Genomic DNA, 144179 nt, shown 5'->3' with positions numbered 1-144179 from the left:
ATATGGGTGAGAACTATCAGAACAGTAAAGTTTCAAAGGATTGTATCGTTAACCATATTCAATTATTTTGGAAATATTCTGTTTAGGCTGTTAAGTAGTCTCATAAGCAGATAGAGAAGCATATATCTAAAAAAGAGAAGACTGAAGAGCAGCAGACAAACAGGAAAATGAGGCAGAAAGGGGGATACATGATCTCTCTGAGCTTGCAGGGGGTAAGGCAGAAGGTGGGTCTGGGAAGGAGCCTCTGGGTCATTGAACCCAACTCCCTGCAATCACACTCTGACAGCATCGACATTAGGCTCAGATGGATCCTCGGAGTATCTGCTCCCCCACCTAAATCTCATATCATAAAGCAGTCTCTGAGAACATGTAACAATTCCAAAACCATTAGCACAAAAAGCAAAAAGCCTCAAAAATTACACCATGGCATCACTTTAGAGAGAACAGAAGAGATGCACAGCACTGCCATTAGCTGAAACATCCCTGAAGAATTTCTAGCAGATGGACCCTGCACTGTGCCCCGCAGGAAAGCAAAAGCAGCTCAGCTTCTGCCAATCTGACATAAAGGAAAAACTTAATCCTCAAATAAACCCCAAATCTGGCAATTAGTTTTGCCCTGGAAATGTGAGCAAGATATGGCAGCCAGCAACCTGAGAAGCTTGTCAGATAGTGATCCTGACCTGCCTCTGATTGTGGCCAGTCTATTACATGTCAGAGAAAGTGGATCCACAGGCCTCTCTCTCTGCCCATCCCTGGCACTGCAATTGCCAAATGTCCCCTAGAATAGAGGATATCAGGAATAAGGAGCTCAATTGTTGTGTTGTATACAAGATATTGCTTTCCCTCATTTGTGCCCTGCTTTTCTGCTCAAGGCCAGACCCAAAAGCTGCAGCACTCCCAGAAGCCTGGCAAGAAAGTGGGAGATTTGTGCATCAGTCCCAAAATCCTGGCCTTGTCACATGACCGATGCAGTGACTACCATACCGTCCCTGCGCCCGACCCAGGGCCTGTATCCCTTCCCCCATCACCTAAGTGACCATTCTGGGGCAGAGGAACTTCCTACTAGAGCCCTCTGCAACCTATATTTTAACAGTAAAGCACACCAACCCTACCTAGGAGTTTCCTAATGCTGGGTATCAAAACCTACCTTGCATATGAACCCTGGTCAACCGGGGCAGGGCTATACATAAAACCAGTGAAATAAAGCAAGCCTAGACCTAATTTACCCTCTCCTTCTATGAACAGCCACAGTCTTTGGGATTCAATGTGTAAAACTGAAATCATAAACTTAAACTCTGTCTTCACCTTAGGCCATCACACCCTGCCAGTCTGGAACTCAAATCTCTCCAAGTAGCTGATCCTGGTGTTCACCCAGAACCCAGTCCAAAGACCATGCAGCTCAAAAGCTAGTCTCCTCTCTAACTGGCAACAGCCCTTCTCCAACAGCTCTAGCTCCAACTGCAGCTAAATTCTAGCCAGATAACCTTTGACAGTAGCTAAAAAGGCCAGACTGCCTTTCCAGTTCCCTAAATTTGAAAATATGAAACTTGAGACTCAAACAGTCCAGCCTGATTCTAGGCTGCTTTCTGCTTCCCTAACTGTTGGTGTTCCAAAAAGGCCAAGAAAGAGAAGGTCATTGGTCATAATTACAGATAAAGAGAAGTAGGATCAGTCCATAAAAAATCCATTTTTCCAACTGCACGTGCAGTAAAATGCTAGCCCTTTTTAATGGAGCTAGTTTTTTCACTTGTAAGGAACAGCTCAAGTAAGTCTATCTTAGACCTAAGTTGCAGTCACTACTCAAGGTGAAGTATCCCCCCAGTAACTGAACCACAGGCAAGGACAATGCTGTAGGAGAGGCTGGTTTTATTATAAAGACTTGAAAAGTTCATCTTTTTATCTCAAAAATGTCAAAGAATATAAAGCTATAATTTCATTTAACTTCCTCTGTTCAGTTTTGAACTGTTTCACCATCCTATCTCCAAGTAACTTGCTTGTCATCAAATAAATGTACGTGGCCTCTTTAGACTGTTTGCTTCATCAAATTCACCACGTAAATTTACTGAGTTGTCTTAACATAGCCATAGGGCAGTCAGTACCGCGTTATCCCACTGGGGAACAGTATATAGCACCAGCACGTATTTAACACCAGTTGTGAATCTAGTAAATCCCACAGCCCCAGTTGGAGGTAGCCCAGTTCCACCAGTGCTGCGTTTTAAAGAGACATGTATGTTTGCTTAGGGGAAAGAGAGCAAGGGAAAATTGATGGCATGGACAAAGAAGGTGATGCCATACTTCCTCAAGGACTTTTGTGACTTGCTCCCCCCAGACAATGATTTCCCCCCAGAAGGACCACAGAAAGAAATGTGCATTGAAAAGCCTGCTAGATGTACTGCCTTGTCACTGAATGAAGAAGAAAATCTAAGCAAGGTTTTAACAGGCAAAGAATGGGGCTGAATGTGAAAGGAGTAAGTTGTAGCCTGAAAGTGAAACTCTCTGTCTTAATACACTCTGGAGGACTAGAATAAGTGCTTTCTAATTAGCTTTCATTTCACTTGGCATATTTATGGCTGTCGCTGCACGAGCAGACCAAAATAGGAGGCTTTTTATTAAAGGGTCTCCAGAGAGAAACATCCAAACCTGCCAGCAACCATGTTTCAGAGGTTTAACCTCTCTAACCTTTACGGTTCAGTTAAAGTTCTTCCTCCACACATGCCACATACATCATTTTGCCGAGTGAACTGTAACCTTGACTTAGGTAAATACTTGCTCTATTAAACATGCAATTGCGTTACTTTTTATTTGTGGCTACCTTTTATCTGATTTGCTCATAAAAGTTGCCTAATTATATAAAGACATGGTAACAGAAATGCGAAACCTAGCCATTGAGTTACAGCAACCGGATGCGGCAAGCAGACGCCGTGTTCATGACCAGAAGCCCACTGTACATCCCCCAGTTAACTCGGCGAGGCGTGCGGCACTACGCTCTGGTCGTCTGACCCAAGCTGTGCTGCACAGATTTGGCTGCAGGGTAAACTTAGTGGTTGATTGTACTGGAGGAGCCTGCAGGCAGCTCCAGCTCGGCACCCACAATCACACCACCTGCATGTCCTCACCTTAATCAGAAACTGCAGCAACAAGTTCTTCTGTGAACATCCTTTCTATCTTTCTATCTGGCAGTAGAAATGATGAATAGAGTTGTTTTCTTTTAAGAAAATCCTGAAAAAGCTCAAATTACAAAAAAAAAAAAAAAAAAAGAAAAAGAAAAAGAAAAAAAAGTTGTGTAACTCCTCCATGGATGGGATCTGGACGCCTGTCTGAAGATGAAAATTCAGCATCACCAGCATCTGAAAGGATGAGATTATCTATACTACCCTCTTTATATAATGTTGATGATAATAAACATTTTAAACAGTAACTTGTCAGAGTCTAAATGCCTTTCTTACTGGGATTGTAACAAACCAGTACCTCCTGGTGCAAAGCAGCAGTTAGGAAGGCAGGATCCAAGTCTTTAACTCTTCTTTATGTGCAGGACTGGTGTCATTGTTCCTTTAGTTTTCCCCTCAAAGGGAGCTTAATCAGACTGGAAAAACTATCTCTTGGTTGAAATACTTCTTCCTCATCAACTGGGAGAACCGTCCGGTTTGACTCCCATACTCCTGATTTTGGTGGCTTTTGCCTTGTTCCTTCCAATACAGGTGGTTGAGACTTCCAATATGACTCTATCAATCTCTCTCTCTCTCTCTTACCCCCCACCCCCCCTTAAGGTTTAGTGTCACTTGATTCTAACAAAGAATTTTCAGGTCACAAACCTCCATGTCACCGACCTCCTAGCCACCCAGCCTAGCAGTGCTTGTCTGACAGACCATCGCTTCTCCATGGATGTTCATCTTGGCCACTCAAATGCTTCTTGAGCATGGGCTAGCTGCTAAGCAAATGAGGCAGCTCCATGTTTTACCCTCAGAGTGAACACTTTTTGGCCTGTTTCTTTTCCTGTTCTCCACTGAACTGGAATACACAGATGTTAGCTATTTGTATCTGGCACTAATTAACACATACCACCCATCAGAGTTGCTAAACATAACCTTGTTTTTATCCTGTGGAAGGATTCAATGATTTTGCCCCATGTAGGTGCTGTGCCTGCCTTCCAGATTGTTCCTTCATTTTCTCCTTTGGTAAAGCATCATCTTTTTTATCATTTGCTTTCAGTCAGAAAATCCCTAGGGAATCCCTCAGACATTTCTTCAGACGTCTCCCTTGTGTCTATAAAGCACCATGGAGCGTGACGTACCGGTACTGGCTTGGAGTCAGCTGAAGGGAGCACGGATCCCTTCCTGATGTACTCGCTCAGCTAATTAGCTCTGCTGAGAAACCAGAGACATTAAATGCCAGGAAAATGGCACAGTGATGCCGCTACCTTGTTTCCAACACCTAAATTGTGCATTGTGCATTTTTATTCCCTAGGCTCCTACCCTTTTTCTGCTCACACACCCGGTTTGAGCAATTGTGTATGAGAACATGTTTTGAGTATTGCCACTATACTAATTATTCCCAAACCTGTCCCTCTACACTGGACATCTCTTTCTCCAAAATGAAATCCTGCTTTTCTCTGGTTTCGGGTTGTGATTTTTTTCTCCATATCTCTTCATGGATTGTCCACAGTACAAACTTACTCAAAGTAAAATACACTTTTCTTCTTTTGCATGTCCTCATGATGAACATCCTGAGTTATCTGACAAGAAAATGAAGACAGATCATTAATGCTTTTCTACTGCTTATGTTCAAGCAAAGGGGAAATGGAAATGCTTACAAAGTATTACTGAACAATAAACTCAAAAAATATTTTTGTTCAGTGGTGACTCAATAAAAAAGAAATTATAATTGATACGTGATATCTAGATAAGAAAAAAAATCCTTAAACTGTGGAAGAAAATGAATGTAATGAAAATGCAAATGCTCAGAATCCATATGTAATTAATATATCATTATTCATACAGGGTAAATATTTTTCACTTAAACAAGAAGTTTCAGCATTTCATTGCAAGAATTGGGCAAAATCCAAATTGCTTATTGACAAGCTGCACTAACTGTGAACAAATGAGAGACGAAAGATTTTAGTTTGTCATTCATGATATAGTCTGAAAACACACAGTGAATCATTCTCAAGTAAGCCCTCTGCTAACTAAAGCAAAAAGGGAAATCTAGCCTCTATTTCCTTAAAATAATAATTTAAAAAGTGCCTAGAACTTTTATCTTTGGCGCTGGTTTAGTGCTTAATACTAGTTCTACGGGTCTCAGAGATTAAAGTTTGCTTCCTTGCAACAAGGAATTATTAGGGGAGCATGAAGATTAATTTTTGGGGGAAAGAAAGGGAAATGGGTTTCAGGAAAGATTATTTGTTTTGTAAAGTGAAACAAGCAATGAAAAGATTGAGCAAACTTTGGATCTCAGTATTTAAATTAAATGTGTCTGTCAGCATGCAGTTTGGGAAATAACCTCGCCATTGAAGTTAAATCCCACTACTAACAGTTCTGGCAAAACTGGTTGAGATGGATCTGTGAGACACAGAAGCAGAGAGAGAACCTGTGTGAACACAGGGTCAAGCTGCCTGGTGGTGAGGTCCCCATACACAGGGGGCTGCTCGGTGTGGAGATTATATTGCTGCTGCCTGCCTTTGGCAGTGAAAAAACATGATCAAGGAAAGGAAGCACCCTTGTATTGATGAGTTACACCATCTTATGCTACCTAAATCTTAGCATGACCATGTATCTGCATGCAATAATGAGTGACTTCCCTTTATTTTTGCTGTCAAAAACCAGGTTGCTGCTATCAGATGTCCCTTAGGCTGATACCGAAGGACCTTTAGTAATAATTTTACCAAATAATTTACTTTTTTCTTTTTTAAAGGAGATAGAACACAGGGACTTGGTCATGCTGTTGCACGCATAAGCCTGGTGTGATTGTGTACATACATACACACATGTATGTTGGCATACACAGACACACACAGAGACACACACACAGGCTCCTCTGTATTTTGATAAATGCTTTGGCTACCATAGTGAGGATGAGCCAGATACCCAAGTGCATTAAAGGTAACATCTGAATCAAATCTAGCCTTCCAGTCCTCCACTTTGCTAATTATGATCTTTTAAATTGCACATTTGAGGTGAATTGCCTTAAAAGTACTTGGGGGGGGGGGGGGCGGGGGGAAGCAGTGGTGTATGGTGTGGTAGTAATGTTCCATTAAAGCTATTATCTCAAGTCTTAGAGTAATTTTTTTTTTATTATTATTTTTTTTTGTGTAGACCATTTCATTATAGTTCAAAAGCAATTGTCTACCCAGGTTATGGTAATTGTGTTGATAGTCATTAACTATGCCATATGGAATTGTATTTATTAATGAAGTGCAATCCTGTAAACAACACAGACGTAGCTCATGAATACTGTATACTTACCTGGGGTCTTGGTTTGAGATATTCCCCAGCTGACAGTGAAAAATGGACGTTATCCTAGATGTAACCCCACTGAAGTAATGTACCACAGATAATCGCACTCTTTCATGTATTAAGGGAATTGGAAACAGTTTACTGAAACTGATCTAAAGAATATGCAAGTCCAAAAAAACTGATGTGCTTTCAAAGCTGTGTCATTGATTCTTGTAATGGTCTTGGACTCCAAATAATTTTCGCTGTACGCTCTAAAGCATTTCCAGTCTGAATACTGTTGTTAAAATGCCAAGGATTTCTTCAGAAACTCATTTGCTATTTTGCTTGTTGTATTAGATAGACTAGGGCATAAACATTTGCATGCCCTGGTAAAGGAGAAAATTGGAAAAGCTAGCACCATCCTGCAGAGGATCTGCAACACAGGGTTTAAATTAAAAAATATATAGATGATGTTTCTCAGACACCTCTAAAAACTCCTCAGTGGGGCCAGACAAGTACGCAGGTTGTTGACAGTTACAGTTAGAAGAAACCGACTGTATTTCTAACAAATGTGGCAATAAAAGCATCTTTTATTAGCTATCTACAAATAAGCTCGGTTTCTATATATGACCCAGTAGAGAGGGATTTTCTGCCAAGATTATAAAATCATAGACTAAGTCAAGCTAGAAGGGACCTCTGGAGGTCACCTAGTCCAGTTGCCTGTTCAAAGAAGGTATGGCTAGAGCAGATTGTTCAGAGTCCCATCAGGTTTTGAACACCTCCAAGGATGGAGAGTCCATAACCTTTCCCCATGCCCGGCTGCCCTCACCCGCAGCCTCAGAGTCAAGATTTTCAAAGCCTCTGGGTGACTGTAGCCTTTCTGTGTTACTGTGCTAGTGTGAAGAACTGTGAATGTCATCTTACACCCAGCAGTCTCTACAAAACCAGAGAAATCCCCTGTGACGCAGTGAGTGGAGCTGGCTTGGTCCTGTATCACCTGTCTCAGCAGTGCACCAGCTGCTGATGCAGCACTTTGAGACTCTAGGTAGCTGCTGTACTTCAGGGTAGTGGCAGGGACTGCTCCTGAGGAAGGCAGGTGCATACAAGGCAGAACCACCATTGTTCTCACGCTGACATTTTTGCTAACAAAATTAAGGTAGAAAAACGAAGCCAGATATTGTTAATGGAGATTTTGAAAAAAGAAAGCTTTAAGAAACACATGACTTTGCAACCTTCTTTGTAGCACAAAGAAGTATTTGTATAAGCTTTGGAAGTAGCTTAATAATTACATTTATCCAGTGCCTTAATATTAAAATACAAACACGGGGTTTATAAATACATAAATACAAATATACAAATACAATGTACAAAATATAAATATATAAGTACAGTGTCCAATATTTATATCCTGCTTTTCATTCTCAAGACTTTGGCTCTTTTGCCTTAGTACATATAGACAAGGAAAACCTTAATAAAATGATCCAAACTCCTAACTGATCATTTCTGCTGAGGATGTGAGTTCATGGGCGCTCATTTCCATGTAGCATCACAAAAATCTCAACAGTTATAGTGGCCCTTTACAGCTGAAGAATGCTTTCTGTTCTGGTATACATTTCCCCAGGAACACGGTGGACACTGATCATGCAGGGGCAGAGGACCTGTAGAAGGGCTTCCAGGGACTTCACTTCTCTGTGCCTACAGCAAACCTGCTGACTCCCAAACTGCTTTCCAACAGCTGATAAGACTTGATCTTTGCATGGCTTCACACACCAGCGCTTTTCCTCTTGCGCCTGGGTGCTGACAAGAAAAGTCGCTAATTCTGGAGATTAACTCAGCTCCTGGCACAAGGAATTGAACATGGTTCTCTCTACTGGTTATCCCATGTGGCTGAATGATCTGGTCTCACTGGCTGATACTAGCCTCCCAGTCCCAAACTGTCCTCTTAAGAAGTGAGCCTGGGTAACAGCTTAAATCTGGAGGAGTGGTGCCAACATCTCATGCTTTCTCTATATATTAAGCAGCTCCATCCAGTGCTCAGCACGGTTTGTATCAGCACAGATCTATCTGGCTCCACCTCAGGGGATGAAAATGGGCTGTGGCAGGCCTCGGTATCGCCAGTACTGAGCAACAGCGGGAACTGTAGTGGCAGCTGAGCAGTCACTGACCTGGGCATTCAGCTTGTTCCCTATGCAGCATGTGCTGGTCTGATCGCATGATGCACACGGGTCAGGGAAGACATGAGTGCAGCTTCTGCTGAAGAGGCCAAGGGCAAGAAAGAGCAAAGGGCTACGGCAAACTATTGCACGATGGTAGCTGTGGGAAACTGCGCTTAGCAGGAATGAGCAGCCTGTCTCATCTGGATCACAAACCCCAGCTCCGCAGTGCATGGGCCCAAGCCAGTCCACACCACCTGGCTCAGGAATGAGGGCTAGCTCGCTGGTGTGGGTATCACAACCAATCTAGCCAAAAGCCTAGTAGCTTTGATTCTTTCCTTCCCTCTGCTACCCTGCACTGTTTTATTATTGCATCCACTGCCTCACTAGACTTTTCCAAAGGGCTGCTTCTCTGCTGCAGGCACCGCTAACAGCCTCATGCCAGTCACTGCACAAGAACTGCTTCCTTGCCTGCTGAGTCAGGACAGATGGCAGGAAGGAACACAGCAAAGAAGCTAATGAGGCTGGGGAACAGAGGGAGGACAAAATACCCAGTGGCTTAAAAAATATCCAATTAATATTTTAAGAAAGGAAAACAGTGTTTGTGAATTGGAGAGGGCTATTTTACTTCTCCCAGCTTTCCCACCTATTTCACTTGCAGAGATACTTTTGCTGGCACGTCTGTTCCAAGCAGCTGGACTGGCCTTGCAGAACAGCTCTCCTGACGCGTACAGCACTGTCAAACTCCTGCTGGCATCAGTCTCTTGAGCATCTCTTTCCTAATTCTCCATCAGCCGTATCTTTCCTTCCTTTATTATCTTACCTGTGGTCGTACACGGAGCTCAGCAGCTAGCTGGAGAGGTCTCTCCCAGCTTGCTGACATTCTCAGCCACAGGGAGCATTTCTTGGCTTTTACCCACCCAAGAAAGTTCTCCCGTTGATATTTTATCAACTCTGGAAGGAGCAATAACATTCTGCCGGTTATTGGCAAAACTAAGCTTGACAGTTCATCCCACCTGCCCTGCAGTTCCTACAGCATGAGACGGAAACATCCCCTGGTGAAAAAGAAGTCCCTACAGGCACTACATTTAAAGCTGTGTTTTAATTGACTGAGTTATCAGATTGTGTTGAACCGCAACAGTGATAGTTGTGGGAGAAGGGAGGGTTTTGAGCAGATACTGCTGTAGTAAAACAAGTTGCATATGACACTGTGTGAATGAGTACAAAGTATAAGTTCAGTTCTCCACCAGTTAAGAGAGATGATCAAGACTAAAAGCCATCACTGCAAGACTGCTGTCTCCCAGGCTGTCTTTTGAAATATTCCAGATGAATGGCTCCGGCATCACCTCATGCAGTGTGACTTCTCTGCCAGATTAGCTACCCAGTATTTAATTAATAACTTTTCCTTCTCCAGCCTTTTTGTCTTTGCTTCATTTGTTTAATATTAATTCAATTTATCCACTCTTACTTACCTTCATCACACTTTTGCTCCTTTAGGAAGAAGGGTTCACCATGAGTTCTTAAACAAAATGCCAGAGCATTGTATTTGTTAAGATTAATAAATTACTTCTGTGAACTGCTCTCCACAGGATTTCTATGGTGCTAAGGACGTCCTGTCTGCCAAACACTGTAGCACAGGCCAAGATGCATCACAGATAAGCCAAAATCATCCATTTATTGAGAATTAATCAATAATGAAATATTTGACAGCACAAAGCTAAAGTTGCCTAAGTAGTATTTTGTACCCTTCCAGAAAGATAAAGCAAAACTCAGACTCAGAAAATTGGGAAAACAAGAATTAAATGTAAAGTCCTAAATCTGATAACTCATCCAGACTCCTGCTTCAGCGTAAGAGGAACTTATGGAACACTAGACAAATAGAGGCCCCAGTTCTTTGCACAGTTACATCAACAGATTATGCCTGCTCCCTTCAAACAGCAGCATCATGCTGTCATAAAACCAGTTTCATGTTGGTTAGTTTGATAAATATCCTTTCCAGCAAACATTCATTTTGAGTAAATCTGCAATTGAACTGTTCTTTCTATCATCTTTGCTAAGTAAATACCGTTAAGTTTTGCTCCTTATTGAGCACAGGCTTGATTTTACCTGTTGAACGGTAAATTGGCCCAGCTCTACCCCAGCTTGCAGTGACCAGCAAACTGGACTTGAAGCTTTCCTCCAAGCCATAGACTGCCATAGGAGATCCTGCCAAGCTCACATTATCTCCCTGTGTAATTACAGCTTTTTAGTTCAGTGGGGTGTGATTAGCTCAAGCTGTAACTCATTTAGTGCACTATAATTACAGTGCACTTGGCTTCACAGTTAGTTTTGACCTAGAAAGGGTGCATTCCTGGGGTTATTTTTAACAATCTGTTGGCAGTGCTCATAGGTATTACCAAACCTCACAACAAAAACATCTGAAATTTGACAGGCACTTGACAGTCTCATTATTGGCTGCCAGTGTCAAACATGTCTAGATATTCCTGAATATTCTGCATGTTGGTTTCATTTGTGTGTCTTTACCTGTCATTTCAAGGCTGTCTCTTCTTTTAGCAACAGACACCCAGTGAAACAAATCTCATGTAAACGGTCTAATAGACCAAAGTGTCTAGAAAGGGTTCTATTTCAAAAAAAAAAAAAAAAGTGCATTTATTTATTAACTATGAGTTTGTTAATTTCTGATTAGAATTATCAAAAAGATAAACATGCAGTAAGTGCTGGAGTTATAAAAGGCAGTAAAAAATACAAGCTGTGCACGGGAAAAGTCTCATTTTATGATGGGGAATTATACCTTAGTGCAATTAGGGCAGCAGATGCTTAATGACTGGCCTAAAAAAGAATAAATACAGCTTCCACTAGAAATCTTTTATGGCAATTTGCCATTATAGATATGTATAAAAGAAAGAGCAACAGTAAAGCCACCCTCAAAGTTTTGTCCTTCATTTTTTGAATGTTTTTTTTTTTTTTTAAACAGTTTATTTTGAATTAATGTTACTAGGTATTATTGCATCAATTTTACCACCCCTGTGTAGAAAAGCTGTCAATTCATTTATGTTATGGTGGTGGCTTGGTGATGCAAAACTTTGCCTGCCAGTCACATAGAATAATCTCTCTTCTGTTTTTTTTCTGAGTTAAACAGAGTCTTCCTGAAAATCTCTCTCCCATGTGTTGCTTTCACCAGGTATTTCTGGACATATGAATGCTAATAAACTACTTCTGCAGGAACAGAGTTGCTTTTCATCTACTAGGAAAGCAGGAAACTATAGAGGAAAACCAAAACTAAACTGGTTATTTCTTTGATCAGTAAGGAAGGACTACTTTCCATTCAAAATAGTCTGGATGATTGGCCAATGTTTTTAAATCACACATAATTAAGCACAATGGCCTGCAATATTGTGAAATCTTGGTATAACCTTCCATTGGTATTTTATGCCTTCAGGTGGCAGAAAGGGATGCAGAAAAGCAGCGCTGGTACAGATGTAACAGAGAACAGCCCGTAGTGTAGTGTGTAACAGACAGACTACGCTACTGTCGCAGAAAACAAACCTTTCCACTTTGATGACATCAAGAATATCCTTGCTCTGCAAGAAGCGATGCTGATAATCAGTTTTGTTAACTGATTATTTATTACTAACTGATATGATATTAATGAACACCCTGACGTGGCAGGATGTTCCTATCAGGCAGGAGTAGCAGAAGAACCCAGAAGTGTACCTGCTTGCAAGAAGTGGCTGCCACGCACAGAACAGGCAGATTTTTCTCAGCAGCGAGTTAACTTCACTCTTTTGTGTGCAAGGCTGAGCTCTCTGAATTGCTCTGAAGTTCCTCTGCTACTTACACCTTGCTGTTCTGGTCTTTTGGTCCAGAGGCCTCCAAGGCACGCCCAGACAAGGCACAGAGAAACGCCTTCCTCACTGGATGATGGCGTCCCAGCACATTAGCAGGGCACTGCTTGTGTGTGAACTGCGGATTACAAAGCCAAGCCCCTGCACTTTCTTGCACAGAGAAATTGAAAGAAAACTATCAGTCAGGCCTACCGAGGGAATCTGAAAGAGATGAAACCCAAGGACCTTCAAGAACTCCTTTTCTTTAGGCTCTGCATGCCCGTGCATATCATACAGCCTCTGCAGCTAACGAACATAAACGATGCTGGTTAAAAGTGACTGGAACCTAATGTAATCCTTCTAAAGTGACATTATTATAAATGGCAACTGTGGGAAAGGGATTCATTTACCATCCATGATAAATACAGTGGTTATTCTTTACACATAATGATGCTATTCTTACATGTCCCAAAGGGTTGTGTAATTCTAACAAAAGCTTCTGCTGCTCTAGCCCAGGGTGGCTGGGATTTCAGAAAGTTTTCCCAAGGTCTCTTGTGGTTTAATGTGCATGTTATTAGAAGCCCAAGTCTGCCGCCGTTTGCCATGCTGAGAAATATCATGGGCAGTCAGGACAAAGGAAAATTTGGTAATGGAAACCTTATAACTTGACAGACTTGACTCAAAGTAAAAAATATATTAACCCCTTCTTTTTGTCCTCTCTGCATACTGGGTGCCTTTCATTTTTCCCCTGTCACTTTTCTAAGCCATTATTTCACAGATTCACTTTCTACAACCAGGACAGGAACTCTGATTATAGAAGCAGTTAGTTCTTCATGACACATTGCCCAGATGATTTTATTAATAAGGCTCCTGCAAAAGAAAAAAAAAATTGTTCAGAAAAGGAGTGTTTCCTTCTAAGCAGAGAGTGGGGCATTTGTCGTGAGCTAGTTATTAAAACAACGATGTGCATTAATACAGGCAGATTCACCCATTAGGTGACATTTTAATGATGGTGGCATTTCAATGATTTTAGTAAAACTTACTTATTATTGTTGGTATTTTTATTATTTTGTAGTGGTATTTCAACTGTCCTAGCTACCAAGTTAAAAACAAAAATTAAAATAATCTTTTGTATTAGAATTCCAAAGATGTACTCTTCAAAGAACATGGATTTAAATATGAGTTGTGTCTTTGTCCAAGGTGCTGCACTAATGTCAGCAGAATTTTTGCTAGAGTGAGGTCAGCTTTTCAAATGTTTAGGACATTTCTAGAGAAGTGGTTTCTGCAATTCAGCTGCTGGGGTAGCAAAGCAGAATGTAAGCAACTTGACTTAAGACCATTTTGGACAAGTTGACCAGAGTAAATAGCCCTTCTTCTAGCAGTGTTCACATACTTGTCTACCAGGACACCGACAGAAAAAAAAAGATAAGAAAAGAACTGGATACTTCAGTCTGCCTGTTAAAGCTGGACCAGCATGCAGCAAAGATGAGGGCTTCCAGGGCAGGGAAACCAGGGAACAAGAGGCAACATGAACCTGCAGCCCAGTGAAAAGAAGACTTGACTTGATTGGGAACAAGGATAGGAAAGGGTGGGAAATCCACCTTGCCTTTCTCTCCTCACTAGGCTATGTGCAAGCTCTTCCTTGTCCCCAAAATGTTGGATTTCCTTCTTTGCTGTGCCCCTCTAGAAGTTGGAATAGGGAAGGAGGGTACCCAAAAAGTCGGGTTAGGTGCCTGAGAGAAAAGGGAGTCCACCTCAGCATTAGGAGAGAGCTGGGATTCAGGGACACCCCCGGCAGTATGCTTTCTTTGTGGTTATGTTTCCCTCAGCCCATCTTACCAGCACACAAGCTTGCTTTCATTCCATTTCTGATTCACCACACAGAGAGAAGAGGTTCCTAACTTCTGGGTATGGATTCGAGGATCTGCCTCCAGCAATAAAGTTTTGTGGATCCAAATCAGTAAGAAGAATTACATCAAAGATGACATACTGATTAGTTACTGGGGTGTCAGGAGCAATTTGCATGCCCTTTGGCCACCTGCCATATGTAACACTGCATCAAGACCCTCTTAACATTTAGCAATTACTGACAGCAGTGCTCACCCACCTGAGAACAAAGGATCATCTCAGACCATCCCAGTCTGTTCTATTTCCCACATTTCTTTTGCTTTGTGTGTATACACATATATATTGCACTTATAAGGGAGGCAAGAGCCTAGCACATCTGCTCACAAGCTCATTCCTTTTTCTTTGACACTCTTCTGGAATACATTCCAGCTCCTTACCCCACTTTAACTGACTGGAGTAACGAACAGTCTTATTCAACATTTGGGCTGTTCTCTGCTTTGTGTTTTGCTTCTTAATGAGCTGAAAGGATCAAATTATTAGTATGAACTTGCTTCAGTAGGTGGTCTGGCTATCCGTACTTTCAAGCACTGCTTTACTGGTGCCAATTACAGACATTCTTTTAATTTGCTTTCCTTGCCAGAGTCAGTGTCCCACTGCCTGAGGGTTTCTTACAGTTTCCATGAATATTTCCCTTTCCAGTGGTTCTGACCCAAATGTGCCCTCCTCTTTAGGAGTATTCAAACATCTTCATTAAATCACCCTGATCATTCTCTGGCTTCCTTCAGTGTGACATAGGAGGTCTCTTTCCCCGTCACACAGAGAGAGAATGAGAGCCGAAGGACTTGCTTCTCTTGCTTTGCTTTAGGGAAGTGCAGGTTCCTACACAGTTCAGACGTGCGTTTTGCAGGGCTCAAAAAATTAACTGCACCACAGTGAGAGAATGGGAGTTGATAAACCTACCCCCCAATAAGAATCACAAATGTAAGGCAATGAAAAGAATGAAAAGCACAGGTCCTTTTGTCAGCCTACGATTTGAAGTGTCTTCTAATTTCACTTTCCATCTTTAAATACTTGGTCTGTCTATGGAAATACCAAAAATTCAGAAAGAGTTAAAAGTTACTGAGACACACACATTGCTCCCTCTCTATTTACAGAATGATATAACAGCATCCAGTAGATTCTGGTGATTTAAACCAGTTTCAGTGGTGTTAGGTCCACCGTAGATGCTATAATCTATGCAAAACATTCAGTGCCCAGTGAAAATACACAGTCATAATAAAGCCCAAACAAATAAGTAGTTTTCTTTTTTTAAAAAAAAACAACAAACACAAACAAACCACCAAAGAAAGGAAAACATTTTCATATAGTTCTACAGTCTGAAATGAGATTTTGATTACAGGGTGTGGGGCTAGACAGAGCAAGACTAGGAATATTAAATAGATACAACTTCTGCTGCTCGAGTAACTTGGTCTTCAGTTTTCAGTCAAGGAGAAAATATTAGTAGAAGATGCTGCTGCTTAAGCATAACAAACCTGGATATATCATTTGTTAAAGCCTAGAAAGGTCATTCAGGGATCTGCTGAGAGCTACGTTGCTCTTTATTAAAGTGGATAACGCACGCAAATTCTAGCCCCATCTGTACTGGACATCCAGAGATTAATATAGGATTGCAGCATTATAGTTGTTATTGTAAAGCCTTTCCTCCAAAGAGAAAAGAGCTTCAAAGTCATTAATAAATGAGACCATTCGGTATTCCTCTGAAAGAAGCTTTGTAAAGATGAAGCACAGAAGCAGCAGCAAAAAGCCTCCTCCGAGTTTCTGCTTGTGTTGAAAGGTGTGGTGGAGCTGTGTGTCCATTTGTGGTTTCTCACAGAGGCCTTTTATTAGCAGCAAACAAAACACAGTGGCTGCAGAAAAAGGTGCTGTGCTCCTGTATCTTTTCACAACAGGAACACGACTACTTTTGAAACCTCATTTTTGACCTTGGGCTGTATGGAGAGCTCTGTCTGTCTCTGTTCTCCTCAGTGCCAGGCAATGCTGTGCTCCTCACATCCTGAAGCACACATCTCTGGCCAAAGAGTTGGACCTGGCACAAGGAACAAAGTCTGTGCCAGCTTCTAGGCAGCATAAACTGTATCGTTTTGGCAAGTCGGTGGTGAAACCAGAAACAATCTCATTTCTCTTCCACTTTTCTTCCACACTGGCACAATTAACTGAGATGGTCACTGAGGAAAACATATTTGAGAATGCCAAGGCTTTATGCAGTACAGCTCTGTCTCCAGAGTAGTCAACGGATGGGCAGCAAGGATAAATTTTCTTTTGGTCTAACTCACAGTACAGGAGAGTGCCTAATCAGATAGTTATTTGCTAAAGAGTCCATTTTCACTTCTTTGTTCTTTCCTTTTCATTCTTCTCTTCCATTTCTGCAGTTAATTTTTTTCAGTCTTTCTGCAAGAGCTCTACAGAAGAAGAGTAACGAAGCTACCTGTATCCTGTTAATTGAACTCCCTTCCTTTATTTGTTGCGCCTGGAGTACTCTGAAGTGAAGGGAGAATTTTGATTATTTTATTAATGGCTGAACATTACCACTTCCTCTGCATTGCCAATACCATGCAAGAAATCATAGGTATAACTGTCCTACAGCAACAATTAGTGTAGGAAGCTGGAGGACAAATTCTTGTAGAAGGAGAAGATACGTATGTGGTACAGTCTTGTAGGCATGTAGGAAGTTGCTGTTTCTGGTTTTAAAGCTGGCCTGTAGAACTTCATGACAGCTCTTGTCTGTCTTCACGTTCATTTTGTTTATCCACTGTCAGTCTCATATTTTAAGTTACTTTGCTGTTCTCTTCCTTCTGCTCCCTCAATATCCAGATGTTTCAAGCAATGTTTTTGCAGGTCTAGTTTCTTGCTACTCTATCTTCTGTTTCTTGTCTCCCCTACTTTCTAATTTCCATTACTAGCTAATTATTGTGAGTTTTGCTTCCATTCTATTTGGAAAGCAATTGTTGGCCTTTCAGTGTCACAATGTGGTTTCTTTTCCTTAGGAGAACTTCCTTTTTCTTGCATTCCAGACTCTTTTTTTCAAAGTACCTGAAACAGTTAAATCCCTTACCCTTATCCAGCATTATACAGGTCCCAGTATTTTGTTTGTACTATTCCAACAACTCCCTGCTCCAATCTTCTTTCTAGGTGCCTTTTCACCACTCTCTATCACCTTCCCATCACTCTGTGCTGTACTCCAGGTCTTGTCCCATTGCTGCCAGAATGAGCACTGAAAATCCCTGAGAGACAGGCTTATTGCTGTCAGCTGTATTGTCAAGTACCACAAAGTCTGCATCAGCCAGAAGCAGCTGATGCCGGGCTTTTAGTCTCTGCATCTCAGCTTGGGCAACATATGCGCTTACTGCGGATCAGATTTCCTGGGAAAATGGGTACCAAACTCTGATAAGCCTTTAGGGAGTGCACATTAACTGAGCTACTACAGCATTTTCAAAAATGTTCTATTGTCAGGAGACAAGGAAATAGCAAATTTCTGACATGAGGGCATTCCCTTGATAAATATCAGCTTCCACCTCTAAAGCAGGAAGGCAGTAGAGAACTTTTTTTAATATGGACCAAACCCATATTTCCCATTACTCTTGTCAGAAATTTATCCTGCTGAGTTTTGAAGTACTGTTGAAATTGTTTAAATTTTAGTGCTTTGACCACAAAGGAATAGAGTGCTTCTCCAGGCAGCATCAAACTGGTTCCTGTGCCCCAAGCTGGTCACATCAAATGCTCTGCCTGCATTGCTGGTCCCTGGCTGGCGTACACTAGTTTCTCAAGGCTGGTGCCAGCCTACCTAATGCAAGCTGGTATATACGGCAACTCTATACTCTCTCCAGCTGTCATGCAGACAGAGGGAACAATCTTTTTTGCCATGGAGTCAAGTAAGGCTGTCAGGATGGGGAATTCCTGCGTGACCAGCAAGGTGGCAGCAAAATAGTCTCCATGCCCTCCTAGCACTGGTAGCCATCCTTCCTAAGTCCAGCTGGATGGAAGGGTCCTTTCAGTGAAGGACATGCTCACCTGGATGTTTGCATCAGCCGAAGGAGACTTGAGATCACTGTGAAGGGCCAGATTATTACCCAGAGAGATACTGACTCAAATTCACTGCAACATTCAGTGCTGTGTCAATGCAGCACAAGATTCATAATACAACCCTACCACACCACTTTCAGCTCTGCTCTCTTAAGAGTTTTGCTCTCCTCTGCTCTTGCTTTTTCACCTTTTTGGCTTCTGCAAGTGGGGATGGGTGTCTCCCTCTCCCTTTATCCCTCTGTCCTTCCTATCATTAGACTATACCAGCCTCTCAGACTCGCTCATAAAGCAGCTCTCTCCTTCACAGAGATACGGTTCCCGATGCCATCCCATCACTTCAACACAATCACACAATATCCTAACTCCTGCAGTCATTTACAGAGAAAAGTAACATTAGGAAATAACTGCTTGGCTGTTTATTGATGCAACTTAGTACTTGGGGGAAAATAAGCACTCCAATGCTGCTTTCTGTGTGTCATCAACAATTTCTCTATGAAACCTGGATATGTGACTCTAGTTGTGACAGAGAAGCAGATGTGAAAAGGAAGTATGGCAACATCCTCCAGTGTCCCACCATATGGCTGGTATAGAACTAAGGTGAAGCACTGAGGAAAAGAGTGCCTGTATGGAAACCATAAACTACCAAAGTGCATCCATGGCTGAAAGATTAATAAATTCTAAGACTGTGTCCCAGCCCTGAGGAAAGATCACTAAATCAATAGAAACTATTTCTTTTTTTGGGTATTATTCCCAAGTCACTCCCTCTGCTAGCTCTGAAAGCTTCTTCCTGTCTCCAAACTTATTACATCATCCCCAGCACAAGAAACATCCCCCCCTCGATTCTCCATTTCCCCTGCATCTTGCAGAGAGGTCGACTGTGCTCACAGCTTCAGTCCTGAGCAACAGAGAGGATAGCCAGACATCTTGCAGATAGTTATGCCCAGAGGACGTGGCAAACTCACTTTCGCCCTTCCTCCTTCTCCTTATTCCTACGTTGCACAGCAGTAAATTGCTTTTTATTGGCAGGGTCAGCTGCTCTGACCAGCAAGCAGATCGAAGTGGAATCCAAGGCTCTGCCCTCTGCCAGCTACAAATGGTGAGGGGAATCATATTAACAGCTGTGGACACCCAGGTGTCAGGTCCCAGTGGCACTTTTCAGGCTGTACGTGAGCTTCCCATTTCCCAGGTTAAGTATATGGCTCCAGCCACAGTCTAACTCTGAGTCTAACCCTAATCTGCAGGGCTCTGAAACCGTTAATTCCTGGTGCCTGCCTGCCAGCTCCCAGCAGCACCAGCACACAGCAGAAGGCTCCAAATGTTGCTCTTGCTGTCAGTGAAAGCAGCAAAATCTTCTGGGGCATATTAGTGCTGCTGTAGGTGAGAAGGCAACAGATGGAAAATAGGCTTAGAAGCTCTGGGGACATCCATGATGCTCCAGGGACTGCAGATGGCTGGGAATGATCACAGTAAAAGCAGCAGTAACATCATTCAGGGCCTCTTACCTTACTAGAGCCAAAGGAGCAACTTGGCCGCCTTGTAAACAGTGCCCATGACAGATGGTTGAATATCTATCTATCTGTTCTGAAGTTGAAATTGCTATTACAGGGAAATATTATGGCAAACTGAATTCTGCTAATCCACAAATTCTAAACCTGCACAAAAGATACACAGTAAGGTTCCCTCAGAAACCAAAAAGCATAAATAAAACCTACACATCTGTAGAGACAAATTAGTACTGCCTTACCCTTATCTAATCTGGCTTATTAGAAGAACAATAAAAAAATGACAGCTGATCTTTTAAGTTACTTTCTCTTTTCCACCGTCCTTGATTTTTAAATGAATGCATGAATCCATGCAGAACCACACTGGATTCAGTCCTCTCCTACTACCTTCATGAAGAGAGGGGGGAAAGTTCTCCAGTCATCACCCTATTTCAAACTGTGGTTCTATTAAGAGAACAGAGACAGAAGCATTACCTTTTGTTGCAGGGTTTCACAGCTGGGCCGCAATTTGAGGAAGGCACAGAAGCTGGTAAGAGAGCAGGGGACAGCACTCTGCTTGCTGAGTTATCTCATCAGCTCCAGCAGGCTGTCTTGTCTTGCAGAACAGAACACTATACAAGAAAGGTGCAAGAACTGGACCCTGAAAAAAAGGTATTTGACCACATATTTCTGTAGTTGAAAAACATTTCCTTTATTTATCATACAAATCAAGCAACACAAAAAAAGACAACTTCGGCAGAAGTTAATGAGTACCTGATAACTAGTTGCTTCCCAGTGGCTCAGGAAACCCTTCTAACCTGGGCCATTCTATGATTCTATATTCTAAGTTTCTAAACTCTCAAACAGCAATTTCAACAACAAAATGGAAATTACAGACAAAAGCCTTGTATCACAAAGGAAAGCTGTTCTTGCTTTGCAAAGGTTCACTTCTCCAAATCCAGATGTGTTCTGTGATCCTATCACTCTGCTTTTGTGAGCAGAGGTGAAAGAACTCCACTGAGAAAATGAGTGCAGTGGTTTTACTAGTTAAATCAGAATAAAGTAACATGGAAATCCACTTAATATAGTTAGCATATGTTAGAAAAAAAATATCTATCCTACTTCTACAGATTACTCCTGCACATAGTTGTTTACGAGGAAGGTAGTAGGCCTACATCTATTTTGCAGCTTTAGATTTGTACCAGTACAGTTATAGTGGTTGAACACATTAAAATGAATAAAGAAAAATGAAAAAAAATCAAGCCTACCTAATCTACCATTTTAACAAGAATGAATGTTTATTCTTAGCAAACCTGAAATGCAGCATTTGGTAGAAGATGAGATCTCAGGAGTTATTTCAAAGTTTAGCTAAAAGGGTATATTTAGATAAAGAGGTCATGCTTACAGTCCATCTTCCTAGCAATCATTCTAACTCTTCTGTATTGTACCTGAGCACCTAACAAAGACAAAGTTCTCCAAAGAATATATCCTTATCTCTTGAGGGCATTGTACCCAATTTGCAGGTAGAAAGCTGAAAAACTGGCTGATGAGTGACTTGTCAAAATATTTACAGGGAATATCCGTATTGCTGCCTGGAGTTTAAATGTTGCTGCCTTACCTACAAGCTCCTTCACAACATAGTGGTAAATAAGGACTTAAATAAGACCTATAACAAAATTTTATTTCTTCACATTGTTTAAATAATTTACTAGAGTAAGTAACATAGCAAAGTATCATAAGAGTAGCCATATGGGGTCAGATCAAAGGTCTATCCAGCCCAGTATCCTACCTCCAACAGTGGCTGAAAACAGACATTGGGAAGTCACCCAGAAGGGCTCAGATCATTGGAAAAGTTCATACTCAAAAGCTGAAATATCCTTCTACTTGGCACATTTTCTTATCTGATCTCCCTAAACTGTATGTCACAGCTATATGGAAAAACACCCTGTGGTAATATACATAATATATTATGTATATAACATAAATATTATGGACAAGCTATGATAATTCACCTGTAGTTTAAACCCAAGCTACATGGACTGCTGCTAGCAGTTCTGCCAGGTAACTTCCAAATCTCTTCCAGCAGCTTTGGCTGTCTACTGAACTCTTTAAGTCCACCAAATTTTTTAGGAATCTGCAAGTCAAAAAAGGCTGGAGGCTGCCTTAGAGACTAGGTTTCCAGTGATTCTTCTCGCTGTTGCCTGTTTGTAGCTGAGAAAATCCTACCATCTGCTGGAGAGAAGAAGATCTGCTCTGGTTCCTGCAGCTGTAATTATCCATCTTCCTGCACCTCCTGTGCTCTTATCTCATTTTTATTTCAGTACTTTTGTTTTGTTTTGTTTTAAATTGAAGCTGATTTAATGTGTGCACAATTATATGAGTAAGTCATTTTGTGTGTGTACACATGCTGATAGCTCGGACGTTCACTCTATCCTTTAACTCCCACTGCTGTCTTGCAGTGAGGCAAACACAGCCTTTTACTTCATTCATGGCAATTAGAAGCTTCACGTGGAAGGAAAAAAGCTTACTTCAGCATATTTTTATTACTTCTTGAGGTATGAGGTGACTTGATCTAGTATGTTTCTGAAAAGCAGGCTTTTCTCGCTGATGAGACCAAAATATAAACAAATTATTCTAATGGTAGCACTCCAGTCCAGTCCAGCTCTTTCCTTATTACTTTGCAATTTCCCAGTAGGTTACTCCCAGGAAGCAAGACCGACAATCCTACCTGTGCCTTTGTCTGGGAACAGAAACAGCTTGCGTCAGCTCTTCAAATCCTGGTCAGTATTGCGGGTGGACTAAGCTGCTTGCACAAAGCACTCGTCACAGTAGATACTTTTTCACACTTTGAGGCCATCTAAGCATGAAAACAAAGGGAAGCCCCTGCTTCAAGGTTTGCCCACCATTTCTTCTTCAAGCACACAGCAAACACAGCACTACCCCATGCACTACTTTCCCTTGCAGTGAAAGGGATACTGTGGAAGACTAACGTGGTCTGACTGCTTTTAGGAAACAAGATATCTCACCCAGAATCCAGCTCTTTGGGGCCCTTTTTACAGTCAGCTTTCTTCAAGACCCCAACTCGGTACAGAGCATGTGCCCATTACATATTTAAAGCATGGTAACAAGCTTCTCCGTCTGTCCTGCCAGCCTGGTATCTGTTTCAACAGAGTTCAGGTTATCTGAAGAAAAATCACATTATGGTTACTCCCCTGTCTTTGTTAATGCATTAAATTCCACGCCTTTATTAAAGAAAACAGAAGGCCAGCATACTTGTCATCCCTAGCACATGGTGTTTACATCCTGCTTGAAACACAGGACACTGGTTCTTACATGCAAGCACACATACATGCCTACAAACCTGTTCATGCATCCTGACTCCAACGGCCAGGGGTTTGATGGATGCATTGGTAGGAGCCAGAGCGATAGTTATGGCCCTCTTAGACTTCTCCAGTAGCACCACCCTGACTCCGACAGCAAGCCCAAGAGCAAAGACACCAGGATTGCATTCTTGGATGGGTCTGCTGGGGTCACATGGAGCTTGGTTGTATCACGGTGTCCTGGTTTCAGCTGGGATAGGGTTAATTTTCTTCTTAGAAGCTGGTGCCCTGCTGTGTTTGGGATTTGGTGTGAGAACAAGGTTAATGGCACACTGATGGGTTTGGCTGCTGCTGGGTGATGCTTATACCAAGTCATGGACTTTTCAGTTTCTCAGGCCCTGCCAGCAAGAGGGCTGGAGGGGCATGGAAAACTGGGAGGGGACACAGCCAGGACAGGTGACCCAAACTGACCAAAGGGATGTTCTATACCATGTAACATCATGCTGAATATATAAACTGGGGGGGGGTTGGCCGGGGCCTGCTGCTTGCTGCTTTGGGACTGGCTGGGCATCGATCAGCAGATGACAAGCAGCTGTACTGTGCATCACTTGTTTTCTTTCCTCCCTTTCCTTTGGATTTTGTTCCTCTCCCCTTCTCCCTCCTTTTCATTATAATTGCTGTTATTATTGTTTCTATTTTATTTTATTTTATTTCAATTATTAAATTATTCTTATCTCAACCCATGAGTTTTACATTCCTTCCTGATTTTCCTCCCCATCCCTTGGTGGGTTGGGGGGTGGGGAGTGAGCAAGCAGCCCTGTGGTACTTAGCTACTGGCTGGGGTTAAACCATGACACACAAACCTTTATTGCAACTGTACCTACCCTTTTACCCATGTAAATCCTGTTAGCATTTTCTCTTTCAGCTAACCCTAGCTTTTGTGCTACAATGCAGCATAACAAAACCCAGCAGTAAGCCAGGCAGACAGAGAATTTTTTTGCCTCATTCTCCATCAGTTTCACTGCTTTAGGCCCAAAATTTGACTCCAAAGTCTGACATATATCTATTTAGACTCCCAGTTTTTAAACACTATTTATAATGACATACAATCTAAAGAGTTCAACTCTTCCATAACTCTGCAAGTCACAGCTTGAAAAAAAATATTATTTTACTCTTTCTACCATGTGTAAAGTAAGGAAACCAAAAGCAAAGTAACCCCTATTTTGAACACTGTTATTTTCCTTTGGTTGTCTGCAGTAACACCATCAGAAGAAACAGAATGATTTATGGCCTAATATATAGCTGTCTGCATTATGAAACAGTAAAATAAAAAGGAGCACATAAAAATGCAGGAAGGTAGCAAAGGTGTACTTGATCTCATATATTATTTATATCATCTAGTACATAAAAAACCCAGTAGGTTTCTCTCTGTAGTCTGTGCATCTTATACCTAGAATAATACTACAAAATCATGTAAAAGGACCTTTGTCTAACAATCAAAAATCTTTTCTATGAAAAGATGAAAATCCATTCAGCCCTCAGCTTGTTCCTTCCTGTACAGTCAGCAAAAATGAAGGAAAAAGGTGTGTTCTGCAGTGTATCCAAAGACTGAATAATCTAACTCTGACAGATCATTGAACTCTCAGGACATTTTCTACATAAAGAAAGTCAAGTACAAGCTGGCAGGGCTTTGGGAGATTCTGTTACAAAGCTACAGTCTGGAGTGGTAGTTGCAAGATGCACGTCCACTGGTTTCTGTTCTGTGCATTTGCAGCAATCCAACAGGTACCATAAACTTCAGCCTTACTAAAATGTGTTGGGTGTTAGGCAGGACATTTTTCTTGTTGTAAGCTTGTTTCCACTGCTGTAGATTGTAGTTTGCTTTCATGATACAACTAGAAGGGAATATAATGCTTGAATTTTTTTATGTTTTATGTTCTAATGGAAATAGATTCTTCTGATCTAAAGTCACACACAGCTTTGAAAAAAATGCTAGAAAAATATTGTTTGCACCAAAATCAGTCCCTTGGTTTAGCAGGTAGGCTAAACAAGAACATCATAGGTTTTTTCAGGGAGTGCCAGAAAGCAATATTGTAAATAATTTAACTTGCATCTAGTTATTAGGTGCTACTGTATTGCAAGGAGATGCAGGAAAGATGTAAAAATAAGAAAACTGGAACAATTAGAACAGCTAAATCTTATGATGTTTGAGTAACAGAGTGAGGACAGAAAACACACACTAGAACTGTGCCTGCAGATACATCTCTATCACTTCAGCTAAATTATGACTTAAATTGGTTTATTTAATGTGACACCCCTATACAGCAACCCATGCTATTTTATCAGTTATTTGTTTGGATAAGCAGCTTGAGAAAAATCAACTTAAAGCAACTTAGGGCTTTTTGCTTGCACTGGTATACATATTGGCTTGCACTGGTATAATTAAACAATTTCTAAAAATGTCATTGAATTCTGTGTATGGATAAGACTTGAAATACCTCAGTGGATAGTGCTTGATCAAAATAGCAAAAAGTACTCGTGGGGAATCCACTGCTATCAGTTCCATCATTCTGGAAAACAAGGTTAAAGAAAAAATCACTTTTTCTCATATGTCTGTGAGTGAAACAACTGTAAACATATCCTTGGTTTATAGCTGTTTGATACCTCTTGCTCCTTGAGACACCTAGGAATCTCAACACCACTCACGTTTATGCATGCAGGGCCATACGTCCCCCAAGACTGACATTAGAAGAACATCAGTGTTTGAGAAATGCAGTAAGAGCCAAGAAGTGACCAAGAGAAGGGTGTCTGTGCTGATTAATTTCATCACGTGCATGTGGTAAGATGCAGTCTTCGTCCAGTACAATCATACTTTAGGATCAGAACTCCTGCCTGATACAGTGAAGAGGATGTACCTGCCCTGGGGACAAGCAAACAGTGAGCACAACTAAGTAAAGTAACAAAAGTGCCTTCCGAAATCAAAACGGGTATTTTTAAAGGTAACATATGCTAGTAAGAACAGCTGGAAATGTTCATTCAGTTTCCAAATCATGTTCAGAATCATTAAAAATTTATAAAGCTTTTTTAGAAAGCTTTTTAATTAGGAAAAAATCACACCCATCAGGAGAAATGAGAATTCTCACCAGAGCCCACCCTTACCAAACCAGCAAGTCTCTCACAGGGACTCAGTTTGGCCTTGCTCCATCTGTAGATGTCTTCCCCTCACCCACAAGGTCTTCTGCTCCCAAACCCTCAGGGTTTCTGTTCACTCTATTTTTTCCCTATAGCCTTTTCTCTCTCAGACTGCATCATCCCATAGAGCTTGCTCTCTGTAGCTGAGACAATTTTAGGTACTTTCTTTACCTGGTGTCTTGCACCCCACCCTCCAAGTAAAAATTTCTTTGAACAAAACTCAACACCAATCTGCACAACCAATCTGCATTTAATGTCATTTATTCTAGACATGACTGTAGAAATCCAGGCCAAAGCCTAAAATACCAAACAAGCAGCATGAAATTAGCTTCCTGTTGCAAGCAATGGAGTAAGAAGCCGTGAACTCTTTTTTTCCTGACAGTATGTTATTCATAGCATGCAGGCAAGCACAGGGGTGACTGCAAGTAACTCCAGGCCAAACAGAATGATGGTGAAATCTGTCAGGATATGAGCTCATCATCACTCCCTCTCACTGTAAAGCACAGAAAAATAGGGAATGAGGATTTCCTGCCTGATACCCCAGGCTTCCAAATAGCCTGTTCTCTACCTTGATAAGAGTACAAAATAAAGCAGGCATTTCTTCCTGCAATGGAGAGGGTTAAGTTCAGTGTCTTGTGCTTTTTGGCAAAACCTTTGCAGTTTGGAATGAGTTTCCCTGCCACCTCTAAATGAGTTATAATGCCCAAGGTGCTGAAGAAAATAGCAGGCAGATGGAGCTAGGGATTTATGCATCATCAGGAACAGAGGATAAGTGAGACTTTATAGGAACCATCTGCAGCTTTATACTTTGATCCCACAGTCCATTCATTATATTTGGGCTTGACAGCAGCAAGAGGATCCTTCAGTACACAAGCAGCAGTGAACTATAAAGTGTAGCAAAATCAGTTGTAATGAAGATTTTGAGCTCCCGGGGAAGAGTAGCTTACCTCAGTCTTTTGCTGAAGAAGAAAGCTCCTGCTGAAGATACCCCAGTGTATCACTCACAGACATACTAGTCTTTTCAGGGTAAAGTTTTCCTCCATTTGAGAAACAAAGTCATAAATCCCAGCATTCTTATCCTCTGTAACTTGGGTCAAATCCTTCAACTTTCTACTTCAAAAGAGGAAATTTTATTTATCTCATATGGATACTCTGAGGACATTTTTGTATTTCTGTTGCTTTTAACATGTGAATGCACTCCGCAGTGGAATACAGTGCATATTACTTTGAGAGGCCACATTGTAGGACATATGAAGCATGCATTTCAAAACTGTTTTTCTTATGCACAGTAAGGATGGGTCCAAATTGTAGTAATTCAGACAAGGCTCATAGTGTACCAAAACACTGTGTTATTTAGACTTGGAGTTCAGGGTCAGGTCTACCTCCTGTGAACAGACGCTGTTCATACTTTAGAAAATACTCGATGAAAAGTGAAATTAGGAAAAAATACAAACATTAGTTTTTATATAACAGTATGCTGATGTGTTAGATCTGGAAAAAATAATCAAATGAGATCTCCTGAGTGCTCACAAGTGTTTTAAGGTTCTTTTTGTCCATCCACACAGTGAAATTTGTCATAGCATTCTTTCCCAAAAATAGTACACTTTTAACTACCTTCTTACATGGGAAATGTAGAAAGGGTAAAAAGACTACAAAGGAGAAATCCCATCACATTCAGAATAAGGATAAAATCCTGTCCCCACTGAATTTAATCAGAAGTTTGACAGGGTTCCTATTTTAGCACTTTGGGATGGAAAGTTTTGACAATGTCCTTTTGTTATCCCTCAGCCCCTGGCCCATGGGTCTGGGTAAGCAATATTATATTCTGTACTTAAAATATGAAGAGGGCTATCGTGGTGTATCCCTACGGCTCTTGAATACTACAGGCTGGAAAGCACTGAAATGAATGTGGAAATTTATGAGAGGCATTTTGCCCCATAATTCAATACACAAAGGGAGGACCCAGAGCTGAAGCACCTCTTCACCGATATAGACAAATCTTCACTGACATCTTGAAAAATCCTGAGCAAGCTGGGACAGTCCTGACATTGAGGAAATGAGAAAAGGAGGAAGTCTAGACATTATGGCATTACTATGCCAGCTTAGCAAGAAAAAAAATAGCATATACTTTTAGTACTAATGGTAAACTGATCTCTGAGATTGTCCTTCACCTGAGGTCTCTGTAAGGGAAGTGACAGAAGGAAAAAACTTTGTGCCTCAGGGCTTTAGATGAAGATCGCCTAAGCAAGCAAGGCTTTTTCGCAACCAGTCACCACCCTCACAGAGTGGTGTCGCAACTAATAACTAATGTTTTCTGTACTACACAATTTGCAGAGATAGAAGAAAGCAGGTCTTGCAAGAACTTTCTCTGAAGAAAAACCAAGACTTCTGAGGCAACCCCAACCTTGGCTACCACTTGACTACATTATTTTTTACAAGTGCGTGCCCTAACAGGGCCAGAGTACCTGGAATTGTTCTGCCTTGATTTTGGTTTGTACTACATGGGGCCATACGTTGCGGAAAGGTTTGCTAAGAGGCAGCCTCTACTCCATCATCAATATACCGATGGCTGCTTTTAGCAAACGCAAGAGTTGTATCTGATTGAAGGGAGAGGAAGGTATTTAGAGACAGAAGCATGTAAGTACACCTGGATTTGGTTTGGATGCATTGATAGCATTTCAGAATTTTTCAGTTTAACATTTTTTAAAGGCAACATTTTATTTTTAAAATTTTTTTGTATGTATATGACTAGTGGTATCAATAATCCTACCAACAGCCTGCCTAGCCGTTTTTGCAGTACCATACAAACCCATGGATTTGCCAGAAGGAAAAGGTGTTTACCGCCTCTGTTCCTGTTGGAGACATCGTGGAAGATGCCACTCGGGACATGCAGCCCCAGGAAGGCCTGAGGGGAAGGAGTGAGAAGGGAAGAGCAGCAGAGAGCAGCCATCACACACCAACCACCACCTCCCCCTGGGATGACTGAGCATGACACACAGTGGAACAGGGGACTAGGAGGGCAGCAGGGCAGATGTTTGGACAAAGTAGAGCCTGGGGAAGGTAAGGTTCTTCTTAAAGTGTTTAATTATGTTCTCTTTTTTTTTTTTTTTCCCACCTAATACCTGGATCAGCGATCAGAAGTTAGTGCTAACTGGCTGTAAATTAAGTAAAAATCCCCCAAGTTGCAAGCGTTCTGCCTGTAACAGAACAAAAAGAAAAACCCCAAACCAGTCATCTCCCTTTGTTGCAATTCCTGGAAATTCAAAACTGCACACACACCCACAAACACCCCCACACACACACTCCACACCCCCCACCCCCCCACGCCCACATTATTTTTATTAATACAAGTAAATGAGCTGGTTTTGCTGAGACTCACAAGCCAGGTACCTACCTGCAACTATTCTCTCTCCCTTCAACTTGTGCAGCCATGCCCTTTCATTATCCCATTGTCATGCAGGCTCTCTCTTTTCTTCTCATTTGCTTTCAGATCTCACTTCAACATTTTTTCTCCTCTGGCTATTCATATGCATCCCTCTGCTGGTTTTGGTTGTGTTTTTTTTTAATTCCAGACTTCACAGCTGTATTATTTGTGTGAAATACTGCATCAACAGCAGGACAAAATACATTCCCCTAACAGGCAGTGCTTTTCCTAGGAGAAGAGGGAGTGCTGCGGAAAGGGTAGGCAGTTTTACTCCTACTCATAGTTATAATGCAATGATCACTCCACTGACTTAAAAGAATCCTATCCATGAAGGCAGGGTCATTTTCAGAATCACTAAGATTTATTAGAAGTAATCACCTACGTTCAGATTCAACCATTTCTAGCAATGAGCAGCATTATTTAAGGGAAGTATTTGTCAAGTTTAAACCCTCATGAAAAAATATCAGGCCCTGAAATTCTGGTTTTCGACTTTCTGGATGCAATAAGCTTCAATCTGCACCCACTCCCACTGGTGCAAATCAATTGGAAGCGGTAGGTTCATTTCTGTAGTACAGTAAGTATCACAGAGCAGAATCAAGTCAGAAGTACATACTGGAGAATAATGTAATAAAGCGTCCAACTGTGGTGGGGTTTTCAATCTTATGTTTTCATGGCTATTGAAGACAACAGAAACTGTGCAAATGCTTTCCTTTAGCAAATACACTGGGCACAGGCTGGACTTCATGAAGTTGCTTTTACACAAGCAAGAAATGATTAATGAATATTTTTTAACATTTCTATAGAATGTAGTCAAGTTTGTTCAAAATGAGAAACACTGTGCTGACTTTCTATGTGGGATTTTGTAGCTCCACCTGCCATGCAGATATTCCTGGTCCTCCTCTGTATCTTTCCCATTCCTCCCTCTTTTGGAAAAAAATTATTACTAGAAATTGTCTTCACTTATTGTGGGAAAATTACTTTGCGGGGGGATTAGAGAAAACTGGGGCCTAATAGAAGCATAGTATTATAGAAAGCTTTTTAGGGTAAAATACAGCTATCGCTTTCAGGACAGTTGGCATGCACAGAATCTGCTTTACCACAGCCCCCTAAGCAACACGTGCTGCTATCTCAGCACACACTGATAGGAGTAACGGAGGGTGGAGCCGAGTGGAGACCCCACAGCCAGACTCTTGTGCTCCCTGCGGGAATGAGAACTTGATGGTACCACACAGCTGATAAGATGTATAGCAGTTGTCAAATGACAAATACATGAGATGTCCATGGCTGAGCCAACCATTGTGGTGAAATTACTTTTCTCAGATGAAATAATCTCATTGTAATACTAACACACACCTCCATCCCAAAGTTACCTGCCTCCAAGGAACTACTACACCTCACTGAGCACATGATACCAGTTGGTAACAAAAATATGTGTGACAAGTCACTCAAGCTCCACCTAAATGTAAAGAAAATGGACTAGTCCTGGACTGGAATAATCCGAGGGGGGGAACTGTTGTCTAAAATCCCAAATTACCACACACTAATTCAGTGTTTCTCTAAAGTTCTTATGAATGAAGGGACTTCTAATCGAGGGTGTCAACCTGGGGAAGGGTGGGAAACAGAAGAATGGATGGTGAAAAGAACACTGTTATCTCTAAGTTGTGCAGAAAGAAGCCTCCAAGTGAGGAAATTCTGGCTGCAAGAGAAGGCAAGTTGATAAAGTGTTGCAATCCACAGAAACTTGGTTGATAGTACGACAAAGGCACTTGTGGCAGTGGGAGTTCGTGACCTCCAATTCAAATAGCCTCCACCAAAAGAGCACAAAACCCCACTTGGGGAACATGTGTAGTTAGTGATAAACTTCAGTAGCGCTATCTGAGGATGCATACTAATTTGCACTGGAGGCAAGAAACCTGTAACTAATCTTGTGTATGATAATGAATATGCCATGTACTATGAAGCATAAAAAGTGAACAAAGGAGGGGAGAAGTTAGGGAAGACTCCATCGTAACTTCTGGGATCAGTCAACGGGCTGAACTGTCCTCTCCCACATAGGAACGCCTACTGGGTAAGAACTTTGTTCTATGACTAACTCATGCTAGCTGTTACTTGATGTGTTGTTTTAAGCTTGTTTTGCAGATAGAGTATTATCACTGGCAATCCTCGAACCTGACTCTGTCACAAACTTGCGTTTTGTATAATAAAAATCTTCAGCTGAAGTTCATTCTGTGTAAGCCTCCGGAGGTTCGAGTAGTTGTTATAAGGGATTTGACTCAGTGACGCTGTCCGTGGGGGTCCCTGAACAGGTCAGTCAATCACCCTCCGATACAGTGGGCTGTCAAAGTGCAGGTAGCAGACAGGCTGGTTGGGCACAAGGGTCTCATCTTTCTTGGGAAACTGGCAAGCTGCTCAACATAAAGGGCTCAAGGAAACCCAATTTCTTAACATGACACTTATGTTAGCAAAAGACCTTAATACAACAAATATTTAAGCAGATTTTGGCCTTCTTCAATCTTAGCTACACAGGGCTAAATTAAGGTTCGTAGATTCCTATGTGTCTTTCTGTTTTCCATTGGACTTTGTTGTGGAGAAATTATTAAACACTGAACTGTTATAAAGACTTAATAATTTGCATCTATTTGCATCAGGGGCATGTAATTTTCTCTGCTTTTATATCAAGCATTTACTAGATCATTGCACCACATGACACAAAACTAACATGAGAAAAAAATTTAAAAAAATTATTTAATTCCAACCAGTGTAAAAACCTCCAGTGAACTATATAATTAACAACATTTTTAGTTCCCCTAAAATCTTAAGCCAGTCCTATCCATTGCCAAAGGATGCTTCACCTAAACACGACCAAAACATAACTGCTGTAAATGCCACTAGTGGCTAGAGAATATTATTATTCATAGAACCTGGAACGGCACACAACTATGCAATGATTTCTTCTTTAAATCATTTAAAGACATCTCCTAACCAATTGAACATTGACTAGTCGTTACTTGAAAAGTAATTGCTGGACACAACTCTGAAAGCAATTGGTCTTATTAGTCACTGACAATCTCTCTTTGAGTAGAATAACACCTTTAATACCGAACACACTCAAAAGCAGTAGAAAAAAAAAAATTACTAGATTCTAGCTTTTCTGTTTTCTCGAAGAAAGATTACCCATATAGGCAAGCCAGTTACCAAATGATAGAGACTGATACTCCTGATTAACACAGTATAAATATTACCCATTAGACCTACTCCTCTAATTAGCAGTAATAACAATTCAGCTAAGAAAGGTCAGTTTGGAACTATGACTGAGGGATTAAATCACCTTCCTGAATGCCTGATTTCCAGGTATCACCTTGAGCCACATCAATACTGAAATAACATTCATAAAGTAGGAGTTCCTTTCAGGAGGGAGCAATGTTTTTGGTCCTGTCAATACATTTTATGTATTGACACCTTAATAGCAAGAACATTTACCAGCTTCACTAGATTTTTGTATACTGTTGGAAACTTTCAAGGTTTTTTGGTTTATTTTTCTAGTTAGATGATTTGACTATGGATCCCCCTGCATTACACTTTTTGGAAAGACTCTCTGCTCAAGCTAAACAACAATTTTAATTTATGGCCTACACTTGGACTTCTATTTGTTCAAAAGTCTGTTTTTTCACAGCACACCTGCCCAGTGTGCTGCTTGTACAAGACTAACTTCTTTTCAGTTTGGATTTCCGTACTTTAAATTTAACAATAGAGGAAAATTAAAGCCAGCATAACTACCACTACCAGAGAACCTTCATGTTCATTTCAATATAGAACATGGAATTAAGGATACTATCACGTTACCTTTAACCCTTTTCTAAAACCCACAGGAGCCACTGACAACTTTTCTGATTTTCCAACCAGAGTATTAAGGGTAGGCTATATCCTTACCTTACAGATGTTGTATTTAGACAGTATCTTCATATTTACTAAGGCATTACTAGATTTAAGATGTATCACACTGACCTCCTCCTATTCAGAAAGTTCCTCAGGTAGAAGAAATCAGGGTAAATTGACATGTTTTGTTCTGATTTATTGATGCCAGATGTTTCTCATTACCTTCTTATCTCCTAGTGCTTACACATAGATAATTTGTCTATTTCTAGGAAGGGAAAGTGGGCTAAATGTAATTCCTTTGGTTGTATTTGTCTTCCCTCCCATCCTTTCAAAGATGGACACCGTGATTTCCATTTTGCAGGACTCTAGAATTTCCCGCATCCTTGATGCTGTATATTCTCTTCTGCAAATAAATAAAGGGTTCAGGACTCCTGGGCTGTGGCTCACAGAGAAGTTCCATGACAACTGTACTTCCACAAATAAAACCTAAAAGGAAAAGACAGTTCAGATATTTCATGAGACAGAAATGCAGAGCTATCTGGGCAACCTCCAAACTAGATTTGCAGACAGCAAGGTTATAGCAGAGAGGAATGACAAGAAGTTTCCTGTAGCTGAGGCAATGGTGAGTATTCACGTCGTATTTCATTTGTGAAGTTTCTAGCTATTAAACATATGCCAAAACGAAGGGCATAGCTCTCAGCTTATCAAGACCAGCCTGTCGAGGTCCAGATGTGAGATACTGGCCTTTAACATATTAAGAGGGTAAAAAAAACATGGCAAAGAATGAAAAATAACATTGCATAACATGGAAAGGACTTAAAAACACATGGGTGAGTTGTTTTTACATAGTTTTCTATACATCAGGCTTTCTTATGACAGAAATAAAATGTCAGATACCACAGCAGCTGTGTGGTACAAGAGCTAAAATAGAGAAAATTGCCTGACTTGCCTTTCTCTGATTAGAAAAATTTTAATAAGCTTCTGACAGGCTGGAGAACACATAATCACAACACACATTTGCAGAGGTGGATGGAGTCTTGATTCAATTGCCCTACTGCTAAATAAAAAACTTAACAAGACTCTGAGAGATGCCTGTGCTTTGCACTGAATTAATGAGTGCTTGTCTGTGAGAGGAAAATGAAATGTGACAGTAAACTTTTTCTGACAAAATCCCCCAAGCATTGACTATATAACCACCTTGAACAGTGAATATGTAAGTTTTGTTTTCAGTAATTGTGTGCTAGAGACCAAGCATTTACAAGCCAAGTGAACTTAGTTATTTACTGAGAAAATGAAGGAACTGAGACATGGTCAACCCTGCTTAAGGTTAAGATGAGGCCTGGAAATAGAATATGCTTTGAGGATTATGCACTAAGGACATACAACATAAAGATATAAAACCTACATACATTAAGGGTATGAATCAAGCTAACAATCAAGGGTCAGTCAGGAGGGAGGCTTACAGCCAGACATAGCCTTTAATTCACAATCTGCTAAGGATCAAATGCAGTTGCTCCTTCAACTAAAGCATTGATCTCAACAGCTAGTCACAAGGGGACCATATTCATAGCTGTCATGGTCTAGCTGAATGGGCTTGCTTAGCCAGCAATGGATAATAAGTCTGAGAAAAGGGAGGGCCTGGATACAATCTCAGTTAAAAGCACTTGATTTTGTCCAAGTTTGGGCCATAGAATGGTATTGCATCCAATATAGTAGATAGCTGTTGAAAAAATAAGGGGGAAAGAATCATTCCAGGGAATAAAAAGAACCACAAAAGGCATCTGAGGAGAGAGTCTTGATAAAAAGCCTATTATGGAGGGACCAGCAGACATTACCCACTGACTTGACAAGAGACCAGAAAGAAGCCTCACAGCTATAGAGGTCCCTTTGTCCCCCACAAGTAGGTTATCTCCTTTTGGAAGACAGGCTTATGACTTTGAGTATGTTTTCTTCCATTCTGTACAAGAGTCCACACTGAGGAGGAAAACACATGTTAGCAAAAAGCTCTGGAAAGGAAGGTTCAACCTGGACTCGGCATGTGGTGAAGGAATTGTGCCAATGGATTAGCCCCAGCCAGCATCTCAACCCCGTGCAGCTGTTCGCTCACTCCCCCGCAATGGCACGGGGAGAAAATCAGAAGGGTAAAAGTGGGAAAACTCATGGGTTGAGATAAAGACAGTTTAATATGGAAAACGAAAGCCACACATACACACAAAGCAAAATAAGGCATTGGCAGGCAAGTGTTCAGCCATCTCCAGGAAAGAGGGCTCCATCATGTGTAACAGTTACTTGGGAAGACACATTCCATAACTCTGAACATCCTCCCTTTCTCCTTCTTCCCTGAGCTTTTATTGCTGAGCATGGTGCCATATGGTGCGGGATATCCACACGCTCTCCCGGTCAAAATCAGTACACAATGGTACTCCAGTAGTCTCACAGATCTCTGTAAAAGCTGCTGCCTTACACTCTTGACAAACCATGCAAATATGGAGTAAATGCTAGAGCACTTACACTCCTTCCACTCTTACACCCCACCACTCAAAGTTAGGGTGTAGCAGGTAAGTGAGGGGCTTAATGGCAAGCTTTGAAAGAACAAATGTTGGGATCAGATGGGAGTCCCTGATTGCAGTATACATCTGAAAACAAAACACATGGATGGCAGCAGTTAGACAGGTGGGATAGCACGTGCAGAAGACTACCACCACATAGTCCCTCAGCTGTGATCCTGGCCATCAGCTTTGTAGCCATAGCTCATCATCTTTATGATGGAGTGGTGCTTCTGCAATAATGTTCTGTGAAGAAATCCAGTTGTGATGGCCCAGTCACTGTGATGTACCTCTAGGTCCTGGACAAGGAAAAGACTGGCATCACAAAGTCTTGATGTAAAAATACCCTTGGAAGTAGTGGAGATGACTTTGACCAAACACTCCACAGGCATATGCAGCACCTGAAAGAATCCCATCCTCTCAGCATCAGCTAACAAGCTGAGAAGAACATACTGGATTGATCTCAACCTTACAGTAGTCATGTTCAGCAACTCACTTTGGTTTTCTGTGATACCATTACAAGAACTAGAAGTTTCTCCCTCTGCAGTGAGTATGGTTTTACTTTTTTAGATGGGAGGTGTGTGTGATATTAATCATTTAACTATTTTTAGGCAGAGGAAGATTCATCTACATTTCCACCTAGGAAAAACTGCCAATGTGATGGTGCAGAACAAGCCCTATACTCTTCATCTGCAAAGTTCAGATCTAGATTCATTAACAACTGTGTACTCTTGGTCTGAACAGGTTTTGGTCAATATTGCTGTCAACCAGATATAACTGTATTCTAAGAAGTGTACTGGGGCCTTTCACCTTCTCCCCCTTCAAGACCCTGGACAGTCTGAACTTCCCAAAACAAAAATAAATGTTTCGCACCTAGGAAAGAGCTAGTCTGATGCTGCCACTTAAGCCTGATGCATCTGATATTGGTAGAGCGCCTTATAATGAAGAGGTATGAAGTTCATTATTGTCAAGGGTTATTTCAAACCCAGGAGAGAACTGACATTCTATGTAACCTGAATGTTTTACATCCTTTATGTACATTAACCCTTTAGTGCAAGAGTGGATACATTTTTGTTTTCTGTTACCTCACAATACCAAATACTAATACAAAGACTTCTGAGAAAGCTGACTGCAAAGGTATGCAAGCTAAGTGTCAGGTGCAACGGCTGCCTTAGGTCTCTCTGCTACCAAGGATTATTGGATTAAAATCCTACTGATACAGCTAATTAGAATCTTATCAAGCTTAGTTCACTGTACAAGAGAAATGTGAGGTTCTCTATGTGAAAGTTGGAGGCTAAAAAGAGACACACAGGGAGAAGGAGCTTTTCCAAGAGAGCAGAGGAGCTGATACAGCAGATATTTAAAGAGAACTTGTAAGACAAGAGCATACTGAAAACTGCAAAATTGACAAACCAGATCAGGGCTAAGAATACGTGAATACTGGGATCCAAAAGAATAACAATATGCTGGTACTTGAAAAATGCCTGAGTTGAATTAAAAATCCTGTAACATCATGGCCTAAATAACTAAATATAATGCAGAAGAGCAGGACTGACATATTGCATAGAGACAAGCTTGGATCTAAAGGCAGGAGAAACATATGTAATGGCACTCTGGAGTGCCAATGCCTCTGACAGAATGAGTAGTTCTAGCATCTTACAAAATAAAAGTGTCACCTAATGGTGGAAAAATAAGTTTGAAAATTTTTTTATGTTAGTCCCATGAATGACTGGAGTAAATTATGGATTACTGTGGACAAAAGTCATTTCATAAGGATAGCATTAGTAACATTAGTGAGCAAACTGAAGACAATGAGAATTACTGTAATGTAAATTAGAAATACTCCAGATACCTGCAACACAGCTTTTAGGACCAAAGTTGAAAATCAGAAGGTCAAACCATTATTATGGTTTTATTTCATATATTACATATATTTTACGTCAGTAGTTCTAAGCTTCAGAACATTTATTCTAAGATAGCCATGCATTATCAAACTCCGCGATAAAAAGGCTACTACTAAACAGTCTTTATCATGAACAATGTACTTACAACAAAATAATAATACATTTTAATTAGAATTTTAATTTTATTAACGTCACAATGCAGATAATTTCTCCAAAACAGAACAAAGCAACCGTGACAAGTGTTCAGTGGCTGCAGAGCTGCCTGCTCCATAAGCAGCAGAGGGCAACGGAGCACCTCTGAAACTGGTTTTCTTTCCATAAAAGAGGCTAAAACCATTTAAAATGCACATTCAGCTAAAAAGTCTTCTGCTGCTCTGCCCAACCCCAGCTGATTTTAATTATAACCAAGCTTTGTTAATTATAACTAAACCCAATTTTGACTTTTATTTTTAAAAACTTTTTCTTGAAGCTGAGAACAAAAGCCTCAGATCTCTTTGAGAGATGAGGGAAGCTGAAATTTCCAGGAAGAGCAAGGAAAGGTGAGCTTCCTGAAAACATAAAACTGCTGTATTTTTCATATTAACGTTCTTAACACAATATTTCTAGTTTATTTCCGGGTGTTGGTTGGGTTTTTTTTCTAGTTTTCAGAGCTGTTTGCACCTACAGATATAGCATGTAGTATGTGTTACCACTAGATAATAAGATAACACCTAGCAGAATTACAATGAATAATCCCCTAGTGACTGTGCAAGTATATTATCTGAGAATAATGCAGATTTTCTTATCTTCTTTTCTGAACAGAGCTTGCTTGTATTCCCATAGCATCTACCAGCTCTAACCATAGCCCACAAAGATATGCTCAACCACAAACCAAAACACTCTGCCTATTTGTCATTCCCTTTCAGCTCTAAAGTACTTTATCCTGTTTTCTGAACAGGCAGTAGACAACACGTGGACTTGGGAAGGAACTGTGATAAGCTCCCACACCCCAGGTGGACATCATTCTTGCCTGTGGCTGAGCCTCACATCTAGCATGCAGCATATAGCTCTTCTGCTTACCATTTCACCCTTCCTTTAGCAAAAGCTGAGTCAGGAATGAGCAGCCATAGGTAACTGGGGTGAAAGACATTATTGCAAATTTTATCCTGTAAGGAATAAAGGGATTAGATGAACTCTTTGTGAGTCCTGAGTGCAGTAATAAGCCTTAATAGCTCTAAATAGCCCCACCTTCAGCTTCTACTCACACCCATGGGACCAGGAACTCTATTTAAGCTCAGCCCTGGGCCTTCAGTCCTTACTGGAGCTATGCAAGAAGAGTACTGCTTATCTAGTTCAGTTGTTATCACAGACAGGAACACAAAACCTGCACAAAACCAGGAAAGCACTCTTAGGAATGAGTAACAGGAGTTTACTGATGACCTCCAGGAGAAGCAAAAAGCACTGTATGGAGTCACCTGGCATACTCATGAAGTGAAGCAATTCCAAGCTGCGGCTGCCTGGTGTCGTATACTTTGTGCATCTGAAACTGCACCTCGTTCATGGGTGTTTAGCATGATTTGAAGAACTCTGTGTTTTTTATGGAGCTCTCAAAGTGTGGAATATGGTGCCCTTAAAAACAGCTTTAAAAGAATTGCTCTGTCATGGGGCAAGACATGAATGAGTCATGAATTGCACATGTGAGCAGGACTGCTTCCCAAAGGTAGGCTCTGTCCCTTTGCTAGACCACGACCAGCTTTGTGAATTAAAGCTCTACAATAAGAAACTCCATGGGTGTAACTCTTGTCGGAGTAAATGGTCTCATTCCAGGGCCCTCCTTTGGGGAGAAGTATTGTTTAATTATAGAAAGCTTTGTACAAAGAAACTTAATCTTGAAGAGAATATCTCAGGTTGGAAGGGACTGATAAGGAACATGAAGTCCAATGATGAAAACAGTACCGTTCTCTGTATTGTACAACATTTTATACCTCATTGCTAAGAAGAAAAAGCAATCTTCTGCAGTCAGGAGTATATGCATATCTTTCTACAGAAGTATTAAAAAGAAAAAAGTACTGAGGAAAGAATACTCAGCCTTTCAATTAACTTAGATTTTCCAGGGAACAGAATGAAAAGAGAAAAGACTGTGAGTGGAACATTAGCCCAAGATAATGGACTGCAGGCGACACTGCTACATAATTGAGGTACAGCAGATAATTCTATGAAAAATAGATTGAGCTAGAAGGCTTATTTCTAGAGTTGGAAACATGAATCCTTTGATGTTTCTGCGTCATTATTCAGCAGGTTAGCGCTGAAGGCGCCAGACATTTTCTGACAGTAATTTCCCTTGAAATAACTGGAAAGAAGACGCTCAGTGTTTCACAAGTTATGTCAAAAGGCAGGTGATGAAAACCTGAGGTACGCATTGATTTTAAGTATGGCAACATGTGTGAGCTGCTCACGGTCGTTTCGTTTTACCAAGGCTATGTTTAGAACTGCTAGGAAAGGACACAGAGATGGAAAAAAAATTAAAATCCAATCCTGTTAGTATGTTGATGGGCAACCGTGTGTCTTGCTGATTTATAGGTATTGTTCAAAGCCTATTTAATTTCCACTGTTACTACTTTTTGCCACAGTTATTACTTAAAACCACACATGATGATTAATGCAATGCTGCAGTGCTATTTATGGCTGTACTTTTCCTAGCGCCCTGCACAGCTCACGGCTGCTACTGGAAGGCACAGTGCCGTGCGGCATCGCACCGTGAGCTGCCGCAGCTCCCTCACAGCTAGGCCCCCCTCCCTCCGAGCGCCACCCAAAACGTTTTGGCTTTGCCCGTCACATTATATTGTCCCTCCCGTTCCCTGAGGAACGACCTCAGGGCCCTCGTTCCCCCTCAGCCGCTCACGGACCCAACCCAGAGCCGTGAGGCTTCCGGCCGCCTCCGCCTTCCCCCGTTACCCCCCGTGAGCCCGGCACACGGCCCCGGGGACAACCCCCTCCCGCGGCCCCGGGCCCAGCTAACGGCCTCCCTCCGCGCGCGGCGCGCACGCGCTCGCGGCCGCCGCCTGGCGGGGCGGGGCGGGGCGGGGCGGATGAGCGGATCAAGCGGCGACCGGGCGCCGCGCGGGGAGATCGGGGTGCGCGCGCGCGCGAAGGAGCGGTCGGTGCCGCGCGCAGCAGGCGGAGCCCGCGGCGGGGAGGGGAGGGGAGGGGTCGCGGCCACCGCCCCCCCCCCCGCCCGCCCCGGCCCCGTCCGTCCCGTCCCGCCCCTCCCCTCCGTGCCGCGCCTCCCGCCGGACCTGGCTGCGGGGAGAGGTGAGAGCGCGGCGGGAGCTGCCCCCCTGCCGGCGGGGGGGCGGGGGTCCTCCGCCCCGTCGGGCCCTGAGCCGGCCCCTGCGCCCCAGCCGCAGCGGCGGGTCCGGGGCGCGGGGCAGCGCCGCAGCCGCCGCGGCTGGGGACGGGGAGGGGGGGGCGGTCGTGGTGCCACTCGAGTCCCCCGCCGTGGCAGGAGGAGGTGGCGTGGCGTCACGGAGCGTCGCCGTGTGCCGCCTCCCCGCGGGCAGCTGGGCGGGGGGAGCCTGGGAGCCCCGGGGTCCCCGCTACCGGCGTGGCCCTGAGCCCTGGCGGGGGGCGGTGGCTGCGGCACGCCGGGGCGGCTCCGCGCTGGCGCGCCCGGGGAGCTGCGGTGCCGCCCTGCGCGCCGGGGCCGGGGCGGTCGGGGTTTAGCGGTGCCGCGCAGCTGGGCTCGGTGTGAGAGCCTAAGGCGGCCCCGCGAAGCCGTGCCTCCCGGCGGAGGGCTTCCCAGTCCCCTCCTGGTCGACGTGCTTTGGTCGGTCGCCTGCCTTAAACCTTGGGCCCGCGACTTGAAAACCGTCGGGTTGAGTACCGAATGCGGCGACAATTTAGCTCCTTTGATTGCCGGTAACCTCCTTCCCCTCTCCGTGGGGAGGCATCTTCTGATTCAGCGATGCCCCGGGGGAGTGAATCCTAAATCCCTGTTATTGTCACTATAGCCCCTTGTTGCTGCCAGCCGCTCCTCCGTGTCTTCATTAGCGGGCCTTATAAATGGCTCGCTTCCCAAAGAGCGCGTTCCCGTGTTGTCTGAAGGCGTTTGGCTTAGCCTACTCGGCGGCATTTCAGATGAGCTTCTTGAAATAATAGCCTTCCTAAGTTGTACGTTACAGAAATGCTGTGCAGAATGCCACTCCTGACAGGAGGAAGGCCATCGGTTCCTGCGTGCCACAAAGGCGTTTCTAACATGCGATATGGCTGGTTGCGATCTACTGTCCAAACAAAACAGAGTTCTTGGGACTGAGGATAGGAAACCTTTCAAAACTGCTCATTTTCAGCTGGAAGTTTTCTTAGCTGCAATCACTTCAACTAATCACAGGAAATACAGATCTACTTGATCCATTAAGTGGCAACACAGTTGAGGCCCTGCTGATGCTTGTTTAGTATCAACCTGACTGTTGAAGTTTTGAGAAGACAGCAGCTGATTCCGGGTTGTTAGTCCACAGCAGATGCCGTGGGCAGTAGAAATGTGTGTGGGGTGTTGCTTCCCGCTTGTCTTTGTCAGGTCTGTCGTCCAGCTACTGAGAGTTTAGAGTTGGTACCATCCTGGTCTTAAATTAAGAGGAGAAAAAGGAGAAGAATTTGATTTCACTTGCTGGCTATCAAGTAGCTGTGGAAGGGGCTGGTGGAATTCTCAGCGTGCTGTTTCATTCCAGAGTTCCCTGCAAGATTCTGAGGATGTTTGTTGTTTTAGACATGTACTAGTTTTTCATCAGAACTCCTCAGCTTTGAAGTTACTTGTTTTGCAAATAAATGACTTTCTACAACTCAGCTGTAGAACCTTCCTTTCTAGATGCTGATTTAATGCGGTCTGCTTCGAAATTGAAACTAGTTGAGATATGTGATTGTAGTTATTTGTGGGCTCTTCGGCTTCTTTTTTCTATTGTTGTGGAGTTCTGGAGGTGTAAGTAAACTGAATTTGTCAAGACTGATATAACTTAGACCAGGTGATGAATAGATCTTTTCCTACTTTAAGCATGGGTCAGGGAGAGAGCTCTTTTTAACCATGCTGCTCTGCCAAATTAGTTAAAACCTGACTTCTCAGTAAAGGGCTATCCAGCTCATATTCCTGCCAGAAGTGTGAATTTCTGGGGTGCTCCAAACTGTTTTATAAGTGCTTGTTAAAGTTTCTTAACTTTTACATCAGGAGGAATTTTCTGACAGGAGGAATCTGCAAGAAAAAACACGTTGGACTTGTACAAGTTTTACAGGGAACTGAGTTGGGACAAAGTCAGACTGATGTGCTCCCATTTTTTCATTAGTGCTTGCTGTATTATCTCAGTGTTTTACTCCAAAGGGAAAAAAAATGCTGAAATTAATAGAAAGCAATTTTTGGGGAAAAGAAGTTCATTGAAGATTGTTCTTTTTTTTTAGATTGCTTTTTTAAAATTCTGTTGAAGTGATCAAGAAGGGTCTCAGGTGATGCACTGCATCTTTTTTCGACTTTTTTTTTTTTGACTGCTCTTATGCTTTCAAAGAAATGTTTGTGCAAAGACCTAGTATAAGAAACTGTGCATGTGTTGTATTCTGTGAAGTTGTGTGCCAGCCCCCTCTCCATCCAATAAATCTTTGCATAGAGCACTCATCCAAGTTTTAATAAACTGTGTCAAGTCAGTTATTAGGCTTTTATCTCTTCACTGACTACTGTTTTACTACCTGTCCCCTTGCTGCATTTCCCACAACTTCTTTTCGTGAAGCATGCAGGGGAGTTTTCTAAGGGTTTTTTCTCCCATCTCCCTCCCCATGCTGTGCAAATTCTGTCACTTTAGGCTCTCTGTCAAACAATTTATCTGTTAGTCTCTTAGGCTTCTGTTTCAGAACAGGAAATTAAGTTTTTGCAGAAATTACATGGCATCATATAGTTAAAACTTCCCAATGGTGTACGCAGTGGGTTTTTGGTTGTTTCTTTCTTTCTTTTTAATAAACCTACATCAAGCTCTGAGCTACTCAAGAACAGAACTGGGTTGCAGAAGAACAACTTTTAGTGTTCAATGAACTAGAGAATTGTGAAGTAAGACAAGAAAGGCCTTCAGTGAAGAAATATTGACAGCTGTTTTCTGGGAAACAGGATAATCTTACTACCCTAAAAGTGTGGGGTTTTCTTCAGTACATGTAATGTGATAGAAGCAGTACAAATTCACAAGTTGGTGATCCTATTCCCCAAACTGTAATGTGGAAATCTAGGTCAGGTGAATTGTGGTTCGTAGTACAGTATGCTGTTAATGAAGATCTTGCTTCTGTGGCAGATGTACTGTTGGGGAGGAGGGGAGCAGTAGCTGAAAGCTTTTTGTGGTGGGTGTAGAGTCCCTGTTTTTACAGGAAATGAAACAGCATAGTTCCTCACCTAGGCTGTGTCAATGCATTGGAGAGGAAGTAAAAAATACTGCTTCTAAATGTCAGACAATTCTTTACCAGTGACCTGTCTTTTTTTTTTTTTTTTTTAAACCCCTCCCATTTTGATGGGGTCATCAAGATGTTGAATCAAGAAAGCTTTTCCTATTTTGTTAGCCTTTACAATTAACTTTTGTTATAAGGAGTAGCTGATGCTTCTGATACAGTTCAGAAATCCATCTCCTGAGATACAGGAGGCGATGGGCGCAGTCTTGGTGTTTTTGTTTCTTTGTTTTTTTGTTTTTTAGACGAAACAGAAACCCCTCTACAACAACAACAAAAATTTTTTTTCTCAAACACTGTGATTCATTTTAGAGGACTGTTTCTGCATTTTGCTTGAGTAATTTCTTTTGCTGTTGTCTTGTGTTCTGGGTAAAATTGATAACCTGTGTTTAATTTCAGCCTGTCAATAGTTTCCTTCCTTGGCTCTGCTGCCTACAGCTCTTCCACAGAGAGTTTACAGCTGGAGCGATGTAAAGGGCTTTGTAAGTCTCTGGCTTCTGTTGAAAACGTCTGAGCATATATTGAGATTAGTGTGACTTGCACAAGTTTTCTAGGTGTTGGAAGGTCTAATTGTAACCAGGAAGCAGGGGCCGGAAAAAGTCGCTTTGAAAAAATTAGCACTTATGATACTGGGAATTAGTAGAGAAGATATATTGTTGCTGCTTTGTGGACTTTGACCCTGGACTTGAAGACTCTGTGTGGCTTTGGGGATGTTTTTATCAATTAACTCTGATCAAGGAAATGGTTTCTCTGCCTAAGAAACTCCCATCAGTTTAGACACAGTAGAAGCAGCTCTTGTGTAGCTTTGTCTCAAAGGCAGCACTTGGCCAGCTTGTGGGAACAGCAAGTAGCATGCTTTTCTGGTAATTTGTCTCAATTAATTATTTTTTGTGATTACATACCATGGTAGAGAGACTTGTAGGAACTTGATGTTTTGAGACTGACATTGACTTTTAAAAGGGAGGAGTTACATGAGTGTTGACTGAGCAAGTGATGTTTAGGAAACAGTGCTCATAATAGGGCACTGATTAGCAGCAGATAAGTTACTCAGAAGTGTGTTATTCAGAGTAACTGGTTTGGGATTGTACACAGTTGAAATCTGGTGCAGTATTTCACTATGTTTGTTATAAAACAATGTTTTATTCCATCTGTATTCTACAACAAGAAAATCTGTTGCAGATGTAACGTATATAGTAGCATAAGAAGCCTCTTGAGAGCAGCTAAAACTGTTTGACAGATGTTAAGAGGCATTTGGGAAGTGCGATTTTCATTTTGAGGAAGTAGCCTGGACTTCTTGCGTTAGGAGGGGAATAAATAAACCTAATTTTCTTCACACTCTTAATTATGGATGTGAGGTTTTATCTCAGCTTGTTCCCTCAGCACAGGATGCAGCACTGATCCTTTATCCACTAAAAATATTACATCTGTCTTTTTGGAAGTTCCTAAGGTTCTAGTGACTTTGACGCATTACAGGAGTGTGTTTATCTGATCTTTCTCTTTTTTTCATTCAACTGTTCATTCATTCATTTGAAAGTGTTCTCACTGCATCTAAGCTTGGGCTAGTTCGTACGCTATCTGTATGTTCATGTTTTCCAGTGCAATAATTCTGTTACTTTCTGTTTGTGTTGTAGTACTGCAGAAGCTGTTAATATGACTGTTCAACTGAGATAAGGCAAAACAGCTTGTTTCTTGCAGAATTATGTTTTGCTTGCCTGTAAACAGAAGCCACAGTATTCTAAACATTTATTTAAAAGACCAGCAGGTTGCTTTTTAAAAGGCTTGGATTTGGAAGTGCAGCTATATCATTTAAACATGTCAAAAATATTTTTATTGAATTTAGTGTTCTTGCACAACTTGGGGAGGCATGCATGTTGTAGGTGACTTTATTGATTGACAGTTTTAGCTATTTAAGAAATTACGCATCAGAAGAAAATAGGTTGGTTTTAATATTCTTGTGATTAAAGCTGATAGTAAGCAGATGGTGTATTAAACTGAGTTGGGTACTTGCCTGTGGCTTGGCTGTTACTTATCTAAGGAATGTTTTATTTATCTGAGGAATAGCTTTTAATAAATTGAAGGATACTTTTTACCTCTCCTTTCCCCTCCAAACTAGCGAATAACACCTGTAAATGATTTACTTGACTCTTCAAATAGCAGAAGCATCATTTCAAACCTGTCTTTGTCTCGTGTACAGTACAGAGGGCCTCACCTCAGTGGTTGGCATGTTTTTCTTCAAAAGGCTGTTCTTCAGATGTTGTATCTCTTATAGATGATTTGGAGAGTTAAGGCAAACAGCTTATTACTTATAACCAGGTGATGCTATCTGGAGCGTTACATTGTTGATACGATATTTGTATGGCAAATTATAGGTTGAGTTGGTGTCTAGTTCATGAATTACAAAAAGATTCCTGGCTGTATTCTAAAGGAGAAATGTGACATTTTAAGATTCTTGGAACGCTTAACTGCCAGATACACAGCAAGTTCCTTTGCTTGAAATTTTATGTGGATTTTTTTTCCCTAATTACTGTTAAGACATGTAGTAAAAAGAATACTTTTACATTACAGAAGTGAGTACTATTTTTAGGTAATGCATGGGCAATGTTTGCTTAAATATTGCATTGAGTGATCTCATTTTTAGTTAATATATTCAGATTTTATAGTCTTGCAGTCTTAGCAAGTTTAGAAAAAGTACAATGCTGTAAATCTATGATTAGATACTCCTCAAGCAGCACTGAATTAAGAAACGTTTACTTGAAAGCTTAGCTTCCCTTGTCTAGTTGTAGCACGGTGAAAGAGATCACTTGATATAAGGATATGTGATGGTGGATATAAGTGCTTTTCAGTACTAAATAGCATATTTTTTTTCTTTATTCTTGCATGTTTAATTCTGATGTCAATATTTGCTTAGGGGACACTGTTTTTTCTTTGAAGCAGGCCATAGCATGAGAGGCCCTCTGTGGTCTCTTTCTGCAGGTAACATGAATACATGGATGCCTGGAGTTAGGGAAAAATATTGCTTCTAGTCACACAAAGCTTTTGAAATAAATCCTGATGAGTTTGTCACGCCCTGCACAAGCTGTTCTTTCCAGACTGATCTCAGAGGTGGCAGCCCGAGAGATCTGCTGTGGTGTTCTCCTCGGTGTGCGGGGATGTGTGGTGGGAAGGAGGGAGGTAGGGGTCTTATTCCATGTGTGATAGGATGATGGTGCTGCCAAGAGAAGGAGGCAGTTTGTTTGCAGTGGAGGTTTTAGTGCAACTCATGAACCTTTATGCTGCATAAAGCAAATACTGTTCTTAAACACAGAAGGGATAGCTAGGATATTGTTAGGTATTAAATCAGTGAGTCTGCATAAACTGCAGTTCGTTGTTCTGCAACTGTGGGAGTCAAATCCTGCAGTGCCATACTGTACCAGGAGAGCGGGTTTACCATTGTTCGTTACTGGAGAATTGGTCTAAGAGAAGGACTACAGCCTGAAAACAAATATTTAACATCTAGAAGATCACTAGTCCCCTTCCTTTGTGTGTGACTTTACCTTTGTCTGATAAGAGCTCCATTGTAAGACTTTTGATGTAAGCAGTTTCTTGTGCATAACTGAGAGCTCTTTTGATATTTTAGTATTTTTTTCCAGTGGAAAACGATCACAAGAACAAGTTTTATTTGTGCCTCTGAACTGAAGTGAGCCAGTTTAGACATCCATTCAGAGTAGTGCCATCGACTGCATAATGCTTGGGAAATCATTGAATTGTTTAGGTTGGAAAAGACCTTTAAGATCATCAAGTCCAACCGTTAATGTAGCATTGCCAAGTCCACCGCAAAGCCATGTCCTTAAGTGCCACATCTTTGAAATCCCTTCAGGGGTGGTTACTCGAGCACTTCCCTGGGCAGCCTGTTCAAGTGCTTTGCAATGAATGTATTGCAACTTAATGCATATAGTGCAGTCTGTGTGACTTGGGCCTGACCCCTGAGTGTGAACCATTTCACTCTTTCTTCTTCCTCATCCCCAACCTCATATGTGTAGCATGAAAATGAGACCACTTATTTGCTTGATGGATTAATTTATTTGTTCTTTCTTAAGCAGTTTACCATTGGTTCATCTCCCAACTTGTAGGCAGGCACAGATAATCTTTGTGCTCCTTGTACGGGAAGATGGCAGCAGTGCCAGCTCCTTGCCTGTACTGCCACCTGCTCCCTGGCTGCTGAACTTGGAGCTGCATTTGTCGGTGTGCTTGACCGAATGCTGGCTCCATGGCGTTACAACTGGGAGCTAAACTAAATGTCATTTCTAGGAGTGGTGCTGGGTGGAAGTGAGGTGGATGCCTGGGGAGGCTTTGTTTTAGCTTTTGGTCACTTCTAGGTGAAGAGAGGCTGTGAAGTCAACCAAGCACTTTAGAAAGTGGATCTCTTTTCACCCTGAGTAGGCGGATCTATAATTTCATTTTTTTGGAAGAAGTCACGTGCGCTAGTATGACTAATGCCAGTGTTACCCTGTTTTTCCACAAGTCTTGGAAGCTGCTGCAGCGAGGGACTATCAGAAAGTCAAGATTACTGGCTGGTTTTTTTTAAGTTTTTTTTTTTTTCGAAGAAGACTCCGTAACCTTAAAAAAAGATATGTACTTGAAATACTTGAAACACACTGATTTTGTTAATGCATCGTCCATGTATAAATGTGGAATACAGTATCCAAAGACATCAAGTTGGTAACTAAGGGAAGCGTTAACTTTTTCTAACATACTAGTCCTAGGAATATAGAAGTGGTCCTGAGTTGAAATACTAACGTGATGAAAATGGCAAGAGTTGAGAAAAAGTGGCACAGCTATAGCTCCTTTTACAAAACAGTCTTTGAGTAATTACTAATATGTTTAATCCAAGTCTAGAGGAAACAAATTTGTGTAGAAGCTGAAGCCAAGTTGAAAGTAAAAGAAAGCTCAAAAATTATTTGTTGAAGACCTCAAATAATGGCTAGTGTGATTGGGAGGAAAACTGCAGAGGAGAAGTTGTTTGGGCTTGGGTCAGAAACAAGCATCAGCTTGGTTTGAATTTGAATAGCTTGGTCTCTTTCCAGCTGACATTGGCACATGGAGATACCGTGTACCAGCTAAAATTTGTTAACGGTCCTTACAGTGTAAAACTGAGGTAAATGCAGTGAAGATTTGGCTTTGACTACTCTCTGTGCGTTTGTTACATGCACTATACAGCCAACACACGTTTATTCTGAGTATAGTGTACTGGATTCTGTCTCATATTGGATAACATGTTAAATTTTGCTAGTACGAGCTGTACAGTTGAGTAACAGTTATGCTGCAACAGAAGTAAATGCAGAAATGCTCACTTCCCTTAACGCTCATCCTTCTTAATGCTTTCTTCCCCCTTTGGGAGGGGAAGAGATAGGTCTCTGCATCAGAAGCTGTCATTTAGGTCTTGTATTGGGGAGCCAAGATCCAAGGTCTACAAGAAGAAATTTCAGGATCAATAATAGTATTTAGACTTGAATGATTTCCAGCTCTCCAGACTCCTGACCATTACTAGTTCCCTAAATAAGATACATGCTCTTCTGCTATTTCCATTTCTTACGGGGAGAGCTTACAGTGCTCTCTGCTTTTTTGTGGTATTACACCCCCCCACCCCCTCACCGTACTCTTTTCAAGTTCAGGCGGTATCATGAAAGTGGTGGTGGTGTGGAGGAGGGGGCAGAAGGACGATTGAGAAAGGCTGTTGAATTCTTACCTGAAGCAGCAGCTAGGGTTAACTTAGTGTGACTGAACTTTGGCCATACTTGTAGCTGATGTCTAACATACTTCAGGTGGATGTAAGGTGCACATCACTAGGGGAGGAGTATCTTTTGTGAGTAAAGAAGACTTGCATTGCTTTTCGAACCTAGTGGCATCTACCCTGCCAATGTTGAGGCAGCCTTTTTGCTTCTCCTCCATCCATTCTTCTGTGTAAGTAAGATGGTGAGAGCCTTCTATTTGTTAGCTTTACTGAGGAAAAGATATCTGGGATTACTATTTTTTTCTTGCGAGGTATGACCTATCTGCTTTCTACGGTAATTCCAGCTACACTACCTGTTCCAGTTTCCTTGATTACTGACCATCTTTCCCCTACCTTGGTCTCTTACGTAGATAGCAGTTAAATTGCTGCAGGGAATTTTCTGTCTCATTTCTTGTAACTCCATCTGACTAGTCATGGCTTTAGCTGTTTTTTCAGAAGATTGTAGTTTTAGAAGAGGACATGATCATAATATTGTATTTCTTCCAGATTGCTCAGACACTGTGGAGGACTACTAGCTGGGGGAGGGGACTGATTTTTTTTGTGGTTTTTTTTTTTTTTTTAAGCAATGTGCTTGCCTGTGTTATATAGACAGTGGTATGTGCTGTTTGTATGTGATACAGACAGTACCTATGTAGTATCTGCTTTACTGCAAGGGCTTGCTTACTCTGTAGAACATAATTTGCATGTATACATTTGTGCATATAAAAGAAGTGTACTAGTCATACATTAGAAGCAGATAACCTCCTGTAAACTACTAACTAGCAAACCTCAGCACGGGGCTCTTGGCTAGGTCTGCAGGCTAACACAACTGTAGGGGGTAGTGGGATGTGAAGTCTTTCATATTGTTTACAGTCTCCTTGAGAAAAAGCAGCTTTTGTATGGATAAGCAAAACAACTTTGATTAATCTGTATGATGCAAGTTGTAGACTTTGAAGGTACCTCTGCTTTGATTACTGTCTTTAAAAAAATATATTTCTAAATTGACTCTGCACAATACATGAGAAGAAGTTGCAATTCTAAGCCAGTAATTATGATTCAAAATTTTTACTAAAGATTTTGCTAGGCTGTCCATTATGACCAGTTGGAGGCTGAAAGATTCATGTAACAGTACATATTTCCTGTACTGAAATTACAATTTTGTGAAGTTTCTTTTGTGATTAAATGAAAATCTCATCAGTAATTAAATTGTAATCTTTGTGATTGTAGAGAGAAGTCAATGAGCTAACATTTGAATCTTCTCTTGTATGCAGGATTAAGGACCCCACACTAACCTAACGGTGAAGATTTGCTGCTTGCTGTTTTTAAAAACAGTATTTTGATTCTAGCCTGCAAGTAGCAATGTAGTTAACTGTCACTAACCTGTGCTGCCTTGGAAAGGACTGGATAAACCTTAATGCAATACCTTAAAATACCAGTGAGAGAGAAAGCATGAGCTCAAGAATTGTGATATTTACAAGCAAAAAGAAACTTCTGTCCAAATGCCAATTCTGTCTATTTGAATAATGCACAAAATTACTGAATGTGAGAAGAGGTTTTAAGATGGGTTTTTGAAGTCATTAACAAGAATGAATGTTCTCCGTTGATGAAAAAAGTTCTTCTTTCATTAAAAAAGAAAGCCTGTTGAGGCAAAGAAGCACAGAGTAGAAAGCTCATACATGCTAATCAAGGTAGAAAGCAGAACGGAGAGCAACAAGCTGCCCTATAAAATGAGGGAAAAACTGGTGAAAAATAAACCTGAGTGTGTGTGTAGATGGCTTTGTACCATGTCAGCTACTTGAATTAAATATTAACTATACACAATTACTGTCAGTCTTTTAAAGAACACTGCTCAATACCCCTCTCTGTGTTAACAAGAATATTTTCTTTTAAGTTCAATAATCAGTGCCTTTCAGTGTCATCAGCTCTGGTTCTCAGCTTGGAACAGGAAAACATGCTTGCGTTTAATGTAAACTAAAAGAAGGGGTTTAAGGAAATGAGGCCTGTGGTGTAAGAGGGTTTGTTTCTTGGTGGTTTTGCTTTTTTTTGTTGTTTCAGTTTAAACAGACCTCTGTTCTGGTCTCTATCAGATCACAGGTTACAAATCGTGCTACTTTGGTTTTCAGAGGCGTGTCCTTGTTGAATTAAAACAAGCTTTAGTACTTTTCCCCTGGTTTTGGTATATAAACAATATTTGTCTTAAGTGAACTTTAAAAAGTTGTCCTTATATATCTTATTGTTGACTTCTAATTTCTTCCTAAACAGAGCTTGATTTATATCAAAAAAGATTAAAAATCTGGTAGGTGGTTGTTATTTCCAAGGATAATAAATCAATTAATGTACATTGTAGCATTTATTAAGTATAAATATTTTTTGTTAATAAAAAGTGACCAGAACAGAATTTTTATGCATAATTTTGGACTATGTGTTTTATTCATTATCGAATTTTAGATATTTGATCTCTTTATGAAATGAAGGAATCTGGTTGATTTTGCTTATCTTAAGCCACTGTCCTCTGTGACTGACATGTTTTTTGTAAATACAATCCACTTACGAACAGGACTTGTCTTATTTCAGTGTGTGTATATATATATATACATTACAAGATAACCTCCATTATATTGTCATTTAAGCAGCATAGACAGAATCAGGGCTTGAATAGAATAAGGTAAAAGTCAACACTGGACTATATTGTTTCAGTTGCTCTGTTCTGTGAATGGTTCAAAGTATCACCTGTAGTATTTCATTTGAAAAGAGAAGAAATTATTTATCTTTACAACCTATATAGATTAAATGTTTGCCAATAGGAAGCTGAGAAAAATAGTTTGCAGATGTTGTTCTCTTTACCTTCCTGCATTGTAGTTCTTTTTTGTTGCACTACTCTGTTCCTTAATTATTCTGTGTAATAAATTGTGGAGTCCTCCTTCTTATTACAGGTACAAGAGTTCATTATGCCTCTGAAATTGTTACCAGCATGAGAATTCTCATGCTGTGAACAGTTAAGAATCATATCTTTCTATAATAATTAGTTATTTTTCAGCAGAACTCACAACAACCTATGCATCAGGTTACTGAAGATCCAGCAGAAAAATTACACTACTGCATTAGTCTGCTTTTGGAAAAGAGGACCAGTAACTCTTCAGTGACACTGTGGTCAAGCAGTATTGCTGAGTAGCAACAGGAGGCTCAAGTCTCTCACATCTCTGGCTCTTTTTGGTTTTGTTTTTAATTTTAAACTTCAGGAGGCTAAGGCATGTTGCATTTTAAGTAATTAGTGCAAAGTTTGATTGAGTATTGTGTGTGAGAACTATAGACAATAAATTGTTATTTTTTAAAAAAGCGGAATACAGAATGTTGTCTGGCAGTTCACCTTTTGTGAATTTAGTATGTGCAAAGGCATTTGTGCTGGCGGACGTGGTAGAGGAAAGGGAAACCAGAGTGACAAGAGACCTGATGTTACTCTCACTGTATAGTGTCCAGAAGCAGTAGCTGAAACATGTCTGAGGTACTGCACATAAGTTTGAACTATTAGCCATTGTAGGCATTTTTGTAGACATTTTTGTGGGTTTAAAAAAATGTGTTTTCAGTGTTAACAATCAATTTCCTTCAATCACTTTGGTGGCTTTTTTTTTTTTTTTTTACTTAGTCTCTTGTAGATGATTAAATGTAAACTGCTTGCTGAGTGGATATTTCTTAAAAATGCAGACTTAAGAAGCTTGGGTTGTCTTTCTTGCAAGATAAGTAGCATCTGTAGTGATTCATACAGCTTTAAGGTGTTGGGGGAAGTAGAAGCAAGCTCTTGACTCGTGGAATGATTTTCCGAATATAGTTTAGTGCCTTGGTATTGAATTTGAGCCTCTGTGAATTCTTAGATGGAGGGAAGGAAGAGAGGTGTTAGGTTGGTTGGTTTTGGGTTTTGTTTTTTTTCCCCAGGATTTTTTTGTTTGTATGTTTTTGGTTGTTTTTCCTGCTGAGGGAGCAGCTGGTGTTTTCATGACTTGTAACTTGCTGCAGCAGATCTCCTGCAGCCTGCGCTGTGTGTTCTGCAGCAGGGCAGTCCAGACAGTGGCAGTTCTAGAGTAGCAAAAATTAATTGCTGAACAAGTTTCATGTTGGTAAAAACTTGGAAAAAGACCAGAGTGAAGGAAGGCATGTGTGTGTTATTGGGGTTTGACCTTGCAATCTGAAATTGCACTGAATCCTCACCTGCTTCTCCAGTGTCAAGGGTCCCAAGAGCTGTCTTGGAGGAGGAGAGAAGAGATGATGAGGCTTTTCTGCTACCAGTTATGGGTGTAGTAGATAGAGTTTCCCAGCTTCACTCAGTATCTGCTGTCTTCTTCTGACACAATATTGCTGTTGCCATCTATAGTGGGTAACAGCCTGCTTGAGCTCTGGTGGGCTTATTCTCTATCCTGTTACAGGATCATGTTTGCTTGAGATTTATTCTATGTATTAAAAAAAAAAAAGAACAGTTTTTTTTTTTTTAAATTTCCATGTTTGTCCTGTTGTAGCCATCTTTTAGACAGTTGCTCTGTGTCATTATCAGTTTTAGTTATAATTGACACTTTAAAAAGCCTTTTCTCCATCTCCATTATCAGGTTTCTGCTTGGTTAACCATGTTTAGCATCACACACAGCTACCTTGTTTTACCATCTTCTTCCACGTCCGTAATAGTTTTCTCTTTAACCCCATGCACACCTTTTTTTATTCTTAAGCATATAGTAGCATATTTGTTTTTCTTCTTGGCTGCTGTCCTAGCTGTCTTAGCAACTCAGAAACCTAGGTGCGTTCTTCTCTCGTTCTTCTAGTTTTCTTTACTTTGTCTGAAGAAAAATACAGATATTCACTGGTTTAAGCTTGTCAACATACATACATATTTGCTGTTGCGACATTTTAAATGTCTCTGCCTGAATCCTGTGCATGGCAATCTTTGCTGCTTAACTTGCAAAGATCGTGCTATTGTAACAGCGTGGGAGAAGAGAAGCTGCAGTGCAGGTGCTTTATGTCAGCGTCTCCTCCCTCCCCAGACAATTACAAGCATAAGCTGTACAAGCAAAAATAGTAACACTCCACTCCTCCCAGTACTGTGTCCAGGGAGGCTGTTCTCAGCATAAATTTGTTTACTAGGACCAGCCCTGGTAGGAGTCCTGCTGCTGATGCTCTGTTAGAATGCGGTGATATCAGTCTGCTCTCCATTGCAGCCTCGGACTTAGTGTTCTTAGACTGAATGGAGATGCTGTGTTACTGTGTCTTGGCTTCTGCTCTTCCTTCATCACCGTTTCTGATGTCTCATGCCTCTTGTATTTCCCAGCAAGCATTTTGTTGAGTAGCAAAGACAGTAATTTTGATCTTAAGAGAAGCAGGCTGTCCTTCCTCATAGGAAATGGAAATGCTAGTCTTTTATGAATTCTGATTTGTGAGCATTATGAAGAAAAGCTTGCATGCTCAGTGTCCTGGGAGAACCTGCTTGAGCTAGTGTTTATGTACTAGCTTGAGATGCATAGTGAAGCTGACAGCTAGGAGAAAGTCTTTAGCTGAGGGAGCATTGAAATTACTGTTGAGGTGGTTCCTAAAACTACTGACTTGCTAGTGATTGAGCTGCTTTTATACCCATTATGAAACAAACATGAACCCACCATGATGGCAGCATGGGTTTTTCATAGTTGTGCTCTTATTTTCAATCTGCTTCTGACATGTGTAGCAGAATCTATTAATAACAGAGTTGTAGCCATGGGATATAGCATGCTTGACTTTTCTCAAGGAATTCCAGGTAAAATTTTAGAAAGAAAGGGAGTTGGAAGTCAGGGCAGTATATACCTGAATGCATGTCACGTATGTGTTCCAGGAGTGAGCGTTGGTTCATTTTTGTGAAGCTCATGCCATGTGTGTCATGAAGTGGACAAAGTCACCTTTCAGGCAAAAGTAACTGTTTCTGGCAGGTTCCACATGGAAAGCATGTTGCTGACAGACTAGAACCACCTTAAAGGAGTTGGAGAGATTAGTGGGAAACTCGGATGTTTGCTGTGCTGGCCAGTATTTTCTGGGAAGTGTGCCCTGATTCCAGGTAAATTGGAAGCCCAGAGGATCCAGATGTACCCTCCTACATTAGAACAGCACTTTCTAGTCAGAAGTTGAGATTGTTACAGGAAAACATATTTTGATTTTGGTCATCTGAACTTAAAAGTCTGAGTGTGCTCAAATCCCACATGTAGGAACAGTTGATTGCGGGTCTCTATTTTAAGGATGTTATCACCTGCAGTATATTAAAATTTTTGTGTAATTGGCATTATGGTGCATGTCTTACAGTATATTCTAAACCTTACAGTATATTCTGTATGTTGCACTACTTAGCACCGGGTTGTGAGGTGAGTTGTGTAAAATAGTGCCATCTGCAGCACAACTATGAGCAATAGCTGTCAAGGGTAATGACACAATCAAGGTAACTTCTAGGAGTTAAAATGCTTGACACTATGTCTTAACTTGACATGAAGATGATTCTGACTTTTAGTCACCTCATAAAGGGGCCGTTTTCAAAACTGATAGCTAATTCAAGCTTGTCTAAATACCTGAACAGATGTGTATATTTGAAAAAGAATTTTAAAAATGCAGGGGAAAAAAACCCCTTGATGTCACTGTGAAGTCCAGTAGTGAATGAAGTTATACTAAGACATAACATGTAGCTCACTGGAAACAAAATTCTGATGTTAAAACTGAGTAGTAGCTCTAAAATGGTGGTAATCAGCTTAGATTCACTGGAGAAACAGAAATCACTTCACCTGTTTCTCCTGTTGAAAAAGAAAATTTGTATTTCTACCTAGTGTTTTAACTGGAAAAAAACCCCATGAATTTGTATGCGCTGACACTTAAACACTAATAATGATGATTAACATGAAGGAATAGATGCAACAAGAAATCATAAAGAACCAGATTTTTCATCCGTTGCCATGATGTGACAGCCTCCTATACAGAATTGCATGGAAAAATTGTAATGTTATTACAGGAGCAGAGTTTCATACTTTGCTTAAAATCTTTTAGTATAATGTGAATTTCAAGCTCAAACTGGAAAGTGTGGAAACCAAGAATTATAGTAATCTATTTTTAAGCAAACCTACAGAATGTTTTTGGTCTGCATCTGTGACGATTTTCATGCAAAATAGCTCTTGTTCAGAGTCTAGATACTCTGAAAGGCTCTAGGATTCCTATCAGTTGTTATAGGTAAGCATGAAAAGGCAAAATCTAACTTCATAGCCCACCTAGCTCACCTTCATCCTTGGTTTCTGTGCCTAAACCTTCAGTGTTGGTAGGATAAAAGACTTCCCTTCATCAACCTTAAATATTCCAAGGTCTTCATGGAGAATGGAAGAATTTTTCATTCTTTTTGAAGTGTGTTTTATTTATGAATTATGATTTTTTATTAAAACAACTAACAGATAATTGATAGTGTCTGAGACAACTGGGCTTTTTTTTTTTTTAATTGAATGCAGTATGCCATTCTCCAGTCCCAAAGTGGGTAGACTGCTTAGCATTTTAATTGGCTTTCAGGCTGAATTCAGCTTTAATGTTCAAGGCCAAAGAGAGGGTTAATGAAGGTTAATTATACTTATCAACACTTGGAGACAGTCGATTCTTATTGTATGTGAAGTGTTGGCACAGTGCTTTTCTCCTTGGGGGGAAATTGGCTTATTATTTCCTGATGTAACTGGAATACTTGTGTGCTTATCTTAGTTAGGTGGTTTTGATAGATAAGCTTCTCAGTTATTTTACAGTTTGGTGCTTTAAATGGCATTGAAATATCCAAGCGGCTATTACCTTAAAACCTGGATTTTATGAAGTTAATAGCATTTCTGGAGCCAGGTCTTAATTTCATATTCCATGTGTGTTAATGAATGTCACAGACTTGCTAAAAGCTATCATAGGAACGTAAAATGTGCCATTGCATTAGGAACTACCAGCTTACTGTATTTTTTTTCTCAAGTTGTGATCGTTAGGAGGAGAGGACAGATCATCCTGCTCTGAATTCTGTTGAGGGCTGCAAAACAAAGGAATGAAATCCTTTCTTATGAGAAAGATTATGCATGCATATGTGTTTTTGAGGTTAAGGGGCTTTGCACGCTTGTTTTCATTGAAATCAGTATTACATGTGCTTTTGCTTGACAATTTTGGAAAAAAAACACCCAACCAACACAACAAACACAGCAAACCTTTATTCTTCTACACATTCATTATGAGACTTCTTGGAGAGATCAGCTTTTAAAAGTTAAAGCCCCTAGTTTTAAGTACAGTATATCTGTAGAAGTTCACTGGTTTGTATCTGTAACCACTAGTTTTGGATACTGTCCGGGTACTCGGTTAATGCATTAAAAATGCAGGATGTGAGATTTCTCCAGTCACCCCTTTTAGCATAGCACATAGTTGGAAACATGTAGTGCCAGTTATAGCACTCCTGCAGGAAATCTGAACAGGTACACTCAGTTTTCCTCCTGACGTCTCAGTGGAGTGTGTGAAAACGAGCATCAAAGATGGGATGTGCCCCAGGATGCAGACTCTTGGCTATGAGTAAGTTGGGACAGATGTTTCTGTTGAGTTACAGCTCTGAGACCTGTGCTGTTGCTGCCTAGGTTTATTTACGTCATAAAGCATGGAAATTAGTGTTTCATTCTTTCCCTAAAAGCTAGAAATGCATGCGTAAGCTGCCTTCAAGGGAATAAAATGTGTAATGTGATACTTTCAGGTGTAGTTAACTGCTGTGGCAGAGATACAGTGTATTGAATTGCTCTATGCTAGTATTATCTTGGTAGTTAAGCTCACATTATCTTGGCATTGTGTTTGATTTTAAATATGAAAGTAAACTATAAAATGCTATTAAACTGATAACTCTTGTCAGTTTTGGTGACAATATTGGAATGAGATAATGCTGTGAATGGAAAGATATAGTTTTTCCTCTTTCAAAAAACTAAATACAATCTCTCTTGGAAGTATTCTTTCCATTAATTATGGTAAAACCACAAGCATTGCAACCTTCCTTCCAGATGTTTATGTCTGTCTTCTGTTTGTCAGTGGGCACCCAAACTGCACAACATCTCTTGCATCACACCAGTTCTGATTTCCTTTGAGTAGTCAGGGGATGGATGGAGGGTGGTAGGGAAGCAGACTTCAAAACTTAGTATCACACAGTCCTGCGGGATTAAGCAGCTAAGAAGATAGCATTCACCTTAAATCACATGCTCAAGCGATCCGATGGCCCTGTTAACCCATTCTAAGGGAAAGAGAATTCCCAGTACTTGGGAAAGGCAGGAGAAGGTGCCTTGTTCTTTCAGTATTTCTTTGGCCTCAAATGGAATAATTGTCTGTCCAGGATGCTAGGGGTTTTTTTTCTTCTCTGAAGCATTTCTAGGAACTTCCAAAGAAGTGTCAGGACTTTGTTTTCCTGGCTGTGCTGTATGAAGTGACCTTGCAACCACTCCCTGGTTGTCAAAAGAATAGAACCCTATTATCCCATGACACGTATACCATGACATGTACTTTCTGTTCTGCTTAATGAATTTAATATCTTCTATATTGATCCCCACAGTATTAAATGTACCCTGATAATATGTGGTTCTTGCTACAAAGAATTTTGGTGTCTCTTTACAGTACCAGGAGCAAAAAGCATTCTGCTCTTCAGAAATGGGATGGCTTTGGGAACAAGTATGTTCAGCTCCTGTGCTTGAGGGCTGGCTTTGAGCTGTGAAAGGCTTGGCTTCTATTTTCAGCTCTTGCAAAATTTTTTTATATAAGTTGCCTGTTTATTGCTGCAAATAGTGTGAGCAGTTGCCTAACTTGGATTAGGCAGTGATCATGAGCTGATTTGAAGGCTGCAGACTGTAGGTAGGTTGTCAATTGATGATGTTTGTATCTCTTCCATAGCTGCTTGTTGTGGCAGGCCAGGTGCTTCTCACCATCCAAAGAAATGTTGTGAGGCAGGAATGTGTAACTTGTTGAATAGAAATGGGTAGGGAAACAAGAGGTCTAGTGCTAGGTCATCTGCCAAGTCTGTAATGTGACAGTATTTTACAGTTCATGTGGATCAGGTTATGTTATTTAAATGCTATTGGTTCATCCTGTTAAACTAAAAGCTATGTGAGACTCTTGCAGCAGTTCCAAATCAAAGTTAATCAGCAGTTACTCAGTAGCTTCAGAATATAAGCTTGGACGTTTGGTGCTAAAAGCACTGCTCCTTGTTAAGCCTGAGCAAAAGCTGTTTGAAATGGTTTGTGACTTAAAAAAAAACCCCACAAAACAAAGAAAAAAACAAAGAAAACTCCACTTCCCCCCCAAATACCACCCAAAAACTCTCAAACCAAAAAACATACACCCCCCCAAAACAAAACCAAAACCAAAAAAACCAACAATGAAATATCCTAATTGCAAACATGTAGAATAGCACTGACACCTAAAAAACCAGAAGTTGGGTTTATCAGCTCATTTTAATTAGGCAAGCAGTAAAGTGAAAAAACCCAAACACCTGAACTTGGCATAAACAATGGAAATCTGAATTAGAATTTCTAAATCTTTTTAATAAACCATGATGTGTAAGCCAGATACTATCGCTGCCTGTTTGAACCTGCTGCTACTTTAAGTTAGAATTTCTAGGGTTTTTCCTATTGCACTAGGCTTCTCTGACCTTTTGTTCTTAAATTCTCACACAGATATCCTGTATCATGAAATTGTGGAAACTACCTTATAGCACTAGCCAAAAGAAATCCAAATGAAGGCCATCTCTTGTGTCATCAACTCTATTTTAATATCAAGAAGAGACACTATTGCCAAGACAAGAAAACTAAATTGTACATGAGAATAAACATTAGGTTCCTGTTTGAAATATCCATGTTTAATCCTGCAGAAAGTCCATTTCATAAAAAACCTCTAAAACACAGTATACCTATACTGCAGCTAAGCACAGCTTGACTGAGACTTGTTTGTCAGGCTTAAGTCTTCTTTCATGCTTTTAATCCTAGAACTTGCATTGATTTTTCTATTTTATGTATCTCAGGTTAGAGCAGAAATTAGAACTGTAGTTACTCTCTTAGCTGAGCCCCTGTGAAGTGTGTTCATGGTTCTCGTTAGCAGGAACCAGAGAGGTTATCTCAGTTCTTACTTTGGTGAAACTAAGCCATCGTCATATAGAAAAGTGATTCTGTACTGGTAGATACAGGGGTGGGAGCTCTGGATGAGGAAAGGTGTTCTGGTTTATTCATTTCACATTAATACTATTCCTCAGCAATGCTCGCTAACAAAAAAACTATTGCCACTGTTATACCTGTGGGAAGCCTGTTATTTCTAAATGAGTGCAGTTAAATGGCATCACACTTGGAATTTGAATCATTGTGTTTTTCTTGGGTAGATCTTACTGAGTCACCTAAATGATATTTTGAGGTTGTGGTTTGTTGGGTTTTTGGTTTTTTTGTAGTGCATAGAACCAAGTGCCTCCCCCACCCTTATGAAACTTAGTGTCCTTTCAACAGGTATGAAAATTTATAAGAGCTCTTAAGGTGTATTTCACCTCTTTAAAATGAGTTAGCCATCCTTTTTAGTTCTGAGAAGCAGCAAAATGCACAGTGCAAAGGAAAGATTAAAAACCTAGTAGAACTGCCACTTGGAAAATGGGTCCTTTGCACTGACTCAGTTTTGGAGGTATATTATTCATTTTATGAATTTTGGGGTTTTTTTTGCTGTACACGTGCATTAAGATGATTCTCTTTCCCTTCAACTCTTTATTTAACAGTAACTGCTTACATTGCTTTGAATTTGAGAACCCTAGTCACATTTGGATCAAATTGAACTTGATAGCATACAAATACAGAACAAAAGGATAGCTTGTACTTCAGGGAGCTTACAGTCAAACACTGACAGTTACTGGTTGAGCTTTGAGATACACTAAGAAAAGTAAAGATTGGTATCTGCTTTGGTTAGTTATTGTAATTTCTGGGAAGGCTGTGGTGGAACCTCATGTGATACCAAAGATCTGATACTGTAGGTCACTTACAGTCACCTCCTTACACGTTTCTGATTTTTTGAAGGTGTATGGGTTTTGGTTTTTTTTTTTGGGGGTGGTGTTTTTTTCAGAGGGTACATATAGGCATGAATGTGGTTATTTGAATTTGCTTTAGTTGCTTTGGGTCTGTGTCTGTTGTCAAGGAACATACTGAGAAAGATTTGATCACTTTTGAGGACAGTCATCCTGTTTGTCCAGGTGTCTGTAACTCCTGCAAACATGAGGGAGAGACTGTAGGTGAGAAAAGTGAGTGGCTTTCCTCAAGCAGATGATTGTGTAGTCTTTTGGACACAGTCTTGGAAAAATGTTCTTGTCTATCCCCCAGCAACAGAGACTTTTAAAACATAAATGGTATTTTAACACAAGTAATACATGCTCTAATGCCCCAGATAGTTGCTTGGTGTTCATATTAAAACTGCAAATTGTTTGTAAACTCCTAGTAAGCAAAATGTTTTACAATGACTGTCTGACCAGGTACATACTCTGAAATTGTGACAAGCTGGAATCTTGCTTATTTTTGTTATTATTAAATTATCATTAAATATTTACTTAAGTCAGCTCAGAGAGAAGCGATGTAGAAAGTCAGGTGCAGTAGCTTTTGATGTGGCAATGAACTGCCTGTATGATGATGCGTATTTGTCCAAGCAAGATCACTGCAGATTCTGAGATGCAGAAACTTTACAGTAGTTTAAGCTAGCTTTTTACTTTATTTGCAATAGGTAAAGAGCACTCATCTAGTCACATGTCATTCATCTGGCAGTTAGTAATTCACTGATCTGCAATAGTATGATTACTTGCAATCACTTTATATATAATCTCAGAATAGCTCTGTGAAACTTTATTCCTTACAAAGTCAATTGTATTCTTGACCTGCACATGAGACTTAAAAACTTTTTGTATGATCACATTATAACCAAGATGTTTAGAGGGTTCCACCACTGAAGGTAGTATTCTGCATGATGTGTAGTATTAAAGTAGACCTTCAGCATCCCCTTATTGAGGCTTTTTCAGCACAATGAATGAGTTCTTATATGCTTAGTGTTCTTCATAGGCTTGAAATAGTAACTATCCTTTTTTTTTTTTTTCCTTCCTTTTTAATGCTTTGACTCTGTATTTAACAGTAATGTCTGTCAAGGGGAAAAGAGAGAAATGTTCCTTTTAGGAAACACAAAGTTAGATTTTGTTTTGGAAAGTTCCTTACAGAGGAAATCCAGATCTATCTTGTTCCTCAGGATGGCAACTGATTCCACTGCGGCATCAGAAATGGAAGGACTGGTTCTGCCACCTATCCATCTTGTGTGTGGAAACATCTGTGCTGACTTATCTTACTTTTTCATTTCAGAAAAACTTTTAACAAAAACATTGCTTTTCCTTTTGACTTGGCTTGACTCCCATCATTTCCTGCAGTAGTTTCCAGTCTGTGTTGGGTGAGTCAGTAGCTGTAGACATAGTCCATGCTTTACACAGGCTATTATGGTTGGAATGGGGGGTGGGTTAAGAGGGGGGCCCTCAGCTGTTTTTTACCACTGCCATGCCAGACCTGCAAGCAGAAAGGCAAGTTGCGAAGTCCCATGACCTAGCTCAGTTTAAATGATCTGTGTTTTGAGAGTGTCTGTTAAAAGAATTTGCAATAGTGGGGTTTCCTCTTGATGGAAGAGGGTTAGGGAGCATCTGCAGAGACAGGTCTGTGGGCAGGTCAGAAATGCAGCAGCTGCAGTACAGCAAGAGGTGGCAAGGACCAGGTGTGGAGGACTAGTGATCTCTTAACTCCCTTCAGCTGTGTCTAGAGCGTGTCACACTGCAACTTCATACAGCTGCCAAAATGAGAGATAAGAAACCACAGGGAGTACCAGCTAGTCTCTCATCACAGTGCAGAACAACTTTTTTTTTTACTCTGAGATATCAATAGGAGCATCTTTGCTTCTAATGCAAAACCTCTAGATGAACATGTGTTGACTAGATAAAAGAGGTGTGTGTGTGTGAGGCTATTAGTAGTACCTTTACAGCTGTGGAAGAAAATTTCTAATGCTGTTAGAAGAAAGGCAGGATCCCTTGACTTTAAATTATTAAATGGTCATGTTGCTTTCTTAAACCCTTTTTAGCTTGTCAGGAAAAACGCAAGGCCCAAATACTGAATGTGCCCTTAAGTTGCACGGCAGAGTTGTGAAAGGAAAACAGTTTGCAATGCATCTAACCACTTACTCTGAGTGCATCTTTTTATTTCTTCAAAGGCATCATTGACCAGGTTAACCTTGTATAAGGTTCTGTAACATTTGTTTGGCGTCCACTTGGTAATTTTGCTGGTTGATATAACAGCATCTTGAAATGTAAAACTAAAATGCTAGATCTGGTGATGTAAGGTTTGATTAAATCTTTCCCTACTTTATCACAACAAAGAAAGAAAGTATCTTCTGAATATTTTGTGACGCTTCATAGGTTGTCTCTGGTTCAAGCTTAAATGCAAAAAAAAATAATAATGTTTTATTGCCTTTCTTGTGCTTATGCTCAAAAGCTAGATGGCCTGTGGAGGCCAAGTGGATAATGCTCCAGGTAGCTGGACACCTTTAGGTGAAGAAACAGGAATTTTTACCTTTAAGAGCAACAGTTGATTTGAATCGTGGGAACAGTCTTGCAAAATACACATTATGAAGACTGGGACATGTTGGGGAGCTTCGAAGCTCATTTCAGTGGCCAGAGGGCTCCAGAACACTTGGGACTCTAGGTTTTGTAGAGGATGTTGGGTTTTAGTACTTGGAGGTGACTCTTACCATCAGTTCTATATGCCTTCATTTTAATCAAGACAATTTTTTCTATGGGACACCTGTTTAAGGTAGTAATTATTAAAGTTGCAGTGGGTATTCAGAAGTTTGCTATATTCTTCTTGGCATTCATTGCCATCAATCACTCAAAAGATAGCTGAGGTTATTTAAGTTATGCTTCTAGTTTCCAAGTTTTTACTAGGTGAGAGATGTTTTCAAGTCTGTTCTTATGTGCTTCAACTTTCCTGGGGTTATTTTTTTGGTGGCTTGGTGTCCCCCCACGCCCTTCTGAAAACAGCAATACGAAAACAGAGGAAACAGCTTTCTTTGCACATGAACTGTTTAGTCAGGAAATGAGAAGGCAGGTGATGAAACTTAGGGTGGAAGGAAGTGTTTCATAAGGGTGGATTTAGTGGCTGGTAGCATCAAGAGATCACAGTATACTCAGGGGACATGTGTGAAGTCATTTTTGAATCTGGTGTGGTTATACTTGTAGCAGGCTTTTGAGCATTCAAACATTGCAATTCAGAGTTAACTTGACCGTACAGTTTGTGATCTGTGACCTCTTCTATATTACTACTGTTTTTGTGAAGCTCTCCTGTTTGGCCTGACTTTCACAGTAGAAGGAATTGAACCTAGAGATTTACTCAGCTCTCAAATTTCTCTTCTAGAATTGCAGAATAAAACCTCTTCCCAGTTTCTCCAAGTTCTTGTTAGTGTCTGTAAGATGCTTAGTTTGAGAGTTGAGGGAAACTTGTGATTTCTTTGTTTACCAGATCTTTTGCTGAATCGTTTGACCTTGTTGGCCCCACTCCATTTTTACCAGTAACTCAGCTTCAGTTTCTGCTTCTTGGAACTGGTCTCAACAAACACAGGGTCCTTGGCATGCAGTGACATTGTGTCATGTGCAAGAAGCTGGCCTGATCTGTAGCTTGTTGATGAAGTGTACTTGGTGCGTGTACTCATTAACTGAGAGGCACAATCTGTGGCCTTGCACTCCAGCCAGGGGACTGGCCTTCCTGTGCCGCGCTGGATTCAAAGAGCCTTGTAAGGAAAACATGTACCTTTATTACCTTCTGCGCTACTGCTGCTCCCCTGCAGCGAAGTGGAAGTGCTTGCACCCTACTATGGTTGCTGAGTGACACTTAGATTAGTTGAGAGTCTTGGTTTGATCACCTTAGTTACATTTAGAATGTAGATTTCTTTTAATCTCTTAAGACTAATCCTATTTCTATCAGCTCTTAATTTTTATGAAGCTTGTTGTTCCTTTTTTTTTTTTTTTTTTTTTAGCACTTAGATACCTTTCTCAAGAGTATTACCTTAAACTTCCTTGTGGACTTGACTAAACTGAATGTACTGATAACCACACCTGAGTTCTGCTTACCTAGGTGTCACCTGGTGATCCTGATGGTTAGCAAGTTGGACAGGAAGCAGCAATGTGCCCCTGCCACAAAGATAATGAATGGTATCCTTGTATGCATTAGACAAAGCATTGGCAGCAGGTCAAGGGTAATGATCCTCCACCTCTACTCAGCACTGGTGAGGCCACACTTTGAGTTCTGGGTCCAGTTCTGGGCTCCCCAGTACAAGAGAGACATGGACGTACCGGCAAGAGTCCGGTGAAGGGCTACAAAGATGATCAAGGGGCTGGGTCATCTCTGATATGAAGGAAGGCTGAGAGAGCTGGGACTGTTTAGCCAGGAGAAGAGAAGGCGTGGGGGGGGTCTCATCAGTGTGTGTACGTTGTACCTGAAGGGAAGGCTTAAAGTGACAGAGCCAGGCTCTTTCCAGTTGTGCCTAGCAGTAGGACAGGAGGCAATGGGCACAAACTGAAACACAGGAGGTTCCCTTTCAACATCAAGAAACACTTATTTACTGTGAGGGTGGCCGAACACGGGCATAGGTTGCCCAGGGAGGTTGTGGTGTCCTCATCCTTGAAGATCTTCAAAAGCCGCCTAGATGCCCTCCCACGAAAGGGGGTTTGGACGAGATGACCTCCAGAGGTCCCTTCGTAACTCATGCATCCCATGATTCCCTGTGGAACAGCAGTTCTCTGGTACTGTTGTGACTCTGCTTTCCAGCAAGGACCTAGGTGAATTTTGACCCTTCTTGATGCCAACATAAACAACTAGGTTTCTCTTCTCCGAGTGTGCCTCACCCATGCTTGCTGCAGCATTGATGTTGGAAGTGAATGTATTATGCCTGTGTCATCTTAAAGAAATTTACAATATACTCTTATTTGATACCCAACTTGAGAAATTTAAGTGCGTTAACTTATTTTAGACCTTAAGCAAAGAAAACGAGCATCCAGCAGAACTTAGCAGGTCAGTTGGGAGGTCAGAACCCTGCAGAACAGTTCTCCTTCGGAAAGGCTGGATCAGCATGCAGTGGCCATTTCACCGTGCACTTGACGCAGGTCACAGGTGAGGCTGTACCATGCCTATGAGGTATGACGCTGATGTGTAAGAGGGTACACTGATGCTGTAACAGATCACAAAACAGTATCACAGTGCGAATGCCTTATCTAAGGACTGTTGGTGATAGTACTTAGGGAGAAGGCTAAAATCTGCCTGTATAATACAGTATGCAGGTGTTCAAGTAATTTAGCCTTCTGATTAGACAGAAAATGTATTGATTCGGGGTCATCTCTACCACTTTCAGTTTGTGACTGCACCTTGGCTGAAATTTAGGAACTCATGGGGGGGTAGGGGGGGGGCGGGGGGGGTGGAGCAGTGAGGATAAAGGTGGTAGCATAGCAAGCATCTCAGCCATGAGATCAGGCAAATTCTCCAAATTTAGTGAAATGTTTGAACCAAAGCCGATCTTCTGTGGGCAAAGGGGAAGAAGAAAATATTTTTGTAAATTCATTTATGTTTTTAATGTCAGAAACGCACCTCTGGTAGGGTATTACTGCCATTGAGTCAGGTCTAAACTCTAATATGCCTGGAACAAGTTACATATTTGGTGAGGAGCTTTTGTTATGCTGAAGGAAAAAAAGGGCTTGTCTTTCCTAATTACCCCTTTATTCAGTTAAATGAACATATACCTGCAATAAAAACTCGTATAATCTGGTTAACATATGGAACAAGTCAATACAGAAAATTGCCATATCCACTTCACCGACCTGTGAAGCTGTGAACGAAGGCTTGTGCCGCAGACTTCTGACACAGCCAAGGCACCTGACTTGCGCTGCATTTGTTCTGTGGCCTGTGTAACTATACTTAAGAGAATGTCATGTAACTTTCTAGTACTGAGGCATACTTTTATGGCTTTTGAGATATATTTTGTTGTAGTGGTTGGGAGTTGTGAAGAGGTAAGAACTCGCCTAAGATACTTGAGTGTGCATGTGTGTAGGGAGTTGGAAAAGATCCTGTTCATGCAAAGCAGTAGCTTTCATTGATACATGTTGTCCTTTGCTTCCATGGGAGACCCAAGCAGGGTTTTCTTATTCTCAAGGTGCAACTAACTGAAAATCAGATTGTTACAAAAACTATCAATGGCTGAAGCAATCTGTTAAAATAAATTAAGATGAAATACAAGTGTTAACAGGACAGGTTGTTGATTATGTGTTAAGTGGGATGCATTTCCCTTCTGCTTTAAATATATGCTTCTGAGCTAATCACTGTAGATCTTCTTCACAGTTGGAGAGAAGGAGCTTATTTTGTGGCATGATTTGTTCAGTTGCTACAGCTGCTTTAAAATGAGCACCTAAGTGCCAGTTTGTATCTGTTGTCGATAAAAGAAACATAGGTGATTAGCTAGGATGCCATCATGTAATTCTTTTCAAATAATTTCAGTTTGTGTGTTCCCTTCTGAACATTTAAGCTCTTAAGGGTTGTGATTCTGAAGTAGGAACATCTGTTAATTAAAGCCTCAAACCAACCAAACTGGAAACACTTGTGAACATGGAAAGAGCAGTAGGGGCATGTCATAAATGTCCCCTAAAAGCTAAAAAGATGGAGATTTAAATTTGGAGTTGTGTCTTCAAATCTAATGGTTAGATTGGCTAAAGCATAATAGAGCTTGCTTGCTTTTTTGTGGAAACACACCTCATAATAACCTGGCTGCATTTACAAATAATTAAATTCTTTTTCCCTATATTGATAGGAAAGTTGTTTCAAAGCATTAGGGCTCAGATGATTGGAAGCATTCTGTAATTTGAAAATTACACAAGCAAATCTGTTCTCCAAGTTCATACTTATATGACTTTTTGGCAGTATCCTTTTGCTGAGAGATCCCTTTTCTTCCCTAGGTATTTATTTTGGCATATTGCAGAAACAATATTGTTCACTTTCAGCCTTCCTTTTGCCAAGAAAAATAAGCCAAGCTGGCTGTCTACTCATAATCTAAACAACATGGGGGAAGGTAGTTCTTAACCATTTCTGCACCTGCTCTACTCTGCATGTCTGTTCGAACGTGAGCAGGCAGAATTTTCTCCCTCCCTTTCCCAGATAACTTCTCTGCAGTTGTTGGGACCTGCCAGATGATGAGTTTCCTGGGGACCATGAGCAACCGTGATTGCTAAGAATTACAAATTAGGTTACCTGTCTGAAGATACTACTCTTGAGTCTGAGATAAGGAAGGCTGTAGTGGCTGTGGTCACATGAACAATTGGAGGAGGAGAGTACACGAGGAGTGTTGACAATAAAAATTAAGAGTTTAAAAATGTCTGTTAAAAATAGAGATGGGTTTAAAACACTTTTAGGGCGAACATTTCTACTGTCAGGAAAGACCTGTTTATTTTGATAACTTGAGTATGGTTACATTGTATAACTACAAAAGCTGGCTAACTGCTCTAAATATCAGTGTATAGTTGGCAATGCCACTGACTTTTTGTTCTGTTTGAGTTCAGTATTTCCGTAAATTGAATATGTATGCAGCCTGGTGTTGCTAAATTGCCTGCTAATCATAGAACCCAAAATGGGAGAAGGGGTGTGTGAGGAAGAGATGACAACAAGCAGCCTCCAGTACTTACTACTCAGCTGTGCATCTCTCTGCTGGTGTATGGAAGGTGTGTGTTGCAGTGCCTGCTGCCCTGGGAAACAGAGCTGCTGGGGTGAATTCTTCTTTCTGTGGTAATGCCATCTTTCATTTTATTAATGCAAATTAATCACTCGTAGTCATCTCCCTTTAGGTGTCTACTATTTCTAATTTACATGAAACATCTAGCCATATGCTTCCCAGTTACGTTCCACCTCTGTAATTACTCAAGTATTTGAGTAAAATCCTCGTCGGTTCTTTGACTGAGTCATAGGGAACTATAAACTTTGTAGTTTCTTTAGCACACAGTCTTTTTGTTAAACTTTTTATTAATGCTTCCTTTTGTGTTTCAGTGGTATATGTTATGGTAACTTGCTGTAGTGTGTTAATACCGTATGTTCTTCCTAAGGGATTTTTAATTCAAATGTGCTTTATATAATACAACCCCCCAAATTATGATAATAAAAAACATTGAAAGCAGTTGAACAAATGGTTGTTCTTTATAGTGAGATTTTTTTTTTTTTTATGAGTGTGTATTTCCTGAGGCAAGCTCTGAACCACAGGATTTTGTTGTGTGTTCACCTGGTCCTCTGCTTGCCCATCTCCTATCCTCCTGCACCCAGAGTGCTCCTCAGGCTCCCTGGAGCGGCTGTGATGCCTCCCCCCACCTCCACCTTCTTGCCCCTATGTCCTCAGTTAATGTTTCTACTAAAGCTTGAGCTGAAGCCATAGCTTGATGTATACCTTAACCACAATATGCTACCATTGTAGATTTAAAAAACAGTCACCATCACCATGCTACCGCTGCTCTTACTCAAGTGTTGGTTTAGCAATCGGGTTGGTAATTTAGCTGTTTCCTGCGCAGTCACTCCACCCGAGACAAAAAGAAAGAAAGAAAAAAAAAAAAAAAAGTCCTTGGGCTAATGTCTGACCAAGCACTTGCTCTGGCTGGAGGGAAGGGCAGTGTGAGTATGGCTCCGTGGAGGGTGGGACTGCAGGATTTTTTTCCCTGTGGGATAGTGGCTTTACTGTTTTGAACAGGTCAGCTTACAGCCTTCTCATCTTGCTCGTGTCCTTTGCTGATCAGGGCCTTGGGGAGAGAAGCAGAACAGTGGACTGGAGACAGACATCTCTGTGGGCATCCCATTCTGGTCTGTTCCCCTCCTGAAACCCACTCAATGTATGAATGATTAAGGGGTGTTTTTTCTGCTGAGTTTTGCTTGATTCCAGACCGTTCTCTTGACTCACCGGTGACTTCAAATATGGTGTGAAACTAAGGTTTATTGTCGCTTTCATTCTCTAGGAAAAAAAAAAAAAAAGAAACGTCTAGAGAGCAAGGCATTGCATTCTGGCCTTGTGTGGTGACCACCAGCTGAGTGCTCGCTCTGCCACAGAGTGCTGGCTTGCACAAATGATTTAATTTCAGTGTCTTGGTTCCACAAAGCAAAACATAGCTGTTTCTGGAGTTATGCTGGGAAACCCTAAACTCTGATTCCTCAAGAACAGCTTTTATGTACCCAAACAGCTTGTGTGCACGTGCCTGCGAGGTGAGAGAGGTGTGCTGCTGGGGACTCTGGAACAAGGGGAAACACAGGGCAAAAACTGTGGGGTTGGGGTTTTGTTCCCTGCTTGTGTTCTTCCAGCATAACTCTTCCTTATTTGTAAAATTAAAGTTACCTCTGTGAGTAGCTTTTGTTTTGACCATTTAATTTGAAACTATCCTGTCCATTCTTAAAAAGTTGATTTTCATGGGTAATGTGCATGCTTTGCAAGGAACCGTTATGTGCAGTTTACACTAGGAGACTGTTTACTCTCTTAAAACACTGGGGAGAGAGAGTGTAGCTCTTTAGTGGATTTCAGCTATTGCAGTTGAATTACATTTTTCTTTCCTCCTCCAGGATCTCGAGTAGCAGGATGGAAGAAATCTAATTGACGGAGACAGACAACAGGCCCTTTCAGCATGGAGACCGTTCCAGTTGATGGGGAACTTGATAGAAATTCAGTGAGTAGCTCAAATGTGGCTTCATGTAATCATATGAACATGAAGATGCTTTTTCAGGGAGTGGGTTAAATGGCTTGAATCTGTTCTAGTTTGGTTTGAATCGATACTTTTCTGGTGAATGCATTTGGAATATCATGTATTATCACCCATAATTTACTAGACCCTTATGGCAAGAGGGCTGGATGTCAAGGAACATTTAGTTCTTCGATTTGATCCTTGGTGCTTATAAGAGTCCCAAAAGAAAAAGGTACTCCTCTCAGTCTTAATAATTGGCACTTTACTAGTTGGTGACTATGGACAAAAGAAAAAATAATGTATTTCTTGGTAGAATGAGGAGCAGAAAAGGTAGTAGTAGTGATAATATAGTCAGAGTTATTTCAGGTGTAAGAGTTGGTAATCTGCCAATTATAAAATTTCTGGGCTAGGTGAAAATACTAGTTCTTTCTTTCTAAGCACAATCTAAAACCAGGAAAGGCTAGTGGGAACTATGACAGTTAATTGACTATCATCATAATGTTGAAGTTATTTATGAATTTAATTCTTCCACAAGCTGTTATGTGGAAGCAGTCTGATAGCTGAAGCAGGAAATGTTTTTTTAGTTTCCAAAGCTGCTTTCTGCTACAAAGCACTGCCTCCCAAAGGCAAAAGAGGATGTTTTTTCCATAACTGAGGTGAAGCTGTAGTTTAACACCTCATTACTGACAAACTTTAGTTGTGATGGTTCAACTACTACATGGAGCTATTAATTTGATCAAGTGTTTTATTACTGTTTTTATCTTAAGTGATTAATTTGGAGGCAAGCTATTTTGCAGTGCATTAAGAAAATCCTTGGCTTTTTTTTCCTGTAATAAGCAAATCAATTGTTGCAGGACCAATGCATATATATCCCAGGTGCAACATACTATGAGTCATACTACCGTCACCTGTGCAGCAGGATATTTTGTCTTTTTTTTTAAATCCTGTCAATTCAGTTGCTGTGCTCCTTGTTTTTTTTTAAATAAACACATTATACCAGTTTACAAAAAACTTTAACTTGAAATAGTTTTCTTTTTGTCACATGCCTTCGCAATAGCATGATTTTAAGACAGTATCTTAAAACGAGGCTTTAGATGTTTTATGAACCCTTCTGTGCTTTTTGTATAAAGCACAGGAAGGAAACGGTAAGTGTAAGGATAGGTTTGCCTTTCATCCTGTGTGCTTAGGCACCTGAAGTGTTTTGTTTTGTTTTTTAACTGACGTTATACTATGATTTGCTACTCTAAGCATTTCTTATCAAAGTACCATCTAGTCAGGTAGTAGTAGTCCATCTTAATTGCCGTTACAATGTGAAGTTTTGTGTGTTGCACTACAGCTATTAAAAATATTTTTGAAAGCTTATCTGGGAGTCTAATATACTTGTTCTGGCGTATACCATAGTAAAAGATTGATAACGAAATATTAAAAATTAAAAGCATATATTTTAAGAGAAATTGTACTCAGTAATTTGTAAGACCTTGGGTATGTGCAAATCCTGACACACTAGAATTTTAAAATTTTTGAAGGGTTAAGTTTCAGATTTTTCTATATTCCAGACTTTTAGCTGCAACCTAATATTTTTTTTTCAGAGTTCCATTTGTCTAATTAAAACCTATGAAATACATGAGTTGTAAACATGCATGAAAAATACCGATCAACATCTTGCTACACGGTTTAAGTCCTTTGGGGAGTTTCTAGAAGGTACCTAAAAAAGCCCTATTTAGAGGTGTCAGCTTTCTAATGTATTTTTTGGCTTGTGTGCAGAAGAAAGAGGAGGAGATCACAGAACTTAATACTGCGGGCTTTTCTTTCCAGAATCAATCTAGGGAGAAAAGTATTACATGAATGTTTTTCCTGTCTAATAATTAGTTTGATATGTCCTTGAATCTGGACACAAATGTTATGACAGCTCAGCAAACTATCTGTAATCTGGCACCATTAAAGCAATGCAAAATACTAGATGCTTTGGTTTGAGTTCTTGTTTGAGAGCAGGTTTTGCCAATTTTTCTGTAAAATAGTCCTTTAATTTAAACAGACCTCACTGGCCCAGAATTTACACCAAACGTTCCCATGTAATATTCTAAACCATTTTTTTCTAAGTGATTTTTTTCTTTAGGAAGCTTTCTAGTCTGCTCTAATTTTTACCAAAACATAATATGCTGCCTTTGGTAAAACTTACATGGTCAGTCCTTCTATTTAAATACATCAGCAGCATAGAACAGAGATCCTTTTTACTTATCACCTCTGCAAGTTGGGTTAGTACTCCTGAATTTAATGTGATTATTATTAGTGGTTGACATATATTAGAGGCTGCCTTCAGGAAAAGTCTGTCTTCAGCAGAGTTAAAACTCTTAACTTGGCTTTAAAACGTGCATTTAAACTCTATTAAGAATTTAGCTGTAGATTTAGATTGTAGGTCTAGTAAGTATTTTTAAAAAAACTTATCTTTTTTGTAGTGTAAGATTAAGACATGGTAGCATTACATATGTTTTTGCTTTTACCCTAATCTTCAACAGGAAAAGGATTTTGTTTTGTAAGACAAGTTGAGAGAGATAATTTTAAGTGTAGCAGCAGTTGTTATAAGCTTATTTGAGAAATGAGTGTCTAAAAATAGCACTGTTCTGAAACACAGAGCTGCTTTTGTATGGAACCAGAGTTATGGCTGCTGTCTCATGTGATGGTTTATATTGCTGGCTTTATTCCTTAATCTTAATCTAAAACTTTATGGGGAGGAGAGCTACATTTCGTATGTTTTGGTAGCAGCATTTTTAAATGTGCCTGCGTGGAAGCTAAATCAATCTCATAGTGTTGAGAACCTCGCTTGTCAAAGGACTTGTTCGGTAGTATGTAGATGACTTAGATTCATCAATTAAATAAATGTGAAAATAAGGGTAGGCTATCTCTCTGGAAATAAGTGTACTTTTCTCTTAATTGTGTATATGTAGAATAAAAATTCTGGGAGGTGACAGAGAGGGCGTAAAACTGTCATGTTTTGTTCCCTTAGGGGTTTGACTCCCCAGTCATCAGTGCAGACGATAGAGGTACAGTAGGCTATTGGAAAATGAAGAGGTCTTTCTGGCCAAAATTTCAGTATCTTAACATCTTGCATGAATATTTAGGAATATGTATTCTGCAGGTTTTAGGTAAACACACAAGCCCATATAGCTCTAATGAAGAGAGGGGGTTGGCCAGCAACGGAGACAGTTTGATGTGTAAACAGAATGTCTGTTGGAGAAGATCAGGGACAGAGTTAGACAGGCTTGTGTTTCAGCCTCTGGCATAGGAGCTGTTTGTACCAGTTCATAGGATTAACCATGCAATGCTAAAATATTTACATAAAAAGCCCATGCATCGTCTCAGGTGACGGGTTGCCCTGCTCTGGTGTCATGTTGTATCTTGGTCAAGGCTGCTTGAGAGGCAGGCAGTGAGGCAGGACTTGCTGCCGTGCTTTTTCACACTGTTTCTTCAACATGTAAGTATGCACTGGGAGTGAACATGCTGTCTGAGTCGCAGAAACTTCTGATCCTTTATGTCTGGTAACAATTTATTTTCCAGTTCTCTTCTCTTGCTTTCCAACTCTTAGTGTAAAATAAAGCAGACTGGTGCTGATAGCGGCGTGCCCAGTCCTTCACTCGATCCCTGGATCTCTGTACAGTTACTGCAGACTTTTGTCTTGCTTTCTTGTCAGTTGCTGTTCTCTTGAATGTAAAACCACTGCGGGATAATAACAGCTTCAGTCCAAACACAGATTGTTTCCTAGGCTGTAGTGTGTTATCTGTACATTAAAAAGAAACACTTTGACTTGAAAACTGTTGAATTCTTGAATGCATTTCATGTACTGGTACCTAAACCTGTCTGGTAAATTCATGAGTTTCGCTTAGTAGTGTTTCACTCTTTGACCTAAACTTAGTCTCTGACAGGGATAGAAGGTTGTTTACCATGTGCACATACTATTAATTTCAGCTTCTCATTTGATCAAGTCCTTTTCCAGAAAGTGCAAATGTATGAAAGAACGGTTCCCTTGCCTTTCCAGTGATGTGTACTGCAGTTGCTGTATTCTCAGTGCTTTACATTTGCACGTTGCAGTGTCAATTTAACACCCCTAGGCAGCTGTGTGGGATAAAAAGCCATGTTTTGAGATCAGGAGTATAAGACAAGACTCCTGCTTGCTAAGATTTTTAGTTTTCTATTTTACATTTCTTACTGCTTGGTCCTGATAACAGAGAGGCAAGATTAGATCCTCTTCAAAGCAGAGCAAGGATTTCTCTCCTTTATGGAGCAGAATTTTGTTTGGGATGTAAAAGATAAAGCATGTTTGGATTTATTTTATTTTTAAGGAGGAAATGTTTGTGCTGATCTGTATGCTTGTTTTCTCCTCCTTTTCTGTTGTTCGTGGATTTCCAACACATTAAAACCTTTAAGACACAGATGGAACTTGCCTTACATCTGTACATAGCTAAGCACAGTGGGATCTTAGCCCCAGTGTGGCCTTGGGTAGCAATGATTTATAAAAGATTCCAGATCAAATGTCAAAAAGAGCACAGGCTATTACGGTGTAATTACTCTTCTGTAGTGCCTATGTTTGATGCATTCAGTGGGACAAATAATTTTTTTTATACAACTTGATTCTTTGGAAATACTTTAATATAAAATGCCCTCTTACATTTAAAACTGCACTGTTTATCTTGCATCCTAAGCAATTTAAAATGTTACCTCTGTTTGTAGATGAACTGAATCTGTCTTCTAAGTTCATGTTTATGTGCATAAAGCAATTAGGTTTGGATCTGGCATTAGTGGGTGCTTGCACATTACTGATGGCTTAGAAGTTTTTGCTTTCCAAAACACCTGTCTGAAAGTGGAGCAGTTTTGGGAAAAAAAATTGTGTTATTTCAGCTTTCTTCAGAGCTTTAGTCTTCTGAAAACATTCCAACTAAAAATTTCTTTAAATACAATGTGTATCTAGTCATGTGAGCACTAAATTGCTGATGGAGAGGTTCTACTCAGAATTACCAGTTGGGGCAGCTGCTGTTTACTAACCATATGTGATGATGGCTTCTAATAATGGCTTCTCTATAAGCAGATTTGTCAGGTTTTTTGCTTCAACTTTTCTGAATTGCTAAGTCTGTTGAAGTCTTACCTTTGGTATTGAGGTGCATGTTGTATTTTAGTTATGAACTAACACTGTTTTCATTGTCCTTCTTTCCCGCTGCTGCTGCTTTTGTGCACTTGCTTCTTCCTGGCCTGGATTTTTATGTTTGCTGTTCTTCATTCTTCAATTGTATGTGTACACAGCATCATGGTGATAACAGAGACTCTCATGGACCACCAAGTAAGTGACTCCCCTCTCCAACGGAATATTTTCACATATGTTCATAATGGTTAGCATGTATCTTTGCATATAGGCTGCTGGGCTAAATACTAGGTCTTTCTCTGCATTGTAATGGAGAAGCTGAATTACAATAAAAATTAACTGTTGGAAAAGTATTTTTACCTGGCATGTTACTTATCTAAATATTTCCCTACATTAACCTTTTTTTTTTTTTTTAAAGTGGGAAAAGTTTATCCTTCACCTCTCCGAGTCATGGCTAGAAAAAAGTAAATCTCTGAAATTACTTATAAGGAAGAGAAAAAGATACATGTATCAGTTTGAAATGAAACTTGCCAATGTTACTGTAGTATAGATTAAAAAGACATGGAAATAACGGTTCAGAAACAGTTTTAGTTTTGAACTTGTCTGTTTACAGTGCTATATAGTTCACTTATTAAAATAACACCTTCAGAAATTATCAGGTGTATATACTGTAATACTTAAACAAGGATTGGATCTGGTGTGGTGATAGAGAAAACTTCAGTGTGTGTATATATGTGCATGCTTGCAGCTGGAGATTCATTAGCGGCATTGGTTCATGGGCATTAGTATGATTGTATGATTGGAGAATAATTTTGCATGGGATTAAAAGTTTACATATGTGGGGAAGGGAGAAGTACAGGCATGAATTCTTTCTTTTTGGTGAGAAATCCTTGCAGAAGTGTCGTGGTTTAACCCTGGCCGGCAACCAAGCCCCACACAGCCGCTTGCTCACTCCCCCTCATCCAGAGGGATGGGGAGGAGGATCAGAAAGGAAGGTAAAACTCAAGGGTTTAGATAAGAACAATGTAATAGGTGAAGCAAAACAAGGAATTCACTCACCACTTCCCATGGGCAGGCAGGTGTGCAGCCATCCCCAGGAAAGCTGGGCTGCATCACACGTTAACGGTTACTCGGGAAGACAAACGCCATAATGTCAGCTGTGCCCCCCTTCTTCTTCCCCCAATTTTTATACTCAGCATGACACCATATGCTATGGAATACCTCTTTGGTCAGTTGGGGTCGTCTGTCCTGGCTGTGCTCCCTTCCAATTTTCCATGCCCCACCAGCCCTCTCGCTGGCAGGGCCCAAGGAACCAGAAAGTCCTTAGTTTAGTATAAACATCAACCAGCAACAACTAACAACATCAGTGCCCTGTCAACAGTGTTCTCACATCACAGCCAAAACACAGCACTGTACTAGCTACTAAGAAGAAAACTAACTCTATCCCAGCTGAAACCAGGACAAGAAGCCATGGTCTTAGCTGGTATCGCTTATTATAGACATGAAAAAATAATGTGGAACTGAATTATAATAAACCTTTTCCTATATCTGATGTCCTTGTGCTATTTTCAAGAGTGTAGGCACTTCCACATTCTCATTATAGAAACAGAAGAACTGGAAATCTGCCGCTTAAGATTATTTTTTTTTCCCCATAGCTTTATCTGATTAAATAAATTGGCTGCAAAGACCCCAATTTGTGTGTGTTCTGATGTATGAATCATACTGACAAACTACATTTTAGTAATTTCATGGCCAGTATGAGCAAATTGAACAAAGCATGTACTATCAACTCTAATAGCTCTGTTGGTATTGAAATGTGTCCTCCAAAGAGTCATGAGGAGGCTTTGATACTAACTGATGTTTCTTCTCTAAAACAACCCTCAGCTCATCTTCAAGGAGATACATGGTATGGGTTTAAACTCAATCAGGTGAGGGAAGGGATGGACAGAAGTCATCTTTCTCTTGGATGAGTGAAAGTCTAAAAGTAAATCACCCTTTGAGGCCTTTGAGTGGAAGGAATCATTGGCAATGCTATTTATGTTGTCAGGCATGTTGAGCATATGCCTGACAAATCCATCTTGCAAGTTGAAGACATGGCATGTGAAACAGAAGAAGTACTAGAATCATAGAATATTTTGGGTTGAAAAGGAACCTTAAAGATCCTCTAGTCAACTCCCCCTGCTGCAGGGAGGAACACCTTCCACTAGACTAGGTTGCTCAAAGCCCCATCCAGCCTGGCCTGGAACACCTCCAGGGATGGGGCATCCACAGCTGCTCTGTGCAACCTGTGCCAGTGCCTCACCACCCTCATGGTAAAAATTTCTTTCCTATGTCTAATCTCAGTCTGTCCTTTTCCAGTCTGAAACTATTGCCCATTGTCCGGTTGCTAGAGGCTCTGGTAAAAACCTTTTTCTTTCTTATAAGCCCTCATTGTGTAACTGAAAGACTGCAGTAAGGTCTCCTTGGAGCCTTCTCTTTTCTAGGCTGAACAGCCCCAGCTCTCTCACCCTTCTTCACAAGAGACATGTTCCAGCCCCCTGATCATTTCCTTAGGTGAGGAGTTGCTCAGGAACATCTAAAAAATAAAAGTAAAAATATAATCATGTTTTGGTTGTCCTCACCAAAACTCACTAAAAATTGTGAGCACTTTGAAGCTCAGTCAGAAACTGAGTGTGTTTTTTGAGACCTAGAGCTTTTGATTGGTTTGCCAAGATTTCACTGCAGGTACATGGGGACACATGAGTCCAAACCTGTAAGTTTTGTTTTGGTATTTTGGACAAATAAGAAAATATATTTAACTAGAAACATCATTTATTCATTCATGCTAACTTTCCTTTCACAAGTGAGCAAGGTCACTAGAGTAAATGACCCTCTTTCAATATCACCGTTGGTTTTATTCTGTGAATGTATTGAAATTCCAGGATAAAATCATTCTGTGCTTCAGATTACTTCAAAATTAACTATAGGACCATCAAACATTGTCAGTAACTGGATGACTTAAGTATGTACCAGGCATTTTTATAGCGTTTATATAATCAATCCATCAGAAGCTATAAACAGCAGCAAAGGAGCCTCTACAAATTGCTGAATTATCTATTAATATGTACTAATTAAATATACTCTCTTAAAAAAATCTGCTTTTGACTGGTAGGTGTTTGATTTAATGGCATTTTGAAAACTCAGGTTTGTTATTAGCATAACTTTTCCCTTTCCTCTCTCCTTTCCAAGTACTCCTTTCTTTCCCTTATAATTGCTTGCTTTGTTTCCATCTCTTGTCTTTCAAGGTTTTAGGTGCTTAAAGCATATCTTTACAGAGATCGCTAATTGCATGAAGTCATGCGGATTTTACAGTTATGATTAGACAGGCACCTATAAAAATCAGGTCACTAGCCTTTTATAGGAAAAAGATGAAAGCCTCTTAATCACTATACCCTGCTCAAAGCAGTGGGTATGTTCTAGCTTGCCTTGTCTTCCCTCTTACCCTAAAGTAAATGTCTGAGCATCAGGATGAGGCATTTTGGAAGGAGGGGGACATCTTGTTAGTGGCTGCTACAGTGTAGATAGACATTTGTGTTCTTAACCTTTATAATGCTTTATATCAAAAGGAGATTTTAAAACTCTCCTGCTAATTATCTTTCAGCTTTATAGATTGAATTTCTCAAAAGTCCACCCTGAATCCCCAGGGACACAAAGTGCTTACCAGAAGATATTCTATGTCAGGTGTTACATACTGTATTTTGCAGGAAGGGAGCCTTTCTGACAGTGCTGGCAGTCTTTGCAGGACCTAAATTGAGTTTGCAGACTAACAAAGGAGCATGAATTTAATAGTGACCTTGTAGCTTGTAACCCTGTGGGTATTACTGAGTTAACATCACTGAATTCGGTTCATGCTTTGGTAAAACTTGTATGCAGAGCTTGCTTACGCTCCAAATTACTGTTAGGTACTACATGAGAAATGATTGTGTCTTGACAGCTTGAAGAAACCTTTGGAATTCACAAAGCTTAAAGCTTTAAAAAAAGTTAGCAGTGCTGCTGCATGCTGCTGACTCAGAAACAAGCCTTCTGCACAAGTCACTTGAGAAAGGGTTGCTAGTGAAGCTCCTGCTGCAGAGCAGGTGCTCAACATAGCAGGCAAGGACCCCATGCAACGAGCTGGAGCACTGCCCGCTGCAGTGTCAGGGGACTGGCCAGGGGCACCTGCAGAACACGGCGGGCTGGGAGATCCTGTCCCCATGAAGCTAAGTGGCCAGTGGCTCTTTGAGAGCAGCTTTTGGCTAGTGATTGGAAGTTAGTGGTACCTCGGTGTACCTTAAACACTTTTAAGACAAGTACAGCTCACTGCCCTTGCAGAGACCTGTTTTGTGTGAACCTGTGAGGCAGCTCTCTTCTACTCCCTATTTTATTTTCCATCTCAGATACTGGACTTCTTGTGGTACGTTCCCTTTTCAAGAATTCAGCAACTGCCCTGCTCCCCCCTTTGCCTTTACTTGTAGCTGTAGGACAACAAAAAACTAGGTTTGTGGTACTACAAGAAGAAGGTCAGTCGCTACTTAGAAGTATTGACCTTCTGGCACTGACAGACTTGGACTCTGAACTGTTGAAATGAGCTTTTTACCTCCCTTGTCCATCTTCTCACATATTTTTCCTGAGCAGACATCTGTGTAGAGTATAGCTTGTCTGGAGCAGAACTTCAGATGGTTTGTCTGATGAGAATAATAGTACAGGTGGGTATCCTGGCATCCTTGCATTCCTTCGTTGGAAAACACCTGTAAGATCACAGAGTCCAACCATAAACCTATGCCAAGTCCACCACTAAACCATGCCCCCAAGTGCCACATCTAAATGTCTTTTAAATCCCTACAGGGATGGTGACTTGAGCACTTCCCTGGGTAGCCTGTTCCAGCGCTTGACAACCCTTTTGGTGAAGAAATTTTTTCCTAATATCCATTCTAAACCTCCTTTGGGGCAGCTTGAGGCTACTTTTTCTTGTCCTACCACTTGTTACTTGGGAAAAGAGACTGACCCCCACTTGGCTACAGCCTCCTGTCAGGCAGCTGTAGAGAGCGATAAGATCTCCCCTGAGCCGCCTTTTCTCCAGGCTAAACAACCCCAGCTCTCTGACCTGTGCCTTGTAGGACTTGCTCTATAGAGCCTTCACCAGCTCCATTGCCCTTCTCTGGACACACTTAAGCACCCTCCCCCCAACCCTGTAATGCCTTGTGTTCATTCTAGGCTTTGCTGAAAAAATGTTTCCACTAATGTAATAATAGTAGTGATAAAGCTAAGAAGATGGCCTCTCTACTTTGCAGAGTCCATCCAGAAAATGACACTTGTTTTTTGTCTAGACCTTCTGCTGAACCTTTAAAACTGTTTGGGGAAAGCTTGGGAACTCTTAAAGTGAGCAGCATTGTAAGTTCCAATCTTGTAAGCAGGATCTTCTTCAGTAAGCATCTATTGTTTCCCTCTGTGATCTCCTTTTGTCAGTGTATCTACTTCCACACAGTCAGCTGTTCTTCCACCATGGAAAAAAGGTACAGGTTTGTTTTGTACAGCTTACAGAAATGTACAGACTCCATAAATGGGTTGGCTGGCCAGGTGATCTTATAAATAGCTAGAAGATGTCATACAACTGATTCAGGCTGATACGGTTCAAGAAAAGTTAACTCTTCTGCTTTAAGCCTTTGCCTTGACAGAGCGTATATGCGATTTTTATTAATAAGACTTGTTTCTTGTGATGTACAACCATTCCAAAGATGAAGATCTTAGATTTCTGGGATGATGGCACAGCTTGATCTGGCAAGCCATTTCCTGGGTTGACTGTGTTGTGGCTAGTTAAACCAAGAACTATCACAAAAGTGGTGAAGAAAGCAGGATTTCAGAAGTTAAGTAACAGCTCAGTGTTGTATCTGTATTCAGCAGCAGCCTTTCCTAACTCCTAGTTTTTGTCTTCATTTTCTGCCTTATGTCTTAGACCAGTCTTGTTGACTTCTTTCTGCTATCCCATCCAAAGCAAATCTCTGATTTGAAATCCTCTTTTTCAAGGATGAAAAATTTTGCAAGACAGCATTTGAATACCAGTTTCATAAATAGCAGTGAAATTGTTAATAGAAATCTGTGCACAAGCACGTAACATCATTGAATGAGCATCCATTTTGTATTTCAGCAGTGGTAACAAACAGTGATGAATCACAGCTTTTAACTCCAGGAAAAATGAGCCAGCACCAGGGGAAAGAAGCCTATTTTACTCCAACCAAAGAGTTACTCCAACCGTCTATCAGCCCAGGAGCTGCCCATAGCCATGGTAAGACAAAGCTATTTTTTACAGAACTTAAATTTATTTTTAAAGAACTTAAATGTTGACGTTAATTATCTGTTCCAAATGTTGGTTCAAAAACACGGCCTTTCACAATAAAGAGATAAGGAAGAAAGTGTATTGAAATATTATATGTAATTCTTTGTATCCTTATGCGTTAATCTGAAAGAGAAAAATGCATTTGGTGGTGCGCTAGTATATTAAAGCATGCTATGATTTGTGGGAGAACAGTCCATGTGATGGTAAATCATTATCTGTGCGTAATCCTGTAACCAATGAACACATTAATGTCACAGATACTTAAGTTGTGTCTTTCTGCAGAAGTGTTACGATACACCACCTAAGCCTGGAACCTTTGTGTAAAGATCTTTTAACAATTACTACTACTGAAGGATTTTTACCTTTAGGAAAAGTGGAAAAAAACATCTCAGCTCTACTTTCTGCTAGCTTTCAAACAGTCCCTTTGCTGTGCTGAACCTCTTGAAAAAAAAACTCTCAGTGGATCCATGTGAAATGATTGGATGCAAAGTAAATCTCATCAGTAGCTCTGATGTGTTGATAGCCTGTTCAAAAAAACAAAACCCAAGCAATAGTAGTTCTCCTTGTGCTTCTTTGCTTTTGAAACTGCTTGTGTTTTCTTATTGCCTAGGATATCATTAGACATGTTTGTTACGGTGTGTGGAGTCCTTAGTGAAAGCTTCAGACTTTTAAAATTAATATTCTCTCTCTCAGTTTTACTCACGGCAGCCATGCTAGTTATCTATGCTTCCTTTAGTTCTTGCCATGAGTAGTGTTCCTGAGATTTGATTTTTTTTTATATTTTTTTGGTGGTATGACCTTCCCTAACTCCCACAGCTTGATTTTTTCAGAGTAATGATGTTAGTCCATCAGAGTAATAAAGACAGTGTCTCAGGAATGTCCTGTTTTCAGGACTCAATGGAATCATTGTCCTGTTTTCCCTTCAGTACTGTTTAGATGAAAATAAAAAACTTGGAAACCAAAGATAGTTGTTACCATGTTGAACCTGGTAGTCTTTTAGTGTATTTTAAAAATTCTTAGGTAGAATTTTCAATGCTATGCACAGCTAGCTTGGGTATTTTCTAAAAGCTGCTGTTATCTCTCTGGAACAGCTTGATGTTCTCTGGGTTGCGTTGTGCTTAGTCTGCAAGTATGTTCTGTAGAAAGTACTTGTATAACTTGTTTTATTATATTTAAAGAAATTTTTGGTTATTCTCTCTATGTACTGTGTTGTATCACTTACTAGACAAATGTAGTAGTTACATAATTGTATTTGAATATTCTAGTAAATTCTTCCTTTTAGTGTTACTGTTCCCACTAATTTAGTCAGCCTGTTGTGCTTTTTTTAAGGGCTTTTCACTCATAGGAAAAATCATTAAAAGGGGCTTGAAAAGTACCAAGACTTGATCGTGCTACGTCAGACTCCTTGCAAATATTGTTCTACCTCCTGATCTTTTCCTCTGATTATTTTAGGGCTTATATAAGTGATTTTAAGCTGGTTAAATGTATCTGTGCCTTTTTTAGCATCAGTCATCACTGACTTAATCTTCCAGGAGTACTACTGGAAATGAGTCTGTAGTTTCATTAAACAAATGAAAAGTAGTGAAAAGGCATGGTATGGGGCTAGGCTTCATAAGCCTTTAATTACTACTAGCCTATATGCCATTTGGGAGATGTAGGTTTGATTTTTATGGAGGGAGCTGACCCACATTTAGAAGTTGGGTGATTATTCTGTCGTAGTTGTTCCTATGGGAAAATTACGGTGCAGATGAAAACGTGAGCTTATTACTTAGGGAAAAAGAGATGCCGTGCAAGCCTGAAAAATGTGAAGTAGAACAGTTTAAAGTGATGGAGTACTTGAAGCTGATTATTGTATCTGAAAAGACCTTTACAATATACCTGGGGTGTTGTAGGATGAGACTATGCAGAAATACAGGAAATGTTTACATACAGGATTTAAAAGCATGTACTATGTACTGAATGGGGATCCTAGTAGTCGCTGGCACCTGAGTGCATCCTTAGGAGATGGTAATGTAAACAAACAACTCAAAAGCATGCTAGGCACAGGATAAAAGAGAATTGAAACAGAAAAATGTATGATACAATCTACAAAGAACTGATTAAATATGTATAGAGAGGAGCTGTGACATGGGTGCTTAGCTTTTGTCACTGGACAGTTGGATGTTGTTCGGTGCTATTTGGCCACCATTACCTAAGTTAGGTTCCCTGCTGCCTGAATAAAAGAACCTGTGTGGCAAAGCCAGTTTTGAATAGAGCTTGTGGTTAAAAATAAATGAGTTGGAATGAAACAAAACCTGTGAAGGGGCAGTTTGCAGAGCAGCTAGTACTAACTTCATTGTTACTGGGGAAACACTACCACATGTGCCAGATTCTTTGGCTGGCCAGCAGCAGGCCAGGGAGAGGCATGCTCAGTGCCCATCACTTGGAAAATCTACTGGAATAACTTAATTTGGGGTTTTGTGGGTGTTTTAAGTAATATCCTAATGACAAGTATTAAAAATATGATTAAAAGTATGTGAGTCTTAATATGAGGGAGTGGAGGTCGACATTTAATGTTAGTTTGGGCCATTGGCTTCCTATTTGGGACAAAGGGAACCATGTAACGTGTCAATGTGAAGTTGTAAGCCGTATACATTTCATGATTTTAAGTGCCCCTGTGTATAAATACTGAGTTTTCATTTATGCAACTCTATCTCTGGATTTCAGAAAGCTTCTGGTTTCTTCGTTTGAGAGACATGACTCCCTCCTCCCTCATTCTCATCACTTTTGTGAGATGGAACTTGCTATGTCATTTGAGCCAGAGATTGGGGTCTCTTTTTCGGAGTCCAACGCTGATCTGTTACAAACAAAGAGTACAGTTTTATCTGGCAGCATTGCCTAGTGATCATTCCGCAAAACACTATTTACACTATCATTGTTCTGTATAATCTTTGCATGAAAAAATTGCAGCTTCTTAGTTGACGTAATATTTTCAAGATCCTTGAATATATGCTGTCCTTTGTTCTGAGGCTGAAGACTAGCTTACCTTTGAGGCTACAGACTGGCACTTACAGCTGTGGAGATCAGACTTGCTTCCATAGAAAGCTTCAGTGAAGTTGTTTGACAGAAATGTATTTTAAAAATTGATGGTGGGGATTATGCTTATGTCATGTCAACCAGTTTATGTAGAAAGTTCAGTTTTAGTGGTGAATGGCTGACTCAGTCATATATATAGCATTGGTCCTGAGATGGGTTTCTAATTTTAATTCGTGGGCAAGCAGAAATAAATTAAATCCACAAGTGGTTAACTAGAGTGTCAGAGTAAGATAGTCCTGATTATGCTGCAATTGCAATTTTTTCTATAAAACAAATTTATTGAGCCTGGAAACATCAGTGCCTTCAAGGTGGAGAATACCAAAATCCAACTTCTATCTAGCAAAAACTGACACACTCCGATATGTTGAGTTTTAAGAGACATCAAAACAAACCTTAGGAAACAGCTTTTTGCATTCACAGCATGCAAGGAAGGATTTAATAAAAGCACTAAGTTAGCTTAACTAGACAACTGTTTACATTCTGTGTGGTACCACCATTTGTAGAAAACCAGCAATACAGCTTGTCATAGGAGCTCCAAGCTCAACTACACAAAGGAAAGCTTTCCGATTATGGAGCTTCTCAGCGTCATAACTGAGAAACTGCTGGTGAAAGTGGCCTTGAGCAGCTCCACACTGGGTTGATCTTGAAAACTTTTACTGATTTCCCTCACTTTTCATTGTATATGTTTAAGAAAGCAGCTTCTAGACTGTTTCACTCAATGGCTCACTCACATGGATTACTTTGCTTCTCAAACCAAGGTGGGAAATGGTAAAACAGTAATAAAGATCTGGCAAGAATCTGCAAGATCAAACTTTCTGAAGTTTTTGTTTTCCCTCGCATAGTCTTCAATTATATACTTTTGAAGTCTTTGTTCTTAATTGTCCTTTCATAATACTTGCCAAGTTAGTCCTGTCTCTAACTTGTCAATGCCATATCTTATATGTGAATGTTGCCTTCCAATATGTTTTATGTTCAGATCATTGTTTTTCTTGAGTTATATGCTAGGTAGTGAAATCTTCCTAGTTCTCCATGCCTTGAACGTACTGAATGATCTTACTGTGGTTTTTTTGCTAAGTATTTTATTTAGAATTGTCAAAATTGGACCTAAATAATTAGTAGCCTTTTGATGGAAACTTTGATGGGTTTGGGGAGTTAGCTTTAGCTTTAAAGCTTTGTTTATGTTTGTGAAATGGTGTGGGTTTTAGGCTCTAGTGAGCTAGCATGGCCTTGCCAGCTCACCAAGGCCTCGTTTTTGTAAGTGTAGTGCATATAGATATTAGTACTGCTTAAACATCTTCCAGTTCTAGCAGCTGACACAATGTTAATTTAGCTCATTTTGTGCGTTTGCGTTTCTATGGTTGAAAATGTTATTAACATTTATAAATGTTTCCATTGTAAATGAGGAAAGAACTAAAATAGGTTAAAAAAAGTAAAAACCCCAAAATAAGCTTGATAAAAGTTTAAGTGTGACCAAAAGGAATCACTGACAAAACTAGTTTATTACAGTTAAAAAATGAACATGAAAAATACTGAATACAAGACTTTGTATTTTCAAAAGTGGTAAAGCTGTAAAGCAGAACTCTGCTTGCTGATGTAAGCTGTTTATGTTGTTATACAAATTATCCCTGGTAAATTGGATTCTTGTAAATCTTGTTAACTCAGACTTACATTGGGATACTGCTTTATTTGTTTGATAAAATAGATTAATATAGAAATAATGATCCCTTGAAACTTACAAAAAAATCTGAAGTCTCCTGAGAAAGTGCCTGATATGTTTTAACAGGCATTTGTAAGTTAAAAAATATTTCAAACTTTATGAAAACAGCATAGATGCTTGAATAATAATAAGCTGTACTTGCAGTAAAGATAGAAATCTAGTTAAGATAGTATTATTAAAAATTCTGTAATAGGATGTTTGAAAATGGCTGACTTGTCTGTATTTTTCCTGTCTTTATGCAAGGCATTGATGAGATGCATATGGGGTGAAAATGTGAGTAGTATCTGGGAAAAACATGTTAGCATGGTGAAGATTGAGGAGATATTTTACAATGATGTAAATCTTTGAGCTAAATTAACAGCTTCTTACTTTTTTCTTTTTAAGTCATATAAGGGTAAGCAGTGAAAGTGTGTGCCCAGAGGGTGTGTGAGCTAAGAAACTGGATCTGCCTCTCCTTGCCAGTAGAGGAGTAGTAGTTGTTAACTCAGTTTGCAATATGATGAACATGTGTTCTGTGTCACAGGACTGAGCAACAGAAGTGGCTTAGGTGGAGGGAGGTGGGTTGACAGTGGAAGCAGAATTATAGGTCTGATGATGATCACAATGAATAGAAAGGAGGAAGTGAACCTGATTTTGGGGGAGAGTAAAGGCATTTTTGGCTGTGCTGAGCTTGTACTGAAGTCTGTTTCAGAGTAAACATCTAAAGGACATGCTAGGATTTTAATCCATAGGACACTGCATTTGGGGAGAAAATAGCAAATTTATTTTTGCACGTGAGTGAAGGTGGAGTGAAAAATACATGCTTTCAAGCAGTAGGTCCTGGAGGACACTTATTACCCACTGAAGGGAGATGCCTTTGGAGCTGTAATGACCAATAATATACACGACTTGGACATTACTGTGTACCCGGGGCAGCTAACAAGTTCAAGGTGGTTTGTTGTACACTTGTAAAGCTTGCAGCTTTGAAAAAAATTTTGTTTCAGGTGTTTGGCTCAGTTGGCAGCAGCAGCGATGGCATGTTTTGTTTGACCAGACAGTAAGAAATGTCTGGAGCTCCTGACTCATCATCCCTGTTCTGGCTCGCTGGTGGTCAGTCAGCATGCAAGAAGCTCTGGAAATGTAGTACACACCTCCTTTTACCAGCTCTCAGGGCAAGACAGATTACTGAGTCCAGTGGAAGGAAAGATACATCCCTGTGTCAGTGAACTCAAAGCCTTTTCAAGGTATTAGCAGCTTTTCCTGAGATGGGCACTTGGATTCAGTGCTTTGGCCAGGTTTTTGCCAGGAGGTCATGAGAGCCGGCTCATACATGTGAATGCACAAGGCAGAAGCCACAGAAGAGAAGCACTGTGGTGGAGAGAGAGGGAGGGAAATCCTGCATGCTCTGGTTGTAGCAGATGCATGCATTGAGCACAGGGGAGGCTGTAACTCCATTGGTAGAATACTGATCACTGTTTAATTGCCACCTCCTGCTTTTCTTTCAACTAGCACTTTTCACTGTGTTAATGTTTCTTTTTGATAATGGTATTTGGCTTGCAGATGGTGATATCTTGCTGATCTGTTTGGTTCCAAATCAAGCTGTTTCCTGGGTACCTGGGATTATATATATCTTTGATAATGATTTCTGGGTTTCTTCTCATGTTTACTTTGATTTTGCTGTCTACGTCTAGACAGACTTAGTCATGGAAGTAACTTCATGCAGTCTCCTGTTCCCTTCCACTGTATCTGTCCTCTGACTAGAGGATCTGAAGAATGGGTAAATAATTTAACATCTTGACACAGTGACAGCAAATTATTATGAAGCATGTGATGCTTTTTTACCTCACTTCATCTTTCCTTAAGTCTGTCTTACTGTCTTAGCACTAGAGAAGAAACTGCTGGAGGGCTTGTTGAGGCTCGCAGACAAGTTTATTTTTTAATGCTTCCATATTAACAGCGAATGCTTCTATGTTAACAGTGGATATTACTTCTGAAGTCAGGCATGTTCTCTGCAGACTTAGAAAAATGTTTTGCTTTCTCCTGCTGTGTGGGAATTCTGTCTAAAACCTTGCAAGCCCTTGCACTTGGAGAGTCTTGGTCTCTCTTGTTGTGTTCTTGGGGGAGGTGTTTTAGTTTGTCTTACCTTGTCTTTTGATAGAGGCAGTATGTTGTAATCGGCAGTGTATAGGAGCTATGTGGACGGGTTGTTCTTTAGGTCATTCTGGATTAGTATCTGTTGTACTGCTGCAGGGACCTGACCCCAGTGACATAGGGTCACTTTTAAGTTCTGTGGTGGGATGTGTACCTCACAGGAGTGAAGCCCCAGTTCAGCAAAATTTGTGACTTACTCAGAATAGCTTTAGTGATGCTTGTCTTCAACGGGATGTGAGTGAAGTTTTTGTCACAGTAATCAAGGAAGCAATTTGACCCCTAAATATGCTGGGTTTAGTTTATGTTACCAGTCTGAATTTCTTGTGAAATGTTTTAAGTTCTGCTGTATGTGGTTAGTTTCCTGAATCTATTGTCTTGACCTCCTGCTTTCTTGCTGTAATGCATACTCTGCCACATTCCTCTCTGCAAGTCATTGTGTGTTTATTAGAACTTGCAATGTCTGAAATGCTGCTCCACCCAGTATTTGTGGATTGGGTAAATTGCATGTGCTCCTTTCTGTGTGGGTTATAGCCTTATGCAAGCATGGTGCTGGGTTTGACAGACACCGCAGGGCTCATTACTGTGAAACTTCTCGAGCAAGTTCTTTTTCTCCCTGACCATCTTTGCAGAGCTGGCCGACTTGAACCTGAACTGCGACAATTTCATAAGGGCTGAGGTGAAAACTGTTGAAACCTGAGCAGTGAGCAAGGCTGTTTGCTCTGGGTGGGAGGGGCTGAGCAGGAGTGTTGGCAAGCGAGGAGGTGCAGCAAAGTACAGTTGTCAACGGGGCGCTGAGCCTTGGTGCTCCTTCATAACCACGCTCAGGCGTGCCTCCGGAATTACTCCTCAGCTCAGCTGCCCTCGACTGGGGAACACCAGAGAACAGAAGATTATTTGGTGAAAGACACTTGCCACTGTAAACTACTGACACAACTGGTAGCCTCATGGTTCAGATGTCTTTTTTCTGAATTGAATATTGGTGTCTGAAGGCAAGTATATCTTTAAAAGCCTTTTTGTTAAATAGGAGAAAACCATTTCGACTTGAAGTCCATGTGCAAAAATCAGATGCTGGATAAAAGTAATTTATAGGTATGGTAGTCTGGTGTTTTCCTTTTTCTGTTTTCTGCGTGCTGCAAAGAGTTTGTTTGTACTGCATGTAGACAATTATTTGTGACCTTTTCTTTTGTTGGACTGGGGGTAGAATTCTAGTGGAGAACATAGCATTGTCGAGATGCCAGGGCAAATTATTGTTGGACTTGAAGGGCAAGTCTAAAAAGCTGCTGTCTTCTCTATGTTCTCCATTCTCCTTCCCCCTTCTTCTCCCTCTAGCTTTCACAGACTTTGGTTTTAAGAAGGCTTTGGGTTTTCCTTGTATACCTCTAAAGGGAAAGGATACCTTTTTTTTTTTTTTTTTTTTTTTTACTTTGTCTCACTAGATATATTCCTAGTTGTATTATTGCATCAGTATCAGTTTGTGTGATGTGTTCATTATTTTAAACTTCTAAAATCTACATAAAAAAGGATTTTGATATTTAAAATTCCTGTTGGATAGTGCAGAATATGTTTGATTTGAGTTCAGTTTCCATGCTTGAAATTCATACCTGTACAATTCAGAGAGGTCTTTTTTGAAAAGCCTGGTTTTTTCAGCTGTAAATATTTTGAATTGGAGAAATGTCTTAAAAATGAAATCAGGCTTTGTTACAAGTGTTCATGTACTGTTGGGATTGCATGTATCTTCTGTTTGCCTTTGCTTTGTATACGGAGATTTGAGTTTTGTCCCATGCAGTATCCTGGAAAAATGTCTTAAGCACAGGATTATGATTTGTTTTTCAGCCAGCACTTACTACTGAAGAAGCTCTGATTGAGTAGCTGAAATGAGAAATGCATTCTTCCCTTCAGAAAAATACATAAAACAGTTAAGTTTTCCTCCTCTAAAGAGATGTTCAACAGTTTGACTGAGAATGAGTTCTCCCCCTGCACTGAGATAGATGGACTAAATATTTCAGTCTTTTTTTTTTTCTTTTCTTTTTTTCTTTTCTTCCTACTGATTTAGGTATTATATAAAACAGAGAAGCCAGGAGACTTTCTCTCACTTTGTGGCATATTTAGTCTAGTACCTGCTTTCATAAAGTACTTCTGTTCTGAGGAATCTTATTTTTTCATGTACAGGTACATGAGGTGTGTGCCACAGTGTATTTAGGCGAGAGTGCAGATACTTTACTGTTTATGTGGGCTTTTCAGCTTTGTCTGACTCTTGCAGTTGGACTTGGCTGTAGTTCTATTTGGGAATATTTTGAAACCATGTAAACTTGCAAGCTGTGTATGTTACTGCTTTTTCTAAGTCTATCAATTATTAAGGCACTGGGAACCGATATCAAAAGGATAGAAGCCTTCCTGGGACATTAGTGTAAGATCACATAATGGATGGTATTAATCCTAGTTTATGAGTAGATTGACCTATTCTGTCTGAATTGATTTTCAGGGAGGGGAGAAGAGGAAAAAGGATTATTATTTTTTTTGTGTGTGCATGGCTGATGTGGTAGCTAATAAAGTGCACTTTTCCATTTTCACGTACAGAACACGCAAATAAAAGCACTTCCAACTACTTAAAAGTTGTTGGGTTTTTTAAATTTTCTTTTTTAAAAATTTTTTTTTTTAAAAAAAGACACTTCCTCTGGGTCTTCAGGAATCAAATTTATTGTAAGGAATTGAAAGGGTTTCTAAGAGCTTTGGGCACTGAGTGTGCGGAGAGCAGAAACCCCTTTAATGTCGCAGGCAGACGCTCAAGAGTTACAATGAACTTCAGCTTAGGATCATGCCATGGAGAAGAATGCTCACTTTTATTAAATGTTACAGGTTCTTTTTGATCTAACAACCTTTTGGTTGCATGTCAGCTGTCTCTCCAACAACATATACTGCTTTGAAGTAGTTGAAACAATTGAGCATGTGTATACAAGTATTAGCAGGCATAATAAATCACAAGCTGTTGAAAAGTTGGAGAACTAGTGAATTTTTACAGCCAAACCATGTAATTAGCTGTTTTACCACTGTGGATTTAAGTAAAATATGAAGAGTTGTTGGGGGGAGGAAGATGAAGGAATCTTAGATTTTTTTTTATTTTTTTTTTTTCTTTTCCCTCTCCCTTGAGGTGGTAAGACAGAGTCATATTTTGGCACAAGGCACAGAGTCTGCCTCTCCTGTATTGCTGTTGAGTTAAAGCAGAAGATACTTAGTCAGAATGCCCAGGTATCGGTTTCCTTGTTTGGGAGATAGCTTCAGAGGGGGGAAACGTAACAGTATCCATATTGAAATTCTTAATTTTATCTACCCAAAGATTTCAGTTTCGCTTCTAAATAAAGAAAAGGGCATAGGAAGGACAAAGAAGTTTATAATTCATTCTCATTTACAGTTTAGCTATGTGGGTTCTGCGAGGGCGTGGAGAGAAATAGGGGGAAGGCCTTCAGGATTAAGTTGTTCCATCAAACCACTGGATGTCTAGCCACTTTTTAGTAACTTGAACATAATGTGGCAGGGAAGACTATGTTGTGGAAGAACCTGGTAGGCTGGCAGGCAGTGGTGCTCAGTAGTGGCTCTAGAATAGGCTGGCACAGCAGCTGGACCCAGATGCAGGCAAAGCAATGCAGGTGGCTGATGGTGGAGCCTCCTGTTAGTCTGTGTGACCCTGCTGTTCTGGTACAAGGCATGGAAACGTCCTGATACCAGTGTCATCAGCAATGTTCCTGGGTAGGGTCATAGCCCTGACTCTGAAAGATGAGATAACAGGCCCATTAACTGGGCAAGATAGGTCTGTAATGAGAGGATAAAGTTCCTTCTCTGTCTAAGGGGAGTTTTTCTGTTGCAGCTTTTTCTTGATTTTAATTAGAAAAAAGAAAATGCATATTCTGTAGAGACTTGAACCGAGGTAGCTGGTATTTTGTAGCTAAGAAGATAGATTTGGAGAAGTGATGTGGAGCTGTGTAGTGTTCTGTTGTTTTTTTAATTATTATTTTTTTAGAAGCGGTGTTCTCCCTCTTTGCATTTCCTGCTCATTGACCCACCATTCCACTCCTCAAGTTTTTCAGTTGCTCTTTCTGTTCCTTCTGGGAATCTGACAGAAGGACTGCTTCAGCTGAGAGAAATATGAGAGACAGTAATGGATAAATGGAGGCAGGCCTGAATACATGACATACTCATCCAGTTTCTCCCCCTCCCTGTGCTCAAGTGAATAGAGTTTTTCAGTTCTTGTACTAAAGAAGTGAAAGTTACGTATTGAATATAATGGTTTCTATTGATGATTCACACTTGGGTTATTTGCTTGCATCTTTTTTCCATGCTACATATTGGGACATTAGTCTGTTGAGAGGCATGAAGAAATTGTTGTGATTAATAGCATCCTGGAATTTACTATGTTTCATAATCATATGTGTCTTAGTGTATGTATTTATAGGTAATAATGCATGTACACTCTGCACACTTAAAACCTTTTATAGGTGTTATAAAATACTTCAGTCTGCTGTATTATTCTTGAGCCAATGTGAGCTGAAATTACTGAGCTGCAAATAGTGAGTATGCTTCTTTGCATAAGCAGCTGGAGTAAGCAATATTATTTGAGGATTAATGCAATTCACAATATCATTGATTTAATTTGTGGGTTGTGCTTCACTTTGTAAGAAGAGGGGACCTATAGTATGGAGTAAGGGAGAATACAAGTTCTTATTTTCAAGCTATTTCTTTAGTGCCTTATTTTTCTGCTTTCCAGCAAACAGAGTAGGTTTCAAAATGTATTTTGTCAGAAATAAGGTGTGGTGCGGAACATGAGATCAGGAGAGAAGCATCAGATGGGAAGGAAGTCCCACAGATGGAAGAGGTTGGCCACGCAGGCTAGTCGGCAGGGCAAAGAAGCAGCCAGTCCAATGAGCAGTGGATGAAGGAGGTTAGGGAGAGCTTATTTGACTTTATTCTGGTAGCTATCAGCAAGAACAGTTTGGATCAGCTGATTTCTAGTCTTGAAGCGCAGTTTACTGGGATTTTTTTGTGTTTAAAATTTTAGTTGGTTCCTTTAAGTGTTTTATTCATTGCATAAAGTATTTGGGACATTAATAATAAAAAACCCTTTTTGTGGAGCTTATTTGTTGCAATTCTTCCAGGAGGCAGGCTCATTTGTGTATATAAATATGGCACAATCTTAGAGGAGAAAAAGCTATCACCTCACCGTTTAAATAAAAGTAAGAAATGAAGATGCAGAACCCACCAATCAGTTGATGAAAACTAGCTAGGTAAGTGCCTAACCAGGAAAGTTCAACATGGCTGTGTAATGCAAAACATTGGCTCCCTTTTCAGATTCTTGTAGCATACCACAGTATCAAATAGGGAAGCCTCATAGCTCACGAGTTGTGCTTTGTGCAATGTAAATTTGGGACTTGGAAGACTAACAGGAAAAAGAACTGATTTAAGGAATCCTTAAAACCTACATAATCGCCATTTTTGTGTGCTTAGAAAGTACAGATGAGTAGGACCACAAATGAGATTTGAAAAATGAGATGTGAAAAATGAGATGTGGTATTTGTTGTAAAGAGGAGCTGAAGCAAAGCCATTCTGCTTTAAGAGTCCTAATGGGTTTGACAAGAGGAGTATAGTATTGCTTGGCTTGCTGCTGCCTTGGCAGCCTCCTTCTCTTCACCGCATTTTTCATGTGTGCCCTTGGTTTGTTTCTTTTTTTTTTTCTCCTTTTGTATCTTACTCATCAGAATGTGAGGTAAAAGGCTGTTACTGCAACACCCTTGTTCCAAGCAGCTAATGCTAACCAGCTTTCACAGAGAACATAATCCTTACACAAACAGCTTAACTCATGAATGAAGAGGGTCCAGTGCGACGTAGGTTTTCTTCATGTGCTGGGATTTCATCTGTCTTTTCTCCAAGAGCTGATGGCCGAAAGCTCATCCGGAATGCTTCATTTGGAGGATATAATGAACTCTCTCCTGCTTTACCAGGTTTGTTTTGGTCTCGCGTTTCTTAAAATATACGGAAGAGAATATAATTTCTGTCTCAATTTTTTCAGCTTGAGTGAAAGTAACGTACTGAGATCTTGGTAGAAATCAGAAAGAACATTGATTGTATGTGTTTAGATAACAGCTCTTAGTAGTGGCAAGATGTGCAGATAGGCAAGCTGAGTAAGTTAGCTTACACCACAGCAAATCTCTCTTCAAAAGGCATTTGTGTATTTGGTACTGACTGCAATATTTATTTTGGTTGTTTGGGCTTTTATGACTGAAATTCTGTGATGTGGTTTCTAAATATGCCTTCCTCCCTTGTACTTTCCACTGCCTCCACACACAGTGGACTTGCTTTAAAATAGTAAGTGCAGCAGAAGGTTTTAATTTAGCTGTAACTACTGAAGAATCTACATACTTGTCATCGGTGGTTTGGCATAAAATGACAGGATAGAATGAGCTAGGGCTAAAAGCATAGCCTTGCTAAATTTTGGAGTGTAAGATTTTTAAGACATTTAACACCAGAAAGGGCTTGAATCTCCTTTTACTCAGTTTTGTTGTTTCCTGAAAATCAGTACTGGAATATTGAAATTAATTTCTAGAGTTTCATTGTCCATAATGTGCTCTTCTGATATAGGTACCTGAATTTCAGCCGTTTACTTCAGGAAACTTGGATGCTTGAAAATGTGTTACAAGGTCACCCCTTCCTGAAAGGGAACATTGTAGAAATTGTACATTCTTACCAGAATTACTCTGAATGTGTGATTTGTCTTTTCGTGTGCGCACATACACACTTTGTTGCATAGTCCCATGGGGCCGCAGTGCTGGGGGCAGGGCAATAAAATATTTTTCACTTTTTATTGTATGCCTTCTGCAGAATAGCTCACTGAATTTGTAAACCCTGGCTCTGAAGCCTTGGAGAAGGTTTGGGGTGCATGGGGAGGGTTGCGGGCTGGCAGTTAGGGAATGCTCTGCATCACTGAGTGGTGCTAGCCGGCAGAATCACTGGAGCAGCATATTCAGGCTCAGATGGGTGGGGGCAGTTGCTTGGGACGCCATGTTCTATTAAACTTCGTGGTTTAACCTATAACACCTCCTTATACTCTACTTCATGAAATGGTTAGTCTTTACCAAAAATCTAACACTGAGTTTTATTCAAACTGCTCAGGAAATAAAGATCTCAAAGCTTGAAAGCGTGGAGTTGGCAACGGGGCATATCCTTCCTACCTTTAAAATAATAGTGTGTAGTCTGATAATTACTGAAACAAAAAGTGATTCATTTTCTGTTTGCTTCCTTCCCATATACAATTCTACATTAAAGCTGTTTGCTGTTTTTAAGTGGGCAATGAGTGACTTCTTAAAATGCAGAACAGATGGAAAACAGTTTTCACTTAAAAAAAAAAAAATCAAGTGGCAACATATAACTAAAAAATGTTTTATCTTTTGGAATCTTCCATATGTCTGAAGAGTTTAAACAATCTTAATATGTTGGAAGGTATACTTTTTCATTTTGGTTTAAGCAAGGAGTAGTTATTGCCTGTCTAAGAGATACTCAAGTATACAGTTACATGTTACAGTGAGGACAAGCTTTGGTTATTGCTTATTATTTTGTATGGTGGTTGCAAAAGCAAACATGACTGTGAGAAAATACGTAGAAGAACTTTGCTTGCTTTTCTGATTACATCAGTTTCAAAATCCATGGAGGATCTGAATTAGTTAATATGGGATTGTCTTCTTAAAAACCGGTTGTCAGCAAGCTCTTGAAAATCAGTCAGTTAAAAAGACTATTGTTTCTTTTGAACTTGTTCGGTTCTTCAGAAAGAATTTTCCTTTTTCTTTTCTGTGTTTATTATATAACACCAGTATTGGTATCTCCTACTAAGTATAGCTCATAGTTCTTCTAGAAGCATTTAGTTTTTCAGCTCAATTATTCATTCTTCACAACTGCACATGCACGTCGCTAGTCAAATCAGGCTGTTCCTTGCTTTTCGTTTGAAAGTCAGTTATATTGTTGCTTGGCTTGCTGTTTCCGATCTTTTCATGCATTGTATTGCTTTTTTAACTGGTTCTTCTGTTTGTTGGAAAACAAGCCTCCAGTGGATAGTAATTCTTTTTGGATAAAATAGATCTGACATGAAAAAGTAATATGTTTTTTCTGATGCATTTTTCTCAGGTATCCTAACTGCAGATGGTATTTGTTGAGAGGTACAAAACCGGTATTTGAGATGTAGGAGATGTTACGTGTTTGATTTTGGGTTTTCCTCTTCCCTCAGTCTTGAGTAAAGGGACAGATTGCAGGTGCAACTTTAAAGAATGATACCTGTGTTATGCTTCAAAATTGAAATATCTTTATTAAAGAGTTTTGTTTTAAAATGCACCCTTACCACAGACTTTAAGCTAGAAATTCTTTAATGCTAATCTTTCAATATATTTACTCCTCATCTTTTGTTGAAGACAATGTTTTGGAGGATTTTTTTTTTTCCTTTTGGTATTGACTGCGTATTCCAGCTCAGCCTCTAAAGAAGCACTGTTCAGTTTTTTTCTTTGACATCTTGCATGTATAGAGTTCTGGTTGATCCACTTGCATGCAAGTTGTCAAGCTCTCACATCTGCCTGAAAGCTTATAAAGAGGTTTTATGTAGATTGCCACCTGCAAGTTCTGAAGTACTTGCCAAGTGCTCACTGTAGGAACATACTAATCGACAGTTTTGTTGGCTTCTAAGGTCATACCATGAACGGTGGCTGGCTGTACTGGAGTTGGGATCAGCTTTCGGAGCCTGTGGAGCCTCTGATGTTAAGACACGGAAAGTCACACTGGGAGAAAGTCTGTTAAGACATAGTGTTGCTCTGAACACAATCCCTGATGTCCAGAACTGCTTTAGAGGCTATGATAGTGGAGCTTGTGTTTAAAATAAAAATACTTTTAAAAATAAATAAATAAATCTGCAATTGCCTTAATACTGGGAGCTCAATCTGCAGCTCTGAAGGTTGATTCAAATGGCATTTCCTCGCTGTGTCCTTACTCTGAAGATTGCTTTCATGATTTTACGTAGAAAATGATAGACAAATTCAAGAGATTTAATAGAGAGGAAGTTACAGAAAGAGGCTGCATCTTCAACACCTGAAATTCTACATTGTGAAGTGTGAGCTCAGGTTATTTTGTTGAAGAGTTCCTGGTTGAATTACAGGATGGGAAACAGCAAGTTAGCTAAAATACTAAGCCAAAATCCACTGCTGATAAACACTGAAAAACTTGTAACACATGATTGTTATTAAATCCTACCTCTAGTCTTTCATACCCTGGCAGTCTGTGCTCCAGACACTGTCCGATGGCTTTTTGTGGTGCAATTGTCAGTACCTCTGGAGTGAACAAAACTACCAAAGAACCAGCAACAACAAAGCATCATTTAGGGGCACAGCTTTCTTGGCTTTGCTGTTGTCTTTGTTGGAAATCCACAGAGAAATTTGTTCTTCATAACTGGTAGCAGGAAGGGAGAAAACAATATTTCTTATTGTTGATTCTGTGAATATAGTTTTTCTGTTGTTGTTTTCCTGACCAAGTATTTCCAAGGCAAAATGGATATTGTCCTCAGCTTGGGCCCATATATAGCTTTTTGTGATGTTTCAGTACAAATTTCCCTGCAGGTTTTAGTATCATACTGTTTTTGTTAGAAGAAGTAAGACTGTTTTATGGTATTGAGATCTCTCCATCTTAACAGAGGCTCCTTGGAAAATGCGTCCTTACAGTGGGGGAGGCTGTGTCTGGATCGGCACCTGAATAATGATTTATTTTTTAACATACATTTCAGCACGTGGGGAGAAAAGCTTTCTGTGTGTATTCTGAGTGAGCATAGCCATTCTACAGAGAGGGAGGTTACAAGTGGGGTGGGGTGGGATGTGAAGCTAAGTGGCTGGGTTTCCTCACAGACCCAGATGGAGCAGTGCAGAGGCGTTCCAGGGTCTGCAGTACCCTGATTTGGGTCGGCCAGCAAACCCCTCAAACAGCCCTTTGCTCTGCATGTGGGTAAGGAAGGGAACAGTGAGTATGGTGGCATGTTTATTTAATCAGCATGCACACCTCTCAGGCTCCAGACGCAGGAAGCAAGGAGGTGGAAATCATGGAAACAGGACTGAACTTTGGTATTTGTGTCTGATTCTCTGGGTCAGAGTAGTTCTTTCAGTTCTCATTTCTGCTTGCTGATATTGATGAAAAGTTTGGTTATGAAAATAAAGACTTATGTTTGTTAGATATAGATATGTAAAGCCCTTAAAAATGTTGTGCTTTAGAAAGCAAGCTGTGAATTACAGCTTTCCCTTTTGTAACGGCAAGCCTGACTTAGTACTTCCTTGTTGATTCCCATCACTAAGTGTTCTGTATGTGCCTATAACTACATAAGTAAAAATGGGAAAGCCATTAGAAAATGCCTGCATTACTTTTTTGGTGGAACTGGGTTCCTAACATGGCATTTCTTTTGAGTATGAAGGTGAGGAGAAAACCTCATTACTGTGGTTCTGGTCTGTTTGACTGCCTGAGACTGGCATCAAATTTAGTAACTTTTTTGTTAACTGAGGCAGGTCTTGTCCTCTTAAGGCTTGAAGCAACCTTTGTTTTGTTTGAGCACCTGATGACTGGTACTGTAGAAAATGTACTATTGTATTTGATGTTATTTAGGAAATGTGGCTTCTGGCTTCTGGATCATGACATGCCTTTTGGATGTTTTTTTTTTCTGTATTCCCTAGTGCTACAGATCTTGTGCCTGTCTACCTACTTCTTCCCTCTGGTCAAATAGTCTTCTGCATTACAGGTTTTCATCAGCTGAACAAACCTATCACAGATGGGTTGGAAGAATTTCAAAAGGAAGGGTTTAATGAGCTATGCACATTAAGGCTTCTATAAAGACATATAAAAGTTTCTTTAAACACATTTAAGGTTTACATTCGGTAAACATGAACTTTAATTGTATTGCAATATATTTTTTTTTAAAATCTGGTCTGAAAAAAGGATCTCTGCAAAAGGTGATAAACATAAAAACCCAAAAGACTGATTACCCGATGAAAACTAAGAAGAATCTTGGATTTCTCATGTAACTGGAAGACCAACCTAATGCCTCTAACTCAATGAAACTTCCCAAGATCCATATTTCTAATAGATGAATCAGTTCTGTGTTAGAGTTTCTGGGTATTGTAAGAGTGGAAGGGTGAATATACTAATTAAAAAAAAAAATTAAAATCCTGCTCTGAACAAACTACTCAACACTGCTACAGAGTGCTAATAATTTTTTTGTTACAGTCATAGTTTCCCCACATATACACACACTCCCCGAAAGAATGTGAAATCAAACTGTTTCTCTGATAAATCTTCTTATTTTAGAGATCTGAGTACCATTTTCTGTTTCAAAGCATTCTGAATGCATGCAAAGGGAAGCTCAGAAGAGCTGTTGGTGTCCATTTATGCAATTTATCTGCTGATGTAGTGCCCTCTCATGGGCTAAAGCTCTAGGGTGCCGCTGTCAGAGACATGCAAGGCTTTTCAGCTGTGTGTATTATTACTGAAATTCATGTATGACTCGTATTTGTCTGCCTTCTACCTGGAGGGCACGCAAATGATGGCTTTTTTACTTACTCAGATAAATGCATTGCAGAATTTGTTTTACTTCTGTTTATGAAAGCTTTATGCTACCACCAGCTTCTTTAAAGAAAATGGATCACTGAGATGTTCTGTCTTGCAGCCAGAGTTGAGTATTTTTCCTTGAGAGGATGCTAGGTTCTCAGTATATGTTCAGTGGCACATAGCAGCTGCACAGCAGCACTAATGCCAGTTGTGACTCCCTTTTCCATTGGCACACTTATACTGGCTACAGCCATTGTCTCGCTTTGCTTTTTGGATACTGGGCAAGTGTGGCGTTTGTACTGTGAGTCATTCACAGAAGATAGATGTGGAATTTTGACGACTGTCTTAATATAAAGCCTTGTAGTTCTGCTTATGCAGTGTCAAGTTGAAAGTAAAAATTCAAGCTTAACATAAGTAACTTTTTTCATTCTCTTGCAAAAAATTGACTGGTGATCTTAATCAGTGTTTTAGATTGGTTTTCATGTAGGTGGTATTTAACAATTATTTCTAGCTACAGAAATGAACAAACCAAAAAAGGTTTGTTTTATTTAGTATTCTTCTCTGTGCATGCATGTATGCAGATAGTGAAGCATGAGAAGATCAAAGGACAAAAGTTTGCACGCCAGATTTACAGTTTGTTAGGCTATTGGATTGGGTGCAGCACCATCCAAATACAGGGGACTGTTCTTGCCTCTTAGTGGCTATTAAATTAGTTTATATTGTAGTTAGCTGGTATGTGTATGTTGTTTGATAATCTGATTTGCTTGCACTTCATGCTAAACAAAATTTGCAAATTTATTGCAAAGGCCATCTCATAAAATGTTAATGTCTTCAAATCATTTGCAACTATGTTGTGTTTTCTTTTAGGTTTTGACAAAGGGAAAGATGATGTGTCACAAAGTAAGGAGGATACAGCACATACTATGTCAAAAAGTAAGGTAAGGAAAGCAACCTTCTAATCTGGCTGGAAAATATCAGTGTGTAAAGGAGTTCTGCATTTTTTATTAAATGCAAATGCATGTAACTTGTATTCTTCAGATTCAGTAAGAGATAAAGATTACATGAAAATCTGCAGTTCAAAATACTGAAAATGTAATGTGGAGTCTTCTCACTGTCATCTTGGGGTGGGAGGTTGCCTTGCCAAATGTAATGATGGGTGAAGGCCAACTCTTGCTACAGAACAGAATTTAAAATCCTTTTAAGCTGTCGGTGAAGAGGCTGTTCACTGAGCTGTAGTAAATCTGCTTATAAGAATGTTAAGGAAACTGTAATTGGAAAAGGTTCAGTTTATTGGCTTAAATTGCCAGAGTAAAACATAGCTAAGTGTACTGTTACCCTGTCTGTACCTCAGAATTCAAGTATAAGGGCCCATTTTGTTGAGGCAATGAGAGTGCAAAGGAAAGCATGCTTAGTAGAATATTAAACTAAGTGTAATTGCTATGCATGTTTATGCTTTGTGGTAGTCTTGATAATAGAAATGGAAAAGGCAGGAGCCAGGGAAATCCATAATCATCATTGTGTAGTCCCAAGAAGGAAAGAACTCACTGAGATGCAGTGAAAACTGAGAACGTCCAAAGTGGACTTGGGAGATGGACACTGCAGCCACCAAAACTGTATCACCTTGTGGTGGCTAAACTTTAAAAAGATAGAAAACATGAACTACCTGGGCAACCAAGAAGGCTCTTTTTATGTAGCAATCCCAGGTCTTTTTTCTCCAGAGCTGTGTTTTGTTCTGATCACAATTATTTACACAAGTAGTTTGCACTAGCGCTCTGACTGAGAATAAAATGTTCTTTTCTGATCGTGTTGAAATAGTAGGTGTGGGATCAGAATTTGTGTAAAAAAGTTATTGTAGTAGCATAGAGAAAAATCTACCATAGCTATCTTTTTCCTTTCCCAAATCCTTTGAAATTTGTAGGTTACAGTTGTAGAACCTGTCAGTTTTAGGACATTGTATAGGCCACTCTGATGCAACCTTCTTTATTTGTTAGCCTATTGTAACTCTTTAAAGTGCTTGAACGTTTTGGTCAGCAGAAGTGCCTGGCATGTCAATGTACTGCATTTTTATCTGGCAATATTTATGTATTTAGAATGTGGAATTCCAGAAAAAAAGATTTTTTTCAATTAAGTGTTGTCATAAAACAGCTGTCTCTTTCTTTTTAACACATTAAAAATTAAAGAGAAGAGGGAAAGGCTGCATTTTGCAGAGGGCGGATGTTGTATATCATTTGATCGCTGAATGGAGTACCTAAGTTTACTGGTTTTATTTAGACATTGCAAAAGGGTAGAGTTGAAAGGCTTTAAATTACCCATCTGTGTGTTTCTTCTGTTTCCTGCTAGGATGTCTGCTGGTTTTTTTAGAGGCAAATATGGTAACAGGCACTTAAACAGATTGTCAGGGTGCAGCAGGCGTGAGCTCTCTACAGGAGGAGGCGAGGACCAGAGCTGAACACAGCTGACTGGCGAGGGGAATGGGGGAGAAGCCTGCTTCTTACCACTCTCGTGCACAGCTCTTGCAATAGCTCTGCTGCAAGGCTGGCACTGCTGTCTGTCAGAGCTGGCCTGGTGCAGGCAGCTGCACCCCTAGGAGACAGAGGGATTGCACTTGAAGTCTTGTCAAAATTTTTTCTGTGATGTTTCATGTGTCAGAGCCTTAGAGAAAAACATTAAAGAGATATTGAAGTTACTGAAAGTGACTTACAAGATTATAGCAACGTTTCCCTGTTTAAATGGTGTCATCAGAATTGCACTGGAGTGAGCAGATTAGTTTCTGCAGCTGATGCTGCAGTTTTGTGGTGTGTAGCTAAGCATTTCAAGCTCTTGGTGTCTTACATCTGACTTGGAATCAAAAAATTTTGAATCTTCCAGCTTTACTGCATCCTAGAGCCTCACTTCTCAGGGAGATCAAGGAAACTTTCTTTACCGTCCAGCTTGCTTCTGATAGAAATATTTATGTTGGCCCAGAAACCTCTAAATCCTTTTTTACTTGGAAATCAAGTTAATACTCTCTCTTTTAACTTGGATTTATTTCAGACTGTATTAATCATTTATCTTTGACTATCCCTTTTTTTTTTTTTTCTTTTCCTTATATGTAATTTTCTTGGTTCTTGCCTTTCCAGGATCATAAGTTTTTCTGTGCTTTGCTGTTGCTTTTCTGTCTTTCTACTGTGAAAGATGAGGCCAATATTCCTGCTTCTCCTAATACATATTTTTCTTCATCTGTATTTTTGCAAATACCACATGTGGGGCTTAATAAGACTAGTGGTTCCTTTATAACCCACAAATAAACTTCAGGCTAATAGGAGGTGGTAACTGTCTGTCACAGCTAGTGGGGATGAAGTAGCAGCCCTTCTTTCTGTCTGGATGGAAAAAGCAGTGATGTGACTTGCCCCGGACATGGTACTGAATGTACCGCACTGGGAGTTGCAGTAGGTTCTCTTAAAATGTTGTCATCTTTCAAATTTTGATCCCATCCACTTCGTGTGGATGTAACACTGAGAAAGTTACTAGCTTAAACACGTACAAATCACTCATCTGTCTCACAGTCTGCTGGACAGGTAAATGTGGACCTTGACTCAGTGTTAGGTTAGTGAGCTTTAAATCTGAGATACTGGGAAAATGAGGTTTTGTAACCTGCGATAGAGGTTTGGGGCTTTTATATGCATGACCTCTACTTTGCATTAGCTTTCTGTTAGTGAGCAACTAGAATATTCATGAACGTTTTGCTTAAGTTGCTCCATTATAGCTTGCATAACGAGTTCATTACCTCTTCTTATGTGACAGTGATAAGCATTTTTTCCTCTTCTGTTATTACATTTGAAGTACTGTATTGCCTTCAACTTCTAGACAGAGGAATTAAATTTCAGGCTTTACATTTATCTTAAAGCTAAATTTTGAGTGTTAAGAATGTATCTTTAACACAAAATGAAGAGGTTTCCTTCATTTTTTCGAGATGTATATGGGAGGTAGAGAATATTTGCTTATCGTTGAAACGATTTTGAGATAAAATTACTTTTTGCCAGTTATTGCACACATCTTTGGCACTACCTAAGTAAACTCCTGTAAAGTCTTAGTTCTGAACTAAAAGCATCAAAGTAGGATCAAAGTTAAATTGCTTTGTTCTTCTTGTAAATGTTTAATTTTTGTTTCTTTGACTTGAGCAACTTGTGTGTTAAGAGTGCTCAAGTGCACTGTTTTTATTACTGCAAGTAAATTTTCTCAAAAATTGCATATTTTTTACGGGCATTTTATAGTATTCCAAAATAAAAAAAATGGTGAAAGTCTATTGCATTGTGGTCTGAGATTTGAAATGACTGGTCACAAATGTTGAACAGCTAGAGAAGCAGTTTTCATAAACTGTCCTTGAATTTACACAGTTTAGAAGGTTGTATTGATTTTTTTTCTCTTTTTTTTGACTAGGCAGGAACTTTGAGTCTATCAGGCTTATGTTTCAGTGCACAAAGAAATGCAACTCTGTAATTTATCTGAAGCTTGTATATAGTGGATACCTACTCAGTGTTGTCTTGCAGTAGGAATGACATAACTCTGTGATACTTTTTTTTTTTTTTTTTTTTAAACCTCTGTATCCCAAGGTGAATATTTGGTGGCTTTAGTTCCCTTTCAACTAGTAGGCAACAGATGCCAAGTAATAAACTTTGAACCTTACAAGATGTGGGGAGAGGTAGGAGGGAGAAATCATGTGGTGCTGAGGCAGCATATTGTCCTGCCATGAGCAAGGACTTGGGTTTCATGAACAAAACTGAGTCTCATTACCCTGTCTGTCGCCACTGTGAGCTTCCCGAAGATGACTTGCGAAGTAATCAGAGTGTGGGATTAGGGAGGAAGGAGCAGAATGAGTGCCATCAGTGGTCGGTTGTACTCTGATGATTTATAGAGCACTGAATGCTAGATTGAAGAGGCTGTATTTTCCTTCATGGGCCACGGGGTAAGTGCCTCTGTAGCAATCCATTCAAAGAAGCTCCATGAAAACTCCATAAATAGGTGGTCAACAGCTCGTGTTACCACTTGTGGTTTGTTTTTTGTGGGGCATGGTGGTGGTGATTTTTATTAAGTGGAGAAACAATAGAGAAGTGAGTGGGAATGGGAACCTTACAAACATAACTGTGTGCTTCAAACACTTTCTAAAGTGCCTGCAATAGTAACATATCCTTGCATCTGTCACTGTCATTTATTTATTATGTGTTTTGTGAATTTCAGTCTGAATCCAAGCTTTTCAATGGCTCTGAGAAGGACATCTCTTTATCTTCAAACAAACTTACGAAAAAAGAATCTCTCAAGGTGAATTAATTTCCATGTAACTTCTCATAGACTATAAGTGCAGTCACATAGTTTTTTAACATATTCTCTAACGAGAAGACAAAAATGCCAACTAGTGATAAGACCTAAGTATTGTGAGAAGTTGTGGTGTTCATTCTTTTCAAATCTTATTGTGCTGTTTACTTGAGTATGGGCTTCTATAATGTGATCTTTAAGATGGCACAAGATTATAGGATAATTCAGGTTGGCAGTGTCCTCAGGACACCTACAGGCAATGAAATGACCAACTGAATGATCAGTTACAATTTGCAATCAGTACCTGTGGTTTTTCTACTGCCTTCTTTCCCCTGTGTTGTGACAAAATAACACTGCTGCAAATTTGTACTGTGGATGGAAAAGTATTGGTGGGTAAAGACTACTGATCAGATAATGTACCTATAAATCTTAATCTAGCCCACATACAGTTTTGTACTTTACACCACAAAAGGAAGCGGGGGAGAGGGTTTGGTTGATTTTTTCCGCCTGTGATTCTAACAGGATTTTAAAGTCCTCAGTAGCAAATTGCAGAAGAATTTGAAATTAGTTATGTCATAGCTGCTCTTGAAATAGACCATGAAAGAGTTCACACCTTGAAGTCAAATACTGTGTTTTAAAGCTGCTACTTTGTATCTGTATTGGAAATTGAATTTAGTAGGTTTTTCCTCAGGTTGTATTGATCAGTATCTTTTTGTGCTCTGATTGCTGGCTTATGGCTGTGGCATTGTAAATATTTTTATTATTATTTACAGGTTCAAAAGAAAAATTACAGAGAAGAAAAGAAGAGAGCTACAAAAGAGTTACTTAGCACTATCACAGACCCATCAGTTATTGTTATGGCTGACTGGTTGAAGGTCAGAATCCAAGTGTGAAACCCGAGTTGAAGGTGTAGCAGTTGCTTGCTGCTTTCTGACCAGAATAGAAAAGGCTCTGTCTTTTACTTGCTGTTAATGTTTTTCTACAAGCACAGCAGCCATTAATTGCATCCCAGGGTCTCTGTGCTCAAATCCTAGGGGAATAAGAGAGGAACCGAACTCACACTTACTGCAGTCACCGTAGTCATATGCATCTTGTGTGTATAGCCATTAACTGCAGACGACTTGGCTTTATGGTTCTTTTGCCCTTTTTATTTTACACTTTGAATTGAAGCTCTGTTACATCCATAACAATAGTGAAAATGGTTCAGTCATATTAGGTAATCAAATACAGATTTCTTTCTGTATTTCTGGTAATTTTCCTTTCCTCTCTTAAGAACTAACTGCCCTCTAATAATGGTACAAAAGGTGAGGAATTGATTTCTCAAAGACAGCAGTCCGTGTCATCAGCTTTAGTGTAGTTTATATATTTGTATATAATACCTTAAATTTGTAAGTATATTCCTTGGAAATTGTACAAGAAAAAAAGATCTGTTACCCATTTTTATAATTAGCTTCAAACAGTAGTTTGTCTGGAAAAAGTTTCTCCAGTTCTTGCAAAAATCAATGTAAATGGGCTAAAACATAGCTCAGAGGTCAAGTTGGCATTCAGTTCTATAGACACAGAAGTAATTAAAATATCCAGAGTTGACAGAATTGATGCAAGCCGTCTAATCAAATTTGCAAATCCAGGGACTTCAAAAGATCTTTTATTTCACATATGGGTGGAAGCTAACAGCTGTTATAAGAGATTTTGTCTAAGAAGTTCACATATATCTGAGTTATTTTGTGAATATCCAGTTTTTCTTATCAGATGCCCTGTTTTCAGAGGAGCTCTCTTTCCAAAGATTATCCTATTGTCATGCTAGTGATAAAATATATTTCAGATAGGAAAATTCATGAAGGTTTCAGATGAATTCTTATACTTCCCATGTCTGGATGTGTGTATACCCATTTTTAGAGTAAGTATTCTTCAAGAAAGAAAAAAAGGTTGAGCACTGAAATTGTACCTTAGGATTGTCTTTGATAAACCTGGATAAACTTTTGATAGACCTAATAAACTTTGCTTGAAATAAAGCCTTATAAATAATTTTAATTTTAATTTTCATTTTGTTAAGGAAGATGGTTTTGGTATTGGCTTTGCTGAGATACGACTGTAACTATTTATCTTCTAGATTCGTGGTACCTTGAAAAGCTGGACCAAGCTGTGGTGTGTACTGAAGCCAGGAGTGTTGCTTGTTTACAAAACCCCCAAAAATGGCCAGTGGGTAGGAACAGTGCTCCTGAATGCTTGTGAACTCATTGAGAGGCCTTCTAAAAAAGATGGCTTTTGCTTCAAACTTTTTCATCCTTTGGAGCAGTCCATATGGGCTATAAAGGTTAGTGGTAGCATATATGGTTCTTAATGGATGACTAGTGTTAGCCAACTATGAGTAAAGGCAACCTAAAACAGATGAACTGCATTTTCTGTTGTAACTTTAATGGTTTGTTTATTCTGAATATAAGCCTTTAGCATCTAGTAGTCTTCATCACAAAAAGTATTCGATTTGTGCTGCTCTTTATACTTAAATAGCTTCAGAAGCGTGGTGTGCAGAGGGATGCCATTAAAGAGGTTAATGCCATCACTAGCAGTCATGTAAGCAGAAGGAATGAGTGTATAATGTTCTATTTTACATCAGTCAAATCTGGGAATTTAGGAGGGAAGTGATTTTCCAAAGTGAAAGAGTTGAGATGTGTTATAAACATTTATTGGCTTCCAACCCTATATTCATGTAATAAAATGTCAGCGTAACTCAATTTGCTTGTAAGAGTAGAAATCTGAATGACTTGCTTGTGCAGTAATAGCTTATATTGTAACTTGTTAGCCAATTGTGTTCCTTTTCAGCTACAGTTTTAGGAAGATAAATGTTTTCCTTCAATTCTGATGTCTGTTTGCTTTGTCATACGTGGCATAAGATTGTGAGTAGCTCTTATCTGCAAGTGTTGAAAAGCACAGTGTGTTCTGCACAGAAAAGGTTTATTTGTTTCTTTTAAGAATCTCTAATGTTTGCTCATTGTTTATAATCCAGTAAACAAACTATTGTAGTCCTTGTTTTGTGTTTGCATATAGAGAAGGGGGTGTGGAAGCACAGCACAAGTGAATGTAATTACCTCCTGAAATGACATCTTCCTTTAGATGAAATTACTGTACATTATTAGGACCCTTATCATAATAAATTAATTATACCCTCTGCAACATACATCTTAAGATAGCTACTAATTGTGAGATTGTATCTTCTGAATCTTAAATTGATATAGAGGTACTGTCACATGTATAGAAAATGCTGCATTGATTTTTGTCTTATCTCAGACTGGGAAGTCAGTCAGCTAGTATGATTCCTGATGTTTGTTTGTGGTCTTTCTGAGTTATCATCATTATTAATGTTACCTACATTTATCAAACTTAGATCAAATCTATTGTAGTTGCTTTGGAATGATTTAATATTGCTTAGGAGAACTTTTCACTAATTAGCGGTAATCACACATTTGCAGAACACAAACTTCATATCCTTTTTCAAAGCTCTACAGGGTTTGGTGTTAATGTGCTATAATTATGTATGATCATGTATACATAGATTGCAGAGTGGTGGCCTGTCTGCAGAAGATGACAAATCAGTCTTATATTTCTTTATTGCTTGGCAATGAGAAATGGATTTGTTTGTTTTTTTAACTAGATATTTAGAATTTAGAGGACATGCCCCACCAGATTTTTACTTTTTTAAGGTAGGTCAAATCTTGAACCTGAACAAGTTGATATTGTCCATTCTAAATGTGCTGAGAGCTGGAGTGGCGTTTGTTCATTTTGGTATGGCTATTTGCAGTTGAGAATTACTGAACTTATTTAGATGAAAGGCCTTGAAGTTTGAAACCTTTTTCTGCCTTTTTTTACCTAGTCAATTATAAAGTTTTAATTACAGATTTATTATCATGAGACAAACTTTCGTAAGTGTAATCGCAATTGACTGATTGACAGAGTAGATTTACCAGAACCAGCCAGGAGCCTAAGGCAAAATGAGCCTTGTTTGCAGTCAGTGCAGGAAGATGACATTGCAAGAAATGCTTACACGGGTATAAGTACTGCAGGAGATTTTCTCACTTGAGCATACTTCCCATAGTGTGCCCTTCTTACAGACTGCAAATTCCCTTCTGCAGTAGTTTGTGGCCAGTCACTTCACATGCTCCCTTAAGCCTGTTGCTGTGGTCTTTGATATTCCTCCTGCACTCTGAGGTAGCTGATGCACTGTACCCTGTTCTGTCCTCTTCATGTGCCTGGTCCTGATGCCATTTCAGTCTTCTGAAATCAATAGCTAAAAAAGTTACTGCAAATAATTTTTCATGAGTAAATTTAGTCAAGTGTGACTGCTTATCAGTCATTTATTGCTTTCTTTGAATGTTCATGGCATTTGAGTTTTATTGGCATGAATATTCTGCAGGAAGTGAACTTCAAAGTTTTTCTTAATCTAGTGGAATTTTTAACTTGCCCATTACCTTGTATTGGAGTAGCTGTACCATCATTCTGCAGGAACAGAGACAATTCAAATAAAGTCACCTAACAAATGGAAACTTGTGTCTCATGTACAGAACACTAAAATCTTGGGAATTGATTTTGAAACCACAATGGGTGATACCAAAGAAAAAACATTCAGTGCTTTTGGAACAGTAATCAATTAGAGGAAATTAAGATCTATGAGCTTGTTATAAGTTATTCCAAAACAAGTCAGCCTTCTTAAATATTAGCTGCAAATTATTCATTGTCTCAATCAATGTATTGTCAAAGCACCTACAGAAGTATAGCTTGCTTGCATTAAAAATAAAAAATAAAAATCAAAATCCCAAACACCAAAACTACACTTCATCTCTACTTTGTACCGAACAAGTATAATGTAGTGTGCCCTGTGTGCCCACAGTATAACCCTAAAGGGCAGATCTCCCGGGCAGAGGCCTGCCCTTAGTCTGTGTCCTGTGACCTGAGAGTTTCGAGGATTTGTGATGGCTGAGGCCTCTGCACTGCGCCGGTGCACCCATGGTGCCACAGTCCCCTCTGTGCCATGTCCCAGCACCTCTCCCACCCCTGCCTGGCGTGGCACTGTGCTGTGGTGCTCTCCCCTTCTCAGGGACCTGGTGAGATTGGAACCTTTTCCCTGCCTGCCCACCCTCAGGGCCAGGAGTGCATGGGGTTATCCCTCCTGGTCCTTGTTACCCGCTAACTCCTCATCCCCCATGACACTGCTTCACCAAAGACTTTTCGTAGGCACACCTTTCTGTCTCCGAGGGGGACTGAGGTTTGGAACCTTGTTTCTAACACCCAAGTTGCTGTTAGTCCATGCTGACTATTGAGGAGTTTCTAAACGTCATTTACACTAGCACTAGCTTGCCTGTATTGCTATTTAAGTGCCACCAAGACTCCTTGTTACCTGCCTCTTGCCCTCAGAAACGTTCTGGCTGTTTCATTGCTTGCTTCTAAAATATCTGCCTTTATCTGCTTTTGCTCAAAACTTCTGCTGGCTTTCCAGTTCCCTCTTCTAAGCCTTGTATTGGCTTTTCATTAGGCTGCTCTGGGGGAAATTGGTCAAGACCAAAATGTGTTAACTCATCAGTTAGGCAGGCTTAACTCAGCTTTCAACAATAGCTTCGAGTATGTTTAATACAGCCCTCTTTGCCTCTCAGTTGTCTTAAAGTTACCATAGGTAAACTTTTTTTGAAGGGGCTTTAAAATGGTTGTTTAGCATTTTATTCCAAAATGAAGCTTGACAGAAGTGGAAAGGTCTTTTGGATTTATTTTTTTTTTTTTTCATTTGGAATGTGAAGAACTTCATAGTGAAAATTAAACGTTGGCATTTCACATACTCTGTGTGTCTTTTTGCCATATATCATGGTGTTCTGCTGATACCCTTTATAGAGAGACTTAAGCATCTAAATGTCTTTTATGGACACGAGCATCATCTTGGGTTTTTTCTTATTTAAATGCCAAGCCTACAGTTAGGCACCTAAATATTTTTGTGGAATTTACTGTATCAGTGGAGAGGCTGAAGGGAAGAAGGAAGGGAGCAAAGGATGAGTGGTTTCTATAGCAATACATAGTGTTTGGGTGGGAGGAGTTATTTCTGTTTTATTTAAGTGTTGATGGACTCATCTGTCTTCTGAGGACAGGCAAAAATGGCAATTCTGGAGCATGGGATGCTGCTGAGACACCAAAGATTGTCACATAAAATAAGCGTGAAATGGATTGCTGACAAACGCCTCTCATTCCCTGCAAGGATTTGGCTTGCCCTTGTGTCTCTGTGCTATGAACTGTGGCTGGAATTGTAGGAATTGATAGGAACCTTTGCTCTCGTCGAGAACGAATGGGTCTGGAGGGGGAAGAGCAAGTTGCTGTGCAAAAATGAGGTCTTCCACGAGGCAGCATTTGTTGTAAATCAAGTCTCTCAAAGCACCCCACAGACGTCTTTCCTTTTGCTTGCTTTCAGCTGAAATACTTAGCTGAAGAGGAAAAGCTTGTCCCTTGTGATCTCTCTACACCCATCTGCAGGAATCACTGGACAGTGAGGGTGACTCCCCCATGACATTCCTCTTGATGCTTTTGTTTTCTTGCTATAAGTAGCATCAGCAGAACATTTCCAAGTTATTATGTCAAGTATTATTTACAAGAAAAAAAAAACAAACAAACACAAAAATTATTTTAATCCCAAAGACCATTCTTTTTAAAGTGGGGTTGAATTGGGAGCTATACTTAGAATGAAGTCTTTGAAGAAGAAATCCAGTAAAAGAGGGCTGTCCACCTTCCCATTCATGTCTTCATTAGATGTTGCTGAGTGACAGTAAATAGCCCGGCAGTGTGTCAGCTTGTTATTATGTTGAATGATAAACTGTAAAAGTGAATAAAATATCTGATGCTTTTGCTTGTTTTGTGTATTTAAAGGGTCCCAAAGGTGAAGCAGTTGGTTCTATAACTCAGCCATTGCCCAGCAGTTATTTGATCATTCGAGCCGCTTCAGAATCAGATGGTAAATAGATATTTGTGCTTTTCTGCAGTGACAGCAGTTAGTTATTAGAAAGAGATGGTTTCAGTTGTCTTACCACATCTGTTGCAGCACTGTGATTGCAGTTTAATCATTGTTAAGGTTCTCCCTTAACTTAGTGCGTTAAGCTATGTTGGTACTAGTAGTTTCTCATGGTTATTAAAGGAAAACTTTGACCTGCAGAAACTGTCTTTGAATTCCTTGCAGTTGTCTTGCACTGGCTGGGTAGAGAAGGGGGAAGGGGTTAGTTCAGATTTAACTATATTAATGTATGTCTAAATACTCAGACTAGTCCCTTTCTAAAGTGCTAATGTGGACATTCTTTCTAATGGAAGCACTTGTGTATTATAAAGTACAGCAGCTGCATACAGTTCCAGTAGTAAAAATTCCCTTAAAATATAGTTTTGTAACTCTCTTAATCACTGGGAAGGTGGTGGTCACTATCAGTGCAACCATCTTCAAAGGTTACAACTGGAAACAAAATTTAAGACTGTAACATTTCTAGCAGCTGCTTTCGTTCTACTGGTTAATTAAGCATACTCCTGCCGTCTTTAAAAATAGGACTATAAAAAATTGCTTTCTGTATTGAAAAATGGATTAGATAAATGGAAAGGAAAAAATAAGGAATGGAAAGAACACATAAATTCATTTAGGTTTTGCAAAAAAAAAAAAAAGAATATCTGCTATTTTATATTGAGATGGCATTTATATGCTATCATAGATTATTTTCCACATTGTAATTGTACTACATAAGTAAATTTTACCAACTGATGCAGTTACTTAGTCTTCAAAATGACAGAAGGGCTGCAGGCAGCTTTGGAGGAATTCAACAGTCAGGGCCTGGGCAGAACCATACTTGCATTCAGGAAGAAATGCTGGAATATGCTGTAACAGAATCATGACTTACCTTGCTTATCCTACCCTGAAGCATCCATTGTACCAGAGCTGGGTAGTTGTGAGTTGTTTCTGCCTCCGTCAGATTATAAAATCCAGTGCATGTAACATGGAACAACTCTGAAATGTGTTTTCAAAGGCAATGTAAGCAGACCCAGGATTGTGAAATTAGGAAATTGAAGTTGTGTAGTTCAGTTAATTCTTATGTTTTAGTCTAACAATATATTTATCTTTAGGCAGGTGTTGGATGGATGCTTTGGAGCTGGCACTGAAATGCTCAAGTTTGCTTAAACGTACAATGATTAGAGAAGGTAAAGAACATGATTTGAACTCTTCAGCAGACAGTACTCATGTGTCTCTCTATGGTCTGCTTCGCGCTAACAACTTGCACAGTGGAGAAAACTTACCGTAAGTGAATGAATTGCTAAACCTGATTGTCCTTTTGGCAGAACTTTGTAGTTGTAACTTCTACACAGGGAGAATCTCTTTCTAAGGTTGCAGTTCTTCTTGCTCCTGAATTCTCTTTATATGTCTTATTTGCACTGTGGTTTATATTTTATGTGGATAAAACAAAAAACAACGCCTTTTTTCCAGCAAGGTGGATACAGAGGGAAGTTTGGCTCAAGGAACTCAAAGTTGAGTATCGTATCAGTAAGTTTAAGTACTCAGTTAAACTATTAAAGTTTTAATTCTTTGTATCTTGATCTCATATTAGCTTCACCTTAAAATAAGTAGTTTAGTACATGTGACAAAAGTCATTAGATGTGAACATAAGTTGCTATTCTTTGGTTAAAGAAATTAATAATCATATTTATTTAAATTGGTTTCAGCATGTCTCAGCTTTGAATCATCGGATGGTTGAATAATGATTCATTCACCCTACTATTATATAAAATGAAATGCACATAAGTTGAATTATCTGGTATCACTTGGTATGTAATATCTGAGTGCCCTTGAGTAACTCAGTTTATTTCAATAAATACTTTCAGCCGGATTTTGGGGAGCTTAAGCTTTTGTAGAAATACATTATTAAACAAGCACGGTGAACAAATGGTGTTTCCAAACATTCCAATTGTGGTACCAAAGTGTATTAGAAAATAGAAAAGATTTAGTCCATTACTTGAAATAACTGGATCTGAAGCCTGCACAGTTTCTCTCAGTAATCTTCTACCAATTTGATGCACTTTCAGGTGGTTGTAAATTTATTTCAGGTAAATTCTCCTAGCGGAGAACATTTAGCTGCCCATCTGCTTTTTCTGTGTGGGCAGGAATTTTGTACTGCTGTACAGAGTATGCTCCTGTATTTGAGATAAAGACCCAGACTGGGAGAAATGCAATTCTCTCTGACATAGATCATCTGAGAAAAGCACAGCAAAGGCAAGTCACTGCCCCGGGCCCAGATTCAAGGCCCTATACAGGTGACCAAGCAGGCTCTGCTACAGCTTTGCTCCTTCTTTTACCTCATGGAAACAGTGAAGCTGCTGCGTACAGTTCAGCTGGAGACCTGTACTCATGAATAGTAGCTTAATATCAGCAGCTGGCCCAGATTATAATTACAGCAGTTAGCCGCAACTGTTAAATTTAATTAAGACTAATGGTTTAATTAAGTAGATCTTTGGTCATAGTGTATTCTGAGAGTATTCAGTATGCTTAACTATCTAAGCAACAAAACCTGCAGACCTGGTTTAATGGTGTTGGCAGGAGTGCGAGAAGAAAGGTGAAAGCAATTTTCGCTTCAGCGGAGAGGTAGCTCAGAAGGGCAGGGCCAAGGGGCATGTAGTGAATGGGGCTACAACTGGCTGGCGACCAGTTGCCCGTGGTGTTCCTCAGGGCCCACTCCCAGGGCCTGTTCCGTTCAGTATTTTTGTTAGCAAGTTTGATGATAGTACGGAACTGGGAGGTGCTGTTAACTCTCTGAGGGGACAGGAGGCCTTGCAGAGGGATCCAGATAAATTAGAGCATTGGGCAATCATCGATGGCATGAAATTTAACAAGGCCAAATGCCAGCTTCTGCAGCTGGGACAGAGTAAGACTGGACACAGGTGTAAATTGGGAGAGGAGTGGTTGGAGACCCCAGCACTGCGTGGCTCTGGGGTGCACTGAATACACCTTGAGTGTGCTGTGTGCAGTTCTGGGCTCCGTAATTGTAAAAAGGCTGTGAAGGTCCTCGAATCAGTCCAGAGGAGGGCAGCAAAGCTGGTAAAAAGGCTGGAAGAAATGTCCTGTGAGGAGTGGCTAAAGGACCTAGGGTTTGTCTAGCTTGGAGAAAGAGGAGGCTGAGGGGCAACCTCACTGTTCTCTCCAGCTTCCTGAGGAGGGGAAGTGGAGAGGGAGGTGCTTCTCCCTGGTATCCGTTCCCAGGACTCGTGGGAATGGCTCAAAGCTGCATCAGGGGGTGTTCAGAATTGACGTTAGGAAATGTTTCTTTACTGAGAGGGTTCCTAGAGAGGTGGTTGATGCCCCAAGGCTGTCAGTATTTGAGACAGTTAGACAATGCCCTTAATAACATGCTTTAATTGTTGGTCAGTCCTGAAGAGCTGAGGCAGTTGGACTAGAAGACCGTTACAGGTCCCTTCCAATGGAACTATTCTAAACTTGCTGTGTTTGACAGTTCAGTGAGAGGAGTACATTTTATATGTTTGCAGCAAAGTGAATTTGATGTTGCTGCCATATCAGGCTCTATACTGGCAATTTTAGTGTGTATTTTACTAAGATCCTGGTTTGGAAACACGAAATTGTGTGAAGCTGAAGATTCATTTAGCTTTCTTTTTTTTTTTTTTTTTTTTTTTTTTTTTTTGGTAGGTTAAATGACAGTGAAATTGAAAGGCATCACTTTAAAGATCAAGATATGTACTCTGACAAATCCGATAAGGAAAATGACCATGACCACGAGGAATCTGATAATGATGGATTGGGGAAAAGCGAAGAAAGTGATAGTGACACATCAGAGCGACAGGATGATTCTTACATTGATCCAGAACCAATTGATGTCAAGGAAACTACTTATTTAGAACAGAGTCATGAAGAACTTGGGGAGGTAAAAGTGCTGTTAATGCGGTGAACAAGCAGCTTCTTCAAATAGCAAGCTGATATTTTAGGGGTCAGACTATGCTTGAAAGCTGACTTGCAGGATTGTCTTTCACGTTTTCAGCAATAATGGGGGAGAAAGTTCTGTTTACCCATGTTACACTCTGCTTTTCCACCCTTGTGCTTGTGGTTTGTTTTTTTTTACATTTTTTTAGATTTTTACAAAGGTAATGAGACTGTCTGCAATAGCTCAGACAGAAGGTGCTCAGTTTGAAAGGGCCACCTGGAGCAGAAGTTGACCATGTCTACCTGTCTTTTTGTTTGGTTGATTGTTTTTTTTTTTTCAATTGACTTACTCCTGTTCTTTTCTTCAAGTAAAAATCTTCAAGTTGAAGATTGTAATTCAAGCTGACATGTCTTTTTCTACTGCAAGAGAGGAGTTAAGCAGCCATGGGGTCTCCAGAATTCAGTGGAAGGCTTGCTCTGTTTCTGATGTCACCTTGCTTGCTAATATGATGCCCTAGAGCTCCCATTCCACTTCTGCAGGTTATCTTATGTATCTTCACAGGGATTTGCATGTTTTACTTGCTATAAAGATAACTTCTGTTACTAAAGTTTTGGTTAAGATAATTTTTTTTTCATAAATCTCCCCTTTCTACAAGTGCTAACTATGAGATTTTTTTTTTAAATTTTTTTTTGTCTTTTTTTTTTATGTCTTTGGGGCATAAATACTTTGTGCTTTATTACTCTAGAAGAAACAGTAGTTTAGGGAAAGTTGAAGAGTTTAAGTTAACAATAAATTATTGAGTGTGTGTTAGAACTGTTCTGGAAAAAGGGATGGGTTTCCTACAATTTTTACTTTTGATTTCAGAAACTGTAAGGAAGAACATATCCCTTCTTGGACAGAAAGGAGCGTATTGGAGTGTGGCTGCTGGTTTTGCTCACTTACCCCTAAGTAGTGGTTTTCTTTATGGAAAACCACTCATACTGTTGACTGGTCATGGCAGTGAGAAGCATAAACATGGCAGCTTTCGTAGTGGGGAAAACGTGGTAGAATGAACAGCCCTTTGCTATATTAAATTCTGCACATGAGAACACAGGGTAACGTACTTGATGCCTAGGAAAGGACTAAGGGAGGATTTCTGAACAACATTCTACCTAAAATTTTTCTGGTTTATGGCCGATGAAAACAAATGTGTTTTTTAATGGTGAAGAGTGTATCTATCATACTTTGTTAAAGATGTAGCCTAATATTTAGATAAACTTGATTTTTCTCCCACAGTTGCTTCAGCTTCTCAGAGTCGTGCATTTTAAGTAGCTATTTTCTATTCTTGTTGCATCCTTAGAATATATTGACCTGTCTCCTGGAGGATATTGTTTTTTCCCTTTCTGTAATCAGTTTTTTGTTCATCCTAGGCAGGGGAGGCTGCTCAGACAGAAGTAGTGTCAGAAGAAAACAAAAGTCTGATCTGGACGCTACTGAAGCAAGTCCGGCCAGGAATGGACTTGTCCAAGGTTGTACTGCCTACATTTATCTTGGAACCTCGTTCTTTCCTGGACAAGCTGTCCGATTACTACTACCATGCCGACTTTCTGTCCGAGTGAGTCAATCCTATTTCTGGTTTTTCTTCTTTTCCTAGCTCAAATGGAGTCACAGTGTATACTAAAACATTTGATCCAGTCTACTTAAACAACATTGTAGACTGCTTAGAGTTTGAATGTTTGTCTGACAATTTATCAGTCATCAGATATCCTTGTTTTCTGAAAGCTAACTGCCAGAGAGCTTGAAGTCTGGCCACTCTTAGTACTTTAATAGCAATTGTCTTGCAGACATTTCTGCTTTAGCTTTTGGAGACTAGTTAGAAGACTTCTCCAAATTAGTTTATTTTTTTTTTTCTCTAGGAGGTGTTTCAATACAGTCTTAAGTTCTGTTCAGATTTATAGTTGCCTGCTCAAATATAGCTAATAAATTAAAGACTGTAAATTGGAATATTATTCAACTCCTGAGTTCATAATGTATGTAGGCCAGTTTTATAAAGTAGTATCTCATAAATGGAAGAACTTCAGTGGGGGTGGAACAGGATTTAATGTTACAAAGAACAAACTCAGTTATGAAAACACCATTTCTGATTTTTTTTTGTGTGTGATTTCCATTTTCAGACAACTGTTTGAAAACTTTGAATTTGATGCAGTCAGGCTGAAAGTTTTACAGTAAAGTCACAAAACTTTTGTTTTAGTTGGCTCCTAGATTGATGATATATCATAACGATTGATAGTGTGTTATAACTGAAACAATATTGATATTTGATCTGTGCATTCTGTTTGTTTTATAGAGCTGCTCTTGAAGAAAACGCTTACAACCGCATGAAAAAAGTAGTGAAGTGGTATTTGTCAGGATTCTACAAAAAGCCAAAGGTGTCCTCTCACATATTGTTTTGTCTTTACTTTAGTCGTGTCTAATTTGAGGGCTTAGGGATGTGCTGGAGTAAGTTTTTTTCTTTTTAAGTTACATTGTTACACATTTTTCAAAAGCAAAGTTAAGTTTTTGTTACTTGCACAAACGCATCAGGGACCTTTGTGGTCCCTAGCCATGCTTAAAATAGACTATGTATTGAATTGGGTTTTTTTCCCTTGGAGCAGAAGTTGAACTAAACATTTTGTTGAGCCAGTTCTGTGTGTACCATTCTCCAGTGATAACATGCTACCCTTGGAGGATTATTCTTTCCACTACTTCATTTAGCTTTACACTCTGTAATCTTTATAGTCATGTTGGTGGGAAACAGTTTTGAAAGAAGAGAACACTTATTGTCTAACTTCAGACAAAAGGTCTGTAATAATTCTCCTACCAAAAAAAAATCTTTTTTTTTTGTTTGTCCTTATTTGTATCCTGGAATAGGTCAGCAGGTATACTAAATCTATGCCATTTTCCTTAGAATGAGGAATAGAGTAACTGAGCATAATATTCAAGTGATGAAATCAAGTACAATGTACTTTAGTATATACATTAAGACTATTTTTTGTGTGTGTGTCTTCAGTAGCAGCCTGATAAAGCATTTTGTGAGTTTCTGTACCTGCATTGTACAGCTACTGTCTGTTCTCTTTCTCTTTAGGGACTAAAAAAGCCATACAATCCTATACTTGGTGAGACTTTCCGCTGCATGTGGATTCATCCAAGGACGAATAGCAAGACTTTTTACATTGCTGAACAGGTAGCTGCAATAACCAGAACATATTTTTAAGAAAAATAAACTTGTTGCATTTTTGTGTTAGCCAAATGATGTAGTAGTTTCAGAAAAAGTATTAAAATGTTTGAACAGTAGCCTGAAAGCTCTCCAGGTGAGCATAGTCTTTTATAGGTGTCTCTTTTAAGTGTGTCTTCCTACTAGAGAGACAGAGGGAAAGGTGTTTTCAGCATTTCTGTTCCCTCTCCAGTTAAAAGTCAGGTGCTAATTTCTTAACTCTAGAAATTTGCTGTTTGCTTGATCTCTATCTCTAAAGATTAAGATTATATGTAATATAATTATATATTAAATGTATTCTATTATGTGCAGCTTGAATTTTGCATTCGGTCATTATTAGCTCAAGTTTTATACTATATTGCATGTTTTTGATTTGATGGTTGGTTTAGGGTTGTTTTTTTTCAAATATGTGGATTTTTTTCAACAGGTATCACATCATCCTCCAATATCTGCCTTCTATGTTAGCAACCGCAAGGATGGTTTTTGCCTTAGTGGTAGCATTCTGGCCAAATCAAAATTTTATGGTAAATAATATTTTCTTTGCTTGTACCTTTATTAAGGAGTATTAAATTGGTACAAATGAGCTGTGTTTTGTGGATGAAAGAAGGCTATAGAAGAATCAAAGTTTTGATCATTGTATTATCCTTTCCTTAGAAAGTTTTTCCTATTGGTCTTTGGAATTTATATTTCTATTTTTGGAGTACTTTAATTTTTAATTGGAGACACTGTATTATAGTAGCTTCACTAGACAGGATAGATTGCAATGCTGAATGTACTGATGTTCTTAATTTTATTGCTCAGTTATTAGGAAAAGTTAACTGTTGTCTTGCAGAGTGAGAGATGTGACTTTTTATCTTTGAATTTCAGGGAATTCATTATCTGCCATACTGGAGGGAGAAGGACGGCTAACATTCCTAAATAGGGGAGAAGACTATGTAATGACAATGCCATACGCTCATTGTAAAGGTAGTGAGGGTTTTTTCATTCTCTAAATGGCAAATTTATGAGAACAGAAGTTTATTATTTCTAAATAGTATACTGTGTTGGTTTAGAGTTTGTCATCTGAGAAAAGTGTTCTGAGCTTTTGTAGCATATTTTATCAGAAGAAATGCATCTGTTTAAGCAATGATCTATTTTTTGGCACAGAAAGATTATTTTTTTCATAAATAGCAAAAGCATATATATGGCTGTCATTACCTGGCAGTAATTTTCTGTTTGAGTTGCTTTTTTTAAAGAACAGTGTTGAGCTTTTCCAGTATTTTCCTCTTGTAAACATAAAAGGCAATGTAGTATCTACACCTCACTGTGTGATTTGACTGTAAATCATGACCATTTACCTTTAGTTTCATTACAGGAAACTACACAATAGTTTGTAAAATTTTCTGGAAGATCAGTAGTACAAAGGACATTGCAGAATTGCTGATTTTTAAGCTGTTACTTATTCAAGTTTATCTACTCTTGCCAGAATTCTTTTTCAGAAGCCTCATAGTCAGCAACTATAATATTTTCTTCATTTGAGATGTATGAAAATCAATTAGCAGTTAAAAAAAATTGGCATTAGTTTGGTAAGCTCCTCTTTTTACGTTTCATGGATATTTTTAATACTGGATTTTTTTTCATGGCTTTGGTGACAAAAATAATACTCAACAATTAAAAAGCACATAACATATATGTACATACATTCAAGTCAAAAGAGTAGGAGAACTAGTGTGACTAATAAAGCTGATGGAGAGGGAGAAAGGTAGAAGAACATGAGGAGAAGGAGAGTGTGCGCGGTGAAAAAAACATACATGCACATGCATCCACTGTGTGTAAAATCTATCCAGTGTTTCAAATGCTGGATTGCAGGGGGAAAGATAGTAATCATGGGAAAGAAGGTGTAGTCAGCATTGTCAGCTTTGTACTTCCAAAAGTCTTTAGGGAGGTGATCAGAGTTGTCTTACATTGGTTGTGCATGATTGTCTTTACCTGTGGTCTGATTGTACATACTGCTTCTGTTCAAGTGAAGTTTTTGTTTGCTCTCTTTGTCATAGAGTTATTTTCCTGTCTTAACCTCAAAAGCTTCTCTCCTCCAATCATCTCCAATCAAACTTAATACAACCCTTGCTAAAGCCAGCAGCATACACTACCAAAGATATGTCTTAAACCATTTTTCCTGCTTATCTGTAATTCACTTAGATCTTTTTGTTTCTGTTTGGATTATCTTACTTGGCAGAAGGATCATGCTTATCGTTAGGAAAGGTCATCTGAAAAGGTGATTTTTCCTTTGGCACAGACGTGTTTACTGTAGGAATTGTGCCCAAAGAACTTAGGCTTTTTGTCTGCTCAATTATAAATATTAACTTTAGTTGGCGCTTTTTTTTTTCTTTGGCAGGAATTCTATATGGCACAATGACCTTAGAGCTTGGGGGAACAGTCAACATCACCTGTGAGAAAACTGGCTACAGTGCAACAATTGAATTCAAACTGAAGGTTAGTGTGGTGATTTGACCTTGGTTGAATGCCAGGTGCCCACCAAAGCTGCTCTATCACTTCCCTCCTCAACCAGACAGGGGGCAAGAAAATGTAATGAAAGTCTTGTGGGTAGAGATAAGGACAGGGAGATCACTCAGCAATTACCATCATGGGCAAAACATACTCGACTTGGGGAAATTAGTTTAATTTATTACCATCTAAATAAGAAAAAACACCTTCCCCCCACCCCTCCCTTCTTCCCGGCCTCAGTTTTACTCCCGATTTCCCTCCCCGCTCCCCGCAGCGGTGCAGAGGACGGGCAGTGGGGGCTGCGGTCGGTCCATCCCACGCTGTCTCTGCTGCTCCTTCCTCCGCAGGGGGAGGCTCCTCACACTCTGCCCCTGCCCCAGCCTGGGCTCCCTCCCACGGGGCGCAGCCCTTCAGGCACAGGCTGCTCCAGCCTGGGTCCCCCGCGGGGTCACCAGCCCGGCCAGCAAACCTGCCCCAGCCGGGGCTCCTCTGCCCACGGGGCCACAGGTCCTGCCAGGAGCCGTCTCCAGCCTGGGCTTCCCATGGGTTTAGTGGGGAAAAAGCAGCAGTCTGTCTTCTCTCAAACAGTGGCAAAAGTGTGTGTCTAGGAAAGTTAAGAACAGGGGAAGTGTTTAGTGATATGATCAGTGGTTCAGGTATTTTGTGTGGTTGTTGTTACATACATTGTTGATTTTTAATTCTCTGAAAATGTTCGGGGTCTTTTTTAAACTCCTGGAAAGCCCTTGGAGGAGAGCTTAGCAGGTTCCCCTCTTCCATCCTGGGTAAATTTTAAATTGCTCGTGACACCTCGAGTAAAGATGATGCGTAAAGCTTTGGCTGACATTTATATCAGCCTAATGCCAGTGCTGTTTACATGGACTATTTTTAGCAGCTTGCATGCTGTAGGAGCACCTCCATTCTCACAAAAGCTAAACAAAGGTTTCTAAACTACTTATAGATGGCTTGCACTGCTCAAATAGGTTTGCCATCTTTAAGGCAGAAACTGATTTAAAGCTGAAAAAATAGTTAAGAAGTGTGCACGTGGAGAGGGAAACAGTATTCAGCTGAAATTATAGAAATTATAGGGGAAACATAAAAGTTAGGAGGCTGTGTTAGTTGGTATTTTGACTCATCCGCCCATAGGGTACATGTGCAGACTATCAAAAAGGCTGAAGAAAATTCTTGGCAATCATTTTTGTTCTGCCTTCTGCAAGAGTTAATCTCCAGTAACAAATGGTGCTTGGCAAAGTGATGAAATTAGTGTAGCAAATTATTGTGTCCTCCACTGTATCACTGTTTTCTGCAATATATTCAGTTTTCTTTCACACATTTCTTAGACAATGCTTTTGCTTAGCAAAACTTTTCAGAAAATACCATATTGGAGAACAACTTACGGTGGTATCAGACTTGTTTTGGGCATTAAATGACGTAAGTTATAATATTAAGAATCATCAAGGCTGTTTGCATCACATTTCATAAATACACTTTTCTCCTTAACACTGACATAAATGCAAAAATAATTTGCTATTAAAATAAACTTGAAAACATTTCTTTTTGTTTTGCAGCCTTTTTTGGGTAACAATGACAGCGTTAACCAAATATCAGGGAAAATTAAGCTTGGCAAAGAAGTTCTGGCTATTTTGGAGGGTCACTGGGTAAGTAGTGAGGGATGGTATTTTATAATTCTGGCTCATAGTTGAGACAGGTTAAAATAGCACTTAGTTACAAAAAGGACTCAAGTTTTTTTTAAAGGAAGTGTTAAGTACCACTTTTATAGAAAGTATCACTTCATAGTTAGACAGTTCTCAAGAAAGTATATAATCAACTTAGTCTTATTTGGAACTCCTAAAAGATAGAAAAGCTGTGTACGTTTGAGTAGTTCATGAAGAAGACGCATTTCAGTTTGCAAAATGTTTTTAGTGTATGTGTCAGTACTGTGAAGAACTGTTATGGCACCAGCATGAAATGTATAAACTTTTTCATTTCTGGTGAGTTGACACTGGCACTGCTGGGTTTTGAATGTGGTCATGGTTCCGCTGCACCTCTGTTCCAAGTTAGAACTAGCACAGCGTGCAGAAGTGGAATATGTAGCATATGTAATTATTCTTATCTACATACATCCAAAACAAAACAAAGTCTTGTTACAAAAAAAGAATTGCTTATTCCTCCCTAATGTGTTATTTTGGCACTCTCTGAGATTATTACAACTAAGGTAACTGAATTATGTATGTTACAGGACAGTGAAGTTACTATTAGTGACAAGAAGACAGATGTGTCGGAGACATTCTGGAATCCAACGTCTGATATCAAGCAGCGTAGATTACCTAGATACACAGTGAAGTTTGAGGAACAAGATGACTTTGAGTCAGAGAAGTAAGTTCACTTTAGAATCATGTATAATTACTTTGATAAAATAAAACTCATCTCCAAATTATGAACAAATTATCATTTCTTTCTTTTCCATGTGTGCTGATATTGACCTGTAAAACAAGAAAGTAGCACTGTTAAATACAATATAATTATTTACAAACCTCACAATCATGGGAGGTCTTGATGGAAATGTTGATAAAACATGTATTACAGCATAGTTATATTCTGTTTAAGGTTGGTCCATTTACTTAGCCTATAATTAAGGAAATGTTTGCAGTTATTTCTGTCAACGAGGTTGTAACTCTCTATACTGCTTGTTTGTCAGGCTTTGGCAGCAAGTGACAAAAGCAATAAATAATAAAGACCAAACAGAAGCTACTCAAGAGAAATACGTCCTGGAAGAAGCTCAGAGACGGAGTGCCAAAGAGAGGAAACTTAAGGGTGAAGAGTGGACGTGCAAGCTGTTTGATCAGGATTCAGTCACAGGAGAATGGCACTACAAATACGCTGAGTGAGTTCTGAAGTGCTTGTGACAAAAACTGCTTGTTAAGTGCTTGGTAGTGTTGCTGAGCCTCTTCCTGGTGTTTAAGAAGCAAAAGAACTTTGATATATAGCTGAGTTCAAACTCCTGAAATAAGCAATGCTACTTGATATTCTTGTTTATATATTTTAATTAAAACGCATAATTTTTTAGCTGAACTGAGTTGGCCCTTCTAGTGTTGAAAAGGCAGTGGTTGCTAATACAACAAACCATTTTTAATTTAACTATTGCAATGGAATTTTTCTTTTTTATCTTCATGGTTATGTGCCTCTACAAATCTGGCCTGTGTTCTAGTGTTTCTTGGGGATGGATTGTGCTCCTTTCCCCACCTCCCCAGCCTGACCAGAGCAGCTACACAGATTTTTCCAGACTGGAAAATATGGTACATATGAGCATACCAACTGGAAATCAGAAAATCTAGTGTCTGGAAATGGGAAAAGCCTGTGCTTAGGTGAACTGAGCTATTTAATGGTTTATTACATGTTAGAATAACTCTGTGAATAACAGGTTTACAGCAGTGGTTAATGCTGGGACCATGTGGCTCTGCTCGGCTGTCAAATATGCCCTGCACACCTGAGTGTGAATCGTTTTTTGTGATGATCTGAATCGGAAGATGGTAGATGTGGCCATCTTTCTGACTGCTGGGATGCATTCAGTGTTCTCACCAGTGCTTGCAAAAGTCAGCTTGGAGCTGAGCCCTTTACTATTGATGGTTTTTCACAGGACGTTCACATTCTGCCAATTCTTTTTCAATACCCAGCACACTTCTACATTGCAAGGATTGTAGAAGTAAAATATCCAAAGATGGTACACTCGGAATTAAGCAACTTTGAAGCCTTGGATGCTGCAAGTATATTTCCATGGCTAAACCTGGGAACCCTTCACCTTTCTATACCAGAATAGCAATACTGGGGAAGTGACCTAAGCGTGTGTATAGCGAAGAGTACAAGAATCCAGAGTACTCTTCATATCCTCAGCAAATTTACAACTTGGAGGTTTCCTAGAACCAAGCGGGGATTCTGTGTATTTAGCAGCTCTCAACAGAATTATTTTCCATTAATTTCCTTGGTTTTCTTTTAAGTTTGCGCATACTTTCACCACCCAAAACATCCTGCAGCAGACAATTCCCCAACTAGACTAAATACTCTGTGAAACACCCTCTCTTGGTTTGAACCTTCTAGTGCTGTAGATGCCTGTTCCTTTGGGGAGAGTTGTGAGTAGTCCAGCTGAATTGACTGCCCATACTGGTGAACCCTGTGTTAAAACCATTCAGGGCAAGTACTGCACTTTAAATCTGTTGGGTTTTAAAGCTGCAAGGGGTAATCTGTCTTGTTAATATGCATTATTTCTTGTCTCCTTGAGGCCCTGTGGTTCAAGGATGTGCTGTGGAAATTTTACTATGTGCTAGAAAGCAGTCTGTGCTGTCAGCAGTCCCTGGAAGAAACTTCTGTCTCCTTCCGTATGATCCTTCATATGATGCTGGCTCACCACCCCGTCCATGTAGAGAGCAGCCTTTTACGCTTACTATGAAAGATGTGTTCAGTGAGCTGTGGCATTTGCTAACATATCTGGATTATGGATTTAGGCATCTGGATTACAAATACAGAAGACCTGGGAGAGCAATGCCTAGTTCTAAACCCGATTATCTTCAGTGACATTCAGTTCAGGTCAGGTTAAGCTAAAATGTAAATACAGGTCTATATTCTCTACATCTGAAATGGCTACAAACATGTTAAAAGGCATACAGGAGGAGGTGAAAGGAAATCCATGCTTAATCTGCTCTCGCTAGAGCTATGCATCAGGATGATCTTCATGCAGCTGACTTGCAGTTTCTATCTGAAAAAGCTGTAATTGGTGGGGATGTCAGTCTTTGCCTTTGGCTGCTTGTTGTTCTCCAGTGAGCTACGTGTCTTTTGGTTTGTTTTTTTTTGTTGGTTTTTTTTTTTAATCTTAATTCTGTATCAACCTATACTTGGAAAAGCCTCTTAAAAAAATCAGAACAAGAAAACTGTGTGTAGCTCCTTAGTGCCTCTTGAAACCAGCCTTGATTACCATTAGCTACTTCGGGTTGAAAGCAGGTTTGAGGTACCTGATTGTTAAGCAGTTTCCTAGGCAACTTTTAAAAGAAAAAAAACCAACCAAAAAAGCAGTACAAAAATAATAGTAATTTTTAAAATCCCCTAATTTCCCTGTAGTTGTAAAATAGTAACTGTACGTTAAGCAGAAAACCTCTCCATGTTTGACAACTAAATATCACTAACCAGATAAATTCATAGTGATATTGTTAGTTAATACAACAGCTTGTACTCTTACCAGCTGGCTGAGGGTTTGAACTGGACGTAAAAGTTTATTTCTTTGGCTCTCTGGGCTCTTCAGGTTAGGACTGGGCTATAGCTGGAAGACAAGATCACTTATTCCATGTCTGACTTCTGCGTAGGAAGAGAGAGCTTTAACCTGTTCATGCTGAATAGCTTCTGAGCAGGAAAATATTTCTTTTTTAAATTGCTGTGGTATTAATCAATCATATTTACTTTGTCTAGTACCAGACCGTGGGACCCTTTGAATGATATGATCCAATTTGAAAAAGATGGCACCATCCAAACCAAAGTTCGACATCGGACACCAATGGTATGTTCCAGTTCTGTTAGCACATGCAGCAAGATCCAGGGACTGGTATATATGTTGTGTTGTGTGTGTAAAGGTCATCAAAGCATTGAGAGCAATGGGAAATGCTGCTGTTAGAAAAATGTAGTTTACTGAGTCCCGTAGTCTTTCACTTCTGTGTTGCATCCTATGTGGTAGAGATGACTTGGATAGAAATATAAAATATGCAAACTTGAACTCAACAGTTTAATGTGTATTTTCCCTTAAATGGGAAGATGCACAAACTTCAGATTGCTTATACATCAAAAATTTCAACCTGGACTTGTATTAGATCTCATGCTTTTAACTATTTCTATTAGAACGTGCCACTTTGCTTCAGTCTGGTTATCTGGAAATAATTCCTAAGTTTGTCAATTGTAGGTTAGTGTTCCAAAAATGAAACGAAAGCCAGCCAGTCAGAAGAAAGGAGAGTGTGGTTTCTCATCCCCTGAGCCTGATAACCAGGATTCCTCTGGGAGTGAAGGTAGGAAAAGATGTATTTGGGTACAGAAATAATGAATTTATTTGACAGTGAAACAGAGTTCTGTAGTCACACATACTTTTCTTATATCGATGTATGTATTATGAAATAATGCATGCTTGACACCACAGTTCTATCCAATGTGAAGCACATTCTGGAAAAACAAAGGAGCAGAATGGGTCATGGTTTTAATTGCAAACTTTCCTGTCCCCTTAAACATCAGTATGTAGCATAGGTAGGCTTAAGTGCTGCACATATTTAGTTGGGGGGGGGGGGGGGGGGGGGGCGGGAAATGGTGTTTGTAAACTCTTTTCTTAAAACAACATAAATTATTTTAATTTGTAGATCAGTATGTTGCTAGAAGGCAGATTTTTGTTGTTGGTAATGCTTGCAGAAATTAAAGAATATAGTGACTGTTTTAAGACATTTCAAGCATTTGACTTGCTGTCCTGTGCTAGAGGTGACTCTGAAATAAAGCTTTAGTTTCCAGTAGAAGCTTAGTTAGCAAACTTTCTCCTCATTTTTGCAACTGGTTTAGTTTGTCATTAGTACTTTGTTCCTTTTTCGACTTAGCAGTCAATTCTGTGAATTACATCTGGCTTTTGTGTCTTCCTAGCACAACTTCTGAAGCATAATACAAGAATGAGGAAAAAAGGGGCAGACCTTGGTGAACTGCAGAGTGCCATTGAATCTATAAAGGAGACACAAGAAGACATTAAAAGGTAGCACTAAATAAAATGCTTTAAAATGGTTTAGGGAATACTAATTTTCTAGCTTTTTTTTTCCTCGGAGGCTGTTATGTATCTTTCTGTTTTAGAACCTTGATGTCTTTAAACTACCCTTCTTCCCAAATGTTGAGTGCTCATTGATGTTTCATAATTTCTCTCAAAAGCTGTCTTCTGTAGGGAGCCTGACCATGCTAGAAAATGCCAAATTGTCTAGGTTGTCACTTACAGGATATTATTTTCTATCTTACAGGGACATTATGGCTCTACGAAACAGAGTCACTTCTAATTCACCACCTGTGGACTACCACTTCTTGCAGTTTAAGCACTATGTCTTCATTTTACTCGTGGTTCTGCTACAGCTTGTCATTAATTTCTTGTTCAAATAGGAAGCATGAACAAGGGCCTTTCTGAACTGGAATGATCAGACTGTTACTGGGGACCATATTTTAAGTTGGACATTAAATGATGCAATATTATCTAAAAGAGCCCTGTAGCAACAACTTACAGAACTTTGCCTCAGCATTCATGGTTCAGAATCATACTCCCATCTACCCAGTTGAAGTAAGAATTACGTAAGTGCCAGTACACTCTTGCTTCTGGTGTGTGCCTCTCTCTCGCAGACATATGACATCAGCCTTGTGTTTTATATTACATCATATGCTCTGCTGATGAATCTCCACCTTGGAATAGGTGAAGTTAAAAATTCAGAGGTCAGACCTTGTAGGTAGGATGTGATTCCTGTTATGGTAGAATGAGAAATGAGCATACTTTGTTACATTTAAACTTACCATTTTTGTAACAAAGGAACTTTCGAAGTAGCCAACAGTTTTTGTAAATGGCATTGGGTGTTTGGAAGTAAACTTTTGTTTAAGGTCAAACAAATACATTATTATACAACAATCGCGAGTGTTAGGAACTGGCAAGTAAAAAGCTGAAGTCTTTGGGAATTCTGCAATGTAATGTCTTTGTTTTGGAAATATGAGTTTTTATCTTGAAATACTATAGTGGCTTGTAAGCCAGATGGTTTTATTTTTATAGTTTTAAAACTTCAGATTCTTCATAAAAACATTCCTGCATCTGTTGTACAGAGCACATTTTTAACAGTACAGCACCCAGGAAGGTACTGTCTTGGTCCAATCTCTCTCATGAATTGCAAATGTCAAGGATTTATGGTATGTTTGTAAGTCTTGATAGATCTACAGCTTTGAATTTGCATTTGTGTATGGCCATGTCACAGTAAGTGGACAGACTGCTGATGCCAGGACTTTTCTTATTTTTGAAACAAATTGTGTGCAGAGGTGTGCTTACTATGTAGCTTGAGTTGAACCTCCCAAAAGAGAGACGATGTAGAACAGAATTCAAGCACCATAGTGAGTTCACTTGTAAACACACATTTTCATTTGCAAGAGGAAGGTGTTCAGAAACTGTGGGATGGCTAACAGCACACACACCAAAACAAAAGGGAGTGAAACCCTAAGTCTTTGTTAAATTCCTCCTTACTGCGATATATACTACCTAACAGAACACACACATGCATGTATTCATTATGCTGTAGCCATGCAGTTTAATGTGAAGCTTAAGTTTCAATTTAAAACCAGGGTTTCTTATGTTTTTATTTGAAGAAATATATGCATGTATAGAACTTGTAAAATTCCAGCAAAAAAAAAAAGTAGTGCCAGTGTTTACCTGGTGAATTCTGTGTGCCAGTCAAGCATACTAAGTCAAAAAAGGGGCTGTAGTATGCAAAAGTACTCTTGGTAACGCAGGTGAGACAGCGGGAGGATGAGCAGCACAATGCAAAGGGCAGCCAAGTTTGTTTTCAGAGGATTCTCTCAGAAATGAAATCCATTCTGGGCAGTGGAACAGTTCCAGGCTCGCATTTGGGTTTTTGCCATGGCCCGGTATTCCCTCTGCCTTGGGCAGCCTCCCTGACTCTCCAGGTGATCTACCTTTCTGTTCTACATCAGTCTTGCCAGTATTTTGTGAAAATACTGTTTACTTGTTCATCAGTCTAGCTTGTATATTGCTGTGGCTGATGCCTTCAAACACCTCCCCTTCTCTTTTTACATTTCCCCTTCTTTGGGCTTCAGCTATGTAGAAGTTTATCGCTTAAGCAGTCAACTTCAGCTTATTTCTTACAGCTTTCCATTAGCATCGTTTGGTCTTGAATCATTTTCTGGAATGTGGTATCTTAACCAGAGTGATTTTTGTATACGTAGGCAAGACCAGACTTGATTGGACTTCTGTTATATCTACAGCTGATGAGGTAAAACTTGTGAATGTAGAAAGTCCCCCTATTAAAAAAAAGAAACCAAACCCCAAGTTAAGTCTCCAAACAGATGCTGAAGTTGTTAGCCATGTATAAAATGGCATAAAGCAAGCAGAATATAGTATTTATTTAATATTCTCAGCCTGGACTTTGGCCATTCCTTATTGCATTCAGATGTCAAAGCTTCACCTGTCTTAAAATCCATTACAAGCCTTTAAAGATACTTGGTACATGAGAGTAATACAAGAGGAAATGAGTGAGAACTTGGGCAATAACTTCAATCCCCTAAAATAATACTCTGCTAAATATGTGGTGCTGAAACTCTTGACTGATAGTTACAAGTTTTTATCTCCCTGGTAAAGAGAGATATCCTTCTGTCCTTTTGTGTTGGGGGTTTTGGTTGGGGTTTTTTTGGTTTTGGTTTTTTTTTGATCACTTCTATTCAAGATCAGTTAATAACACAGTCTGCATGTATTTTTACGTGGACTGCATGGTAGTAAGTGGATTTGACCCAGCCAGTTGGCTGGCAGTGCTGTGTTGGACAATGTCAGATTAAACATATACTCCATATCTGAAATTCATACTCAGCTCAAGATGAGTAAAAGGCTTGAACGGAGGCAAAAGGCCTGTGCTTATTTATTTCCCTTTTCAACTTATTTTTTTGAGTTTAATTCTGTTGTCAAAGAGGTTTTAGGGAAGGTAAAGGATATATGGTGAAACTTTAAAAAGTAAAATCACAGACTTCTGCTTGACTGTGTAATACCTTAAATTTTGAAAAGTACATTGAAAACCTTGTCATTTCTGTTTTGCCGGGTTTTTTATGATGATCCCTCATGTGAATAGAACAAATAAATTTCTTGCCTGATTTTTACAGTACAGCTGGTCACAGGCATGTGTGAAGCCTTTTCTTCAGCACAACACCATTGTCCTTTTGAGGCATGGTGTGTAGCTGATCTTGACTATTGCGTACGTAACACTGAGCTCTGCCTGCACGTAGTCATAAAAATTAATTGTACAGTTTGCAGGTGTTTGAGAGCTGTGACCTCCTACTAGTTTTTAAAGTTCAAAACAGCACTTGTTTTCACAGCTGATTTACAAATCTTGTTTGTTTTGTTTTGTTTTTTTTTTCTTGTACAGGAAATATTTTCAGAATTTGTTGCCACGTGGTTTTGTCCTTTTGGTTTGGTCTTGTTTTTTTCAAATGCACTCTAAGCCTTTAATTTGTCATTTAGGTACAGGTTGCCTAGTTAGGTAAAGAGGACCTAAGCTAAGAAAAAGTAAATACGCCATGTGAAATGTATTAAGTATCAGTTTCAGCACTAGATGACGATTCTTGCATTTCACATCTTGATTCCTTTTAACTAGTTGACGTTACTTAATGAGGGTATAGCCTGGTTGTTCCCCTGCTCAATTAAACCTCATAATTTATTTGAAGGGTCCCATAAAATGTAATGAAGGTGGTTTCTTCCTTTTTTTGTTTGTTTTTTGCTGCCCTCCTGTGCCTTTGGCAATTTTCTTTTTTGCTAGACTGTTTATAAAAACAGACTTTGGATTCAATGTTTCACATAGTTTCTTAAAGGCTGTTGCTTCACCACTGTTGTGTAAATAACGTATAACAAGGATTCTGTACATCTGTAAGTTTTAATTATTGTTATTTCAAGGGTATCCTCAAATCACAGAAAATTTAGCAGATGTTCAAGTATTGTAAACAGTGCCTTCTTGATGGGTTTCTTGCTGTTCTGAGACATGTAAAGAGTTGTCAAAGTTTGTGCCATATGTAACATCTGACCTTTTGTGTGAGGGCTTTTGTGTGCGAAGACTGACTTTCCTGTCAGGCTCGGGGAGGGGGGCGGGAAATCACCTGCCGAAACACGCTGCATTTCTCCCTCTTCTGGCCGGTGAGCCAGGAGCGGGGCTGGTGTTTGCCACATGGAGCTGTACTACACGTCGGTTGTGGCATTACGGAAACGGCCGCAGCCCCGCGGGCCGAGCGCTTCGACTCGCTGCCCTTCGGGGCAGGGCCCGGCCCGGTGCGGGCAGCGGCTCTCGCTTGGCCGGGGGGGAAGTGCCTGCACCGCACGGGGCCGGCCGCGCCACGCGTTCCCGCTCGGCCGCCGCCCTTCCCGCGCTCTCGAGGGCTTTTGAACTGCTACGGGGCGGCGGAGGCGGGCCGGGGCCGGGAGCCGGGCCCGGCGGTGCCGCCGCACCCAATGAAGACGTGTCGTGCCCGCGCCGCTGGGCTCTGTGCGCCGGTCGCTCGGGCCGGCTGCCGCAGCCCGCACCCGCTCCCGGGGTCTCTCCCTCACGGCGCGGCGGCGTGGGGCGGTGCGCCCGTGCGCGCGCCGGGCGGAAGGGGCGGGGCGGCGGTCGCCATGGCGGCGCGGCCGGAGCTGGGGCGGCTGGCGCAGGAGGCGGCGGCGCTGGCGGGCGCGGTGCGCGGCGCCCTGGGGCCGCGGGGCGGGCGGGCGCTGCTGGTGCGGCCCGGCGGGGAGGCGCTGCTCACGCGGGACGGGCGGCGCCTGCTGGAGGCGCTCAGCCTGGAGCCGCCGACGGCCAGGTACCGCGGCGGGGCGGGCGGGGGCGGGCCGGGGCGGGGGGCGCGGCGCCCTAACCGCCCGTGTGCCCGCAGGATGATGGCGGCCTGCGCCTGCAGCCACCGCGCCGCGACGGGGGACGGCGCCAAGACGTTCGTGGTGCTGCTGGCCGGTGTGCTGGGCGGCCTGCGGGCGGCGGGCGGCGGCGGCCTGCGGCGGGCGCTGCGGGCCTTCGAGGCGCAGGTGCTGGAGCGGGCCGTGGCGCGGGGCCTGCGGCGGCACCTGCGGGCCCTGGGCGGGCGGCAGGCGGAGTGGGGCGCGCTGGAGGCGCTGCTGGAGGCCTACCTGGGCGGCCGGCTGGGGCCGGGCGAGCGGCGGCCGTTGGCGCGGCTCTGCAGCGAGTACTGCCGCCGCTGCGCCCCGGCCGCCGGCCCCCGCCCGCAGGTGCTGCGCCTCCTGGGCCGCCGCTTCGCGGAGCTGCACGCCGCCGTGGCCGGCCTCCCCGTGGCGAGCTCCAGGATCCTGCCCGGGCTCGTCCTCTGCAGGGACTTCGCGGCCTACTGCCCGGCGGGGGGGGAGCTGCGGGCCGTGCTGGTCACCGAGGCCCTCCGGCCCACCCTCTCGGCCCCCGGCACCGAGTTCGTCGTCGACTCCGAGGGCCAGTACCAGGCTTCCCTGTGCTGGATCACGCAGAGGACGGAAGCCTTAATGAAACGCTTGCAGCGCAATAGCATTAAGCTGTTACTGTCGAGCGTGAAGCAAGAGGAGGTCATTATCCACTATGCAAAATTATACGGTGTCTCAGTGGTAGAGTGCTTATCGTTGGAAGAAGTGGCCCTTATCTGTGAAATTACAGGAGTGTCGCCTTATATGCCTTTCAGTGATAACACAGATGGAGAAATCACTGAAACCGCAGTGGCAACGTTTTGCCAGCCCTTGCTGCTCGGATCAAAAAGGTGTGTTCACATTGGCTTCACCAGCGTGTGCGCCTTTCAGCCCCATTGCCTTATTCTTTGTGGGCCCGTTGAGGGTGTTAATGAGCAGCATGCTGCTGCTTTACAAGGGGCATTTACAATGTTGCAGCAGCTATTTAAAACAGTTGATCGGAGGGAGGAACACCAAGGAGAAGGTGAAAGCCAGATTGAAGCCTTAGATGTTTGCAGTTGGCATTCTTCAGCTATTCAGAAGCAACTCGTAATAGAAAATATTTCTTGTAACAGTAATCAGGTTTCTGAACACCAACTGAAAGCATATAGGGATGAAACGGAGACACAAATTGTCAACCCTGATTTGCAGGGAAGTGAATACCCAGCATGGGTGCAGACAGACTTGCAAATACCCTCAAATCTTATCTTGCACATCAAAGAATTCGATGTTGCCAGTCAAGGAGATGGCTCTTCAAGAAATGTACAGAAACAGCATGCAAAATGCGAACATAGGAGCAACATGCACGAGGACCATAGAAGTGATTCACCTGTAGTCGGTCAAAGGAACTGCAGCACGGCTGTATCGGCAACGCATAATGTTAATACAGTCACTGTGTGTGAACGCCTAGGTGTTGGCAAAGACCTAGAGAAAACAAGTTGCAATATAGTTCCATCTAAACATGAAAAGAGTTGTGTAAGTATTACACAGAATTATTCAGATGCCCTCATAGAAGCAGGATCAGTTTTGCCAGTCGGAGGTTACTTCGAAATTCTGTTACATTATTATATTCAGTACTATGCACAACAGGTTGAGCAGTCAGAGGTGGCAGTCATATCTAATGTAGTTGCCGATGCTTTGCTAAGTATTCCCAAGTCTTTGTACAAGACAACAGAACAAAACAGCTTTACCAAATTCTATCTCACAGCCATACATTCGCTCAGAAAAAATCAGCCACTGCCTGTGAATGAGAAAGGCTTAGAACTGGTGTATTGCAAATACCAGTTAGTCATTTCAGTTCTTCATTGTGTTACAGAGCTCCTCTCCATAGATTTAATAATTGGTATTAAGCGGCCGCTGCAAAAAATTGAGGATTATGACTCAGAAGATGACTTCTGAAATCATTAATAAAGAATGTTTAATTACGTATTTTCCTGTGTCGTCTTGTCAAATGGACATGTGTCAAAATTCATTGCTAGAGACTAAAAGGTACCTTTTTAGGCCCAAAGACCTGACATGTTTCTTTCCTCTTAGAAGAAAAGGAAGAAAAAGGCTAACCAGCTGAGGTTTGTGGAAAACTGGGTTGTGAACACCACAGACTTAAGTTTCAAACATGAGAAATGTAGCTGATTTCCACAGCAGATGATGTGCAATGCCATCTCCATCCACGTGCAGAGGATCCTCTGTACATTCTAGCCAGGGGTGAATTTTGCTTGGTTTTGGTGGTTTGAGTATTTATGCAAGCTAGATGTCGTTAGCTTTCCTGGCATTTTAAAAGTTGCCCGTGTGACATGAGCCGCTGAACTTGCAAGTTACAAGCAAGAGGTTTTTCTAGCCTTTATAGTAGGCTGGATTGAATGTTATTTTAAATAAAAATACTTTTGCATATGTTGTGGTTTCTTTCCCGGAAAGGGAAGATCATTTGCTCCAGGATTTTCACTCTGATATTTACTTTAAGTTCAGTATCACCTGGATGTCAACATACTCCCCTTTTTGCTGTGTCTTAAAAGCTACAGGTCTGGTGGGGGAGGTTTTTGAGTAACTGAACAGCTGCAGCTGATAATGATACCACATTGGTTCTCTGTGTGCCATTGCCAGTATTGCGTAATACTTGGAATAACTGGATTTTTTTAAAAATATGCCATTAAATAAAATTTAGTGAGGATATTTAAAATCATAGGCATAAAACATATTTATCTGCTATACCTGAGATGATGACAACTGGAAATCAGAACTGGTTCCTTCCCCCCCCCAATTAACTTATGCTGTTTCTTTCCCTTTTTCAGTTTCTTCAGGAGAGTCTATCTACCAAAGTTCTTTTAGCCATTTTGGCAGCAATGCTTTGTTTGACTATAACTTTCTGGTGAAAGTTTATGTATGTTCTTGGTAATGTAAAATATTGTAATCAATTTTTTTCTTGGCCAGTTTACAGACACCTGCATGTGAAAAACAGTGAAACTCAGTGTTCACTAGAGCGATTGCTTTAATGAAGGACTAGGGCCAGTAGCTCTCTTTTTTAGAATCATTTTTGCTGGGTGCAGAGGTGGGAGAGAATTAAGTATGGAGGAGAGAAAGGAAAATCACATTCTTGCCATTACCACATGCTCTCAGTAGCTGCTTAGTGAAAGGTCCAGTATGAACGAAGATGAATCTCTGTTGTGGACAAGCTGATGCTTTGGAGCCGGTGCCCTGCTTGCCCAGCCAGCCTCAGGGCCGCTCGGGAGCTTCCACCAGCCCTGGTGCTTCAGCAGGCACTTGGGTTCTGTAGTTCAACGTTGTAATGAGCTGCCAAGACAGTTTTGGTCTTGAACAAGTTTCTGCATACTGTCTTCCAACTGCTGACCAACTTGCTGGCCAAAAAATGAATGATTTGTTTCGTGGTAGTCTTAACAACTGCAGCTCAGGGCACCTGAAGCCTGGCAGCAGTGGGGGTTGTCTGCAGAAGCTGCTTTTGTATTCTGAAGCAAGGTGCTTGCTAAACACTGGTAAAATAAAGAGAATGCTGTATCACTTCACAGAATTGTATACCATGTGCATATCTGCACACTTTCAGATTTACTACAGTTTCTTGAAAAAAAGGTTAAACCAAAAATATTTTGTTATGTGAATGGCCTTCTGGCTGTTTGATGTAAATTGCATCATTCTTATTGAGAAGAAGAAAGTCCAAAAAATGTATCGTATACAAAACTTATTTTTGTATGCCAGAGATACGAGGGAGAATTTTGAAATGACGGTTGCATAAAACTTCCTTTTCTGACCTGCTTCTGGTGAAACCTCTCGAGTCTGAAGGTTCACTGAGTCAGAGACTGTATTTTTTTTATTCCCTGTCCTTTCAGATTTTGTGAATGATATGTTTTCCCTTTCAAACTACTAATTCCCTCCCTGTTTTGTGTAGAGAAGAGAACTTGGCACACCTTTTTCTTGGAGAAGGAGGTCCCTCCTTTGTCCTGGACTGCTGGGGTGGATGCTTGCTCAGGACATGGCTGTTCAGTTTCCAGTCCTGAAGTCTAAGCGCGTTAGGAGATGTGCACCAGCTCAAGATAAAAAAAGGCATTAACTTAGTCTTTAGGGAGAAGAGCAGATTTACTTCTGGATTCAGCTCTTTCTTTAAGAGTCTTCTCCAGTAATTAGCCTGGAAGTGTAATCATGACCTAATCTTAGAAAATATTTTGGGTTCACTGCTGTCCCATCAACCCTTTAAGAGAAAGGCTGTTTGTAGCCCTGGGAAGAGGTACAGTCTGCGTTCTGGGCCACAGCTCAGGTGCTGTTGGTGCCATTTCTCCTCTGCTGACATTTCTGACCCACTTCAGCAGCTGCCCCCAACCACAGAGGCTGTGGTTAGCCAGTCACCCTCCTCACACTCTTACTGCTCGTTGGTGCCTAAGCCTTAGGTAGGCAATTATTCATGACATCTTGTGGCTATCCCACATTTTAAAACTATAAATGTAGCTTGCCCTTTGATAGGTCACATGGGGATGACTCTAAGAGTGATCTTTTGACATAGTGAAAGGGACAAAGCAGTTACCTGGGGCAGCTCGGGAGAATGTTTTCTCAGTCAAGTCACAGGGAGCAGTATGTTTGGGCATGCACTAAGGCTGTACAAGCCTACAGGTTTTTCTTTTTTCTTCTTGCATTGTTTCCCAGAGTTAATTTCTGTTTTGTGCTATTATTCTATTATTTTTTCATTTCTGAGTATGGATTGGCCTCTACACAAAGTGAAAATCTGGTACCTGTGGACATGGGTGTGCGCTCAGGTCCAAACTGGAAATATGACGTAAAGTACAGGGTGTTAATAGCCTAAAATTAGAGGAATGGTTTTAAAAAAACCTAGATGTTTAACTGTCCTTTCCGCAGCCCTTAGCAAACCAATATTCTACCCCACATGAAATTCATCAGACTATTTTGAAAGTGCTCGCCTCTGCCACAGGGAGTGTAGATGTATTTTAAGCAAGGTAACCCCATTTGTCAGGTGGAAAATTCGCATCTACGGCGGGCAGGTAGTCTCCCCCCCCCACCCCCCCAAATTTAAACAAACCCAGGTCTTAAGATGCACGTGTAGTAATGTACGGTGAGACTAGATTGAAACTGCATCCTGCACACGGCTCCTGAGAATGGGAATAATCTCTTTACGTGACAAGAACACTGCAGTTTAATTTGTTGATTTGGGTGGGGGCTGAGTCTCAACAGGCTTTTGCAGGCGCTGGGACTGCAGCGAGACAGCCTCTGTTCCCCACTGCCTGACCCAGCAGCGTGCTGCTCAGCACCTTCCCGGGCCCTTCTCGTTGATCTCTGACAACACCAGCTCTCTGTTTGCCAAACAAGTACTGCTTAATTCCTTTAGTGGAAGTTATGCAACCTAAATATGGCCTTATATTTTCATCCATGCTTAGTTGATTACTGACCTTTAGCCTTTTTGGCACCTATATAGAGGGTACAGCTAATAGGAACCAGTCGCAACAAAGAATATTGTTGTGTCACAAATCCCACACTACTGAGTCACATTTGCAAGAGGGAGTAGGGGAATGCAATGTATTGTTCATGAGCATAACTGTATAGTGGCATAACTGGTAATTTTGTGTTATTTCTGTTATTATCTTTATAACGGTCACCTTCCGGAGTCCACAGGTGGGTGATTAATCATACCATGTGAGAAGATTAAGGAAGATTAAATTCTTCACTTGCATATATCTCCTGGACCTCACTAGAATTGCATTTATCTGAGCCTGTACTTAATTTGGTTTTTGTTATGCAACAAATCTGCTATTAGCAGTAAAGACTTCAATTTTTTTTATTACTAAATTTATTTTTATGCTTGTTTAGGTTAATCTGTTCCCTTGTGTATTTTTTGGCAAGGTTATTTTAAATCTCAAGAGAGAAACTATTTCAGTGTTTAGTTTCAAAAATCTCTTTGGTTTATCTTGAAAATTAAGCAACTTCTTTTTTTGTCACCAGCAAACCCAAAGATTAAATACCTGTTTTATTTACTATACTATTTATCACATGATAACTGTTAAGACTGAACACATGAAGAGAATAATGACTGAATTTATAAACAGTAGTTTTGGGAATACGCTGGCTGTAATTAAATGATTGTAATTCTGCAGTAGCAATTTGTGTAAGGCATCATTTTAGACTAGAAATAGGTGTTTGGATCTGGAATTATACAAATTACTCCCCTCTGCAAATATGAAGCTAATATTTATTTCCAGGAATAAGAATTATAATTTTAGCATTCCAAAACTAAAAATAATGATAGCAAAAATGTAATAGATTCAATACATAGTAACTCCTTCTTAATTATGTGATTCAATATAAGATTAGACTTCAGAAGCGATGCTTATTCCTGTGATAGATAGAGCAGTGCACTCTTTTTAAAGAGTTCTGACAAAAAGAATACAAAGTAGTTTTCTCTAGGAAAACCATTCCTGCTGGTTCAGCAGACAGTTTATTTCTCATTAAATCAACAGCAGATAAAATAACTGTTACACTGAGGCTTTGGTTCAGTGCGGGATTAAGGGCACATTGGTAATATTGCTTCCTGTGTGTCTGTGTCCTAAGCCACCTACAGCAGAACTGACTATAAAAGATAATATTTCCGTTTAAGGTATTTTTACAAAGGTGGTGTTTTACCAAACAATCTCTAACCTGTTCTTAATTTGAGATTCCCAGTAAAACAATCCAGCATGGTGATTGTTCTTTCGGTAATAATCATGACCTACTTTCAGTGGGTGTCTTAGTTTTCCAGGCTAAGCATCTGATTAAATATTACCATAAAATGTGAATGCAGAGTGAACACATGGCAGGGATTTCTCTGTGTATGTGGGGAAAAGGCAGCTCCAGATGAGAGTTACGTCCATTGAGATTTTGACGTGAGACTTGATACGTGTCTGGTATCATGTATGAGGATTACATTTAGGCTTTTGCAGCAATGAAAGTCATTGTAGAGACTGCTGGATTATATTCATAGGGCAAATAAACTGCATGGGTTCTGTTTCCTAAAACCAGAAATGCTCCAAGGCTCTTGATTACCGATACAGTACTGAAAAAAGAGAACATAATAATTACATTGTGCTGAAAAAAAAAAATAATCTGTTATCTGTGTTGACTCTATTGGAGATGTTTATTGGCATGAGGTGTATTTAATGTACTGCTCTTAGAAGCACAATCCTTGAGGATTAGTGCCCCACCGCAGGGCTCCTTCTGCCATGCTGGTGGTACTGGGGGTAGTTCTGCCCTTGCACTCCAGCAGTCATCTGTTGGCTCACTGTTAAGATTTTCTAGTACATGCAGCTTCAAGAAAGCTGTTGTTTCAGTGTGACTAGTGGATTTTTAATTCCTAGAACAAAGTAAAGGGCAGCTTATTTAATTTTGTGAGTGATGACTTTGTGCATGTGGAACCTTTCTTCATAACTTACATATCTAAAACGTTTAGAACTGCAGTGCTGAAAGACACTTTTTAGCAAGAAGTACCCAGCACTTCCCATTGTGAAAGTCAGGTTTTAGCATTCATAATTCAGCCTGAATGCTCTCACTCTACAAGGAGCTACTGCTTCCTGCTGATTTACATGGAAAATGTTCGCAAAGCAGTAAAATTGTTTCCAGAAATCGAATTAGAAAAGATACCTTGCTTTACCTTAGTTTTGCATGATTAATCTTTTATCTAAGATTCTTTGCAATCCCCTTGCTTCACTCTTGGAAGCACAGTTCTCTGCTTCTCTGCTAAGAGAGCTGGAAGGAGATATGAACCAGGGAGCAAAAAAAATCTGTACCTGTCCTGGATCTCCCAAATAACATGCTGCTGGGCTGCCTCCTTACCAGCTTTACTCTGGTGACACGTGCTGGAAAAAACGAAAACTGCCCAGTCACATATGGGAGGGGTTCCTACTATGCCAAGCGTAGATGCGATACAGTTCAGCTTACTGTAATGTTTATGGATGAATTTTGGCAGCTCAGTAAACCTTGCAAGCTGTGATGTAGGTAAATGGAGGGGGTCTGTGGCATTGCCAAACAACCAGTGCTTATAATACAGCAAGTATTGGAAATTACGTGCCCTGTAATCTAAGACGTTTTTATCATCGTAGAGAATTTTTCAGTGGGACACTTTTTAAGCCTTGGTGGTTAATAGCAAGTATTATCAGCACCATTTCATTCTAGGAATCCTTTCTACTTCAAAAGTTTGCCACCTTGGCCATAATCAGTAAGTGTTGCAGAAGATACATGGCTTGGATCTATGACGAGGAACCAATCTGTAATCAAGCAGAAAGGAAGCTTGCTTCTGTTTCGTTGCTTCTGCTCTCTGCCTGACTGTAGGGCTCCTGAGAAAGTGTGATACAGTAATAACTCTGTGGTGTGGGGGTGGAGAGAAGGAGGGACAAGAATAAGAGAAGACAGGAGATAAGAAAGCCTAGTTCCAAAGGAAGAGAGGGGCAAAGATGAGGGTTGAATGATGAATAGACCCTAGAAAAAGGCTGTTGTGTAGA

At 40.2% G+C, this 144179-nt stretch overlaps 2 protein-coding genes and 1 long non-coding RNA gene across 8 annotated transcripts; 2 read left to right on the top strand and 1 right to left on the bottom strand.

Annotated features, from left to right (window-relative positions):
• Positions 1-33807: 33807 nt before the first annotated feature.
• On the bottom strand, positions 33808-40897 carry LOC129736277 (uncharacterized). Its single transcript, XR_008732635.1, has 3 exons — positions 39136-40897; positions 35498-35600; positions 33808-34112 (listed from the first exon to the last, which is right to left on the bottom strand). It is a non-coding gene; the product is annotated as an uncharacterized LOC129736277 (long non-coding RNA).
• Positions 40898-41208: 311 nt separating this feature from the next.
• Positions 41209-134809, top strand: OSBPL8 (oxysterol binding protein like 8). Of its 6 annotated transcripts, XM_055712792.1 has the most exons (25): positions 41325-41367; positions 71935-72038; positions 83348-83485; positions 95606-95734; positions 96206-96448; positions 102927-102997; positions 107277-107357; positions 108125-108226; positions 109462-109665; positions 114246-114330; positions 115476-115647; positions 118042-118276; positions 119683-119867; positions 120600-120681; positions 121377-121475; positions 121933-122029; positions 122373-122471; positions 123880-123977; positions 125555-125644; positions 126226-126362; positions 126685-126870; positions 129441-129528; positions 129925-130027; positions 130641-130746; positions 131003-134809. In XM_055712792.1, exons 5-25 carry the CDS (start codon positions 96307-96309, stop codon positions 131136-131138), a joined length of 2598 nt encoding a protein of 865 aa, XP_055568767.1. In that variant the 5' UTR covers positions 41325-41367; positions 71935-72038; positions 83348-83485; positions 95606-95734; positions 96206-96306; the 3' UTR covers positions 131139-134809. The 6 variants fall into 6 exon arrangements, with proteins under 6 accessions (XP_055568766.1, XP_055568765.1, XP_055568767.1 ...); XM_055712791.1 differs by lacking the exons at positions 95606-95734; positions 96206-96448 and adding an exon at positions 77346-77382 and having other exon boundaries at positions 41209-41367; positions 83351-83485; XM_055712790.1 differs by lacking the exons at positions 95606-95734; positions 96206-96448 and adding an exon at positions 77346-77382 and having other exon boundaries at positions 41209-41367.
• Positions 134810-135367: 558 nt separating this feature from the next.
• Positions 135368-137628, top strand: BBS10 (Bardet-Biedl syndrome 10). Its single transcript, XM_055712796.1, has 2 exons — positions 135368-135578; positions 135651-137628. Exons 1-2 carry the CDS (start codon positions 135394-135396, stop codon positions 137596-137598), a joined length of 2133 nt encoding a protein of 710 aa, XP_055568771.1. The 5' UTR covers positions 135368-135393; the 3' UTR covers positions 137599-137628.
• Positions 137629-144179: the final 6551 nt, after the last annotated feature.

The sequence above is a fragment of the Falco cherrug genome, chromosome 5, assembly GCF_023634085.1.
Source record: "Falco cherrug isolate bFalChe1 chromosome 5, bFalChe1.pri, whole genome shotgun sequence".
NCBI lineage: Eukaryota > Metazoa > Chordata > Aves > Falconiformes > Falconidae > Falco > Falco cherrug.
Note: the sequence above shows the minus strand (reverse complement) of the source record. Positions and strands in the feature narration are given on the sequence as shown.

What these genes read in the sequence shown, in the direction of transcription:
- BBS10 (XM_055712796.1), top strand. Translation starts at nt 135,394, where the DNA reads ATGGCGGCGCGGCCGGAGCTGGGGCGGCTGGCGCAGGAGGCGGCGGCG. An exon ending in CTGGAGCCGCCGACGGCCAG is followed by an intron (nt 135,579 to 135,650) that starts GTACCGCGGCGG and finishes GTGTGCCCGCAG; the next exon opens with GATGATGGCGGCCTGCGCCT.
- OSBPL8 (XM_055712790.1), top strand. Translation starts at nt 71,997, where the DNA reads ATGGAGACCGTTCCAGTTGATGGGGAACTTGATAGAAATTCA. An exon ending in AGCCGCTTCAGAATCAGATG is followed by an intron (nt 114,331 to 115,475) that starts GTAAATAGATAT and finishes ATTTATCTTTAG; the next exon opens with GCAGGTGTTGGATGGATGCT. An exon ending in TGGCACTACAAATACGCTGA is followed by an intron (nt 126,871 to 129,440) that starts GTGAGTTCTGAA and finishes TACTTTGTCTAG; the next exon opens with TACCAGACCGTGGGACCCTT.